Genomic DNA, 144,179 nt, shown 5'->3' with positions numbered 1-144,179 from the left:
CCCATATACAAGCAGCCCTGCTGATTTGAGGTCTGTTAGGGATGTGTCAGTATGCAGGACATGCCATTTCTGGGATAGCTGATGTTACCTGGAGACCTTTTCTGTAATAAATCCAAATTTTGGAGAGGGGAGAGATGGAGGGTTAGCCCATGGACAGGATTTTGAGTTTGTTAGGCTGAGTGGACTGGTTTGCTTTTCCTAAGCTTACTAGGGGAAGATGTCTTACTCAGGCCTCTTAGTCCTTGCTCCAGTGGGTGGCAGTCCTAGAGACTGTATTTTTATTACACAGGAGCAATTTACAGTAATTTTTCTCTTACATTCTTAGTAATGGCTGAAGCATAAGTCTCCCATAAAATTCAGGCTGGGACAGTGGGATTCTCCATAGCTCAAAAAAATAAGCTGTTGCCAAACCTCACCCATGTTTCCTTCAGCATGCTGGTGGCTGAGAGATGTATGTCCGACCTCAGCAGCTACCTGTCTGTGGGTGACAGCAGCATTCACAGAGCTTGGAACAACCCATACCCTCTGTATGTGGTCTTCCAGTCAAAGCTCCTGAACATGTTCTGTCCACTTGTTTCAAGGTCTGTACAGATCCTGCAGTTGTTCTCCTTAGAGGTGCGGAAGCACAAAAACAGAATAAAGATATTTTGGCTCCGTCTCCATTTCCTGTAGAAGGCCAGGCTAGGAAACAGATTAAATGGATTACATTAAATCCAGATTAAATCCTGGCGTATACCCAGACCTGACTTGCCCATTCACATCACCACTTGCTCAGCACCCGTGTGGTCAGAGCATTGCATGGGGAGTCCACATTCCAGCTAGCTGCCTTGTGGAAGATGTTGTAGGAAGGACCCTGAATTCATCTGCTGGACCTCAGCTGTGGGATGTGGCTCCCAACAAGGAGCCGTGGCCCAACAGCAAAAGACCAGATGAGGGAACCACAATCTGCCCAAGCTGTCTACATCACAAGTAAGGGCACAACTGAGCACATGTTAAAACACAGTCCAAACCCAGGTCTATCCTGGTTGTGCCCCAAAACTTGCTTCAAGCTTGCACCTAAACATCAGCTGGTAACCTTATAGGATGGCCATAAGGTGATCTGGGGTGTGGGCCCAGGTTCAAATACAGCCTAGTTCACAGGTGCTGTCAGGGCTTTTCCTGCTGAGGCTGAAGCAGTGGGATGTACCAGTTTCTGTAGATCAGGCTCTCAGGAGCTAGAAAACAGCAGCACAAAACTTCAATATGCCTCTCTAGGGCATAAGTGTTACAATAACCTTTACGCAAATGCCTGTGGCTGAATTTTCTGGGTTGTTTTTTTTTTCCACAGGTCATACCTCACTTGATGCCTAGGATGGATGGTGATTTGGAATTAAATCAGGGAACATTTTAATAATAAAAAAGAGCTGATGAAGATGCTGGAGGCTCTAAGGTGGCTGAGATGAGGGGCTGCAGACCATACAAATGAAAGGGGAACCAAAGGCCAAGTCCCAGAAAATTGTCATGTGAGTAAGGTTTTCCAGCGAGGGATGTGGGAGAGCTGGACTGGTCCCATTAAGAAAGAAAACTTCCAATGTGGCACTGCCTCATCTGGGATTTGAGGGAGAGTGATCTTGCCCTGAGCATCTTTTTCACACCAAATAGGTGTTGACAATGACATAGAAACAACATTTAACAAAAGCAAGGGGCCAAGGTCTTTGCAGTGTACCTAGAATTGTTATTTCAAGGATGGATAAAAAGAGTATGCATATAGGGCAGTTTCTGAGACCTTCAAAACCTTCATGTTATGTTAATGGAAGGGGAGCAGCTTCTACAGCCTCCTCCTCCTCCCCTCTCTTGCATCTAAGAGCCCAAGACAGGTGACTACAGCGTTACGTGGTCAGTAGTCACTACAAAGGCTGTTTCTGTGTTAATGCACCGGATGTTGCCACCCATTATCATTTAGAAGCCTCAGACTTCTCCTCTGCTTTCTGTGTCCTGATATTTTCAGGCTTCTCACAAGTCCGAATGAGAAAAATGCATCTCATTTTTCAAAGGCCAGAACTGCTGGTGCAGAAAATAGTGAAGAGCTCTGCTCTGCCTTCATTGGGATAAATCCAGCATCCCTCACTGCCTTCAGCTGATTTATTCCCCATTTGGTGTAACTGAAAGCAGAATTTGCCTCTTGCTGTTTTTCGATGGCATTAAGGCCTTTAAACAAAATCCTGCAAAAAGATTTAGGTGCAAGCAAAATCGCCTGCCTTCCACACATCTGGCTGAATTTACACTGTGAAAGGAAACACAGAGGAACTGAGACCTCTTGCAGGGGACGGGGGACTCTCTAGCAGGGTCAGCTGTGCATATATTTACACATGATATTAGCAGGAAAACAGACAATACGGGTGCATCATGACCCAAGGTGGTCCAAATGTTCTGTGCTATCATTACTGCTGGGGTCAAAGGTGTTGCCGGTTGGTGACTTGATAAGCACAATGAGCTAACGAGCGACAGCTTAATCAGCACAGATAATTCTTCTGCAATATATGAGATAATTACACCCTTTTTTCTGATTTGTAAGAACCTTGTGGATTTTTTCACTCACAAATACGAGGTAATGACGTACAACTTGACCTTCCCAGACAAAGCATTTGCAGAAAGCAGTGTAATATCCTCTGGTTATTCATGAATATAGCTATTGGCATATCTGGTCTGGTTTTTTGTCTGCTGCAGCTAACCAATTGGAAAGAACACCAGGAAAACTGCAAGAAAAACTTAAAATTCATGTTGGTTTTGTACCTGTGAATGAAACCCATCAGTTTCCGAGTTCAGGGAGTTGCTCCTGTTATTTTCTGGGAGACACCAAGGGCAGGGTGGAGGCATCTGCAGGGTCTTGTCTTTCATCTTCCCAGAAAGGACACAGCTCTGCAGCACTTCTGGGGAAGGAAGCTGTCCACTAAACGCTGTAAGCCTTGCATAATCCATCCCTTCACCTGGCACTTCCTTCCCTTGCCCTGGCCAAAATCACACCTTTGAGAGGCTGCCAGTAGGGCCCCCTGAAACAGCTGTTCTGCCTAGAGGCTGGAGACAAAGAGGCACCATTCAGACAGCCCCTCAGCATTAAAAAAGGCCATAGCAGAGCAGGAGGAAGGCAGGACAGTCTGTGGACTCCAGGGTGGCCGCCTTGAACCACTGTGTTAGTCCTGCACTCCAGACAAGATGTGTCAGAAGTCCAGATTGGAGGGTGGGGGATATCCTGTCTCCCACCTCCTTTGGCTCACTTGAATTTCTCCTGTCATGGGCCGGCTGGAATTAAAATAAAGAGTCGGGACTGTGTGCTGCCAAATTCCCTCAGTTGCAGTCAAATAGGAATGGCTGCCCATCTCCGCCCCTCGCTCATTTGTTTGTGCCTGTAGTAACTGGATTTCCCAGCTGGTCTCCCAGCCCAGGACGTACTTGACTCCAGTGAGCAAACACGAGCAGGGGAATTCAGTCCAAGCAGGCAGGTGCAGTGGCTGGATAGCTTGTGGATTTCCCTTCTGCCACAAAACAACAGTTACTGCACATATGTTGCAAAGATAAGCATTGTTTGCCATCAGTAGAGGAAAAGTCTGAGGCTCTCCACAATTTAGGAGTCTTGCTGTCGAAGAGATGTGAGAGCAAAAGGTGCTCTCTCAGAAGCCAAGGAATAAAAGATGAAGCATTTTGGTTTCAGCTTCTTGCAAACAGGGAGTGCATCTGCCCCAGAGGTAGTGGGTACAGAGTCACTTCTGTGTCCCGCACTGATGGGAGTGTTTCTGAGTCTTAGGCTCAGATAAGGCTTCCCAAGGAGATTTGTTAAAACTTAGGAGAAGTCTGAAAATTGCTGTAAGCACCATTAGCATTTAGTAACCTACAGCTTAGCAGAGAGGAGAGCAGGTGGTAACTTGAGTGTGGTCAAGTACCCCATGAGGAGAAGATTTCTGACACTGGTAGGCTGATAAATTGAGCAGACAAAGATGACATGAGCCTGAAGTGCTAAAAGCTGCCTTTAGATAGACTACACCTAGAAGTAAGGTGAGTGGTCCTGAATGAAGGGATTTAAATGCTGGAGAAAGTTGCCTGGGGTGGCAGATCCTAATACACTCCTCTGCGTAGTGATGGCCACAACACCATGTTCTCCTTCTGATGTTCCCTGTTTCTTTCCTAGCTCCCTTTTGTCTTTTCCAGGGGATGCAGGGGACATCCGGTTTGAGATGACTTAAATGTCCTTTAAACCATGCATGGAGACAGAGACAGTAACAAAGAACCCAAAAGAAGGTCCAGGCCAGTGGGGCTCGATGTTTACCTGACCTGCCAGGATACCCCGATTTCCAGACCAGCTGGGAAGACTTGGCTTTCCACTAAAACATTTGCTTTAGGGATGGAGACTCCAGATTTCTTCCCGTCCCGTGCAACGTTTCTGAGGAACTAAGACAGGCAGAGTGGCCCAGCCCCATATATAACAGATGATCTGTGCATATGACCAGTGCCACCAGTGGCACTGGCCTTATTCCACCCCATAAAGCAGCCTCTGCTCCTGAAGTCCGTGGAGCTCTGGGAGGCCAAGGCTGGGAGGAGAATAAGACCTCCTGTTTGTAACAGCCTCTAATCCCTGCCCTCCATAATCAGTTTTAAAATGGCCATCAAATCTTCCCTCTGCCTCTAATTGAAAAAGTGATGTCAGCAGTAATCTGCTGCCCCAATTTATCCCCATATATTTGGGTAGTTTGAGCTAAAGCATTGTTTCATAAACATATGTTTTAACGCAGCCACGCGTGTGCACACACAAAGAGAAAGCTCTGAACGCGCTGGACTAGTTATGGAGACTAATGCCTTAAATATTACTTTTAATACTAATGTCAGATTATTAAAAACATAATCCATTCTCCTGATTGGACATAATGTAAGCAGGAGGATAAGAGGGCTTCTATCCATGCATTAACACATTTCATGGAGTGTAAAGCCACTTTCTTCCTCTTAAAACATAAGGTCAGGAACTAATAGAATCTGCACTTCAAGTGGGTTTTTAAAACATATTACATAGAAAGTTTAGTGAAAGTTAATCTGTCGATAAGTGTTGGCTGGAGCTGTGTGGGTAAACAAGAAATAATTGTAATTCACATGCAATTTTTTTCCTGTTAAAAACCTATCTGTGCACTTTAAAACATTTATGTTTAAATAGAACAGAGACCAGCACTAAGAAGCACTCAGCGCAAAGCAGCTTTATATAAATGTGTTGTAAGGGACTAAAATAAAGTAAGCTACCCAAATCTCCCAAAGATAAAGGGAGAAGGGCTCTGACCCCGTGTGAATTCTCCCCTCATCCTGACCACGTGCTGTTCCTGGGCTTCATTCCCGTTCCCCCTTCTTGCGTACCGTTCCATGGCAGCATTCCTTATCTCCGTCCAAGCTCCCCTGCACATCTGCTTTGTGCCCAGCCAGCTCTGGGGCTTGGGAACAGTTTGGCAGTGGTGGGACAGTGTTCTTGGCACCCTGGTCCCAACCAGTGGGTCTGTCACCTCTCCATCATGCTCAGCCTCTGCCAGCCTCCTCCTTGCCAACCGCAGGACCTCCTCAGCTGCACATTCCCACTGTGGCGGGCTGGGTTGTTTCCAAAACCAGCCTCCTTTGCCTATTTCCTTTGCCCAACCTCTGGAGAGCAATTTGGAAAGCCCAAGCCAGGCACTGAAGCAAAGACAATATCCACAAAGAGATGATTTTTGCACAGGACCCACCAAATTTGTCAAAACCATCATTTTTAAGCAGCTTCAGCTCTCCAGCATTGGTGGAGGCCAGGCGGCTGACCCTGCTGCAAGTCATTTAATTGTGTATCTGGGGGTTTGGGGGGCTGGCAGGCAATTCAGAAAGCAGTCTGTGGAACACAGAGCCAGGGTGACAGTCCTCCCCAGGGGAAGGCACACAGCCAGCTGCCCAGCTCTGTGTCCTTCTTGCTCCAGCAGGGCATCTTCTGGGCTGCTCCACCACCACCCTGTTTTAAACAGGAACCATTTGGTTCCCCTAAAATGGAGCTAAGAGTCGCTGCAGGGGGAGCCGGTTGCCAAGGGAGGGAGGCAAGAGGGCAGCTGGAGAAGCAGGAGGTGGAAGCTTGCGCTGGCAGGCGCTGGGACTTGGCCCCTGTGCTCCCAGCCACATGCCAGAGATTTAAGCTTCATAAACAGGCTCCAGCCACCAGAAAGAGATTGATGACATATGGATTTCATACATTCAGCAAATGAAAGAAAAGCTCTCTACGGCTGCATGAGATTAGCAGAATTTATGTGCTGTTCCTTATAGCAAGGGTCCTGGAGGAGGGCTGCATTGCTAAGTGCCAGCATCCGTGCTTTCGAATCTTTGCACCATCACTACAAGTCATTTATAGTCATACATATGGCATTGGAGAGAGCTGACACCCTCCAAGAGCCAGGCAGGAGGTGTAGGGAGGGCATTGCATGGCTGGGGCCACCCACAGGAAAGCAATAGTTATAGGGACCTGGAGGGAATTCAGGTCCAAGTGGGTCCAGACCCTCCCTATAATGGAGACAGGCAATTCCCCTCCTCTGTCTTTCCAAGTGGCGCACGTTGCTACTGGTCTTCCAGGTGCCCAAAGGTAGCTGGTATGTGGCACAGGTCTGTGGCTGCAGCACAGGGATGCTGGCAACATGTGGGCTGTGTGGTGATATGTGCGTGGCCATGTGGCCTCTTCTCCACTGCCAAAACGGAGGTGGTACCTTGTGAGGAAGGGCGAAGTGTCTGCTTGTGTGGCTGCAACCTGTGCTGGGACCCAGGAGCTTTGGGGTGTTTCCCTGGCACTCTCTTTCTTAGTATCCCACGGTCCCATCCCTACGCAGCATCACACAAAAGCATAGGGAGGTGGCTCTCCATGTACATGGATGGGGCCAGAAGCTGTATGGTTGCAGCAAAGGGGATGAAGGTCCACCAAGTCTGACACAGCCTGCTTCATTCAGGGCTTAGATATGCTCTGTAAAGCCTAGAGAAGAAATAGCCGTGCAGAGTATCGGAGGAAGGGACAGACAAGTGTCAAAAGTTTGGCTTTCATTCAGTTCCAGGGAAATGTGGAACAAAGTGATTTGGCGTTTCCCACCCTGTCATACAATTTAGACAACACTTGCTAATACAGAAATAAGTTGCTGATGCTGGTTTCAGCCCATGAACTTCAGACTGCTACAAGTCCTTTGGCCAACTAGTTTAGTACCACCAAACTCAAACAGCAGGGCCTTTCATTCAAGAGGTTCAGTTTCCAGGAAAAAAAAAACAACTTTTACCTTCAGATATGCTCAGGACACAACTGTTAACCCTGCCAAACATCATGCACCAGTTCATGAGCAAAGTCACTAAAGAAGGAAGAAAAGTGGGTGAAAGAAAGAACTAGGATGCCCCAGCCATTGTGTGGCCATGATATTTTGGTAAAACAGAAAGACAACACTTTGAAATGAATGAAAATTGGTTTGCGAATCTGATGGTGGCACAAAGCAGGATGGAGCTGCTATCTAAGCCCTTTATGTGGCTTGTGTCCTTAGCAGAAGCTGAGTATGCCTCCAGGGATCAAAAATCCCTACAAATGGGAATTCCTTGGCCATCTATAAAGCTATGATTTTGTCATGGCAGCCACAGGAGCCGTGAATTTGAATTAACTCCATGAAATCTTACAAATGGATGGAGAAATACCTCTAATTCGGTGGATTCTTTCTTTTGTTTCCAAAAGATGGTGTCATGCCATGAGCTGATGGCAATTCAAATCAGAGGAGATATCACTCAGCAGGGAATTAGCTCTTGTAGCTGTGCCTGTGCCCAAGACATGCAGCCAAGTGGGGATGTGGAAGGAGTTGGGGTACGTGACCAAGGTCAGAATGAGATGTGGAAAATTTGAGCAAGAGCTCACCTTGGGCAGAGCAACATTTTGGCAACAGCAGATCAATGACGGTGCTGGCTATTAGCACCAATTAAAGAGAAAATAAAAATCAGAGCTCATGAAGGGGCAGTGGCTGGTCTGGCATTGCCAGGGCAATGTCACTGGTCACACCAGCGTGTGCTTTTCTGTATTTGAAAAATTACTGTGTTTGGTCAAATTCAGAGACTTCCAAGCGCAATTTCCAATTAAATATTTCAAACTCTCTTGAACCTTGGTGCTGCTGAAGCAGTGACTTTCCCATGGTGGCCGCTGCCCTCCAAGGTGCAGGCTGGTAACCATCAGCAGTGTTCTGGTGAGACGATGATGGGTATGAACTCACAGATGGCAGCTCCAGCTCAGTGTCACACGTCTACCAGCCTCTCTGCGGAGTAAATTAACACTTCCTTGCACTGTCAGTGAAAGATGTAGCTGTCTGTCTGTGCGTGTGTATGCGGCTCAGGCAGCTGTTCATGACATATTTTACCATTTAAAAGCATCTTTAAGCCACATGCCTCATTTGGTGTCATTTCAGGGACTTTCCCCACTCCTCTTACTTCTTCCATGACATAAGCTAAAATTTACTGCAGTGAACCTGTAGTCACATCATCTGCTGGGAACTCCTTTCTTCTCTATGTTTAAATGTCTCTTACGCAGTGTCACCAGTGTGGCAAACAACTGTGGGTTTCATTTTCAGCTTGCCTCTCTTCTGGGATTCCCAGCACCAGAGACAATGTTGCAACCTCTATGTCCCCCTGATCCTTCAGCAAGATCTCCCCTATTCCCACACAGCCCAAATGGAGTGAAGATTTCCCTTAGGGGAGCAGGATAGGGGCAGACTATAGAGCAGATAGAGCCTTATGCCTCATATTTATTTCAGAAAGAGGTTCTCGGCAAAGGCATGAAGTGGGGGCATGGTGGGACTTGTCATCCTCGCAGCAGAGCATCCCATCCCTAGGTAGGTGAAGTGAGGAGGCTAGGCTGGTGGTCAGATGCCCTGACAGAACATGTTGCCCACCTGAAGGGAAAGTAAGGGGTTAAATAATGATGGATAAACCCATGCATGGCTCCTGGGCAGCCAAGGACACAGGAGTGGGTGTGCAGGAAGGAAGACTCAGCACTTGGCCCTTCTGGGAAGAACAACAACAGCATGGCCGTGTTTGAGCCCTTTAATCCACATCATTTTAATTTACAGCCATAGGGAGGAACCAATTAAAATATGTTTCCATTGCAGTGTAGGTAAGTGCATTGAAATATTGCCCTCTTACTCAAGGACCAGGTCTTGAATTCCTCGTTTAGTTTGTTTAGCCTTTCTTTGCTTGCCTCTGGTTCAGTTTGGCTTCCTGGTTGTCACATCAATTAATGTGTATAATCCTGTAAAGACTTGGCTAAAGCATTAATCAGAGTAACCTGATGGAAACGATGACTGATAGATGAATGACCTACAGGAGGACAAGGTGGACAAACTGCCCCACAAATGGCCAAGAGTGATGGGGAGGAAGGGAGATCCCCCTGCCGAGGGCAGGGAGACCCCATGGCCTGTGCAAAGAGGTGGGTGGAAGATAATATGTCTTTGTTTTGAACTCCATATAAAAGGAAAGTGAGGAACCGGGTAAGCCTTGTACTGACGCAGCACAGTCTGCATGTCCTTGTGCAGGAGCAGATGTGTCAACACCTTGTCCCGTGGATCAGTATTGTATCAAGACCAGGTCCTGTCAACGGGGAGGCTGGCTACATTGCTGCCATCCTGCCGAGCCTGTGGCTGGCATCTAGGAGGCAAGACTTGCATTGGCCTCTCTGGACCAGCTTGGAGGTCTCTGAGGTGGCACCACTGGGACCTACCACAGAGGTAGCCCCGTGGCTGTACCTCCCAGGAGTGTGGCAGTGGCCTCAGCTGCTGCATTGTCCCCAATTCACCCTTTGCTTGTGATCCTTCAGAAGTGTCCTCACCATGTCGCTCTCCTTCCATGACCATGGCCTCCTCCAGCAGACACCTAGTTCCTAGCAGCTTTCATGACCCAGCTTCCCAGCTTACCTCTCCTGCTTGGAAGGTCTACCCCATCTGCCTCTACCATGGAAGGAGTGAAAAGAAGGGAAGCAAAGATAGTACCTATGAAAGGAGGCAATTCTGGAAAGTCATCAGGTGGGGCAGAAGGTGGGCATTGCATTAAGGAGTGGTCTGTGCAATCATTACACAACTAAATTATGGCAACTCATTTGCACATGGGATAGGGAAGGAGGCAGCTCGTTTATCAAGCATGGGAACAACACACTGGACAATACGAGGAGAAGAGGCTAAAAATCACCTGAAAATGCAGGCAGCTGAAGTTTAAAACATTAACAAATTTGGCAATGTCTCCTGTTTAGCAAATCAGTAAGTATTGAAACAAAATGGGGCCAGAAGCTAATTATATGGAAATATTTCTACTTGCACATTTCACTGGAAGGCAGAGCAGAGAGTATAACTAATATATCTCCACAACTGACAGGAATATTAAGTTCTCTGTCATTTAGCTACCACGACTACCTTTCTCAGCATGCATTCTGTCCTAGTTCCTATTAAGGTGAGAGCAGAATCAAACTCATTAATTGTCTGCATTTTAGATATGATAAGAATTTAGTGGTTGGTGTTAATTAAACTACAAAACAACTCCTCTTGCTGCGGTGTGCATTCCAAGTTGGAGCAATTAATTCACTCACTTAAACTGATCAAGATTTAATTACCATCACTCTGTGCAATTACTCCATAATTAAAGTAATTTGGTTCATTCCACTCGCTGACAGTGTCATTGAACAGCCATTCACAGTACCAAAAGAAGCGATAATTAACTTAAAGAACAGCTCAAGGCAGTTTTACACAGACTTTTCATTATTCCTGAATATACCTATATAGGAGCGAGAAGCCTATCACGTAATACAGGTGCTTCCCTAGTAAAGGGTTTCAGATATTTTGTGTTTGCTTTTTTTCAGCCAGCACACTGTAGCAAACCCAATTTTGGGTAAGGCTCTGTAGTTGTCACCAGACAGCATGCCTTTTCATGCAGGCCAGCACAATAAAACCTGGATCCCTCCAGCAGTACAGACGTTCCCTGCTGGTTCCCAGAGACGACTCATTAGGAGAGAAATAAAATCTTCAATAAAAAGCTCCTTCCATCCAGATAACCCTGCCAGCTCTTAGATCTTGTCAAGTATCTCATGACAGAGCAAGTCCCCAGTCACTGGGACGAAGGGAAGGCAGTCTCAAGGTTTTTAACGATCAGTGTTCTCAGTTCCCAGGTTTGTTGACAATAGCTTGAAAGCTTGATGTACTCCAAAAACTGAGACCAAGTGAAGGCAAGTTAAAAAAAAAAAAAAAAAGCATGTGGCTCTGAAGCTCATGTTTGGAGAGTGGTAAAATCTGGCTCAGGAGATTTTTTTTTTTTTTTTTTAATTTATAGGGTTAAAGACACTACAAATAAAACCTGTTGGGCTTAGAGCTCACTATCTCCACAAAGCCTGACCTATTGCTGTTACCACCTATCAGCCCACCTGTTTCCCACTTCGCTCTGTGCAGCATCTTCACCTCCCATGGGACATCAATACTTTCAGCAGCTGCAAGCCCAGGCTGTGGGGGTGCTTCACGAGCTGCCCTTGGTCCTGGTGCAGGAGCATCGCTGGGCTATCAGTCAACCCATCTTCAATGGGTTTTCCTTGTGTAAGGCACAGAACGTAGAACAAATGCAGGGCTCGAGCACTCAAGAGTACTTTTGTCTGTAGCAATGTTTGTTTAAAATAATGTTAAATATCTGGTCTAGGTGTTCATGGCACATCTGTTCAGAACTCAGTTCTGTGCTTAGTTTGTTCTAGAAAACAATTTTGCTGGTCGAATTACTCTTAAGAATTGGAAGTGAATATCACTGCCTGTTTTCAGAAAAGGGTGTTCGTACTCAGAAGCACAAAGCTGGTACCAGAAACCTCTTTGCTGAGCCACCTTCTATGAGGTTGGACTTACTAAACCAGTCTAATCTTTCCCCATAACCTTGTGAAATGCCCGTGCCAAGTTCTCTGCGGGATGGGCAGAGAAACAGGCAGACATATCCATCTGTCCTTACTTTTGAAGGATGCTGGGGCTGGAGTGGCAAAGGCGACCTTCAACAGATTGTCCACCCATTTCAAAATTAAGCCTTCTTAGCCCACGCACAGAAATTCAGAATATGACCTGTGACAACCATTTGGACATGAAGTATGCAGTATTTGTGCTGATTTTTTTTCCCACCAAAAAAGTGATGTTAATATAATAAATCATCTCAAACAGGTGGAAGAAGCACACTAGCTATCCAGGGAGCTGTTCATGAGTATCAAATCAGTTGCTGGTATCAGCCTTTGCCAGGCTCTTGACTGTCTCCATCCAGGCAGACGTACAGGATGGATGATAATTTGTGAGAAGCAGGGGTCCAGTTTTTGTTAAAAGTACAGATTTCCTCCCCTGGAAAGAGAGAAACACCTCTGGAGAGCATCTTCTGCCATTCTGAGTGGGACTTAAAGTAGCTAGGATGTGTCATCTCCTCGAAGAGTCCATCTTTCCTCACCAGCATCACGGGGAAGCCAGGCCAGCTTGAGCTGACCAGGATGAATCCACCCCATGCTTTGATAGGACCATCTGTCCGTGCTCAGCCTCATCCTACAGCAAACACAACATCCTTGATTTTCTCATACATCTTAGGGGTGCCCTTCCCTGGGTGCAGAGATGGGTGTTGAGGTGAGTGGCCGTGGTGGCACTATGAGATGTACTTTCTTCCCGTGTAGCCTGTGCACATCCTCCTGGAGCACCCTTTCCCTTGTGGAGGTCCTCAAGTGTGTGCGTAATCTGCTCCAAGAGCACAAGGCATTGGAGGGCAGCGTCAGGTTTGGAGATCTTTCTTGTGAGAAGAGGTGAAAGGAGCTGGATTTCCACAAACGAGGAAGAAAACCGTCAAGGGTCTGCAGTTGCATCTAAACGCAGGTGTCCTTCCTTGGTCTGATGGGCAGTGTGGACCCCAAACATGCCAGGTTCAACTGATTGTGAATCCGCCTAGAGAAATGAAGTTTTGTAATTGTAGGGGCTGGCTGATTCTGGTGAGAGCAGCGGGAGGGAAACAAGGTGGTTTAAGCAGAGGGTGAGCAGCTAATAAAGGGGATTATGGTCCCTGGCTCTGTGTGGCAGCAGGTCGAGTGTGTCCCCACAGCCCTGCGACCCACTTTGGAAGTGGCAGGTGGCAGAGGCCATGCAACTCCTCTCTTTCTTGGTGCTTTTCCATCAGCCGTTAAAGCTGCCATTCTCAGCAATGTGAGACCTCAGAAAGCTGAGCTGGGCCACAAATTATTGCTGCACGTGCAGCATCCATAAAGCAGAACCTTTTGGTTGGGCTCCCAAATGCTTGTTAGCCTTCTGTGACTCAGCAGTGGCTAAGTTAATGTCAGCTCTGCCCAGGGGAAAATCTTCAATATTTTTTTTTTACTTAAAAAGAAAGAAAAAAAATCCCAAACATTATTTTTAAGCTCCTAAAAGAGCATTACAAAAGAATGAAGAGGAAGAAAAAAGAGACTGTGTAAAGATTGCTTACCAGAGTCCTTTTACAATAGTCAGCCACACAACAGAAATAGGTGGACGTTAATTCATGCTAACGTTGCACACCTAAATACCATTAATTCATCAAAACTAATAACATTAATTCCTTCAAAAATGAGATTAAAGACAGGCACCCCTTGCAGTCATAATCTGTGGCTGATGACACTAAAATGAAACCTCCAGTATACAAAGCTACCAGCAGAGCTTGCAGAATCTCATAAATTGCAGCTGGCAATACATAAATCCTCGAGACAATATATTTTCTGGGGAGTGGGTTTTTGCATGCCAATTGCCAGGCAAAAAGGAAAGCAAAGCTGTATAACTTCTCTCCCAACACAGGAGTTGTTTTCAAAGAAGCATGATGCCACTCGGACCAATGCTTACCTAAATCTGTCAGGCCAGAGCAGGATTTAGGGCACACATCCTAGGAACCATATTTGTTTAAAATTTGCAAACCCAGCTAGCAGAAACAAAGTATAACCCAGAGCTGGAGGTGCCCTGATTTTCTGGCAATGGGTACATGACTTTGGATGGATATCTGGAGAACTGGAAGAGGTCTTTAGCAGGACCTGCTGATGCCTCTGATGTGTGCTGAGATGGTGTTAGGGTGAAGAAGGGCTCAACGATACGTTGCTTTCTCTCCAGGGCTGCATCCAAAGGCAGCTGTAAGTCAGCTAAAAGCTTTCCTTTAGATTTCAGCAGGTTTGGGCCATTGGTGAGGTGGTGGATTCTGAAGTGGCGCACTCTTAAGGGTGGGCTTGGGTGGGGATGGGTGAGAAATATTAGCTAAGGTTAGCACAGCTCCTCTGTCTGAAAGCAAATGGAAATCTGAAGGGTTCAGTTCCTGTTCCCAGGGTCAGAGCTATCACCAGGATTCGCATCTGTCTGCTCACTTCCCGCGCCTTGCCCTCTGCCTCGTCCTGTCCCCAGAGGCATGGAGGGGAGAGTGTGCTCCACAGCCCTGTCCTGTGTCCTGCCTGTCCCTTTCTCCCTCTGCTTACTCCTTGGTGGAGATGTCCCTTTGTCAAGGGAAGTGCTGACCAGGGCTCCTGAAACATCCTTTTGCTGCTTTTACTACTCATATTTCAAGTGCATCTACCTGATCCCAGTGCCCGGCTCAGCATCACCAGGGCCCTGTTTAGCACTGGTGTGACCCTGCCACTGAGGTCTGTCACACATCCTTGCCATTTTCTCTGTTGTACCCATCGCATTTTTCTTTTCATCCCAACTCAGGCAGAGGTTTTCACCTGCACCCAGCCGGATGGGCTATTAGAGCACAGCCTTTGCCCCAGGGCTACATTTGCCTGTGACTGCAACAGGGAGACTGCTGCCTGGAGGGGCACTGTGACAGTCAGCATGTGCCATGTCCAACACATCTCCAGGTGCTGGACCCACAGCCGCATGCTACCTGCAGCTGTGTCTGCACCAGTCTAGGACCCTCACGGACTCCGCTTGGAAATAACAGAGTCACGGGCAGGCCTGGGAGGGTGTTCACAAACTTGCCAATTCACAGATTTCTATGTATTGCACTCAGACATCTACAGACCATGGCCAGGTTGAGGGCAAGATCACCTGCTGCTGCTGGTGGCCAGAGACCCAGAGATGTGTGCAGGAGGCCCTGGGGTGCTGCTTGCACCACCGGCTTGCCTGGCAGCACTACCCAGGGCACGTGAAGGGTGGCGGCTGGTACTGCCAACCCTTTGAGGCAGCGCCAATGCATCCAAAACACCGGAGGTATTATTTCAGATTAAGCCCAGATTAAGCCCATTTAATTTTAACTCAGATTAAGCCCCTATTTAGAACCTGGCCCTGTTTCCGATGCAGCTGGGCTAACCCCCCCTACCCCCCGAGGGGCTATGATTCACTGGTGGCCACGTGTTGGGTACCACCCAGCCTCTCACCCCCCATCCTCTTAACACAGATGGGTTAAAACACAGAGTTACTAAAATTAGGCTTGTCTTGTGAAAATTTATTTAAGAGTAGAGCCACACGTGGCTTTTGGGGTGGGCTTTAATGCTTCGTGGCTTCAGGAGGGACCCCAATGCCTGCTGCAGTCCACGGGGGCTTCGGGCAGATGTGAGCACTAAGGAGCTGCGCTGGTTTAATCTCTAAATAATGATGGAAGTGCAAGTGTGTGTATTACTCCAAATGAATGTATCACCCACACATACTACGCTCTTTGCATATTTAATTACACAGCACTTTCTCCTGCCCTGCTTTTTAAGAAATACTCCACAATCCATCAATGCCTTTTAAAGAATAGCTGATTTCAATGAAATTTAGGGAAAGACGCATTCAGACAAGCTGGAAAACAGCACTAGGGAGAACATAATCAATCTCACTCATTTTTTATTCCGATCTGTGTTACCAGGGTATCTGAAGGGTCTAAATCCAGAACAGACCCGGCTGTGCGAGGAAATACACAACCCCCAAGGCAGGAAAAAAAAATAAATCTCTGTTCTGAGATGTAACAGTGAAGTGCAGCATGCGAGGGATGCACATGACTGTCCACAGTGAAAGAACAAGATGCTTTTTCTTTGACTGAGAGCTACAAGTCTTCAAGGTTTCTTAAAAACCAGGCGCTACAGCAAAGGCAGGCTTTGCAGCATTTGATTTTTTATTTGATAGATTTGTGGAGTAGTTCTTATTCTAACTTGCCTGACACTGCCTTCATCCTAACCCTGCGTTGGGCTGTGATATTAGGTGACTGTGTGGTGTGGTTTCACTTCCTATTGACTGGTTATGTACTTCCCTCCCGCTAATCCCTTGTTAATGGACACTTTCTTTGAGCCAGCTGAGATCTGAGTTACGTTGTCTTTGTGCTTCTTGCAGATTTTATTACTTGGATATCTTTGTTTTCATTATTTTGAGATTTGGGGATTTTGTCTCTTTCCTTCAGATTGATTCACGCAGTTAGAGACAGGCTGGCCTCCCACGGCTCCTGTTTGCATTTGAGCCGGGAGCGGTGGGAGAGCAGCTTCTCGGCTGCAAATAGCACAGTCCCGCACTTCAGCCGCCAGAGCCGAGAGAAGACCTGCTTTTGGCTTCCACTGGAAAGCACCTCCTGCTCGCGAAACAAAAAGTAAAGCTATTCCACTGCTTCCCACACTCAACTGGGGTGCACTGGTGTTAACCGGACCCTGCCTGCAGGTGCACATCCAGCAAGCTTAGAAACTACCCACAGTGGCAGGGAGGTGGCAGCTTGAGTGGGCAGGAGCGGGGACCTCCCCAAATCTGGCTCCAAGATGCCGGGAGACCCTGAGAGGTTTTGAAATGTGGAGCCCGAAGGCTGATGGAGCATGGCTGGGTGCAAGCTGTCATGATGTGGGGAAGCCAACGGTGACATCCCTGGACACGGTACCCAAGGCAGTGAGGATACACATGCACGGCAGGTTCAAGGACATAACTCTGACCTTCAGAGGAGGAAAAAAAGCACAACCCATGGGGCAACAAGGAAGGATGCAGAGCCCAGACAGAGTCCCCCAGCAGCAGGATGAAGCAGGGCCCTCCTCTGAGAGGGAAGTGAGAACTGGGAAAATCCAGGGTTGCAGTGGAGGGCAAGGACAGGCTCCGGTGGGAAAGCAGAGAGGTGGAGAACCAGCAAAGCCACTGGCAGAAGGGAGACACACAGAGACTCAATCTTCCCAATCAACTTTTCTCCATCTGACACAGCCCTGGGCAAGGAGCAGAGCTGTATGACCATTTTTTCATGTATATATGGTTTAGCCCTGTCATCCTTAGGACGGGCACTAAGCCGGTCCAGGGAGGAAAGGCAGAGCAGTTGGTGTGGGCGTAATTTGTGCAGTCCCTGGAGAGCTGAGGCTGCATGTGGGGACCAGACAGGCCGCTGAGGGCAGGTGGGAACCAAAGCAATGTTGCATCAGGTTTTCAAGACAAGGCAGGAAGGTGTTTTCCGATGCAGAAGTCAGAAACCTGCCCCAAGTTTCAGGAGGTGCGAGAAAAATAAAACTCTTAAGAGTTCAGCCAAAGGGATGTGGTTTGTGGGTGACTCTCAGCTGGGGCAGCAGAGCCTGGTGCTGGTTGCAGTGGAGCTGTGGCCATGCCGTCTCTGGAGCTGAATGCCAAATGTCAAATGCCAGAGCCCGGGAAAGTTCTGGCACGTTTGATGTCCCCACTTTGTCTTCTTAGTGCCCTCTCCTCAAAAACATTGAAAACTAATCTGATATTTTGATGCTTCCTGATAAAAGTTACATCTGTCAAAATGACCTTTTGGTTAAACAGCAATAGCTGGCATTAATCCTATTATTTCTTCATGATTATTATTTTTTTATCAATCCAACACAGCTGCCATTTCATCTTGCACTAAGTGAATTGAAGTTCTCAGCTGGGGCACGCCACGCGCTCAGATGTGTGAAATGCTGATAGCTGCAACATGAATCACCCCTCCTTTTCCCTCCCTGGGACCCCACACTTGACTCTAAGTCTACATTGAGATGGTCAGAAAAGCCAGCTCAGCATCAAGAAAAACAATCTTTTTCCAGATCGTGGATGCATCAGATGAAATTCATGATTATCTTTTGTGGTGCCCACAGCTTCTTGCAGTTGGGCGATGCGAGAACACTTGTTAACTTCTGCAAAAGGAAGCAATGTGATAGAATTGCTGACATCTTAAAAGAAATAACAAATGAATACAAGACAGTCCTATTCCAAGACTGATTTTAAGGCAGATAAAGACGAGGGCTAAAGCATTTCAAATCCAATCCAACAAAGTCCTTAAGCACATGCTTTAAGGCAAGCAGAGGAATAATGCTATTGACTCAAAGGGGTTGTTTATCTGGTTATATTTATGAGGGCGCTTAAGAGCTTGGCTGGATCACGGTGTCAGGTGTGAGAAGCAAAACACCCTGCTCACCTCGGTAATGACCTCGGCACACACAACCAGTGGTGTCAGCTGCTCACAAGCTTCACAGGGAGATAACCCAAAGGAAAGTACAGCTGTGACAGAGTTAATTATAAGGGCAGCAAAGCCTGAATAGATGGCTGAGTGAGGTGGTGGGATCTCATAGGAAGTCTTTATGAGCCAGTTAGACAAACACCTGTTTGGTTTAGAGATCTCTGATCCCACCTGAGGGCCAGGCGTTGATTAGGTGGCCTTTTGAGGTCCCTGCTAGCCTTAGTTTTGTTCCTGTAGAAGCAGAAGGTTGGATTCACAGGAGATGGTCCTGCTGAGCTGGTCCTGCTGAGCCCTGCCTCTATGCTGCCCTGACCATGGATAGACATGAGAATGGGCATGGGTATAAGCATGGGCATGGGGATGAAGATGGACAGGAGCAATGAAGTTAAGTCTGAATGACCTCTGGGACCCACCTGATAATGGGTGCCTGGTGGTGGTGGTGGTAGCCTGTGCTGGGACTGGGAATGTCCCAGCCCACACAGCGAAGAAGTGACAGTTATTCACCAGAGCAGTTCCCTTCCTCAGGGCTTCTCAAAGACTTCATCTCCAGAGAGTTCAGCCAACAAAAGTCCCTTCTGCTCTTGCAACCCTGTTCCTGGACTCCAGAGAAACTGAGGCTGAAGCCCACTCCCAGGACCAGGGTGACAATCCTAGGAGAGGCCGAGCCTTAGAGGATCCCTCTGTATTTAGGAGATGGTGTCGGATGATGCCTAATTCTTCTGCAACTCTTCATTTGTCCTTTACAAGGTTCTGTGCTTTAAGAACGTGTGTTAAATCTTCTGCAACAATCAATTCAAATATACAAGTTTGGCTATTCAAATTACTTTTCCAAAAGTACTTTAAAATGCATTAAGTTATTAATTGCCTGCTGGCACTTTAATCAAACGGGAAAATTGACATAGCCAGAGGCATGTATTTTTGTGGAAAGGAAATTTATTTAAGAAGAAACAGCGGCTCTTACTGCTTAATTTAAACTGAGAAAACTGTGGAAAATCAACTGCTATGGAAAATTAATAAAACATTTCCAGCTGCAAACAGTGACTAATTGTACAAGATGAAGACTGCCTGGAATTAATAACTTGCAATCTTCTGTGTGAAGAACCCCCTACCAGTTCAATTTACTGGGAGATTAAATTACTTCTAAGTTTGCCATATTAAAACAGAACATGAATAAAATGTTAGTGAAAGCACATCTATTATTTACTGTCTGTGATATGGATATAATTATTTCCAAACAACTACAATGTGACGTGACTGGCAATATTTAAATTATTTGCTAGTGAATGTAGTTATACCACCTTGGTTCCTATAAAAGCAGCCCAAATGGGTTTTTACAGACGACATATTCCTGCCACGGAGAATTATCTCCCCATCCTCTGCCCTGTGGTGCCCAGCATCCCCGTCTTACTGCTCTTTCAGCACCACCACCACCGCGCTTCCCCCACTGCCCCATGTCATATGAACTCCGTGCTTCCTTCGCTTTGCTCGACCTTTACAATTTTTTCCCCCTTTTTAAAGCTGACTGCACTGAATACCTGGTGCAAACAAGAGCTTTGGTGGTGGTAGAGCATAATGAAGTGAATGTTTTCCCTGCGTGCAAGGGCTCCTTGCTGAACCTGGTGCAGAAAGCTCACCTGTGGAGCCAGCAAACTCATGCTTACCTCTTTCAAAGCATGCCAAGTTCATGGGGTGCATAAGCCCATTTCAAGGCAGCAGAAAATAGGAAGGCAAAAAAGAAACAAATCAAGGTGAGAGGGTATTTGCTAAAACCCAAACAAAACCCAGGGGGATTCTGAAGCCACCTGAGAAGGAGCTGGATGTGGGAGAGCCTTGGAGGGTGGAGGAGTTGCCAGCCCTCAGGGACACCCACTGGGATGCGGTGCTGTGGCCTCAGTGTGTTGATGGGTGATGAGATACTGCAAAGAAAGGGACTGTGTAAGTGTGGTTTAGGTGGAGTAAATTTTCAAAGCACCAAGTGAGCTGGGAATGAGGAGAGACCACCTGGAACATGTTTGGGGCTGATGTGGTTGACCACATGCCCACTGCCCTGCCATGAGATGCAAAACACTTCCAGGGCCTTAGGATAAAATTGTGATCCCCTAAAAAACTGCAAATTATAAAGTGTTGCAGAGAGAGGTCATGGGAGGATGTTAATGGGCTGTAGGGTGTCAGTCCGTGCTGCTCTGCTTGGAGAAGACAGGGAGAAGGGCTGTGTGGCAGCATTCCTCTTTAGAGAGGGGAGACCGAGTCACGGAGCAACCTGGAACAGCCCATCTCTGGACATCAGGTGGGGCCATCATCTTGGGCATCTTGCAGTCACAGCCATGGCAGAGACACCCACTCCATGTCCCTCTCTATCCAGATGGTCACTAAAGGATGCTCAAGGTGACACTCCCAGAAAAGCCTCCCAGCTGCTCGGGGTTGTAAGGACACATCGAAGGGCTCTCAGGAAGTCATAAAAAGGGATGAGAGTGATGGTGCTGGATGAACTGCAGCAGGAATCGCTCAACAACTCGTTCAAATAGAAATCATTTTTTTTACCATTAAACGGGACTGTCTTTAAAGCTTTGCACAGACATTGTTAACTACAAGTGCAATAAACCAAAGCTGTGTTGGAGAAGGACAGGACCAGCCACAATGTGCTATCCCAAAGCCCACCTCATCCCGTGGTCCCTTTCCAGTGCTCACCATTGTTAAGCATGGAGTTGTACCTTCACATCTTTTCCTCACCTCCAGTGGTCTGCCACACAACTGCTTCCAGCCACGAGTGGTCCTATGGACCTGCGTGTGTTCCTGCGATTGCGATGAAGAGGTTCATAGCTTCATCATGGGTCCTGCAAGGAAGGGCTTCCTTGGCTACTTGGAAATGATGCCCTAACCTGTCTGAGGACCCTGCTAGCTTTGGCTTTATGAGACAAAATGAACACTGTACCTTCCTCTGCCATCCCAACTGTTTGAGACATCTGCCACCTCCCTCTTCTGCTGACAGTTTTCCAATGGGGAACTTTCTGGGATAGGACCTCAACAGGAACCACTTGCACTTGTGTTTAAAGGGATTTGGGCATGCTCCGTGGAAATGTCTATACTGCAAAAAAGGGAAAGGTGCTCTGTGGTACCTATGAGCATCCTTATTTGCCATTTATTAGTCCTAATCAGTCCTCCAGTGTCCTTCCCAGCTACAGGTGAGATGGTTGCTCCCACTCCCTGCTCAGGAAGCTCCCATTAGGAGGATGCTGAGCCCAAGCAGAAGGCCCTGCAGAAACAAGTCTGCTTGCTCCCAGATCTTGACATATTGGCAAAAAGCAGCTTGTGTTCAGAGACAGCCTTTTGCAACGTGCTTCCAAGGCCTGTGTATGATAATGAGCCTGATTATCATCCTTCTTCTCTGCCCACAGATAAATGAGTTATATCTCAGATCTGTAGGTTAATACAGAGGACTTGCATGGATGGAGATGGAGTTTCCCAAAGACACTTTCACATTTCAGTAACTGAGCGTGTCACATTTAATTGCCATAGGCCTGTCACTGTGCAAACCTGGGGAACCTCTCCTCTTGATGTCAGCTTAGACTCAATTGCTTAATTGCATTACCTGGGTAATTAGATAGAAATATAGTAGCCCTGTGCTGCACGATAGTGAGGATCTGCTTCCTAACAGAATTAGCCTGGCTTTAATATGGAAAATCTGTACACACACGGGCACATGCAACTTAACCTGGCTGTAACCACACAGATTAGGCCCAGGAGCTTGTTCCATTAAAGCAGACAAAACCGGTACAAGTTTTGTTCCAAAAAGCCTCCTTTATGCTGTAGCTTGGTTCCCAGCAACTAGAGGTATCAGGGCCACCACACTCCCACCATGCAGCACTTTTGCAGGGTTGCCCAAGAACTCAGTCCAGCCCAGCGTGAGGTGCTCCAGATTTGGATACACCAGCCACAAAGGTGCATCTTAAGCTTTGTGGAATCATGGTGCCAGGTAGGGTTTGGGGTGTTACGGGCTTCCTCTGTGAGTTGTAGAGGAATTATAGAGGAATGAAGGCAGGTTAATTTACATTGATAGTATACAGCTGTGGGCTTGCTTCAGGGGCGGTGGGTTGGCTGAGGTGGATGATGTGCAGCTGTGGCTGGTTCCTGCTGAGTAGTTAAATAGCTCTAAGGGGTAGGGAAGGGAAGGAGTGGATGAAAAGAGACATGGGAGAAGCAGAGGGAGGAGAGAGAGCACCCAGGATGTAGGAGAGACAAGGAGGGGGCCTGGATGAGGAGAGGGTGGCTGGAAGAGGAGCCTGGAGAAGGAAGAATCCAGACACAGCAGAGGCAAGAAGCAGGGTGGACTGGCCTGAAGAGGATGAAGAAACAGCATGGACAGTAGATGAACTTTTGAAGCCTTGTGGGGGATCGGTGACTGTGTCGGGACAAGGTGTGGGGAACTACTTACTGAAGCTAACCTGGTATGGGGTGGTAAAAGCCTTGTTGTAGCCAGTTAGTTTTGATAGTGCAGTGATAATTGGTGCCCCGTGTGAGGCTCAAACTCTGGACCTTCAGGTTATGGGACTGAGTGTCATGAGCAGTGGCCAGTGGTGATGGCTGTGCCAGGGGATGGTTGAAGCTTTGAATGGTGATGGTGGTGCCCACTGTAGCAGAGACAGGCGAGGATAGCCCGAGATCCGGATCAGACACCGGGAGAGGTGAGCCATTGGGGGTAAAGAGAAGGAAGCCTGACCGCCGTAACTCAAACTGCAACAGTGAGTCATGCAGGTGTTTGGGGCCAGAGTCACAGCAGGTCCCCTGCAATGGTGGCAGGACCTGGAGAAGATGGAGGGAGCAGCATTGCAGGCAGCAGGACTTACTGCAACCATGACTTGTTGCCGCCATGCCTACTGCCCCTGTGCTTTTTCTCAGCTGGGGGGAGAATCAGCTTTGCTCTGGAGTGGGTTCAAGAACAAAAAGAAACCAATAATCTCTCCACGGCAGGGTACAAGTATCATAAAAGCCAGTGGCTGTAATGCTCACCTGGAGACTGGTGAGATCTGTTGGCCTGAAGGTCCCCTTTCCTCCCTGTACGTGCAGAACTGGGGACGTGCCCACAGCTGCACTTCCACTGACCAGGGGTCACCTGCACAGATGTTGGGCATGGTGTGACCAGTGAGGAGCAGGAGGAAAAAGGCATCTCTGTGCAGATGGTGGCTGGCATTTAAGGCTGGATGAGCCCCTTTTCCAGCCCTTACGCTGCTTTTCACCCCTGTCTGGGACAACCTGGTCTTTCTTTGCTTTGAAGGTCCCATTCCCCATCTCATCTCTGCCTGCACTTGTCCCACCTATTCCTCAACCATCACGTTTCTCTCTGACATGCCACCAACCCTCCCTTTCTCCCCTCCTTTTGTTGCTTTCCCCCCCTTTCTTTTTTTTCTTTTTTTTTCCCCCTTAAAGAGCGAACAAAACAAGAAAAAGCGGTGCCAAGCCGATCCTCTTAACCCAACGCTCTTACCCCGGGGAGGGCTCTGGCAGCACCAAAGCGTGCGGCAAAAACCCCCACGCATTTTGTCCTGTTTCTTCATAGCAACTCGAGCAAATTGAAAGCCACGGAGGGGTGTGCCCCCAGGCACTCGGTAAATCCACTTCCTTTGTCATAACAAGAACAAATCCCACCTTTGAAGTTTTTCCTTCTTGTTACAAGGGGAATGTCTTTTGTTTAATCCATTTTAGCCTTTAATGCCTGACCTGGATCAATCCTGTTGGGTAGATTACACACTACTCACGCCGACTTTAAATTACCCTACAGGGATTTTTGTTCTCCCCCCCCCCCCCCCCCCCCCCCCGCGCCACCCCACCACAGTAGTGTGAGAATCTCAGCAATAATCGGCATTATGACTTTAGACCGTCACTCACTTTGAAGGAGGAGACTGTCCTTTAACAAAGGGGAGGGAGGGGGAGGACACCCTCAAATATCAAACAGATCTGATCAGCTTTGAGGTCTTTCAATCTCATATTCATACTGGATCTTTATTAGTTATGAAAATCAGTGCTGAACTTGGCTGGGCTCTGTGTCCTCCTCCTCCATTTCATGCTCCGTTCAGGACTGAATTCACTTGCCCTCTCAGCCTTCCCAGCGCTGATCTGGGGGAAAGACTGGGAAATACTTGCCTGGCACTGCTACAGACACATTGTCAAAGTGTCCATCACCCACACCACATCTGAACTGTACTGTCCTCCTCCATCCCATTGCTCACAGGAGTGGAAGAGGCTGAAAACTGCTGCCAGGAGGACTCAGATGGCCCCCCTTGATAACCCGGACACGTGTGTTGCTGCACGGAGGATAAATCTATACGTGAACCTGTGACCTCCATCTCATTAAACCTTACATTGAGACTTGCTGTAGAAAGAGATGGCCCTCAGCTCTTGCCACCCTGTTATTTTACAAGAGAACCTGTAGCATGGACTTCCTTTGCTAGTAACTACTTATAGCAGATACGTCCCTGTCCTGAGGCCTTCTCCTGCTTGCAGCATCTCTGTTCTTCTACAGCATTGAAGCATTTGCTGTGCTATAGGTCTTGTTGGCAGGTTAACTTTGGCTTTGTTGCTCTTTGTTGTGGTTTAAGGCTAATCACCAGCCTTGTTCTCGAAGGGATACAAAGCATCAGGGCTCAGGCACATGCAGGGCTGCAGGGGACCTCCAGAGGTGGTTGCAAGGAGCATTTCCCAGTCCTCCCCAGCTGTGGCACGAGGATGAAGCTAACAAGGCTCCCATCAGCCTTGCTTTACTCCTTGTGGCCACGAAGTTGGTGCTGGGGAAAGTCTGAATGACCTAGTCCCTTCCCAGGAGCTCCCTATCCTGGAAAGCTCCAAGACAGAGGCTCCACATGTTCCCTTCATCATGTCATTGCTCTTTCAACTCACACCAGTTTTGCACCGAGTGCAGTGGTTGCTGCTCTGACCTTTCTCCAAGGAACAGGAGGGCCAACGCCTGCTCCAGCAGCAGGCTCATAGCCCATGTCCTCTCACTGGCCATGGGCCAGGATCAGTTCTGTTCCTCCTCTCTGGAGTGTCTCCAAGTTGCTTGCAATGTTTTGAACATGGTGCTTCCCCTCATGCCTGGTAGGGTTACATGAGGCAGAACCACTCCCTGCCAGGGCTCACATCTTTATAATTAATCCCCAAATTAAATTTTTCTTTCATGTCACGTCAGCCTTAGGCTGCACTCAGCTCTGTTTTCACAACCCAGCCCCAATGCCACTGCTTCCCTGTCTCTTCTTCATTTCATACTCCGGTGTCAAATTTTTCCCTCCTATTGGTACCCGAAAGCCCTGGGCCTTGAGGACTTGTATCTGCTCATTTTGGACCTTGGTTCATCAGGATCATTTTGGATTCCCGTACAAAAGCTGTGATCCCCAAGCTTCACAGCAGGCAGGTGTACCAGCTTGATGTCTCATCTGACCAAGCACGGGAAGGCAAATGGAAGAGCTTAAATGACCCAGATATGCCAAGGACATCTTGTATTGATGCCCTTGAAACCCCCCAAACCTCTTGAACAGCTGAGATGAGGCCAAGACAGAATTTGGCACTTCCCCATGAGAGGGGATAAAAGGGAGACTTGTCTACCTGCTGGGGTCCCAGTTAAGTAATAAGTTGTAAACAGATTCTGTGTCACTAAGCAGACACCTTTTAGGAGCTGGGAAAACTGGGGACATGAGGTCATTGAGGATGTGGGACTCCTATCAGAGACCAATGAATGCCAAAACAATATTTCACCAAACTTGGGTGACTCAGGGACATCTTCCGTCCTCACCCCTCAAGCAGCCCACAGCAAGCACCAGCCAAGGTCACCCCAAGTACTCATCCCAAGAGGTGGGAACCATCTGCTCTTACCACCCCCATGGCCTCATTTGAGGACTTTGCAAACAGGAGCCACAAAATGCCCACCAGGATGCTGTTGCATCACGCTGTGGGAAAAAACAAAGAGTAGGACCATTTTACAGCAGAAATACGCCCCCCCCCCCCCCCCGGCTTAGAGTGGCCATGGGTTAGGGCACAAGACTTTCCATCCCCATTTCTGACAGCATCAGCCTGGGGGATAAAGTGGCTTTTCCTTGGCTTATTGTAGGACCAACCCCCAACGATGGAGGTGGCAGAGTATTTCAGCACGTGGAGCCAACAGCCAGCTCAGGAAGGGGCTCGTTAGCCCCCCAACATCCCTCAGGACAGTCGAGTAAGGAAACATCTTTCTACCTTTTATGAGATTGATATGATTTGAAATTAGTAACCCTCCGTTAGCTCTCCAAATAGCTCTGAATCATTAGGGTCAGTACATCTGCACTCCTCAAAATGAGCTTTTACCTGAATTAGCATCTCAGAAAGGCAGGACTCCCTTCCCTGGTTTGAATTCCAGCATCATGCTGCACATCAGGATGGTTTTAGTGGCCAATCCAAGCCCCGCATCCCAAATACATTCAGGGGAACCTGCTGGCTTGTTTAAAATGTTCTTTTTCTTTCCCATTCTTTACTAAATGCCTATTATATTAATGTTTAAAATCCATTTAAGTTCATCATGGGTGGCTTTGTGAAAGGACACCAGCTCCGTCATTGTAATTAGATGATTTATTGCCCTCTCGTGGTGACACACGCTAACTAGAGAAGCTGTGATTTAAATTGGATGATCCTTCCAAGAGTGTTTGAGTGAGAAATAAAGGGAGAATTATTAATACTATTAGAGAGCAGTAGCGTATACGTGCAAGGGATATACTATGCTAGGAGAGGGATTAGCCAAAACTTGCTGTTCTGCAGCTGAGCACTGCTTTCACGGGTGTCTGGCTTGATGTGGGACCAACAAGTCCCATCAGCCAGAGCTGTGAGCAGGGCAAGGTGCTGGCACAGTGATGGGCACATTGTTAAAAACCAAAGTGTTAGCCAAAATCGCTGGGTTTAGAGTGGTAAACCAAGGGGAAACCACTGCCCCAGGATCTGCTGCTCCAGCAGAGCCAGGTGTCCTGGCTCTGCCCCACAAACGGGGCCATCTCTGCTGTCCCTCCTTTTCGGAGGCTGCCAGTCACAGGAATAAGTGAAGGCATTGAATATTTTTTTTTTCAGTTGAAATCTTGGTTCCTCTCTTCTCCCCACTGATTAAAACACATTAAGTGCTACCTGGTTGACAGACCTTCTCTTCGAGCATGCAACCTTCCTCATCCCCACTCTTGGAAAAGCTAGATGACTTCCAAAGTTAGCCCACCACAAGACAATTCCTCATCAGTGTAAATGAATCTACATTGACATTTTTCACTGATTTAATTGAACTGCAATAATTTGGTATAGAAATCAAGTATAGACCTAGCCTGGAGCTGTTATTCAAATGCTTGGGTTAATACAGTGTAAACCCATGAGCACATCCTCTTACGATGGGGCTTAAATCTTTTAAGAGTGGCTTATATCAATCTAGTTTAAGTCAATTCCTCACTGAGTTAAGCTAAATTGAAAGAAGCACTCAGACCCCAAACACAGTGACCTAATCTTTTTGCACATAGCAATGGCTTCGGCCAGGTGCCTGTTGGCACGGTGGGACGGTGCAGGGTATGGGTGGCCTTGGCCAGACCCCGTGGAGCACCAGGGCAGAAATTTGATCCCTACTGCTCTTTGAAAACACAGCTACCCCCTCTCAAAGGTCTCCTTTGCTGGAGACCGTGTCCTGACCATGTCCTTGCAGAGGACGGGGGTCTCCAGTTCACCATGCCTTTGCAATGAGCTGTCATCTCCAAATCATTCACATCTGCTTTTCAAGTTTTGGAGAAAACCTCTAATCTTGGGCTGATCCAAAGCAAAGGGCAAAGCTAAAACCCAGTAAGTAATGGTTTCCTGGCAGGAGGTAACGGGTACAAAAGAAGTGCCAGAGACAGTGGATGGATGTCCTGTGACCACCAAATGCGTGTGTATGCAGATGGGGACTTCCCAGTGGTAAAAGAAAAATAAAGGAAAAAAAAACTTTCCTCCTACCTGGCCCAAAGCTTTGAGGCCACACACCGGCTCTGTGCTCAACTGCACAAGCTTCGCCATCAAACTGGGGTCATGCTGGCTTGAAGGGGGCCCAGGAGCTCCCAATGGGAGCATCGTGACCTGTACAGAGGTAAACTTCTTTGTGGTAACTAAATAAAATCAAACCTTGACTTTTTGGCATAGTCACTACGAAGATCCTTGGTTGGGTCCCATCAGCACATGGGCCACCAACCCCGGATGTACTGGCACCCTTCATCTCTGCCCTCCGCACCACCCAGGACCCCCACCCTGGTGCTGAACAGCACCTTTCCAAAAGCCAGAGGCAACCCCAGATGTGGTGACCTCCAAATGCTGTGTTTGTGTTCAGCCATGCAGACCTCCTGCCCTCTGTGCTTTTTACCAACCAGCAGGAAGGAAACATAAAGGCACCGCTGGTGAAATCATCAAGATCTCTTGGAAGACCCTCAAGACATTAAACAGGCACCACTTTGAGGGTCTCTTTGGGCAGGACAAGAGCTGGGGTTTAATCCATTTCACATGGATGAAATTCACACTCATTTGGGCGAGTGATAATTGGGAATATGAAGCCATATGGAAAAAAATAACCCTCTGCAGAAGTGACACAGAGTAAGGAACCTGCCGCTGAGGACTTCAGTGAGTACGAAATAAATGAAAAGTCATTACAGGCAGCAACACTACTTAAATACAGAGATGAATGAACCCATCAGATCTGACTTTAAAAAACTCCTGGCTCCTTCTGCAGATTTCCCATCCAGCCCATCATCCCCAGCAGTCAAAGCAAACAACTCTTTCACCTCCGGGGCAGAAAAACGCTGTGGGGCAGCAATTTCAGGAGGACCGTGGTGAGCTGGAGGGTGGTTTTCCTGCAAGTTTTGGATGTGCTCAGCCAAAAGGACCAACCTGTAAACTAAAAAGTTTACACCCAGGTCTACCCTGCAGCCCTGCTCGGCTGCTCCCACTACTCACCGTTATCCATAAGGTTCCTTGGGCTGGCGCTTGGGAAAGGAGCATCATTTACCTGCAGAAACAGTACCTCTTAAAGAAAGGGGTTTATTCTTTTTCCGTCCTAAAAAGTGTCTTATGTGTTTTGTTTGGTTTTTTTTTCCCGGGTGATGCTCTGCCCTGGGCCGCAGGGTCCGGCCGTGCCGTGCCTGAGCCTCCCTGCGCCAGCCGGGCTTGGGCATTAGATGGCAGCAGCGCCCAGGGATGGAGGGCAGCCCCCGCCGCCCCTCCCCCGCCCAGCCGAGGGCCTGGGACCGACTTCGGGTCACTTCTGCAGACCAGAGGGTCTGGTTCGGGTGGTGCATCGCAGGCTGGCAGCGAATATCGGACATGGGCAGAGAAGATGAAAGTATTTCAAAAAGTAGCTTTGGGCTGTCGGCGTTACACTGGATGCATCGCTGACCGTGGCCTCTGGAGCATCTTTGGGATTCATCCCTAAGCACTCTACCCCCATCCCAGGCTGGAAGAGAAAGGGGTTGCCAGGAGCATGGGATGGTGCTGAGCACACGGGTGGTGGGGGCAGAAAGCTGGGCACGGCTCCCACAGGTTGTATCTCCACCAAGTTGTAAAGAGATGCAAGGTCACCTCCTTGTTCCACCCAAAGAAGTCACTTGCTGGGAAAAAAACCACAGGGAAAATGTCCCTTTTTATAGGACAGATTAGGGCCAGCATTCAGTTTGGGGTGGTGGGGCACAGTGTGGGGGCATTGAGATACTCCACTGTAAGCCCGACTTTCGGAAGCAATTTGCAGGAGGAAAAGCGATGCTCCACCTCCAGACACGATTTCAGGCTAACCAGCCTGGGTCCCACAGCGTTCTGGTGTCACCAGCGCTGACACAACACAAGTCCCCTCATCCCCAGATATGCCAAGGCAGCAAAACGGGTAATTCTTTTAAACCAGCTCGGGAAAGAGAGATGCTCTGCAAAGACTCTGGTGTGAGTCCAGGAGTGGTGTTCAGGAGATGCTGGGGGTCCTTTTCCCCTGAGCCAGGTGCACAGCACCAGGACAATGAGCAGCCGCTGCTCTGTCGAAGCACTGGAGCATGGCCTGGCGGCTGAGAGCCGGCAGCAAAACTGCAGTGCAGTCCTCTGCCAACCAGTGCTTCCAGCCCCGTGCCTGACCCCACTGGGCAGGAGTCAGAAAGCAGCTGTTTAATGGATATTTTCATAAACAATGATGTTTTCAGCCCCAGCTTGCTGGGTTTGTTCCCATCAGGCATAGACCGTTACTTTGCAAAAAAATTGGAGAAGGGAAAAAGGCTTCTTGGCTGTTTCTGCAGCAAATTCCTGGATGCACGAGGGGACTTGTAAGGCACAGTATTTAGTTTTTTATCTGACATACCCACTCGCTCGGTTCACATTGTCTTATCTACCATCCTGAAAAGAGCCCCAGAGAAAAACCCAGCCGAGAAATTAGCAATCAAGAGCTATTTTATCAGGTCTGTGTGACAAACACAGGGACAGAGAGCAGCATGTCCTTTGGCCCCTCAGAGATAGGGGTGCCTGGAAACCAAAGGGCTTTTTACAAAACAGGTCAGAAAGATGATGTGGCTTTAGAGGTTTTTATTCCTGGTACCACTTCTGTAAATGCCTGGTGCATCTGTACCCACACCCCGTGGGTTCAAGGCAGGTTCAAACCCTGGTAACCAGAGGGTGCTTGACCATGAAGTTACTATAGAAAGTCTTTGTTTCAGCAAAAAAAGGGATTTTTTTTTTGTCTGAACCCTCAGCTGGGTTTGCTCCAGAGCCCAAGAAAAGATGCTGATCCCCAACTGCCTGCCATATTACCGGCTTGGCAGTACGTGGGGCGACCCAGATGCTGCCCGCAGGCAGCATCACCCCAGATCTCTTCTCTGCAAATGTGAAGTCCTCATAGCAAAAAACCCCACCACAACAAACCACAGCAGACTGGACATCCTACAGAGAAAACCACAGATGAACTAGCCATGGTCTCCAAACCTGAGAAACAGCCCTTTCTCAGGCCAGGTTGGGGTCTGGCATGATGTGCTCCCACCCAATGCTGCACCTTGCAAAGTGAAAAACCAGCAAGCTGCAGATAGGCAAGTTCACCAGATCAATATCGTTATTCAGATTTATATTTTTTAAAAAAGAAAAAGATTGCTTATAACCTTCAGCTGTAACCTTTCTCTGTCCTGCTGATGAGATTCAGCAGCCTGCCTGCCAAGAAGGAGTTGCAGGCCTTGCCAAGCGCTATTGAGCAGCGTGCCCTCATGACTCAGGGGGATTTCGTGCCTTATCACATGTGCGCTGCAGTGATTTCCACCATCAAGGAGGGGAAGCAGGAGGTCACATTCACAAATGTTGTGAAAAAATCCTTAATTACTCCCCCAAGGGCTGTTTCGGAGCTACTGTAGGGCCAAACCCGAGATTGAAAAGGTTCATTAAGGAAGTTGGCAGGCAGATGTGCCCGAATCACAGAGCCGCAGTATGGTCGCTGACCTTAAAACAGGGAACCTGACCACCGTGTAACGAAAGTGGAGGATGGAAGAGCTTTAAACCAGCCCTTCTTGTCAAGCAGCCATAGCAGGGAAGATGCTGTCTTGAAATGCGGATTTTTTTCCAGCTGCGGATTTTGCTCAGTGCAACATGCAGCAATGCCAAGAGAGGGCAGCCCAAGCCGCCACATCACCGCCTGGCTTTTCCCAGATCTGTACACCAAGCTATTAGGATGCTGTGAGCAAGCAGAAATAAAATAAATTAAAAAAAAAAAGGGGGGGTGGGGGGGAAATAAAAGGCATTTCCAGTCCAAATAGATGGATAAATGCTGGGAGAGAAAATACAGGGAGAAACCAGAAAGAGACCCCAACTTTTGAGGGATGGAGAGGCTGAAACCATAAGGTTGGAAACTGCCTGTGCGCAAGAAAGTTTTAAAAGGTGCGAGGCTAGTCCATACCCCCCCTAATCAGGGACCATAAGGGGGTCCGTGTGCTGGAGGGAGGTGCCCCAATGCCACAGCTCCGTTTCACCCCCTGCGAGGGACATGAGCTGATAGCCCAGGGGTTTGAGGTGCTCCCAGGGGTTGAGGTGATCAAATGCTTTGTTTTCCAAATGTTTTAGGAAAAAAAAAGCATCTGGGGAAGTTTCCTACCCAGGGCATAAATCATGTTCATGTGCCCACAGGAGCGGGTCTCAGCTCTTGGAGCGGGGCAGTGATTTTTCTTGTGGGGGCTGGGGTTTCTGTCTCCCCCGCGCCCGTAGCAGGCCCCTTCCGTGCAGAAAGAGGCAGCTTTGCACATTTCCAGAGTCTTTAATAAATAGTGACAACAAAACCTGCGGAGATAGGGTAATGGACCGTGTCAATGTGCAAACATGTCTTCAGGGCATTTCCACGCAAGGGGCTTTAGCTCAGCAGCCCTAATTGTGGGGCAGAAGCAGGTGGGGTGCATCACACTCCCCAGGCGATTCAAACTGTGGATTATTCCCAGCCCCGACCCAACACTGAGCTCCTTTCTTCCATTTCAATGCAGATTTGGGCAGTCTTAGAAATCAGACATGTGTGGCTCAGGGGAAGAGAATAACACCTCCCAGGCTATTGCTCCCAGAGGGTTTGGGGAAGGGTTTTATCCCTGTTTGTGGCACTGGATATTTTCCTTTCTGAAAGAGAACAAAACCGCAAGACTTTTTTTTTTTTTTTTTCTCTTTTCTTTTTCTTTTCTTTTTCTTTTCCCTTCTGCAGCACCCAGCTGAAGCTGGGCTACGTCCAAGTGAATGTTCGGAGATGGCTTAGGTGAAAATCCAGGACAAGATGAGGTTCTGCCCCTGAAGTATCTGAATTTTACATGGACAAAATGAATTAATCAGGAAGAAAAAGAATTACCCAGCAAATTCCCTTGATGTGTTGCACCAATTTAAAGCAATGTTAATGTTGATTTATTGATTTGGAAAGGTACTTACACTTATAAAAGCAGCAAGGGCTTGTCTATAGTGCCAATAATGTAACACTGACCTGCTGGCTGTAATCCTGCGAGTCCCTTATCAGCATGTAAAATTCATCATGTGAGAAGGATGCAAAGGGAAATAAAACCAGGAAACTTTATTTTTCCTGGGAAAAAAAAAAAAAAAAGAAAAAAAAAAAGGAGGCTAATTCACATTTCCAGCAAAGGCCACAGTATTGTATAATGAGCCAACTATCCCGCAAAGAGCCAAGGAGTTAACTAGGCTGGAAATCAAAGCAGCAATCGGATGGAACAGCGAGACCACTGACACATCTGAGGCTCAGGGATCAGTTACTTGAACAACACCGTAAATCCCTCAGATATCTCCAGAAGCAAAAGATGGTTCCCCCAGGGATTCAGCTGGAAACAGGTAATATTTCCCAGGCATTCCCAGCAGGAAAGGTGGGAGGCAAGGAGCAATTTATAGGGGCAAGAGATGATGCTTTAGGGCTGGCTGAATAAAAGCACAGAGCATCAGTGAATAAACGTGGAACAACCTTCCTTAAATCCAGAGGGTTTATGTGTGTGTTTAATGGCACCATTTGGTTTCTGAAAAGCCCCAAGGCATTAGGTCAGAGTTGCTCAGCGAAAAGACACTTTTCAGTAAGAAGGGCTTTTCGAGCATAGGTTTACTCAGAGCAGCTCAGCAAAGTGTGATCAAGCGAAAAAGGGTTTCGGGAGGAAAAAGGTTGAGAGATGCTGCATGCCAAGAGCCTGGAAGTGGCCATGGATGGACATCCCTGGGGACACCAGGGGACAGGGCTGGCCCTAGCTTTTTCCCAGGTCACCTCAGCTCCCTCTGCTTGGTAGCTTGTCCTGGAGATTCATCAATGGGACAGAGACAGGAGGAAAATCCCCTTACATAGCAAAGGCAAACCCATAATCTGCTCCAGGCTTGCTGTTAGGAGACATGTGGGAATAAAGACATTTTTCAGAATAGAATGCAGAAAATAAATAATTTCTCATGAATCCAGCATGGCCCAGGTCAAATAAGCAGTGCAGAAAGGACTGACTTGTCCAAGAAAATACATAGAACCTCCTCATAGTTTGCTCAAACTCCTCACCAGCTTTTCAAAGTTAAAGAAGGAATTGAGCTTCTTGCACAAATTCTGCCCCTGGGATTATTCCAGGCTGGACCAACCCAGAGAGGGTAGAAAAGCAAGAAAAAAGTCAGTTTTCTTGGCCAGGACATCCCCCTTCTGTGTCCCGTGGAGCTCCTGGATGAAGCCCTCATGTCCTCCCATGCCCAAATACATCCCTGGAGGATGGGGTACCATGTAGATAGCTGTAGGGGGAAAGAGGGCAGTTGCTCTCTCAGCAGACAAATTATCCGCAAATTGTACAAGCCACAGAGGTTGTTTCAGTAACTAAATGTTTAAAGCATCTAGTCTCTGGAGTGATGAGGATGAATATGGTTTGAAAAAATGGGATATTTGGGGAGGGGAGAGAACTTCTCCAGCATCTCTCTGGGGGCTGGGCCATAGGAACCCTCCAAAAGAGCCCCAGATAAGTAAGACATCATTAATAAATCAATGACAGGGAAATGAAAATGGAAGTAGATGTATCAGCGAGCTGATCAGGTCACAGATGAAAAATAGCACATCTGCTGCCGCTTTCAGTGCATTAACAAATAAGGCCACTGGCTCAGACACACTAATGCTTGGAATAATGAAGCTTCAAGACCGATTAGAGCATAAATCACTTTTTTAAAACATAGCCAGCCCCTCCCCAACCATCGGGGGACATATTTGCTGTATCCCACACGCTTCCCGGCAGCTGCCGGCTGATGTTGCAGACAACGCTGCTGCCCTGCTCTGCTCCCAGTTTCCATAGGGTTGGCTCCCAGAAGCTGAATGCACCGAGCCAGGGCTAATCCATACATTCAATCCACACCAGTGACCGCCTACAACCTCCACACCAACCCACTCACCAGCTGGACAGGACCCAAGCACCTTCCCCTCTTCCTTTTCCCACTTGCATTGATTTGGGTGTTTATTTGGATTGAAAAGGGCAGCGACTGCAGGCTGCAAAATAATCTGCTCACTGTTACCAGCTTGAGTTTTGGGAAGGGAGACAAAGCAACTTTTCCCTTGTTACATAAAAAAGCAGAGTGCTGGGAGTAGCCCCAGCCTGACCCCCCAGGGTTTTCCTGGGACCTTGGGTTTGGGTGCTGGGGCACGAAGGCAAAAGCGCTGCAGGTGGACCCACACCACGTATCGCACACAGCAAACTGACACTGAACAGCCACAACTGTGTCATTCCTGCATTTTTCAGTCTTCTCCCTGTTCATGGTTCCCCATCTCCCTGCTACCAATCACAGTGACACAGCCCAGCGCGGCACCCCAAAGGCTCTCACTCATCCATCAGCTCTGCACCAGCCATCCCACCGAAAACCAGCCTCCAGGCACATTTTGGGGACACAAACCCGGAGGTATCAGCACCATCCAGACACCCACACCACAACCCACAGATGCGGCTGGGGGGTCTCCCATCCCCACTGCTCCCCAGTTTCTCTCTGCACATCCCCACCTCCTCTGTCCCCTTCCCTGGACACCATGGTCACTCGCACGTAAACGAGGAGATCTATAAGCTAATCAAGCTACTTCCCCTGCAGGCTTGATAGAGAGACAGATCATTATTGGTGTTTCTATTTTTAAATATACGAGAAGTGCCTGGATATTACAGCAATAGGGTCATCCGTGTCCCTGGCTTCACTGAGTCATGACCCCCATTACCAACGACCGGGGTGTGTAAAGAGAGGTACAGCCTATACATGGAAATTCAGTATCCAAAATATCAATGGGAAGAAGTGGTTCTTCAGCCCCCAAGGACAAGTGGCCTGAACAACTGCTGAGGCTGTAAAAAAAATAAAGGGGGGGGGGGGGGGGGGGGGGGAAGAAAAAAAGAAGTCCCAGGCTCCTAGCATGGAGACTATGGCATGGAGCACTAAGCTGCATTGCCCTCCATCCATCTGGGGACATGCTGGGGCTGACCCTGGGGCTCATCCTGACACCGAGCTCCTCCGCTCAGCCCCAGAGCAACATTCCCCAAAGCGATTATTCTGCAACGGTGGCCACACTGCCTGCCTGTTAAAACCAGAGCAATCAGAGCTTGCTCTTCCAGCCTCGTTAAATCACATTTAAACGAGGGCAGTGCTCTGCTCAGGGTCGGGGGGAGCCGCGCTCTGCAGCCACACTCTGGATTATTGTAGGACAAGATTACAGAGCCATTACGATTTTATACGCCACCGCTATCCAATTACTTAAGTACAAATGCCTCTCCCGCATGCTGAATTGCAACCCCTTGTCCTACCAGCAAATACGATTCTCCAGGCTGATTGCTGTGTGTTGAAAGCGAACTGGAATTATCAGTTTGCAGGGAAGGCTGGAAGGGCCAACGCCGCTGCCAGATGGCGATGGGAGGATGCTGGGCTGGGGGTTTGCAAGGGGATGCTTTAAGATCAGGTGGCAGTGAAGAGCTGCTGGGGAATATCAGGGAGTTTCTGATCCTCAGCAAAGAAGTCTGCTCTTGCTGGGAGATGGTCTATTTATTCTGGTGGCAGCTGCCTCCGTTTGTATTCATATTAAAAAGCAAAGGACCAGCCAGCTACATTCATACATTAGGAAAAGCAACGCGAAGGAGCCTGCTCAGGCTGTGATTACCTGTTTGCAAGGGATATTAATCACTGAAGCAAAAACTAATTATGTGGTTCGCTAGTTTTCCCTTTCCCTTTGATGACTCTGCCATGAAACTCCCAGACCTGATGGGCAGGGAGACACACTGTGCCATCGCAATGGCACAAAACATCTCCTCCTTCCAAAAAGGAAAGGTCCAAGTAATTTAGGATGAGCCTGGAATTGCTGAGGGAGCATCATGGGGTTTGTATGTCAAACCCAAACTTCGGCTGTGAGCCACCGGGAGATTTGCACCCAGAGCCCAACAGGGTTTGCACATCATGAGCCTCCTCCAAGTGAAGCCCCCACACGTTGGTGTGAGACATGGGGGTTGTGCAAGGGGGGTTGGGAGGGGGGAAGCCCCAGCTGAGCCCTGCACCCCTTTCCCACCGCTGGCTCCCCTTAGGGGGAACCCCTGAAATGTCGATGCATTGTCTGCAGAAATCAAAGGGAGTACAGCTTACACATACCCCAAAGGCAACAGTCCTGGCAGCCCTGCAGCAGCTGGGTGCACGCTCATGTTTTCAGAGGAAAAAAAGTAAAATTAACATTTTTTTTAAAGGTCATTACACACACCCATCCCAGGGTGATGTGACCGCACTTCTGAATTTTTAAAGGATGCACTTTCATGTTGGGAAGTGTTTCAAAATTCACATTTAAACCTAAAAAGAGCACCTTGGCTGTGCTTTCAAAAAATGTCTGTTCTTTGAGTATTCAAGACCCCTCTGCTTGCTTGGTGTGGCAGGGCAGTGTGCTTATGGTGGAGCCGGGGGCTGCTGCAGGGGAGCCTCATCAAGGAAAGGGAAAGGGAAAAAAGAGAAGAAGGAAAAAGGGAAAGGAGAAAAGGGAAAAGAGAAAAAAAGGGAAACGAGAAAGGGAGGAAAAGGAGAAAATTAAAATTAAAAGGCAAAGAAGGAAAAGAGAAAGGAAAGTTCCAAACATGTCCAAAGAGGGGCAATGCAGCTGGTGAAGGTTCTAGAGAACAAGTCTGATGAGGAGCGGCTGAGGGCACTGGTGATGTTTAGCCTGGAGAAGAGGAGGCTCGGGAGGGACCTTACTGCTCTCTACAGCTGCCTGAAAGGAGGTTGTGGTGAGGTGGGTGTCAGTCTCTTGACCCAGGTAACAAGCGATAGGACACGAGGAAATGGCCTCAAGTTGCACCAGGGGAGGTTTAGATTGGATATTGGGAAAAATTTTATCATCAAAAGAGTGGTCAAGCGTTGGAACAGGCTGCCCAGGGAGGTGGTGGAATCACTGTTTAACACTGTTTAAAAGCCGTGTAGATGTGGCACTTAGGGCCAGCGTTTGGTGGTGGGCCTGGCAGGTCGCCCGATGATCTCAGAGGTCTTTTCCAACCTAAACGATTCTATGATTCTATGATTTTGGAATCCTGGAAGCAAGACAAGGATGGGAGCAGCAACAGGGACCGTGGGGGCTGAGCAGGAGCAGCATACCTCAAGTCACCTCTGAGCACTCGCCAAGGAGCAAACCAAGAGTGCCACTGATTAAGTGGGTTAATTTGCATCCCTAAATGATTATTTTATTGCAGCAGCATTCCTTGGCAAGGCACGGGCCCTGCCTCCACCGACTGCTCTCCAACCCGCCCATGACAGCGACAGCCTTCCCCCAAAGAGCTCCCAATCTAGGTCAGAGCCACGTTTTAAACGTCTTTTAATATTAAACAAAACTAAGGCACTGAGAATAACTCGTTGTGGGGGTGGGGAGTGGGGGAGGGCACCAGCTTTGTGGGAAAGGCAGCCTTGCAAAAAACATGGATAAAAGGCTCTAGTGCTACTGGGGTCTCAAACCTGGCAGAGCCCACAGCAATAACAATCTGCCTTGCTAATATTTGATGTATTGCTCAACGTCGTGCCGTATGATGGTGGTTTGGTGGCTGGAAAAACCCAAGACTTTGCTTTCTGCTTGAGCTCCATGGGTTGAACAAGTGGTCTGTGTTTTCCCCAGCAAGGGAGGATGCAGAACCATCTCCCCAGGTGAAACTTAACGCCGCTCCTTTTCCATTAATAGAAGTGCTATGGGTCTGGCACTGCCAAACCTCCAGGCACTGCAGGCGGGATGAATCCCTGTGTCTCCAGAGAGCACATGGGATTTGGGGAGCATTGACCATGGGGAAAAGCAGCTGTGCCCTGCATCCACAAGCAATTGCTCTGAAATTGCCATGGAGGGGCTGCTGGTGAGCGTGGTCAGGGTGCCCAAGGTTGGGGTCTCTGAGGCTGGGGTTTGTGAAGGACTTCAGCCGCCTTTGTCTCTGCGTGCCCACTCTCTTCCATTTCAGCTGCGAAAGCACCTGTCGAAAGGGGTTTCAGACCCGATAAATCCAACCTCAATTTAGTGCCTGTTACACTTGCAGGGAGAAGGACGCCCCTGTCCAGAAAAATGCACTTGCTGATTTTCATCCTTTTGATTTATAGAGCTTCTAGTTTAAGAGATGTTCCTCTCCTCTCCAAACGAAGCAGACGCCGACAGCTCCATCCATCACCCAGGCTGTCAGAAGCCCAGTGCTTTAAATAAGCTATTAAATAGAGATCTAGCTGGTTAACAGTCATAACAGACCAGAAATCAGAGAGTTTACTGACTTCAGTGCCCAATGAAATTAATTTCCTTTTAATGACCAGGGACTGAAGGGAGAGATCGCTCTGGTCTGGGAGGTGCAAAGATATTTCCGACCCTGGAGGTGGCTGGAGCATCAGCTCTAAGCACGTGGCTGTGCTTGCTCTGAAGGGGGAATCTGTCTTCGTTACTGATGGTAAAGCCTAATTAACAGCCTGAAACATCCACAGTGCTTGGCTGGCTGAAGGAGGTGGCAGCACTTTCCCTGGCAGCCCTTGGGGACCCCTCTGTGACCCATCAGGGATGTGCTAGGATGAGAAACAGGTATAAATTGAAATGAGATGTGTACAACTTACTGACTTTAAATCACTTTTGTTATGTATGAACATTACATATTCTGCTTTTTGTCTCCCTAAAATACATGTTCATTACTTATGAGTGTTGCAACAGATGCTAAAGATAGAAGTTTTCTTGTATAATTAACCTTTGAACTTGTTTCGGTAAGCCTTGAAATCACAGTGCTAAAACAATAAGTGCTGTTATCCAAGTTTATTGCATATGCATGACTAAAGAAAGAAACATGATCTAAGTGTTATTATCTAAAGAAAAGTCCTACAAAGACTGAAATGGAACGTAGTCACTGTAATTATCTAAAAGGAAGTCTATTACTGTATGATAAAACTGTCAAAATAATGATGGGGACTCCTACAAATCATGCAGAAGATCAATAAAGCTAATCCTGTGGTACAGCCTGAGAATTTAAAAGTTGTATTTCGACCTTAATTCACAATGGAGGCATTAAAAACATATTTAATAAATGGGTTATAGTACTTCTCCTTAATTAAAAATTAGAACTATTCCTGTTGGGCTGGGACCATGGTGGGGCCGGGTCCTGCTGCGCTCTGCCCAGCAAAGCCCATCGCATCCCAAAAGCAACCAACATCGTTGGCAATGTAACATATTCCTCAGTGGTTTGTTTTTCTCCCAGCTCCCTGCAGGAAAATCCCAGCACTTTGTCTTTTTTAGTGAGCCTGGCGTCCTTGTCATCTTTTCCCTTTTGATTTCCACCAGCCCATTTCATCCCTTCCCACCCCACCATCTGTCTTGTCCACCTTCGCTCCCTAATCCAATCTCCCTGCTCGTATCACCTTGCCTCCGCGCCGCGGCTGATTTATTTTGGAGCAGCAGGGTTCTGCGCTGGGTGGGTTGGGACACCTGGAAACTGGCTCAGATTTAATTTCCAGACCTGGGAGGGGAGCCAGGGAGATTTTCTGGACATGTCCAGTAGGAATAGCTCCATAGGCTCCGCTGAGGCAGACCCCAAGGGGGAGATTGGGACCGCAGCCACGTCCCCATGGTTTTGCCCCTGCATAATTAATGGCCACCAATGCCTTCAGGGAAAAGCTGCTCTAAACTCCCTGCTTGGCTTTAAGCTGCCCACCAAAACAAGCTGCTTTGCCTTTATGGCATTTTTTCTACTTGAGACTGGCCGGTAGGCTTTGGTTCCCAGCCATTAAGACACTGCATTTCAGCAGCAGAGACAGCTCGCTCGCTGCTCAGTGAATATTTCATTTCTGCAGAGCAGCAAAGCCCCACTCAGTCTGGTCCTGTTGGCCACAGCTACATGTGTATCAGGAGAGGGATGCCATCGCCCCACAGCTAAATACACAAGTGGTGCCAAGTCCCCAGCCCACCTACCCTCCCCCCGACCCCGAGGTTGGCTTTCATGGGCATAGATCCACAAAAGGTCTTTATCTCAGCAGAACCATGAGGGTCTGCAACCTCCGTTCCCAGCCTGGCAGGAGGTGGAGGGCACAGTGCTGCGGGATGCTGCCTCCCCCGGGGACTACATGTGTGGGAAAGCCCTCGTGTCCCTTCCCCAGGAACCTGCCATGCTGCAGCAGGGATGCAGGAGCACACCAGGCTGCAGAGGTGGTGCCAATACAAATTCATTAAGCTCAGAAGAGGCTGGTTTTGGCAACCAGCAAGGGGCTGCGTCATCTCCCAGTTGCTCCCTTGCACTGCCATCAGGGCACGGCCACCCTCAGCCACTCCCCTCCCTCACGGGGGCAAGGCCACAGTGACCACAGGTGAGGCTGGTGGCTGAGCCCCTCTTCAGGAAGGATTTCTGCCTTCAGATGAATTTATGAAGTATCACTGCCGTGAGCAGACACCCTGCAGAAGGGCACGGCCAAGGGACCCCTCCTGCATGCTGACCCCATGGGCAAGGTACGGTCGTGCCACAGCCAGGAACCATCTGTCGCTCTCAGAGCAGTCTCCATCCCCATCAAACCAACTGCCTTGAAAGGCATCCAGGGCTTACACCATCACTTGCACCAAAACCAGAGCCCTGCCAGAGCTGCTTACCTCCAAGAGCTGTCCCTCCATGGAGCAGCAGCTGCTTTGTGATCAGTTTAAATGCATAAATTGTTCCTGGGGATTTTCCCACTTGTGCAGGCAGGAGCAGTCGAGGTTCCTGAAATCCCACCTGCCAGGGCAAAGCTGAACACCGTGATCCCTGCGAAAAGAAGTGGTGAAACTGAGGACCAGGAAAAATTGGGGAGGAAGGAAATTGCCAGGTCTGCAGTGGTAAACTCACCCTCCCTTTGCCCAGTGTTGGGAAACAACATTTGTTAATACGTGAATTGGCTCCCTCTCAGCATTAATTACATCGTTATCTATTGCGTGCTTCCTTGGCGGCTGGTTTTGCAGCGAGCGAGGGAAGTCATGTCCTTGCTGAAATTAAACGAGACACAAGGCCCTCGCTCGTCTTGAAATGAGTTTGCAAACAGGGATTTTGCAGGCATTTGCTCTCATCCAGGTAATGCTTCTGGGCAAAGAGTCAAGCCCAGACCTGCTGTCTCACAGCATCGTTTCAGTCCCTTTAATACCCAAAAAAGTAGTTTTTCTCCCTCTGCTCCCACCACCACTTGTTCCCCTCCTGTACACAACTGACACCATCCTGCAAACACACACAGCCAGATGTCATGGAGTTTGTTGGGATTAAAACCAGCCTGCAAAGAAAAGAGAAGAGGGTTGGTTTAATTTGGATGGGTTCCCGGGAAGGTTTGCAGCTGCATGAGGAGGCTGGTGATGGGCAGCGGCACAGGTCAAAGCCAGCTCTGCTGGGCTTAGGTCAAAGGAATTACAGAAGTACAGCTGGATTTACCCTAGTGCTAAAGCTGACCCAAGATTAGGGAAAAAATAAGATGTGAGGATAATCCAAGTCTACCAATATTTCTCATTCTAACTATGGAAATCTAATTATATAGAGCAGGAGCATCACAGGCCCCTGGGCAGCATCCTGCCCTTTCCCATCTCTGTGGGACCTTCTGCCAGAGGAGACATGGAGTAAGCTGTTCTCAGGGGCTCCTCCTTGCTCTGCTGTTTGCTCCATCAAAAAAGGAAAAAAGAAAATAATAATAATAAAAAAATCAAGGTCGCAGCATGAGGGCAAATGGTTCCTTTTGGGCAAGGAGACGAGGCGAAGAGAGGGGTCATGTGCGGTGATGGGGAGCGCACCCGGCACCGAGGGAAGTTCAGCCAGACAGTGATGAATGGGCAGGACGATGAAAAGATACAGCCGTATTTATTACCACCGGTCATTTCTGACAGCAGAATGTTAATAAGAATACTAATAGTCAATATTTCTTCGGGAGAGGCTTCATCCATTTTTAGCAGCCTGCTGGAGCACAGTAGATGAGTTTCTTATGGGCCGTTTCTTGCAGCTGCCGACATGATGTGATGAAATCTGAGCTTCTCGAGCTACGGTACAGTGCAGTGGCACAACTTTATTGGGCTTTCAAAAATCCAATTTTACTGTGTCCAATATTGTGAGTTGATTAAACCTGATTTGAATCGACAAACGTCTGCGAGGGTGGGCGGTAGCTTACTGTGAAAAAAGGGAGAGAGTTTAATAAACAGGCTTGGGAGATAAAAATCTTTTATTCCAATAAAACTCCTGTGTCAGAAAGCTGATGGTAGCATGAAGACTGAGAGAGAGAGAGCGAGAGAGAGAGAGAAAGATGTCTCCAAGCCAGTGAAGACTCAAAGATACTGAGAGTACAAGAGATTAAAATGGAAAAGCAGGCACAAAGGCAGTATCTGGGAGCAGGACTCGTGGGCAGAGTTTGGGGACGAGATGCAGAGCAGGGGGTGCTGCAGGGAAGTCCCCACCAGCACTGACTCAAGCGGCATGCCCGTATTTCTGTGTGGTCAGGAAAGGTTGGTCCTGGGAGGGAACAGCCTCTTTTGTGCTCAGGACAAGATCAACCTTTCCTTCCACCTGCAAAATCCCCACTGGGCTCAAAAATGGGCTGCTTTTTTGGTTTAAGGTGATGCACCACAACACCCAAGGCACAGCCAATGCTGTGGAAGAGCCTGGGATGGCAAGAGGGAAATGCAGATGCCCTCAGCTCCTGTCCTTCATCCTGCCTCCCTCAAGGTTTGGATGCAGCTCTCGGGGTGCTGGGCATTAAATCCCATCTCCAAAACCCAGCTCATCTCCCACCTCCTTCCCAGTGCAGCTGCGTGGTATCAGAAAATTGTGCACCTCCCCCAGACATGCCCTCCTTGGTCCCCAGGAGAGGATGGGGTGTGCAGCCACCCCTCACCGCAGCCCCTGTACCCCTGCATCAGTCCTAAAAACCTTTGGTACTGCAGGTTAAACCACCTCAGCTGGGAAGATCCCCAGCCAGCTCCTGCCTCACATTCAAACTCCCCTTCCAATAAACCCAGAAATCCTTCACCACTCAGAGCCTTGCCTGCATATTAACCAGCAGCAGTTGGTGCACTATAAATTCCCCGCATCCCTCTCCGGTAGAGCCATTCAGCGCTGTCAGAGCTGTATATAAAACCTTCCCCCATGATTTAGATGGAGGGGGAGATTAAACACGAACTGAGCGCTCTGCAATTGAGGCTCTTTCAACAGCTGCCTGAAAACTGCGGGGTCCTGGTGAGCCCCTGCTCTGCATCACTCACACCTCGAAAACCTCCCGAGGATGGGAAATCAGGACTGTGCTGTGCCGAGCCATGGCACGGGGCTGAACCCATGAAGTGCTGTACCTGGAGGCAAGGAAGGAGCAGATCAGAGCCCTAGCTCCTGCCAAAGCCTGGCAAAGGGCAGGTTTTACTGCCCTGCAAAAATATATTGTCCTGTCCTCTGCAGCCATGGGAGTCCTTATTATTCAGCCTGCGTCCGTGCCGATGGCTCTCTCCCAGGCAGCTAAAGATCACAGCCAGGGCTGCTTGAGACCGTCGCTGTGACTTTTTTCATAAAGAACATGTTGTCAAAAACCTACAGGCTTTTTGCAAAAGGTTTGAAAGAATTTTACAGCTGGGGAGCGAAGATACAAGCTGTTATTCCTGATCATCTTAGAGAGACAACGGGCAGATACTGACACAATCTCCAAGATGATGCTTGTGGCTGTTCGAACAAAAGCAGAGTGCAAACTTCAACCAGTGTCTCCTATCGGGCCACCAAACATTTGGCTTTCCCCAAATTTCTCTGGTTTGAACAAAGAGGCAGCATTTGGCTGTTCCCCAGGTCTCAATCTCCAGGACTGGGGCATCCCACACAAGTCCCCCTCAGTGTGTTTGGTAAGAAAGCATTTTGTGGGTGCATGGGGGTGTGTGGGTGTCCCATCCCCCCAGTGCCTGGCAGACAGGTGCATCTGCCCCCACCCAGTAGGCCCAGCACATCTCAGCCCAGCTGCCTGCAATCCCACCTCTGCTCAAATTATAATTAAATGGGAACATTAAGTACTTTGCACCAACCGCAAACATCCTGGTTGTGTTGGATTTTGGTCTCTTTTGAAAAAGCACATTTTGGTCTCTTTAACACAAGCAGATAAGGCAAAGCTCAGTATTTGCTATAAAACTTGCTTCCCAAGCCGCATGCATCCCTTGCCATGCGGCTCCCTGCCATGGCTGGCTCCCATCCAGCCCAGCAGCTGCATCTGGGCAGCTACCGAGGAACCCAGGGTAGCATCATGCTGCAGCTTCTCATTTGATAAATGTTACGTTATCACATGCCCTCTACATAAGACACCCAGACACCCATCACCTTTCCTTCACTGCCTCCGGCCGATGAACTCATGTGTCATGTGAGGCACAGGGGCAGCTTTGCTCAGCATCCCTGGTCCCCTGAGCTGTTTTTCATTTGTCCTTGACAGCCAAAGCAAAATAGCAACATTGTTCTGGGAGCTGGGGGTCATTTATACAGCCGTGACTCTGAGTCTGGAAAAGGTGATCAGTGCAAGCACTTTTCATCAACCCCTCCCCACCTTTCCCCTTGGCTGGGCGGGAGCAGGGCCACACACCCAAACAGGTGGACCAACCCCTAGGGAAAGAGATTATGGATGCAGGCTCCACCTCAGCCTCACACTTGTTTTATTGCCCTCGTGGCTATCATAACCTAAACATGCAAAAGGGTCAGCCTGTCCCTCCTTTTCCATCCTCCCCCACCCATTTCCCTCAACATCATATTTTCCCTCTATCACTTCCAGCTCTCTCCCCTTCTCCCACAAAATCAGGAGCATTTCCAAAGCCATCAGCCCAGGAGGTTGGCCTCAGCAGGCTTTGATATGCACAGATGCCTAGTTCATTGCAACATGCGCATCCCCTGTGAGTGCATCCACCCGTGTCAGAGCACCCACACCAACATGAAACAGCAGCAGTTATTGCCAGGACCTAAACCCCGCAGCTTTGGCAGGGTTAAATGTACATGTGCAAACCCTCCCCGTCGCATTGGCACCATGGGTGTCTGAGTTATAGCAACAGGGATAACACAGATGAACCACACAAAAATCCCACTTGGGCTTATGCTTCACTGAAGCATCTCGGGATGCAGGCAGGCAGAAGCAAGCAGCACAGGGCTGCCCTGAGCTGCCGGCTAAGGGGATCGCTCCCCCAAAACCCACACAGGTGTTTAACAGCCCCAGGTCTATGTGTGATTTTTAAGCATTTATAGAATGAATGCATTTTATGCCAGGACAACTCAGAGCAATGACCCGTCTCCAGGGCAAACAGCTGGCAAAAGGCATTTTCAACCTGATTTCTCAAACCAGCTATGCCTTCCTCAGTGGCTGGTAGCTGAGACATGGAAATCTCAAAACTGGATACCCCCTATGCCCCACACCGCCTCCCATTTTCTATAAGATGAGGATTAAGCAAAACCTTTAATTTCTCAGGGATGAAGTTACACATTGGTATTATCATTTTGCTGATTTAAGTGTTGTGTTTCAGAGAGTCTGTACTCAAATCGCTTACAGGGAAGGGAAAATTAAATGAATCTCTAAAAATTTTTACCGCAAGTGCTCCAGGGCTCAGGTTTTTCGCCTCATCTGAGAACCAGCCCCATCCAAACACATCAGGTTTTCCTGGGAAAGCTGCATCTTTCCACACACCAGTGAGCCAGCAGCCCCAGCGCTTTGCAGCAACCCCAGATCCCTGCAGAAAACAGAGATTTTGCCTGCCAGGGAGAATAAGGAGGGAGATGACACAATTAACAGCTCTTCTGGAGAGAAGGAGCTGTCCTTATTTGAGGAACTGAAAGGCATCCCTGGCTCCAGCATGGGTGCGGGATCGAACCGTACCAGACACTGCTCGCCTGTGGCCAAAATCCCTGCCCTGAAAAGCAGCATCCCCCTCCCCTTCAACATCCCCCTCTTTGCTGAGTTCCACCCACACAAGAGGTCACTCGGTTCATTTTTTTTGGTGTTTGTTCCCTTATTCTATTTTCCTGTCCCCAGATCCCTCTGCATTTTAAAGCCAAATCAAAGCCCTGGTTTAGTTTGTGTTTTGTTGGGTCTTTTTTTTTTTTTTTTTTTTTTTTTTTAATTAGTCATAATTAAGTGATTCTTGGCAGGGAAAAGCATGGAAACAGTGTTATCCCACAGACCGGAATTCAGCTAGGCATTTCCTCTTAGCCTCCTAGCCCTAAATACATCTGGAAAAATGTATAATCACTTTATTTATTACAGCAAGTATTTCCTTGCAAAATACAGCCCTCTTGTAGCACCCCAGGACCTTTATCGCAACAGCCTCCAGCAGGACCTTGAGCTGTGCCTTTGTTTCACTATTTGTTGAGTTCCACTTTTTCTCCTGCCAAAGTCACCAGGAAAAACCCTATGGATTTTTTTTGGGGGGTCTATTTTTCAGTGCATTGGCTGGTGCCAGACAGTGAGAGCATCACCTACACAGCACTAAATATTGTGGGAGCTGAACATCTGCTGAAAGCTTAGCGGTTGTGGCCACCGTCTGCATCATGCTGATGCTCCTCTGTGAGTTACAGTGTGGCCGTGACAAAGCCTGAGCAGCCCTCACTGTAAAAGCAAAGTGGCTTTGGCAAGGGCAGGAAAACAGTAAATCTCTGATGAAAATAACTAGGTGCATCTCTTCTGTCCGGGCAGAAGCTAGGGATGCTCGGATGCTGCATCTGAACTTTGCTTGAGCAGTGCGATGGCTCTGGCTGAGCAATGATGCTTTGACGGCCTTGCAGCATCTCAGATGCTGTGGTGCCGCATCTGGGGCTGTCTGGGAGCCTGGTTTCTCTCTAGGTGGGTGCAATGGAATTTGGTAACAGTGTGGTGGCAGAGTACGTTGGAAAGCCTCCACTAGCACGGGCTCCAGGGCACACAGCGCACGCAGCAACCATGCAATGTAAGGGTGGTCCCCCACAGTGACTTAACCATGCTGCATCCCCGTGTCGCTCACTGAGCAGCTCAAAGCTGCCCTGGTATGAGCTTTGCAAACCAGCAGAGCATACAGAGAGGGAAGAAGCATGAAATCACTGAGTGTCCCATGCACAAGCCAAGTCTTCATGGACTCCAACAGCCACAAGCCCTCTTACAGCCTTACACCTACCTGTGGCCCCAACATCTGGCCTCTGCAGACACTACAGTCTTCATACACTCATGTTAGTTGTTTAACCTTAAAAAGAAAAAATAAATTTTAAAGTTCACTAGCGATGCTTTTAGCTGTATCTCTACCAGCAGCTTAATTCTGACAAGAGTTTACATGACAAACACCATGCACAGGGATGATACCCACAGCTGCATCCCACACCAGCCCCAGGACATGTGTCAGACACAAAACCTGGCGATACGGAAGGAAACAAGGAAATCAGCCTGATCATCAGCAATCTCCTCTAGCCCTTCCTTTTTGTTAAGGCCTGCCTGCAGTCTTGGGTCTCCAAAGCAGCAAACCCACCCTTTGAAAGCAACAGCATCCTTCCCCCATGCTCCAGAGGGGAAATAAACCCCAAGATTGCTCTTTTCTCACATCTCACAGCATTTTAGGAAGACCACCTAGGTCTCCTGGGGCAGGTAAGGATTCAGCCAAGTCTAAAACAGCCCCAGCATCCCCTTTCCAAGCTCAGGACTGTCACCCAGAAATGCTCAAAGGACTGATGGAGCAGGTTTAATAGGATGGCTGCTTCCCAAAACCCTAGTGCATCTCAGGGAAACATCACCCTCTGGCTAAACCCCCAAAACTAAAGAAACTGAGCTCATGTAACTCAAACGTCCTGCCAGGCTGAGTTGCTCTGAGCTCATCACGTTTTCAGCTTTGCACTCGAGTTTAGCTCCACTTTTCCAAATAAGCTCAAGGAAAAGCCTGTATCCAGGACTGTCAGCTCTAAATATTCATAAGTCATGAGACTGGCTTCAAAGTCGGCAGATTTTTTAGAAACTCACTCATACATTGCTATTATTCAAAATTGTCTTAATTTTTTCTTCTTTTTTTTTTTTCTTAATGTTCTATATTTGGCTTTCTTTTGATGTATCTTCTCTTTGGGTTTGTTTCTCCCTGCAACCATATGGGTTTTAAAAAAGAAAAAGAAAAGATAGCTGCAATTCTGATACATTCACAAAGCTCCAGATGTTAATCCTTAAAACAAAGCAGATAGGGAGAGAGGGGAAAACAAAAAATCAGGATGAAACCACAATAGCTGGTGGGAAGCTCCAGGAATCTGCCTCCACACCCAAAACCCCATCTGGTACCCTTCCCGCCTTGGAGGTCCATGCCCTATGCTCAAGAGCAGCGGTAGGAACAGAGATGGGGTGTGTGTCAGGTACCTTATTGCTTCGCTAGATGTGGATTTGCTAGAAAAGCAGATGGCCATAAATTTGCAGATAAAAACCTAGAAAAAGCTGGTTTAGGTGACTGGGATGTCTGTTCAACGAGTTGGTGCTGTTCCCAGGAGCTAGGGATGGGGCAAATCCTCCTTTCCCGCAGCTCCACCCTATACCCAGGACTAGGCAGAAGGAAAAAGCCACTCTGATTCCTTCTCCTGCTGAGGCAATTAAAGGAAAACCCCATGCAGCAACCCAGAGAGTGCACCAGTGCCCCCCCAGCCCAGCACCCAGCCCTGCCCATGGGCTTCTCCATCCCCAACCAGCACTTTGCAGAGCTCCCCAAATCTGAGCAAGGACAGAAATAATCCCAGCCGCCATACCAGGTGTCTGCCTCATCCTGCCATTGCACAGCAAAATGCTTTGCATAATCCGATTAAATAAAATTGATGTGTTGCTTGGCGTGGCGTGGGGCCGGTGGGAGCACCCAGCTAATCACCAGGGAATAAAAGCTACCAGGACTTTGATCACTGCTGTAGTATTCTTTGAGGAGCAGTTTTACCTCGTAAATCCTGAAATACTGGAGTACGTAGTTTGATGTTATCACTGGTGGGGGGGCAGGGAGAAAAGAGAAAAATGGGGAAGTAAAAAGCAAATGCCTGGGTGCAGAGTGCTTGGGCGTTAACAGACTGGGTGAAGGAGGTCATTTCTTACTGGTACTAATGGAAGCAGTAGTCAGTCAGCCCTGCATGCTGCTGCTCCACTCCTGTAAAAAACAGAGGTGAGAATCCCTCCAGAGCCAAGCAGCAGCTGACACAGTGCTGCCAATAGTATCTAATTAATTGTGGACAGTAAAGAAATTCTAGATAAATAGAATGATGCTTTAGGGTGGATCCAGGATCAAATAAAGCAAGGGGGATAACCTGAGCTGTTTCCCACCAGATGTCAGTTCCAGGTGGAAAACTGCATGTATTTGTGCAGGATTCAGCTCAGACAACAAAGAAATGCAAAAACAACTGGTTGTGTAGGAAATAAGCATCAGACACACGTGCTCTCGTTCTTAATGAGCTAATGATCAGGTTTGCTAACAGCCCAGCACGCTGTAGGGATTGCAGAGAGACTTCCAGGAGGCTTTTGACTTTGAACACCCTGACATTTGAAAGCAGGACTGCAAAATATCAATAAACATAGGCTAAGTGGTTTACAGAGTGGTCAATACCAGACTCTGGCTTGGGGGAGCTCCCCGGGGCACAGTGGGGATCAGCGCTGAGCCACTGCCTGGGGACTTTGCTGTTAATGAGCTGGAAATCCATCTGAACATCTCTGCTGAGTGCAGACAGAGTGTCAAGTAACAAGGAGAGCAGGACGGTTATTAGAGCAATCGGGCTTGTTGGGCAGGCTGAGCATAGCCCCGGGAAGGGTAGGGGTCCGCAGCCTGGGGATCCCCCATCCCACCTGCTTTAGCTCAACAAAAGCAGCAGCCCCCATTACTTACCAGCTGCCTGGAGCCTGCAGGTATGAACAGGGTGGTTGCAAAAATGGGATATGATCTGAGAATCATGGAATTGCTCAGATTGGAAAAGACCTTTGAGAACATCAAGCCCAACCGTTAACCCAGCACCACCAAGCCCACCGCTAAACCCTTTTCCCAAGCACCACATCTACGAGTCTTTTAAACACCTCCAGGGATGGTGATTCCACCGCCTCCCTGGGCGGCCTGTGCCAGTGCTTGGCCACCCTTTCAGTGAAGAAATTTTTCCCAATATCCAATCTAAACCTGCCCTCGTGCAACTTGAGGCCGTTTCCTCCTGTCCTGCCACTAGTGATCCGGGAGCAGAGACCAACCGCACCTCGCTACGCCCTCCTTTCAGGCAGCTGTAGGGAGCAATAAGGTCCCCCCTGAGCCCCTTCCCTCCAGGCTGACCCCCCCAGCTCCCTCAGCCGCCCCCATCAGCCTTGTGCCCCAGCCCCTGCCCGGCTCTGGACACGCTCCAGCCCCTCGGGGTCTGTCTGGTGCTGAGGGGCCCAACGCTGAGCCCAGGGCTCGAGGTGCAGCCCCCCCAGTGCCCAGGGCAGGGGGACGGTGACTGCCCCGGCCCTACTGGCCACACTGTTTGTGACACAAGCCAGGATGCTGTTGGCCTCCTTGGCCACCCGGGCACGGTGCTGGCTCATGCCCAGCCGGCCATCCCAGCCCCCCCAGGCCCTTTCCCCCCAGGCCTCTCCCAGCCCCCTGCCCCCAGCGCTGCCGGGGCTGGTGTGACCCACGGGCACGGGGCGGGTTGAGCCTCACACCACTGGCCTCAGCCCATGGATCCAGCCTGCCCCGACCCCTCTGCAGAGCCCCCTGCCCTCCGGCAGGTCAACACTGCCCCCAGCTCAGTGTTGGCTGCAGACTTACATCTCTGTGTCCCACTGAGGAGCTCATGAGGGAAAGACATGCACAGATCTTGTAAAGAAACTTGAATAAAGCACAAAACCAGAAACCTGTGTGCTGGGCAGGGCTGCCAAAGAGATCCCTGGGCTACAGCATCCATCATATGCTTTGGTTTCCCACTGCAAATTTATTCTTGGCTTCAAAACTAAGATACTCTTTTTTTCAGAGAAACCCATCAGTGTGAGCATGTCTTCAGTTCAGAAGGGCAGGACCTGGCCCTTCTGGTCCTCGCTTGCAGAGCACAGGAGATGCAGGGACACAGACAGGGCTGCTGTACACAGAGTGGCATTAATGGTGCTCTGTCCTCCCATGCTAAACACAGACATGCTTTGGCCAACTCTGCAAACCACCCACATCTGTTTCTAAAAACTTCCCTTTCAAAAAGGCAGGTGCAGAGAAGTGCAGTGCAGTAGCTCCATCAGCCCCTGCAGCAGGGCAGCGACTTCCATTTGCTGAGACAAGGGGCCAGGGCACTATCTCCTAGCAGGCTCTGTGTTTATTAATTGCAGACCTTGAATACGAAATATGCCAAGTCCTTCAAATCTGCAAACAGTGTCTGGGTTCTCTTCCCAGCCAGTCTGGCATCATGAATCACTTGAAAACACTTCGGGCTTTCGAGGAAATTTCTGGTGTATTTGCTGGCACATGCAATGTTTCCAGTAACCAGAACCACAGCAGAGTCATTGGCTTGAACCTCTGCATCTTCCTGGAAATGTCACCTTAAAGATGTTTTCAGTATTTTAATTTATTTTGATGTTTGAGATTTTACATTTAACATGCTGAGGGCTGCTGCGGAACAAACCCCTCCCAGCACTTCTGTTCAGAAGCTGGTGGAGCAATGACAATGCACATTACAGAGTTTACTCAGACCAAACAGGTTGGAGTTTTTTTGAGTGGGGGAAACTTTATCCAGATCAGATGTTTTTCTGTTTAAAATGATTACAGCAGTGGAGCTTTGCATTTGTGAGCAAAGATCAACAAAGACTTACCGTCCCTGGAAACCAGATGAGACAGTGTTTGGAGGATGAAGACAAGCAAGGTGCTCTTTGCCTTAAACACACCACCCTTCTATCCAGGCTATAGATACTGCCTCTTAACTGTAGGGCTATGAATCATTTAAGTTTTAATATAAATCTCTTCTTCCACATGGAAATTCTATCCAAGTGAAAAAAAAAAAACCCAAGCAAAACCCAGCTTGGTTATTTGTGTGCTTTTATATGCTGGAAGTCCCATGCAGATAGCTGCTTGGCACACACCTGACCCATCCACCTGCACCAGGACACACCAGAACTAGTGGTCAAGCACTGGATGAGGCTGCCCAGGGAGGTGATGGAATTACCACTCCTGGAGGTGTTTAAAAAAAAGAAAATGTGGTGCTTAGGGACAGGGTTTAGTGGTGGGTTTGGCAGCCCTGGGTTAACAATTGGACTTGATCTTAAAGGTCTTTTCCAGTCTAACTGATCCTATAACCTACTGCTGCCGAGTGGAACTCCGTGTGGACAGACTGAATCTGAAGTTTCTCAGGTTCTCCGCACGCTCCTTGCCTGTCTGGCCAGGCAGCAGGTCCTGGCTGCTCCACACATGTCCAAGTCCTTTCTGTATTTGCTGCACACATACCTGTCCCTGCCTGGGAAACCTGCCCTTGGGAAGGGGAGAAGGAGCCCACCTTTGCCACTCGCTGTCCATGCAGCTGGGGAGCCTGTGGGTGGCCACAGTGACCATGAGGCAGAACATCTGGCCCACATGTGTCTTGGGGAGGAAAGATCTCTCCTTGTATGTCAGGGACTGCCTGTAAAACTTGCTGTTCTCTCTGCTGGAGGCTCCTGGCTGTCTAGATTTGTTTGGTTACATGCACTCAAATCCCCAGCCGCTCCTGATCTAGCTTGAAGTGACCCTCCTGGCTCTCCTCCCAAGGAGGGGCCGCCTTTCCCTGCCAGCACAACTCTCCCCAGCCAAGGGAAAGGCAGGAGGACCTTGATATGCAGGTCCTGGCCAGAGGACTCAGGGATAGGGTGGTGTATCCTGGTGGGAAGGGAGGGGAAGGAGAGAACAGATCTTACCGAAGGGACAACCCTCCTGGGAGCCCACGGGGGGGTGAAGGGAGACCAGCCACAGAGGCAGTGGTTTCTGCAGGGAACATTCCCATTAAAACAAGGGGAGCATTTTCTGCTTGCAGGGAGGGGGGATAAAATCCTTTAGTCAAAAGCCAGATTTCTTTCAGAAAACCCTCAAATTGTTGTTTCAACCCCCCGAGCAGGGCTGGGTGGCCCTGCAGTTCCTATTCTTTAAATGGGAAATGAAAAACTGTGCAGCCCAAGGGCAGAGCAGGGAAAAGCCAGAAGTCAGACCTGCCTGCCCTGTAAACCCGCTGCCTTCCCCCTCTGTTCTTTTTTGGGCTTGAGGTGCCCCCACAGCACAGGGCTCCTGTGGCAGCACACTCAGCACCTTTCTGCAGGGACCTGAAGAACTCTGTGAAGGTCAAGGTTTCCAAACAGAAGACAACAGAGGTGTAACATGGGAGAGAAAAAGCAAAGCAGCTTTCCCAGGTCTACAAAGCAGGAGAGCGGGGAGCCCGGGGCTGGGGCACACACCAGCCTCCTGGTACATGCACAGGCAGGGTTGGCTGAATCGCATCTAATGTGAGAAGCGACACCACTTTGCACAGACACTGCTCTGACAAAGCTCAGCCCCATCCTCAGCTGGACCCTCTCATCAGAACGACCCTGGTCCATTCTCCCTCCCTCCACCCTTTCCCTGGCTCCTCACTTTGATTCAGAGAGGAATAAAGAGGGGAGGGGATGCACCACAGACCTGAGATCAGCCAGATGTTACTCATTGCTCTCCCCAGCCTGCTGAGCTGGATTTGTGGTCTTCGCTTGAACAGGCCATTTGGCCCAAATCCCATATTGCCCTCGAGGCCGAGGCCAAGCCCCTGCTCCTCTCCTCACTACCACACCTGGCTGCACAGCTGCTCCCAGAGCCACAGCTGGATTCCAGCAGCCTGGGCACACCTCCCTCCCCTTCGCAAGGTGATGCACAGCAGGACCACAGGGAAGCCATCTGTGAGGAAACCCACCAGCACAGGCAGCAGCAGGAATGACAGGCTGAGGGAGTTGGGGCTGTTCAGCCTGGAGAAGAGAAGGCTGCGGGGAGACCTGACAGCACCTGCCAGTGCCCAAAGGGGCCGACAGGGAAGCTGGGGAGGGGCTTTTTACAGGGGCCTGGAGTGCAGGACAAGGGGGAATGGCTTTAAACTAAAAGAGGGCAGATTTAGGTTAGACAGTAGGAAGAAATTCTTTACTGTGAGGGCGGCGAGGCGCTGGCACAGGCTGCCCAGAGCAGCTGTGGCTGCCCCATCCCTGGGAGTGCTCAGGGCCAGGCTGGATGGGGCTGGGAGCAACCTGGGCTGGTGGAAGGTGTCCCTGCCCGTGGCAGGGGGCTGGAACTGGATGGTCTTTAAGGTCCCTTCCAACCCAAACCATTCCACGTTTCTATGATCCCTTTTCTGGGCCCCACCTGCCCCAAGGCCAGCACAGCCCCATCCACACGCTACCATTTAACCCCAGACCCATGAGGGGACTCCGAGTCACTTCTCTGGGAAGGGCAGCAACAGTCCCCAGTGCCTCACCACAGAGCCAGGGAGCCCGAGGTTAGTTTTAGACTTCTTCCCTCTGCTGCTCTTGCAGAGGACAATTTCTACCCTAAGTAGCAAATTTCTGCTCAGTTCAAAGGCCAGGGCCCCTGCCTCTGCACACTGCTGTAGCTGGAGTTTTAAGAATACAGCATTTAAGGCAAATATTCCACAAAATGTATTTCTTTACATGTATAATTATATACATCACGTATGTAATTTTAAGCACTGATGTAACTGGGGTTCTACTGAATTCCTTTCTGCTGTGAAGTATTTCCTCATCTTGAGCTCATCTTCAGACTGGAGTTTTCAGCAAGTTCTTTTTAAAAAGAAGTATCAGGCTCAGACTCCTATGTCAAATTTCTGTCTGCCTTAGCTCTACATGAAAGAGATTTCTTAAGTTCTTCCTAACAATATGCATCCATACAGCAGCACCTTGAAAGAGAAAGAAAAGCAATCATCACAACTGCTCTGGAAACCTCTCACAAAGATCATTTCCCAGCAGCACAAGCTACAGTAACTAAGAAATGAAGTTTTACAGCCAGGCAATGCAGAGGCAGGAATACACACTCTCTTCAGCAGAAAGCAGGAAAATAAATAAATTAAAAATAGACCACAGCATCTTTAATCAGGTAGCTGGAAGAACGAGGAGAAAAGTAGCAAGGGAACAGGGTCATTGGGATGGCATTTGGTCCCGTTTTGCATAAAATGAACCGAGAACAGGCTGAAAGCTGGAAGTTTAAATTAAAAGCAAAACTACTTGGGGTTGTCTGATGGAATTGATACAGAATCCACACAATTCGCATGAAAAGCTCACAAAAGGTTTACTGAGGGATACTATGGGGTTCCTTTTGGATGTGAGCTGCTCCCCAAGCCTTTGGGGACCACCACTGACCACCTCAGCTCTGAACGCTGCCTGTTCCTCCCTCTGCCCTTGTTCCTGCCTGAAGGCTCATCTCCCCCAAAGATTAGCAGAAACCTCTCCCACACCGACATCCGCAGCAGAGCTGCTTCTCTTAGGTTGCCTCCAACTGTTTTTAAACAAAATGGGATCCTGTCTACCTCTGGTCAGGTATGAACAGCCATGCTTCACCCGTGCCCTGCACTTGGAGCACAGAATCCCTGCTCAGAAACCCAGAGACTGGTTCGACCACATCTACCAGCACCCGCCCAGCACCACCTTGAGTGCATCTAAGGTGTCCTGAAACAAAGCTGGTCCCCACACAGGCAGCAACGGTCCCAGAGGAAAGAGGGCTTACTCTTCCACTGATAGGGGGATATAGTTACACACAAATAACCCAAAGCTTCCCCCCAGCCCTTCGTCTGGGAGCATCTTCCCCGGAAAGTACTTAGAACTCTTCAATTACAAGGAAGACCCGACAGCCAGCCAGCCAGCCAACCACATCTAGAAAAAGTCACAGATATCATTATTTCCCATTCGTATGCTCACAGCAACTTTTTTTTTTTTAACTTACCAAAAAAGGCTGACAATTCATTTCAGTTCATTTTAAAAAAAAAAATGAAGCTTACGTACTCACAGGAGTTGCATACAAAAAGGGATGAATACACAAATGCAAACAAAACACTGAATTACCATTATGGAAATTAATTTTAAGAGTCACAAAGCATGTTATTCCTGGAAATTGCTTTTATTTAGCAATTATGTTAACACTGCAAGGCGGCAGTTGGCACTGAAAACAAACAGTTCAATTTAAAAATCAGGGAAGTGAATTAACTGAAATTTCAGGGCACTCACACCTGAATATGCTCCACTACCTTGAATACTTACAAATCCTCAAAGGCTTAGCTTTTTGTTTGTTGAGTAGTAGAAAGGGGATAAAAGGGTAGGAAAAACTGTTTAAGTTATTTATATGCTTTTGCAAATCAAAGTTAAACCCTGACAACCAACCAGCAGGGGAAAAAAACTGAAGGAGTCTGCAACAATACTGAGATAATATTTTAATTTTTTTATAGGTTTTTTTTTCCTGTAAAATGGCTTGTACTTCCACAGGTACAACAGCAAAGAAATTATTTCAGTCCATTTCACATGGTGTATAAAAGACCAATTTTACAAATATACCCAGCAGTTCAACAGCTGCTAACACTGTTTAAAGGTAAACATCACTTCTCCATCATACAGGACTCACTGTGTGAGCAAGACTTTTCCTACAGTTGTGTCACACAGAGCCTCCCAGGCCTCTCCATCACGTATTTAATCCAAGAGGAAAGTGATACCCATCCCTAATCACCATGACAAACAGAAGGGACTTCCAGGTGACTTGAAGACTGGCTTGCCCACCAGGAACGTATAAATATGCCCTGTTAAAAGGAAACCTTGAGAGTCACTAGTTTCATCTGTAGTTTGGTTGTCCAAGCAACTCACAGTTTTGTTCTGCTGCCAATAAATGAAAACTCTAATAGACACAAAAAAGAAAGCCCTAGCTTCACCTCTCAGGGCTGACTCTACTGTTAGCTCACGACCGAAGTGCCAGCTGCAGTCACTGGGGCACAGAGTTTCCACAGGTCCTGCACAACTACTGCATCTTCATCCTAGAAACTACCCCCTCTCCACCCCCCAAAAAAACAGCCTTACCTTTTTAAGTTTTTCCTTTCAATTCACAACACCAAGCGTGAAGACTTGTGAAGAGTGCTTATAAAAAAATCAAAACATTGAGAAAACCTGCAGAAGATATTTGCAACTCCAATTTATATTTTCCTCAGAGATTAGCAAGCCCGAAGGTATCTTTTTAATTTTCTTCCTTGTTTGTTTTCTTTCCAAGCTTTTTATTTACTTGTTTACCTACAACTACACAGACAAACAGAAAATGAGAGGAGCCAAGAACTCACAAGAGGCTGAAAACTGAACAAATGAGGCTGAAAACTGAGCAAACGAGGAGGAATCCTTGGCCAGAGTACTGCAGAATAGCTGGGCTGTCCACACCTACTCAGCTCAGTCACCTAACAGACTTCTGTTCCTCCCTGTTCCAATTGACAGCTCTACCTGTCTATGCCATTTTGCATCCCATGTGGCATGTTAACAACAGTCTCAGGAAAAACAAGACTTAACCACCCGTGGCAGAGTGTTCCTTCGCAAAGAACAGACAAGCACAGCTCTTTACAACAGCCCAACTCAACTTTAAGCAAGAGTCAAGCCAGGCTGGTTTTCCTACCCCTTTAAAAAATGCATTTAAATGCCTCTATCTGCTCTCATGACGATCACTACCAACAGTTCTCTGACCTCAGAAAAGTGTAGACTATGAGCTGGATAAGCAGAAACATGGTCTCGGAGAAGCTTCCTTCCACTTCCAGAAGAATGAAAAAATGGCAAGCAAAGCAATCTGCTACTGCAACACCACCAAAGGGAAAGTCACCACAGCTGAAAGCAACAGTTTCTTTTGGGTAGGGTGCGGAATTAAAAATAAGTAAGTTCTAGTCAGACTATTGCAGTTACTCACAATGGCACACTCAGCACCTCTGCTCCTCACTCAGGCTCTGAAGTAGAACCCTCAAATTCCAGGAACTGCCATTAAAACACCAGAGAGTTTGGTTGGGAAGATCACAGCCCTTCCACATCATCCTGGCACTTGCTAGCAAACTGAGCAGAGTTCTTTTTAGAGCCACAACCAGGTCTGAAAGCAGGAACAGCTCCAATCACATTTCTGATCGGTCCCTGGTATGCCTTTGCTTCAAGGTGGATCTGTCCCCACCAGAACCAGCCTGACAATGGCTTTTGTTTCTTCTAAGCCCCATTCCCACTCTCACAAAGAAAAAATCTGTAATCCTCCTTTAATTACTCTGCCAGTACAGTACCACCACTGTACCTTGAGGTACAAAGTGACCACATTTGAAAAAATTTGTTATTAAAATGCAGTATCATGCTAACTCTTTTGTACAACTTGGACCATGATTCAAAATAAGAACAACCCTTACCACTCAGTCATCTATTTAGACTTCAGCATTCCATCAAAAAGCTGCCAGGAAGAAGCAAAGTGTTACAGCTCCCGCATGCATGGATGTGACAGTGTTTTTTGTTTTTTGTTTTTTGTTTTTTTTTTGTTGTTGTTTTGTTTTGGTTTTTTTTGTTAAAGATCAGACTAGAAAAATAACTTTTAGCTCAAAGTTACACAGTCAAAGCTGGTTTTGAAGCATTCAAATAGAACGAACAGTAACAGGTGAAAAAAAATCCTTACAGAATACATTGCCAGCATTTGAAATGGTATGCAAGAAATATCCTAACACTGAAATCACAAAATAAGCTTTCAAAACAAAGTTTGTGGATTGTTCTCAAGTTTACTCCAAACAGAACCAGTCTTATTTATCCAGAAACTACTTTATCCTATCGAGTTACCAGACCAGAGAAGGTGTTTGTGTACCAAGACGAGGGAAGGAGAAAAGGGCTAAGCAGCCAAATGGTCCATCATTTACTTAGAGCAGCACGTGTGGCAGTAGCGTTTGAGAAAAACAATGCTACAAACTCTTCTGCCTTCCCAGTAAATCCAGCTCTGCGGGACTCACCCTAGATTTGAATACTGGTTAAGGGCGAAGTACCTGGATTCATGTGAAGGGAACTGTGGAAATTTGTTTCCCAGGTAAGATGAGAGTTTTCCTTCCTGCAGTATTTCTTGCGTTACACAGAATTGCTGACAGCAAAGGAAACAAAAAAAAAAAATCTCTCAAACACCAGTCTTTTGAATAGACACTTCCCTTGGATACACATCATTAGCCAGTCTTCCACTTCACGCAAGCCAAACACCACAACCAGAGGTGGCCTAGTCCTTCCAGCGAGGATTCTTCTAACACTGTACGTTCACTTTGCACAGGGTATAGCTATATGAAGCCCTGAAGCAGCAATTAAACGGCAAAGGAAGAAAGTAAAGAAGCTCGATAGTGGAGGTGCCTGGGAACCTGCGCGTTTACAACCTGTTTATGCTCAGAGGGAGACCAACCTGTTTATGCTCAGAGGGAGACTAGGCATGCGAGTCCTGACCCGCTCAGCAACACAGCTGCCACACCTGACCTGCGAAGATGTTGTACGTGGAGCTCGAGACCTCTGACCACCAGCCTTACCACACAGCTCATGGCCTTAATTCAGGAAATGTTCCTCGTTGAAAACCTGCTTTCATAGCAATTCTTGTGAGAAACAAAGTTAAGTATTTCAGAGTCCAGTAAGAAGGAGGTGGAGGTGAGACTGCCTCTCACAGATGAGGTATATGCTAAATAGAAATAATGCTGCAGTATGCATGTGGGACCTGAGGAACTTGTACTGAATATAAACAAAGAAGAGGCACCTTCACATTTATGACAGAAACCATGACAAGGAATTGAAGGCCAAAGGCATTTCTTCCCAATCTGGTTGGGCTGCCACTCTTGATGAAGATTAGCCACAAGGTTGTCTTGTGGGAGTAAGGACCTGGAATACAGAATCATAAGAGCATCTCATTGAAAAGGCACTAGGAAGAAGCGTATACTTTTAGGTTAACAAAATCGATCCTATTTCCAATCACTGACTGGGACAAACTGTACAGTCTGGGATTTTTTAGAGAAAATGCTGCAAAATTTCTTTTTTAACAGCAAAAACATAAAAAGAAAAGTAAAGCTATTTTCAAATTATTAAAATGCTGAAAATCTATACAGCAAAATTATATTAAAAACAGCAGCAGACAAAGTACGTCCCATCACCATTGGCAAGGAACATGTAAAATGTTTATAAGGTTAACTATAAAACAATTTTACAACCAAAATATGAACAGGCCAATTCAAGTATATATACACAATATATTAAAATCATATAAATTATGTATTTATACAAAGGGCACAAATATAGCAAAAAGCTATAGTTGATTAAACAGAACTGAGCTTGAATGATCAATTTCATCTAGAGATATTATAATTTTCTCCCAATTTTTTTTTTTAACCTGGATAGATTGATACCTCAGATACCAAGAGTACAGAAAGCAAAAGAAAAAACCCACAAATCAAAGAGTTCTCTTTCTGTAGGAAATGAAACTAACAGTGGGCAGGGTACATCTCATGAAATTCTGATTTAATTATTTCCATAGTAAACATTTATCAGCTCTCTTCAAGTCAGGAATTTCAAGTGATCCACTTCAGATGTACCACCCTGGTGCATATATTTGATTACACTTGCATGTTATTTGATTTGCAAACATTTAAAAAATGGATACAAACACATCTCAATCTGCAAAAAAAGGTGACAGATGGCAGCAAGTTGAAAATTCAACAAAAATACTCAGCTGAATTAGAAACGACTGCTCTCCTTACAGCATTTTGGCTAGTAAGTGAGCTTAAAAAAAAAAGCATTTTTAATTGCTTTTTTATTTCAAAACATAATAGCATATAACCACAATCCATTGAAGCACTTGAGAATCTAAACAGTCCCATCCGTGGGCTTATATTTAAACACATACTAAGTGCTTTCCTGAATTCAGGTCTATGTAAGTAAGTTTTGTGTAAGTTACACATACCTAAACCTTCTGTCTTGCTGCAGCACTGCCCCTTCATTAATACAGTTTTTTAAATGCTCGCTACATCTCAATTAACCCAATGGTCCCGGGCATGCAAGGAGCAGTTAGGGCAAGCGAAGTTAAGCAGAAATAAAAAGGCCGGACTACACATATACAGAACATCGGCTTAAAAAACAGAACTAAGTATGTAAAAAAGTAAAGCAGTTTCACCAGATGCAGGTTAAACAGGGGAGAAAAAAAAAGAAAGAAAAAACCAGCCACATACCATACACAATGAACAGTGGATATCTATTACACTGAAAGGAAATCAATGCCAACAGGATTTCCTCAGTTTCAAGTAATCTTTGATGCCTTTTTGGCCAGCTGTGTTATACCATAATAGATATTTTAATAGCTTTTATACTCTACAATTTAGGCAGCTAATTTTTCTCTTACATATCCAATTACCTCTAGTGAACATTCACCTATGGTTGTCCACACATTCTGTATTAGCTCCTTGAGAAACTATTCAAGTTAAATTATATTGCAAATTAAAGACAGTTACATTCTGTATGTTCCTTCTAGATTTGAAAAATAGGTTTTAAAGGCTTGTCAAAGTTTAGAGGAAAAAACCTTTCCATTAAAAAATCTTAGCTTAAAAAAATCATTAAGACACCTTTTTCTGAGCCAGGGTACTAATAAAAGATTACAAATATACTACACTTTGACCAAGAAGACTTCATGAATATGCTGCTTTTGAGCATGCAACACCACTGATATCTGTCAAGTTCCAGGTATCAATGTATCCCAATTCCACCACAGTTCCTCACAATTTCCTTGGCAGTTCCCCATCCCCACCCTACCACCCGATTAATAACATTATAAAAAAAGGTAAAATCTAGAGTTAGTGGCAAAATCTTCACAGTAAATTGTTAAAGAAAATGTTATTGTGGTCATTGCAAAGTGAGATCAGTCAATTGGACCCTGAAAAATTAGCTTGATGCAGTTGTGTTCCCCAGACAGTTGTGTTGCACAAAAAGGGCAGGCAGCATGAAATGCATGAGTACCATGAGGCAGTGGGATTTGAGACCAGTATTTTGCAGACTTCTCAGAGCACACATGTCCACAGGGGGTGAAAGCATGAGTTGGAGGACCAGCATCCACATAAAAGCCTGCTTCACAGCCAAGCCAAAGAGGCACATAGGGGCCAATGGTTCTGCACATAGGACACTCCCGCTCATTGGCTTCTGTGTCACTGCGATGTCCCCAGTTGTGATAGCCATGAACATGGCCACAGCTGAGGTATGCCCAGGGCTGCTTCTCTTCTACCACATCTTTACGGTTGATGCTGGGAAATGCTAAAGTGTTTAACCCAACAGGACACTGTGGTCTGGCAGCGTTGATCTCCTGTCGCAGAGCTTCAATGTGTTTCTGAGTTGGAGTGTGAAACAGTCCATCTGCCGTTCTCCACAGAAGGGTGGCTCCACACAGGTCAATGAGAGAGCCATCTTGCAGGACGTTGGTCTCATTTTCTACCTAGTGGCAGAACACAAGGGTAAGGGGTTAAACCTGAGAGCTTTTACAGACAACTAAGCATTTTGTCTTTCTCATCAAATCATTACCCTCCCTAGCCTGCTGCCTAATTTTGCCTTATCGTTTCCTTGCAGCCCCCCATTTGTCCGAATCCATCTCTTGTCTCTTATCTTGTATTTAAGAGTATAACGAGCATTGGTCTCTTATCCCGTGCTTGTACAGGAGATCCTAAATTTGCAACTGTTACATGCTATGGCAGTACTAATTATTATAGACAGGTCTCCCTGCCTGTAATTCTTTGGGAAAGGTGTTACATTAGTAATTGCTCATGCCTTCATAAATACCCCCTACCTACCTCTGAGCATGCTACTTTTTCCTCTCTATCATTGATTCTCTGTATGTTTTTATCACATTTAAGGTAAGGCATGATGGACTGAAGAGGAAACTTGCCATTCCTTAAGGGCTGTATTAGCAGATTGCTCACCTGGAATTCTCTGCCCACATAGACTGGTAGAGGCTGCTCATGCAGCAGATGATCATTTTTGGACTAAAAAGTGCTACCTGGGACAGACCAGCTGTCCTGCCACTCAGATAAACCCCCTTTTTTTTTTTAGCTTGTAGCAACTGTAAAGCATTTTGCAGAAGCATGAACTCCCACAGTGCACCTCATCAACAGTGAAACTCTTCCACAGATCCATTAGGGATAAATGACAAATGCAATACTAGCTACATGCACAGGTACATCAGAGTGGATTACAGCAGAGTGAATTACCAGTCGAATTTCTCAAGTGACAGGTTCTCCAACTGAAGCCACACAGGTTCATCTTCTGAACAGTTAACCACCCCAACTAGTTAGGCCCTTTATTTAATGAAGCATTCCATGCAAATACAGCCCCAACAAGCACTGCCGAGAGACTCCTCTTATCTGACTAAATGCAGATACTTAAAACATTTTCAAGGGATTATGCCAAACATGCATACTTAAAATAAAGATGATTCAGCCATGTCAAACAATCAACTTGTACTATTGCTACCAGTTCAGTAACGATGAATATATATTAAAAAGGTTCTTTATGAAATTAAGGAGAAAACAGACCTACTGCCTGCCTTTATACATAGCAAGTACACAGAAAATACCACTAAAGCAAAACAAATACCCAAACACAAATAAATACATTAAGTAGGTCACATGAAATCATCACATCTGCCAAAAAATACTATGAATAACAACCAATTTGGCATTTACATTTTAGATCAGTTTAAATCTACAGATGAACTGTGGATCATCCTTGTACAAGACACCTAGATGCTACAATACAGACTACAGGTCACCAGTGTCAAGTACTTCTAGCAGGAAAAAAAAAATGCAGCTGTGGGAGAGAAGCCTTGATGTGATGCACTTTTTGGTTAATTCCTTCACAAACAGTAAAGCAAAAAGCGCTCTCGTATGCAACACGTTCAAATTCATTATACAGTGTGCATTTGGTTTTATGAACCCAATCAACGAACACTGATCACATCAATACCAGTGTGCCATGTAATTTTATTTAAATGAACATTCAAGTAATTTTGGATGCAGGGAAAGGGATTTGTTTTAGTATGCTTTTCTTTAGCAGCACTAAAAAGGTGTTTTGCTAACCACGTACAAAGGGCGCAACTGCAACATCATCTGCCCCAGTCCCCAAGGCGATGTGTCTGCCACCGTTAAAGTGACAAAGCAATTTATGTACTGCAGGCTGTCTGCTCAGACCAGAACAAAATAGTCAGCCCACATTTTCCCAACTCCTTTAAGCAGTTTTCTGCAAAGCCAGTGGTAAAGTTGGAAAGTCAGTTCAGCACGAGTATGTGGGATACCTCTAACACAGTCAAGCTAATGGGAACTCACAGCAGCAGCAGCACAAAAGTAACTTTGGCATGGAAAAAGAGAAGGATATTCTCCCCACCACGCACACTTCCTTATCTTTGAAGTCTAGCAGCTGGGTGGTAAAAGTTGCAAAACAAAAGGGGCATATTCAGGTGCTATGAAGATGCCCCTTGAACATCCTCTCACTTCCTGAACCCTAACAGAAGGGAGAATGGGTTTTTCCAGCTCTGCAGGGAAGACAGCATTCTAACCTACCCAGAGACAAAGACAACTCCTGGGGAGGCTCATCTGCCCTACTGGAAATAGGGAAAACTGTACTTTGCTGGGCTACTTTTATATGGTGGTGTTTGATTTTCCAACCACCCCCTCCCCCGCAATTTGAGGCTGGGGCCAGGGGGGAAGAGATGAGTGATGATAGCTTTTTTTTTTTGTAGGCCCCACAGGTCTTGGGAAGGGGAAAGAAAGGACTTGCTATAGGAATTCCCTCTCATTTTCTGTGAAGAAGTGGACACATGCTTTCATGGGAACCCTTCTCCTGGTTATGTATGCCACAGGTCTCTGGCAGCTAGAATCTCTCACTTCTGGTAAAGGCAAAGCCCATCCCACTTCACAGGATAAAATTGGAATACACTTAGCAGGGCTTCTCTTACCTTCCTAGTGGCAGGTAAATAAAACAGAGGCTGCATTATCCAAACTTGTTTTGCACGCAAGTGGATTCTTCATTTTAAGATAGTACTGCAAAAGACAGCTCCCTGTGCAGTAACTTCCCCATGTCCCAGCAGAACATTTCAAAGATTGAGATTGAAGAGCAAAGTTTATTTAGCTTTTACACTCTATGCTATTTCAGTTGCAAAAGTGACATTAGCAGAAAACTTAAGAGTATTCCCCTGTATAAGCAGAACAGAATAGCAGCACAGAATCTACTGTAACACACATCTACTCAGATTCCAGTGCCCGCTAGTCAGGGACAGCACTATTACTATGCAGTTACACTGTGACTGTCTCCATGCCAGAAAAAACAGTATCCCTTATTTTGTTTTAATTACCAGTTACTTTCAACTTACCAGTTTCCCCCTTTGTTGAGCAGATCTGGTTTCCCGGAGAGTGTACACATCACCACAGACTGAGATCTCCCGCCAAACTCCAGGTTTAGACTCCTCCGTGAACCCTCCTTTTGGATGCATGACCAGCACCCCATTAGTTGTCAATCCATCCATGTGGCCATCAGGATTTTTCCACTTTGCCGCTTTTTCCTGCATGTGACAACCACCCAGGAAAGTAAGTTTGTCTAAAAGTTTATGGACTGAAGTTTTACTAGCACTGTCTGAAAAGCAACATTTCCTCACCAGCTGGCAGTGCTGAGACATAGATTTACAAAAGAAGTATTTTTAAGAATACCTTGTGCCAGAGCAGTAACGTCTTTTGCTTATGCATCTTCAATTACTATTCTCCCTTAAATATGATTATTTTAAACTCATTATTTTAAACCTCGCAGGTCAAGTAAGAGTTAAGGCCTCAAGGGTCAGTAGCATACTCTTAACTACTGTAAATAGATTACCACTGCAACGGGCACATCCTTTTCTGTAATGCAGCTGGTGTGCTCCTTGGTCTTCAGCGTTCAGAACTGCAACAGTGGCTTATTCCCAATGACTATCAAGAATATATCAAACAAACCTAAAGAAAATTCAGTAAGCTACTGAAGTAGAGCTTTGCTGTTAAAGACAATTATGACCATGAGTCCTTGCTGGTAATAAGTCAGGCACATAAAACTGCAGTTTCTACTTAACACTGCAGCTAGCACACTGGAGTAATAAAAGTCTAACGGCACTGTAAGTTATCAACTAGTACAAGGAAGTTCTGGGGCTTGAAAGTAACTGAATAAAACACCCAAGGTATGTTCATAGATAACAATTTACTTACACCAAGAAATATATTTTTAGATGAGTCAAATCCAGCTGCAAAAATTCTTGCTGTATATGGCGGGCTCCTGTCACAAACAATCCTGCATGCAAAACGGGATATGGTGCTTTGCGTAATCTGGGTTTCATCATTATTTTGACTTCCAGAAATAGTATCTGTTACTACAAAGTCTATGGGGCTTTCTGTTGACCTCCCAACCTGCAAAAGAATTAAGATAATGGTGTAACTAGAAGAAGCCATAAAATTATCAATCATTAAGGACACAATTTTGCCAAGTTAATGTTGATGACATCAGTAAACTCCTGTCTAGTGAATTTCCGCCAGAGCCTAATCTGTATTTTCACATTTGTCCGAGGCCGAAATACACCACTGATACGGCATGACAAATTTTCACTTACTACAACTGATGTACATGCTTGCCGAACACAGCTGCAATTAATTTGACAAAGTATTGCCAGTAACATGAAAGTATTATCACCTTGCTATTTAATAATCCAACCACAGCAATTTATTTACCACTGTATTCTGTCAATTGAGAAAACACTAGTTTGAAATGACAAGCTTTATTCGTATTTCTAGTTCCAAATTAATTTGCCATGAAAATACAGGACTTATTAAACCAGAACTCTTATTTTGATACATCATAACAAAAAGCTACTCACCTTCATGTTTTCATAATTTGTAGTTCCAGAATAGAAGAGTTTTCCGGTAAAACCCACCACATGATTAAATTTATTCCTAATCATGCACATGTATGACTAAAGTAATTTTAAAAAACTTTCTTCAGCAGAAATAATGCTCATCAGTACACAAGAATATTTTTCTATCTTGCCTTCTATAAGTTTTAATTCTAAAACTGGAAACATCTAGGCACCTAGAACAGAAAACTATTACAAAACCAAGGGAGGGATCTGACTGCCAAATACACAGTGAGACTTCACCAATACTTCTACAGGCAAATTAGTGTTACACCAGCTTTGCACACAACTTGCAAAGTGGAGCTGAGGAGCAAGGAGTGGAACAGAGTATTCATTTTACGGACAACCTGTGATCAAACAGAAGAAAATTAAGAACATTCTTCACATGAAACTGCCACTGCCTTCAGTATCAGGCATCTATGTTCACATAAAATAACTTCCTCACTGAACACTATCTCATTCTCCCCCAAGAAACTATTAGCTTCTTGCTTTGCCGGCTATGGGAAGACATGTATGGTTCCATCACTAAAACATTTCTGCAAACTAAATACGCTGTAAAGAAACATTATTCAAGAGTCAAGGAAAGCAGTATTATTAATACTTAACCCTTGTCACAACTGAACTGACAACAGTACAGGGATCTCTCCCACACTTCTCTTCTGTCTTCTGTTCTACTTTGCAGCACTGTGCAACTCCAACACATGTTGGAATTCATGTCTTAGGTGACACATCCAGTTACTTTCTCCAGATAAAGTGCCAAGGAAATACTGAAAAAGGCCTAATCAAAAGTGTGCCCTTCGAAAGTACAGCGACTAGTGGAATACCCAAGAGACTGAGTTTAGAAACTGTTTAACACAGGATGTTTCTGATTTATATAACTTGACAAGTTGAAGCTAAAACTTAAAGCTATATTCTTCTGCCTTTTACAGGACTATTTCTAACAGGCTTCTATTTCCCATCCAATGTAATTCCTGCTAGGAATCAGCACTGACCAGCAGCAGGAAGCTTATTCATAACTCTTTTACTATACACCATCTGCATGTGAAGTCTCTTAAAGGATAATCAATAACGAACATGAAAATTTTGTTCATAACAAGCTTCTGCCTGTTGCAGTCTCTCCAATAGATCACTCTTTCAAAGCTTTTCGATACAATTAGAGAAAAAACTTATTTTTCACTAAAGAACAACAAAACACATGAGTGTTTGCTCCCAGTCTTCCTTATGTCATACTAATACATCTATATAAAACCCAAATATGTTTGGATATAAGCATTATAATCTATATAAAACACTTTTATGTGGTTTTTAAAATCTGAGATCACACAATCTTTTAATGTATAAATAAATCACTTTGTTGCTTGTCACAAGTAGGTCTATACAACATCAAATATTGTAAATATTTGGTTTTCTTTTGTTGGATTTTTTTTCCTGTTGAAAAAGCCTTCTAGAGGATCAGTCTCATGTATTGTGTTACATTTCAACACCAGAAATTATTTTAAGAAGTGGATTTCAAAACATGGCAGTTTCCTCACACTCCCTATCAAATCAAGATATTGGGTTTGAGATCACCTGAAAAGAAAGCCCCTCAGGAACAAATGAAGAACTTGATGCTATCGACATTTACCCACAAAAAATTTTAACTCATCTGATTTTGCAGTCAGCCTACAGTCACTACAGACCTACCTGCATTATTCAAAGCTACTCTTTTCAGACTTCGTTACTCATTTCTTCCATTCTCCTCTATAGCACAAAAGACTTTCTTCTTTCTAGGAATTTTAGGTTGTATTTTGCAACTCTTCTTGTTAACTGTGTCATATTACATATTATTTCACTAATTTCCCCATAACAAACCATAAATCTTCCAAATGATGCATAAGACAGTTTTTGTTTACACTACAGGTTATTGTTAAAGGCTACGTAAAAGCCAGGCAGTCAGTTTGCTAGTGTGCACCGTCAATCAAGGAAGTGCTGTTGAAAACATTTATTCCTGAGACAACGCAAAACCAGACAACCTGCCAGCAGATAATTTAACAGCAGCAGATTCTTGGACTTCAACAGAATTTCAGTCTGATAGAAGTGGACCATGCATCTTCTGAAGGGCTGTTCTTAGGGGGGGGTGGTGGTGTAATAAATCAATTCTTCATATTGAATGTACCTGCTTCTTGTATAAACTTGTAATTATTTAGGGTACAGGCTACACATTTTTGTTCCTTGTAGTGGTATGAATAGATATAATCAACCAATTCTCATGCAAGCAAGTCATGAAGGAACAGGTTCTACTCAAACCAACGTACGATCAACAGAATGGTAACTGAACTCTGAAGAAAATCTTCATTTTTATCATCATATAGATACTGCAGCATACAGACTTCAGGAGATGCCAGATGGAACATATTAGTACATTCATTTTATTAAATGAAGAAATCCAATTGATGTCACTACGACAAAAGTAAATAGTAGAATTTGCACACAAATTTCACTATAGAATTACATTTAAAAAACCCCAAACGAAACCACACACAATACAGCAGAACAATACTTCAGTAAATACAGTAGGAATAAAGAAAAGGCAACAGTACAGGACATAAGAACAGAATCGTATGAGATGTCCAGGGCAACCTTCCAAAGCAGGAAGCTGTGAAGGTTTGGTTTTGTTTTGTTGTTTGGGTTTTTAAGTGATCCAGCAGATGCTTGTCAGTTGACTGACCAGGATATTAGCAAGTAGGAAAGACAAGAGCACCCATTTCTGCATTTTTTCCAGCTTTCAAGAAGCAAGACCATTCCTAGCTAGGACTTTTAAGTAATATTTTCAAACACTCTTAAGAGTACACTTACTTGTAAGTAACTCTTCTTGTTATTTTCAGACAAAAGCTACCAGAAGAACAGGGGTAGGACTACTCCTATATGAAACTTCATCATGCATCTACTGAATATGCATGTAACCTGCATGGTTAACAAATGATGCCTCTCTGTATGGCAGGGCAGGTAGACTATGTGCATGGTGATTCAAACCACGTGCGTGAAAATATGGTCATTTAATTATGGAAAATGTCAAGAACATTTGGTATTTAGACAGCCTGAACACTGCTCTTCAATGCCTTCTGAATTTCCTTACTGGCCCCTGTATATATATGCCTTACTTCCAACAAGCATCTCCCATGTTTCTTCTTGGTTGTAAGACTGGAAAACATAAAATAAGGAGCTATTCTGGGTTCAAATTTTCGAGACTTTCCTTTTTGTTTCTGGAAAAACTGCAGAATACAAGTCACCAACACTTCTTATTTTCCTTCAAAGAAAAAGGACAGAGATTCTGAGTGGAAGAAGGAAAAAGGTGACAGCTTTTTTGTGAACTGTGAATCTCCCTCATTTTCACAGGAAATCGGCTCTAACCCAATAGATTCAGCTCTCACAGGTTAGAAATGGTACCCTGACCAAGAAAACAGACTTCTGCCATCCCCTTTCCTCATTTCAGGTCCCACTGACTCAAGTGTTACTAACAACTGGCATTCTAAGCTTCTCACATTGCTTACTGTGGTTACTTTAGTGAAGTCATGCAGTGCTGCTCTCCCATTTCACAGAGGGGATGACTGAGATTAAAAAAATAACACCTAAGTGATTTGCCCAAGGTATTACATGTTAGCAGCCAAGCAGGGGCCTCATGTCTCAAGATAAGCCTGTAGTCCAGGTGTTATCCCTTCCCTTTTCAGTTTCCACATCCTTGTTAGCATTCTACAAAAGCCAGGAAAACCTATTTGAAAACAAAACAGCAACCTTCAGGGATTGTCTATCCAAGTGATGCTTGATCAATAGTAAGACTTTACTCCATGGATCAACAAACACCACTTAATTTGTCATCACGTACCACAGGGCTGCACAAAATGATCCTCAAGTAACTTTGCTCTGCCTACAGTAAGATTACTGAGAATAATTAAAAATCTAGTGGTGTTTCTAAATAACAGAAACCTCTTCAGCTGCTCTCTGGCATCACTTGAGCAGCAGCATATTGCCATAGTCTACCAGACTATTCTTTTTTCCCATTCTCACGGCTATCAACCTCTCCAGGGCAATGCATGGAGTACAATCCTCAGAAAACAGCCACAGTGTGTGGAAAAATGAACGAGGACAGTGCTTGAGGTCAAGCTGAGATCAAGTCACAGCATGACAGTCTGCACATCTCAAGACAGAAGAAACAGACTGCACTGAAAAGAGGAATTTCAACAATATGGAAGCCTTAACCCTGACCCATTACTCATTTCAGAGGGCACCAGAAGGACTGAGATACTCTACAAACACAAGATTCAGCTAGAAAAGCGTTCCTAAGATAGAACAGTATGACCTGTTACAAGCCAAACCAGTCATGTAAGTACAAATATATGGTAGGTAATTGCCTGAAATACAAGTCTCTCACAGGTGAAGCAGTACATGGGCCAAAATTAGCACTTCAGCAACATTTCACCAGGCGCCTGAGAGCTGCCAGAAGAAGGCAGCATGATCTGTGTTGGAAAAGCAGCAGTAAGAGATGTATGCTCCAGTGCCAGCTGTGGACATGCAGTTAGGTCTCTGGGTCAGGCAGCGTGGTCCAAGCTGTCTCAGCGTACCACCTTGTGCTGATTCTCTATTGAGCATCAATGGATCTCAAAGGGAAGCAAGGGAAGATAAGTCGTTAGCCGGGCCATGCTATGCTTAACCAGCTCATTCCTCACCGAGCCAAACCCCTGCTTTAGATCCAAAGCATCCTTAATTAGCTCCCTTAACCTACTGCCTTAAAGGGTCACTTCAACCTGTGGAGCATTGCTTTGCCTGCACTTCATCTCCTCACCTCAGGCTGCTTGATTTCATTAGAGTTGCAGCTGAGCATCCCAACCTACCTAATCCTTCATCAGTACTCCCCCCAGGTAAAACCTGTAACCACTACTAGAATATTATGCAATCAAGAAAAGAGCTGTCTATACAATATGCCCAGAAAAGCAACTGTTCTGCAACACCTCTTTATTCATGTTTTGGTGTACACAAGAAGTGGAAAAATTCCAACTTTCAGAAATGGCTTTTCAAAATCTATATACAGGAAACTTTCACTGGAGCTACTCAAGGCACAAAAGCATCTTGCAGAGATAAACAAGTATATCACACAATAACCCAAAAGATTGGGTTACATTTTTCTTTTACTAGTCAACATAAAAAAAAAACAACAAACCACTACTTCATTTCACTCTGGCTGTATGATCCTTCATGCAGCAGCAAGTGAACAAGACTTTTAAAATCAATCTCTATTTGGACCTAATCATTCTGAAATCACACTAGGAAAATTTTATATAGAGCAAAAAACAGAAGCCATATGAAGCAAAGACATCTTGACAGAGCTATTTCCTCTTCTGTCAACAGCACTCAACTGCTGACCCTTCTAAATATGAAAGACTGAATGAGGAGGGATAACAATTCATGATAAGATGCTCTAATTAGAGGTCACTGACAAGACAGACCTGATTAGTCCAGACTGGAAAACGTTGTGCATGTTTGGGTATTTTCCAAGCTTGAAGTCTAAGTTTGTACAGAATTTCTGCTTGCTCATTATATATAATAAAAAAAGTATTGCATAAGAAAATAACTTAGCTTACCAGAATATTAGATGATGCATAAAACCACAAATGCATACAGGAGAGAGCAAAAACATGCTGCACAGGTGGTAGCTTAGAGAAACCGAGCACAGACAGTCCCCTACACCATTTGATATACTTGCAGACCTTTCAGGAACAGTTTTCTTTATCATTCTGTCACTAGTTTGGTCTCCTTTAGCACACAGCTCCCCACATTCCTCTCCCTACCTTTGGCTTTTACCTTCCTCCTTCCCCATCCCATGTTGTACTTCTATCCACTTCCTTGTTACCCCAGATACTTAGTTAACTGGAGGGTGGAGGGTGTACTCTTGTGCTTATTCATGAATCCAAACCGAGCACACATTTCTTTCTAGTACTATTTGTACAGTTGCTACACTGTCCCTGCAGAAAAAACAGAGTCCTGTGAAAGCAGTAAGGATATTAACAGATGCTGGCACTGGTTTGAGAAGAGCAGACAATGCAAAATTTCAAAGTGCTCCCATATTAACGCATCTGGGTTCAACCACGGAAATTCCACAGATCACAAAGATACGCAGAAGATATTGCCTGAAATATAAGTCTCTCACAGGTGAAGTAGTACATGGGCCAAAATTAGCACTTCGGCAACATTTCACCAGGCACCTGAGAGCTGCCAGAAGAAGGCAGCACGATCTGTGTTGGAAAAGCAGCAGTAAGAGATGTATGCAGATAATGCAGAACTGTGATTCTGTATGTTGCTTTTAAAAAACAATGCATGTATTGTATTGAGTCTTACCTGAAACATGTCCGTATCTTTATCATGAGTATATTCCACTACAACAGTCTGGTTTCTGGATAACGTGTAAGAGATACTGTGCTGACCTTTACAGCTGATGGCCTGTTGAATAAAAAAAGATGTCTATTATACACAGCCTCCACAAAAATATAATAATCAAATTCATTTCACTATATAAATACCTTTACTATGATCAGGAAAAGCAGTGTATCGGAACATTTTATTACAAGGGTGGGCAAACACATACCATAGGATTTTTTTTGTTTTTAATGAAAAACCAAGCTACACTTGTTTCTAGTTCAGAAGTAGCCAATACCTTCCATTTTCATAGTTTAGACTCCAAACACATGTGGTTTTTTTCCTGAAATTCTATTAAGTTCTTAACCCTCATAGGAACTTGTACCCCAGCAAAGAGCTGGCTTTTAGGGTTCCTTGGTTTGTTTTTAAAGCAAGTAAGCAGTACAATTGATTTCCAGTTAAAAGCACTAGGATTTCAGGGGTATCATTACAGTTAAGAAGATTCCTAGTTATATCAGAAAGGGCCAAGCAGTTTTACATAAATTGTGACAAAGCGTGAGCACTTTCAACCTGGGTTTCTTCATTGAAGGGTACTTCTTGCTACCCGTCAAAGGAAACTGATCTCTGTAGATACAGATCAGACTAAAGAGTATTCAAAATAAGACTAGAAGAGGACAACTCCTGTTACTCTGCTATATCTGACTGAGACTGCATTCCTTACTTGTTAAGATTTCCCAGGTTTACATCTCTAAGTTGCCTTTTTACTAGTCCAGCAGCTACTTCAGAGAACAAAACAGAGGCATCACCCCCAACACAAGAGCAGTCCCAGTTCAGAGGAAAACAGCAAGAAACAGTTTTTCTTGATAAATAAACACAGAGCAGAGTTCTCACAGCAGAGAACCGTAAGAAAGAGCAGGGCCCAGTACAATCCTTTAAGAACCTCAGAGACTCAGCATACAAAGTTTTGTGACGCTGGTGATAGTTAGTCTTTTAAGCCTGAGAAACAAACACTCACTTCAAATGATTAAGCGGTGTCTCAAAAGTGTAGCTGCACTAGTTGCACAATGCACATGCACTAGTAAAAGTTTCAGGATTGAGGGAAACAAGCAGAGAAACTAAATCTAACAGGGAATGTAAGGTCCATATAACTGCACGAGTTTATGAAAGGCAATGACTGTTACTGCCCAGCAAACACTTTGCAGACACTTATGTATTGAATTAATAGGTTAATTAAAGCTTTCTCCAGTTTTCTGCTAAGGAGGGTTAATTTTCTAGAAGAGGTTCTCTCACTAGCTCCATCAATGCTGCTCTACACCTACAAAATTCACAGATAGGGATGATTAAGCAACTAAATATAACCTACTCATCTGTCTGTCATCTCTTCACAAAAGTCTAAATTATTCCGAAGTTACAGATCAATTAAATCATTAAGCCTTAATGAATACTGGATGTATTAAACGCATCTATGCGCATACTAAAAGCCCACTAAGGGTTAGCAAAACTATTTGACAATTATTGAAAAAACAGAATAAAAGAATTTTTTGTAAACCTCATACATTTACAGCAACAGGTTAGAGACTACTTCTACAACATGCCTCTTGCTGAAAACTCTTAGCAGCTCTAACTCTTGCTAAAGGTTAGGATTAGGTGAGAATACCTGGAAGCAAGGGTTTAGGCAAGATGACTTTTCCAGTCCCTTCCAGTACCTTTTTCTGCAACAAACCTTTTAACAAAACTTAAAGCCATAAAGTCTAGTCTCCCTGATTTTATTCCAACAGTTATAACAGCCAAAAAGTGAGGTAAACATATTTGGTAATCAGCAGTACACCGTTTCTAAACTTCCCAGTTTAAATTTACAGTGTTTCGTAATAACCATTATGCTGGTGCAGTAAGTTGCAAGGACAAAGAGCATCTTGAGATGCAATTCAAACGAAGTCACTAACACTTTGTGACATGGTAGGACACTGAACTGTAGTAGGTCTGAAGCATGTATAAAGTTTGACAACTACCAAGGGGGTCTCAAGCCCTGAGCAGGTCTCAGGTGTTCCTAGAATATAAATGAAACTGATGAACAGGAAACCCTTACACCTGGCATTTTAAGCATAATATGGGAATAATTAATCTATATTCATATCATATATCATAATTTCAAACACCAGAAAGTAATAGCTTTCACACACAAAGTTTTCATGAATTTCCACAAAATCATGTTGCAGCTGCAGATACAACGGAGCACAGGCCCATCAGCAGCTATTAACAACGGTCCTGGCTTCAGCTCCAGCCAGTCTGTCAGCACTGACCACCAGCAACTGGGTAAAATTCCCAGGCAGGGATACGTGCCCTAAGCTTATGCTCTTGTTAGACAAAACACTGGATCAAATGGAAATTTTGGCAAGACCCAAACCTGGAAGTTTTAAGGCCAGATAAAAAAACCAAAGGGGGGAAATTTAAGGACTTCCAGAATTCTTTAGTTAGGTCATGTCCTATACCGACAGAACTTGGGACTTAGACATATTAATAATTCCCGTGAGGTTGACCAGGGTCAGTATCTCCTCTGAAATACTAGGGTAGGACAATCTTTTTCTTTTCTGTGCGTGTTCCTTTCCCTCTCAACTTTACTTCCACATCTTATTTCCCCTCCTCTTTGTTTTCTGCTGTTTAAAACCAGTTACTTTTAGTGTGAAATGCTGCATTTAGTTTCCTGGAATTGTGTAATTATTTTTTGAAAAAGCCAAGAACATTATGAGAAAAGTTTCAACTTGTGTGCTTTCACAGTCTGCTCAGCAACAACAGTTGCTCCAATTCAAAGACATTATACAGGTATTTTAATTGCTGGTCTCAAAACAATTGGCCACTTTCAAGTCAACAAAATAACAGTATTTGAGGAGCTACACAAAACAGAAGAACTATTCACAATGACTATGACAAGTGAAAGGTAAGTGTCTCAATAAGACAACATTGTAAGTGTTGCCACAGCAAAGTCATGAAGGATTTTGACAGCTTGAGGAGCTACCGAAGCATACTACAAGTACCAAAAAAGTTTGGAGAGTGATTGCCTCAAACCTCTGAAAATTGGTTTGTAGCAGCCAAAATAGCAAGGTTGCCTCTTTACTGCTTTCAGCATTCAAATTTCCAGACTTTTTTCTACCAGTAAGACTAACACCCCACCCACCCACCAAAAACCTTGATGCTGTCATGTAACTGCACTGCTGTGGTAACTGAAGTTGGGATGAAAAAAGCCTTGACTCCCATGGGACATACAGAAGCATCACACGTTTAACAGATTACTTCAGTTTCAGGCTGGACACCACCACATCCACCTTCCCAGACACAAACTAAAACATGAGAGCACAAAAACTAGGCACCGAACCTTACCTCTGTCTCTGCACCTCCACCCCAAGACTGCAAAGACCCACCAGAGCAGTAGTGTGTATTTTCAAAGCTCATACTCAAGAGCCCACCAAACTCTTCAGTGTATTTGAGAGCAGTTCTCTCATATCTTCCAGGTTCTTAAAAGTTTAGTGAAAGTCATCAACAGCACAGGAGAAAAACACTACCCTAAATCAGCTCCCAACAGAAACAAATGCTGGAAAAACCTTCCTAATGTATATAGCCTGAGCCTGCCCAATGAATGTGAAACGTGGCTCCAGACTAGCCATAGCATATGGCACCTCTTGTCCAGCCGGAATGCTGGTGGGGAGATAGAGGCGAGATGAATTCAGCCGCCTACACAACAGTTTGTTTTATATGGTTAAGAGTCTCAAGCTGCTGAATTCAAGTAATTCCCTTCAGAGGAAACAGATAGCAAAGTACAGACTGACAAAAAACCCGTGGTGGAATAGAGCGAACAACCAACAGCAGCAAGATATTTTGTCCAGAATAATTCCACTGTTAGTGGCTTTATGCCCATATTGGGGCTGGGGAATTTTTAAAAGTCCAAGTGCAAGCAACAAGGGAATCCTGAGGTGCCACATCCCTGGCATGAAGGGACAGATCGCCACAGCATCTTTCCAAGACAGAGCTCTTATTTGCACAGTAATCCATCCATCTCCATAGGGCTTTAAAGTTGGAGGACAGCATGCAGCAGCTCCAAGCCTCACTACATATTGAGCCAGTTTACCGTAGCAGGCAGGCTCTTCTCCCCATAACTTGAAGTAAACCCCACAGCTACCCACACTTGCATGGCACTCCCACTGCCCTGAGCGCTCCCATGATTTCGGGTCATCAGAACCACCGTATCTTATCAGAGACTGAAAGGAGCTGCATCTGAGAAGTCCCACTGTCTCACCCCCCATGCTAACAGGGTCTAAACAAATATTAAAAAAAACAAAACCAACACAAAACACTTTGCTAGTAGCCTAAGTTTTTAGTTATATCCTTTCTGATGGCTGGAATTACACTTAGCCTTGCTTTTCCCCCTGCCTCCTTACATACACTTTTCATTCTTGCTCTCCTCTGTTTTGAGAGCAAAACCTTGTTCCAGCACTCTGCACTCATCACCAAAGCAGCAGCTAAAGGCTAGAGCTTACAAATCTGTCTGGTCTCAGAGGAACTAAGATCATATAAATACTACTTTCCCAGCAGCAATGTAGCAACTCAGCCAGCCCCTGGCACATCCCAGCCCACCTGAGTTCTTTGCTCTCCACTCACACCCCTGCCCTGGAAAGGTAGCTGCTATCAGTTTTACCACCATTTCAAGAAGTGAGAAAGTAGAATTCCCTCACCCCACATATAAAACCACCTTGCAGATATGGGGAACAAGAATACATAAAGGTTTCATTCAAGAAACAGTTATTTCTTAGTACTTTGCTTTTTTAGCAAAGATAGATAAAAAGGAGGGAACACAAAACTAAAAATAAGTCTTCAGCAGATTGGACGTAGGCCCAGCTGACTGGCAGTGATGCCACTGCCACATTTACAAACACTGCGTTACCCAGGAGCGTGCACTGTGCTGAATGGCACAGCTCCACTGAGTGCCACCTCTCTCCCAGCCACTGGTCACATTGGTGGCTACTGTCCTGGAAACCAGCAGAAAGGTCAGTACATCTGAAAAACTTTAACTTGTTTTTGTTGCACAATGACAGATCAGTGTCAAACATCTCCAGAAATGCCTTTATCAACCAACAAGCCACAAGGAGGCAAAACAGCAGCAAACCACCCCTTCTTCAGGAGCACACGAAAAGCCTGTAAAATCATCTGACCTAAGATGGAATTCTTTTTCAAGAGGTTAACTATACCATGTTGGATTTCTCCAAGCACAACAAGAAAAGCCACATTTTCCTTGCATTCCTTTTTTTTAATGGGCTATTCTTTGAGATCTCTGAAAGCTCCTTTTTTTGCACACCATGATGAAGCAATGTATATTCTTAAAATTTGTCTTCTGTAATAAGCATGCCACTGTTTTGACCAATGACAGACATAAGGGTATATAGCAAATATTCTGGCTTAAGGATCAGACCTGAAGAAAGGCTTGCAAAGTACACATTTGTTTTTTCCCCATCCCCCAAAATTATACTAATTGTTTTATGAAGATGTTCTACATTATATACTACACAGATTTTACATCTACCCTCAGCCAGAAGCACCTATCTAGAAGCACCTTCTGGTATGCTGCAGCTCTCCTGCACACTGATGAAGTTGCTCATTTCCCTTAGTCATCTTCAGCTCAAGAATTCAAGAACAGGTCAGGTGCTCACTGCATGACTACATTAACAGAACAATATTAGGTCAAACCTTCCATGTAAAGAGTATGTCAATGAACTAGAAAAGCAGATCCCAAAATTCTCACAGCATTTAGGCTGCTGCTTACAAGCCTTGCAGGAAGCAGGTCTAATCCACTTCTAGAAACGGAGATTTTGCTTTTTTTCTGGTCTGCAAGCAATGTTTCCAAGAAAAGAAAAGAAAAAAGCTCTGCATTCAGCAATTTAGACTTCACAGTCCACTTGTGCCTAGCTAGCTCCCCAAAGATCAGGGGGGACTTAGCATTATTACGGTTACCAACTCTTCTGTGCTATAGTAGATGTGAAGGCTAAAATCCATTAAGAAAGAGAGGCAGATGTCTCACAGGAAGGACTGCTCCATTAGAATAAGAGGTTTAGTTTAGTTAATTAGGTTGGATTAGGACAATAAAATGATTTATGGGAACACTTTAGTTTTCTTTGTTGGTAGTCAAGCTGACCGACACCACACTGACGTGTTTAAAATTAATGACAGCAGTGCCTTCATGAGTTAAATGCTTTCTTACTTGGCTGCTGGCCTTCAATTTCTTTTATAAAAAGAGAACACAAGAAACACTCAGGGACGTCAGACAAAAGATCTTGCAACTTAAAAGGAAGCTTTAGCTGGCAAGGAAGGAATCCTTTTAAAGCAAAGAACACATCACATTTCCACTGGATTTCTGGACAGACTGACTGCCAGAGCCAGCAGACATTAGGTTACCGTAAGAAAACACAACAAAAGCTCGTGATCATGACACACTGATATTTTGCCCACATCAGAAAACTGCGTCCACTTAGGAAGTTTCCCAGCAAATTATGACAAATGTCTATTCATATAACATTAACTAAAGACTGTCTGCAATTTTACTCTGTCTCAACTGAAACCCAACAGTAACTGTCCCGAATCACTGCTTCTGTAACACTAGAGCTCAATAACACTGAAAATTTACAGTGACCTCTGGCTATTGATACGGCTATTATATATAATTTTCCTCTAGCCTTTTGCAAAGAAAACAGAAGACATTATCATGGAAACCTTACGGGTTTCATGTGCCTACAGGAGGGGCTGAAATGACTGTACCAACCAGAATCACAGGCCTGGCTGTTTAAGAAGTCTGCATCTGCTCCCTGCACAGCTCCATACAAGCCTATCCTGCCGCGTTCTTCCTTCCCTTATAAACAAGTGTCTACATTAGAACTGCACTAACATCCACATGCACATTTGTTGAATACCAATGCTAACACCTTGTCTGTAATTTCAGCTGTCAATATTCTCTTGACAAGTAAACGAGTGTTAGGAAATGGTCAAAAAAGACCAAGAGTCAGCAAATGTAGGTAAAGTAGAATGCATATGCCACCATAAAGAAATAAAGTTTTGTAGACAGCGCAGTGCACATTTCTGACAATTTTTTAATACATATACTGATGGTGCAACTACCTACAGGCAAATTATTTCTTTTTCCTACATGGTAAATTCAATAGAGCAATGATTGCCTCGTGAGAAACACCAATTAACTATAAAACCATTACCAATTCCTCATTGGTGTCAGATAGTTTTGTTTATTTGTTAAATGGTCCAAGCACTAACAAACAGACCGGGGAAAGCTCAAAATACACATGTAACAAGTTATTGGACAACAGACACTTGACATTTAAGAAAACAGTTTAAAACTAGATACATGTGGCACTGTTGGCACTCCTGCTCATTATACACCAGTTGATGCATGTAACCTGCAGCCACCCGTCTTCAATCTGCTGAATCCAAGTCACCCCCACGAAACTCACGGTACAAGGGCTCAGTGCATATGCAGAATCAGTTTCAGCAAATAATCTAGTTTATTTACACTTCAAGATTTTATGGCTTTCAAAGCATTCACAGGTTTGTCCTATGTACTCTTTCATGCTGATCTTGGAGATTAGCAGGGGAGGGAGGTGGGCAGAAGGGACAACACATTTGTCTCTAGCATACATCAAAGCCATCTGCTACAAGTGCACATGAGGTGGTGTGCTACTAAAGCAATTTACCATTTATCAACTTACCAGACAGATAGATGTTAAATCATTTTCTCCTTGTGCTGAATTTGCATTGCTGTGCAATTATAGACAACTAGCCAATACAGTTGCCTACTGCCTTTCTCCAGAAGAGGCATCAAAATATGCATTCTCGTAATTCTCTATTTTGGGTACTGCAACAAGTAAGGAGGCAATGATCTAAAAGTATTTCTAGATAAGCTACTGTAAAGCTAGGTCAGGCTTGACAGACACTTGACTGCATGCTGTTATTCCAGGGAACAATGTAGAATAGGCTACTCCTCAGACAAAAGCAAGTTTTCAAAACACATCTTCAAAATGCATAGTGGGTGTTGACTAAGTTGCACAAATTAAAGTCCGGTCATCAAAACCATCACTGCTGCAGGCACTTACTAGACCCAAGTCCTATCTCATACCTAGGAGTCTTGCCCAGCCCTGGTAAAGCAGCCCAAGTTCTTCCACTTAAAGTATCAAAAGCAGCTCAAAATAGGTGCCAGTTTATACTAACAGGCACAGCTATACAATACAGGAGCTGAGGAATTCTTTTGTAAATCACAAACTTCTGGTGGTTGTGAATCAACCCCTTACCTAATCAACCCAAGAATCCTTTTCCTTCCTATCTCATCTTTTATCTTTTCTAACCCTTAAAACCTTTCCTTTCCCCTTCCATTTTCTTCCATCCACGCTCAGTAACATTTTATCACAAGTGATCTTTCATCCAGCTTTGAAATAGTCTGTGGTTTTTCTCTTTTAGTCAGCTTGGTAAGTTTCCTTCACCAAGCAGACTAGAGCTAGAGACCGCTCAGAGGCACAACACAAAGCTGTGGCAGTGTCACATACATCAACTACCCACAGCATAAGTCATTTACCCCAAACTCATGAACGCTCCTCTGGGCAAATTACTGCCTGCATATTCCTGCTACACTTTCTATCACAAGTTCTGCTCTGGAGTTACCTGCTGTAGTCCTGTGCTGAGGACGCATATCACCTGCTTTGGAAACCCAGGAGATGTACGTTTATTACTGTCCTGTTCATCTATTTGGTATGTGACCTTAACTGACTTTGAACAATTATATTTTAATCACACTTCAAAAAAACCCTCAACAAACAACAGCCTAAGTCATACTACAACTTCTTATTTACTCCACCAGGTATTCTCTTTTCATTATCTCAGCTGATCACTACAGAGCATATAGAGATCCATCCACTGTGTTACAGGTTAGATTTCCATGTACCTGTGAATACAGATTACAACCGAATGATTTAGATACTTTTCGGAAGACACATCAGTTCCTGTTTCAGCTTCAACCCTCCATGCAGTCATATCGCTATCTACAAGAAAAATGCATATAGGCATGAATTTGCAAAGTAGTTTTGCAAAGTATTTTATTGCTATTTGTGAAAAGGAAGCAAAATATCCCCCCAAAATAGGACCAAAATGTTTAACAAATTCCTGCCAGGATACTGCTTTGGAACAAGACCTCTTACAATATACTGAGCATTCGAGGCTCTCTATCTGCAGCAAGCAGGGAAGAAAATAAGACATAAGTAGCTGCGCTATGCTGAGAGCTCCTGTTCCTAGTCATGCTGCTAGGACTTTAGTAGCACTAGAGCTGATTACCCTCATATAATGGAGCTGACTCTCCTCATCTCCACAGTAAAGTAGCCTAAGAAACCCTTTGTTGAAAAAGCAAGGGACACTGAAGAGACTAGCAGTCTACTAGAACAGGCTTTGCACAAGAGACAGTTCAGCTACAGCTGTTCCAGGCAGAAACACTAAATTGTTGACTGGAAAAAAGCCTACTATACCTAGAGCTGTGCTGAATATGATGCTTGCTGTGTTTAGATCACATACCAAAGACCAGTAAGACCTTCACTGACATGTGACCTTCCAAAAGCAAGACTTCTGACCCCAAAACTCCTGGCATTAGTTCACTAAGGGCAGGGTCTCTTTCGGGAGACTACAAGCCTATAAATTTAAAAATGAAGGCATAAACTCAATTTTGCCACTGCAGCTGGAGCACATCTCCCAAGACTCTTGATACACCCACAAAAATATCAGTAATTAGAAAAGGATGCAACAGTGTTTGTAGCTGAACATTCTGGTGCCAACAGTCTACAATTCATTTATATACATCAGGAACAAAAGCAGCAGATGCCTGGCTACATTTACGTATTTTGATATGCCAAGCACACAAAATAGCCACAAATTGGAATCCTTAACTAAAAATCAGACAAAAAAAATAAACAGTGATAAAGTCCCCTCAAGGGCTTCTATCAATACACAGACTGAAAGATTTGTACACTCGGCGCATCAGCAGTGAATGCTTCTGTGAATCAAAGCACCCATGAGCACCAATCTAAGTCTGCCTGCCAAAGGAAGGCACATAATAACACGATGAGAAGCTGCATATCATTCTGTAGCTTCCAGAAACCATAAATTCAATCTGACACAAATAAATTTTACATTAAGACACCCAAAGACTCTCCAGACAGTTACCTTAACAGACCTGTTAAGCAGCTGCACAAAAAACTCAAGAGAAAAAAAATAAATTAAAATGTGAACTTCCTCTTGCCAAAAAGCCATTTAGTGCTTACAGAAAGCAGTTACATTATATAAAGCCCAACAAGGGACAGAAGCTGCTTGCTAGACTTCACACTATAGCTAGAGTCTTGATAGAAAGCACTCTTCAACAGAACAAACTCAAAAGCAATCAGATTCTTTTCTATTGGTCTGAGATTTCTACAGAAATTACAAGCCATCACAACAAACTGGACTTTGTAGCATTTTGCTTCATGAAGACTACCAACAAAAAAATTCCTGCAGAATAGTTCAACTGGTACTTGAACCAAGATGGACAAACATTACTGACAGCAGCTCTCAGGAAATTCAAATTAAGCCCACCTTCCAAACAGAGCATCCTTACTGCAAGACACTTCAGTGGCAGAAGGCACCAAAGGGTACATCTGTAGGATCTGCCTCCTATAGAGATGAAGGCAATGGGTCTGACCAGCAGGCACTCAGTATGCTAATACTCAAGAAGAAATAGCATGCATCTCACACATAGGAAATGATCACATTTTTTTGAAGTCCTATGAGTCTACAGTAAACAGAAGTATTTCTAATCTTTCCAGTTACTTATACATATCACCAAGCATCCTCCTACGTGAAGGTCAGAACTGATAGTCCTTGTACACAACTTAGTATAGTTAAAAACACACACTCTTTGAACTCAACTGAGCTACTGAAGTGATTTAAGTCAACAAGATAACACAACAAGCAGCAGTCAAAATGCAATCCTGATTTATGTTGCTGCACAGGAGTTGAAAAATCAACTTGCTAACAAGTGGGAAGCAAGGAGATGTGCAATTGCTAAGCTCATTTCAAATCATAACTGACCGCAAGCCCCTCCAAGTGCTGTCTCTGAATCCAGGCAGAACTGAAAACAAGGCTGGCCCTGATGCTGAGACTTTTTAAAAAAAATTATCGAGGAGAAAAAAAAAAAAGACAGACCATCTCTTCATGCAGATGGCATGGCTCTGGGAGTAACTAGTACTGCCTCCTCACCTTGCAAATTGAGGACAGTGAGAAAGCAGTAAGTACATATCCCACTCTCAGTCACCTACCTGAACTATAACAAAGTGTTAGCAACCAAATTCTGGATTCATTTATCAGAATGTTTTAACCCTGCAAAAATGTTGTAGTCCAAGTTAACAGCTAGGTTCACAAAATATATTCAACACTAGTACAGGGAGGTTCAACTAAAGCCAACTATTTAACTACAGCATCTTTGTCTATTTACTGACTTCAGTGTGGAATACCAGATTGGGGAAAATTTCAGTATTACCGGTTCGCTACGTAAAGCAAGTACAAAAGAACTGTCTGAAAGCACTTAAGCTAAAACATGGGTCATGTCTGCCACTAAATAGCTTCGACATCACAGTGAAGCCGAAGAGAACTTGTACATCAGTCCAACACAGTCACTGCTGCAAGTATGCCACATCCTCAGCCTCTGCCCCCCAGAGCAGAATGCTCCATCTACCCGATCATTTAGTTACATTCCAAAACCCAGGGTGTGTAAGGGTGAGCACAGGGCAATTAACACCCAGGAAAATTCAAGCCCATAGACAGACATCTGACAGAGCAGCCACATCTGTTTCACTTCTGTCAGATAAAGACCACCACAGCCCATTACTATTCTGAGTCAGCAGCAAAATCCCTCCCTCTGTGGCTTTGGAACAGAATAAATTTTGCTTAGTCTAGATTGTACTGAAGGATATTAGTGTTCAGAGAAAGTAATTAGGGGATTAGTCGCCTCTATTGGTCTCAGTTCCTGTTATTTTCATTGTGTTCTCAAATTCAAATCTTCTGTCATTTTTCAGTAAGATTAATTCAGACAGAGGGGAGCAAGGAAAATTTATGTCCCTTAAATTTAAATCTATCATACCAGCTTAAAGATTCAAGCCACAAAGATTTGGTTTAAAATTTATAATACTGGGGTTTGGTTTTAGCAGGCCGTGCTAGATGCAGTCATATCTGTAAGTTACCACTTATCTCTTCTGCAATTTATTACAATTTACAGCAAGCTTTACAGGCAACTTGCTTTATATTCATGTTAGATAAGAGAACAGCTCATCAAAAGCTATGCACTTCATACAACATGGTTTTACCACTGATATGACCTGTTTCCCCCTCTTCCCCAAACACACATACAGGCGCTCTCAAAAATAAGCAAGGCAGAACTCTGTCCTGTGTTAACACTTTTTTTCCCTGTATGTACATTTAGTAATAAGGCCCAAGTTATCTGAGCATATGATCAAAAAGATATTTTTTTAAAAAGGTACAAGACAAGACTAGAGTTGCAGCAGCAAAATTACAGGATAAGTCACTGTTTCTATGAAAAATACAGACTAGTACCTAATGATGTATGGGATTTGGGGGTTTATAGTGAATGAAATAAACACTGAGAAACAATATTACACAATGCACTTCACAGGCCCACAGCATAAATAAGGCATGGTTTTAATTAGTGCTATGGAATATCAAGTGATTCTGAGGGTAAAGCAGCCTGTATTTATGTGGAGAATATAGAAAGCCTATGAAATGACATACAGCAAAAAGCACTTCGAGGACCTTTGTTTTCCCCACCAGCATGCCTAGGCACAAGTTCACATAAAAATTAGTGTTTCCCAGTATTAACTGATTTTAATCAAATTTTTAATTTGGTGTCTTGAACCACTTGTTTTCTTACATCAGCTGTGTAAACCAGGTTTTAACAAGCTGGAAAATAACTGCATTGAACTCCTCTCCTGGTAGAGCTTTGAATCTGTCTTGTGACAGTTAGTACCGAGTGCCAAATGCCCCTATCAGGCTGCCCATAATAAAGATAAATGGGTTCAAGATTATTGCTTACATTTAAGAATTCATAAATTTACATCCATTTGAGAGTTTTAATAGCAGTATTTGACATGATTCAACCCATCTCACCATCCACAATTTTACAAGTTTACTGAAAAGCAGAACAAAACCACCCTCCCAGTATTTCCTCTCTTTAAGTCTTTTGCACTGCAGCACAACACACACGCAGCGTGACAAGCCTGCGAGACTCCCCTGTATAACACCACACTAAGTTCAAGTTACAGCTCTGTGAGCTTCCAAAAGACTTTGCCCCGAGTTTAATGCTTTTGACTGCTGTCAAGACATTCATTGTTTTCCCTTGGAGGCAGCACATGAGCTGCAGATTGCCAGTTAAAGAGTGTTGGTGCAGACACCTACACATTTTGTGTACCGCTGAAGAGACTACTGCTTACTCACTCTTTGCAGCCCACGACCACAACTGCTGCCAGTGGAACAGCTTGTGTAGATGGTCCTGAACCTGCCCGGGTCCATGAGCTGAGCTGGCCAACACCCACTATTTTTGACGAAGTGGTTTAAAGGACAAACCGCTCTCATCCACACAACCGGGTCTGACGTTTAGTCTGTTGATTATGCACGTTATACAGGTTTTTAAGCTTATTCGACACATGAAATAAATACATATTAACTGCTGTTTATTACAGACCAATGTTCATAAGTTTCAGAGCTTTGACAATTCCAGCATAAAAATGATGCTGCAGATAAGAACAAGAAGACTGTCTTCTGCAAGCCCTCTGACAAAAAAGCCCATTACCACTTTCCAGAAAGTTGCTGCATAAAAGCAGTCCCAGAATCATCCAAGTCATTTGCACCATCCCTTCTTTCTGCATCAACCTCCACCTTCCAGACTTACCTAACCTTTATGTCCTCTTGACCAAATAGCTAACGACTGTTGTTCCATGATTCGGAAAACATATATTGTATTATATCTATATAGTATATCATTTAAAACATTGAAATCACATGGCTTGGGTAAAGTGTTAGTCAAATTCCAGTACACTTCTGGAATATCTGGATGGTATCCATAGGAATCCTCAGGATGCCGAATGTACAAATGGCAAGTTAAGTCAAATGAATATGACTGAATTAGGAAGCAGCTACAGCAACTCCCTAGAGCAAACGCTATCTACAAATACATGACCAGATTATCTAATGCAGGTAGCAGTAGAAAAATCATGAATAGACTGTTTTAATATAAAATAAACAGCAGTGACTGTGAAGATCAAATTGCTAGAACTGAACAGCCACCACTCTGCTGAGCTAAAAAAGTAATTTAAGAACAGTTAATGTGGGAAACTGCACTGAAACAAATTGATTCTTTCACAAGGTATGAACTGTGAAGCTACAAAACCCAGTAGGAAACCTAATTAATGACAACAGACGAAAATGGCAATCCAGATCAAATGCCAGATAAAAAAAATAATTAAGAAATTACATCTTTTTAGAGCAAATACAATAAAAGGAAATGCAAAGAAAATTATAATCTCTTCAAAGTCAATATAACTAAAGAATGTATTCAAATTCACATGTACCATAAATTGTAACTGAAAAAAAGCTTACCGGTATTTGTAACACCAGTGCAGACTCACTGATCCTTAAAAACAATAACTAAATAACATAGTATTGTTGGAGAAATGCAGACCACAGAGTGCAATGCCAATAATTTTTTTTTTATGTACAGATTGTACACAAATAGGTAGCTTTACTTAAAGCATTACTTTCAGAAAACAGTAGCAGAACCCTTATTCAGTTCTTCAAGAAACATGTATGGAAGGGTTTGAGTGGCTCAATAACTGAATGCACTCCCCACCTGCAACATGACTTTGAACAGCTTACTGTCTCAGCACATCTTGTCCTATCAAAACATTAATTTTTGCATTGACTCTCCAATGCTTTAATAAATTTCTGGGATAATGGCATTCATTCAGTAACAGAAAGCCTAGTAAATGAGGTAATATGTAGAAAACATTTCACAACTAAAAGGTTTTTTTCCCCCAGCTACATCAATCTATCCTGCTAGATCAACCTTTATTATTATAGCTATTATATGTAAAAAGTAATTTAGAACATCTTTAAGTATCTCATTTTGGCCTTTTAGTTTCTGTACACTGCAACTGATGTGAAATTATTTTCACTCAAGAGATTCACCTCTGACAGTTGTTAGGCCAGTGAGTACACATCAAACAGGGATTTAAAGTGACAGCAGAAGCTATAAACCAAAATTTCTGTTTGATTATAAGCCATTTTACACTACATACAGCATCATTCCAAATTTACAATTCCACAGATTAAATACAAGCTTCTGTCTGAGGATTTTTTTGGTATTGGATTTTGTTATCAAGCCTCTGTAAGAGCGGCAAGTTTCCTAAATCTCTGCTCCATTCAAGGTGGACAGCAACTGCTTTGTCCAATGCAGCACCAGAAGCCTCAAGAGCTGAGCGGGTTCCTCCGCAGTCCCGCAGGCATGGGGGTTTCACCTCCTTCCCTGCAACAGGACGCCTCTGCAGACAGAGCTGAAGCTACAAATCACATAGGGGCAATAAAGCTGGTAGCTTCCTTTAGTCTTCCAAGACTAATGCTTCCCAGGTTTTCTATCCACATTGTATACACAGATACTACTCTAAGTACTATCACTTTCTACATATAAAGAAGTGAGTCTCAATTTTGGCATTTACTCCCCCAATGGTCCTAATTTTTATTTTTTTATTTATTTTTTTACAACATCCAGTTTCACACATTGCAAACAGTGGCTACTATACATACAAGGACATTTTCATCATTCTCAAAACACCGTAGTTACTGCAGCACAACTTACCTCACCCCCACCCCAGCTTTAAAGCAAGCAGTGAGCACCTGCTTCAGAATAACCAAATACCTCCGTGCACTTCGTATTTTCTCCAGAAGAACACTAAGTAATTCAGAGTTTAAAATCCTAATGAGCATTTCTTTATCGGCTCTAATTTTCCCCATACCAGATCTCTTCCGATGTCATCAGTTGTCCCCATATTGCAGTTGGGTTTTTTGTTTTTGTTTTGGGGATTTTTTTTGGTGGTGGTTGGTTGTGGTTTGTTTTTTAAGTACACTGTGTTTGGCAGATCTTTCAATCTGCTCCACACTAAATTGGTTTCATCAAGATATTAAAAGTCATCGTTCTTACTAGCTTTCTCCAATAGTTAACTATTCTCCTAAACAGCTTCCCATTTGAGTTGGTTTGGCTTCAGCTTCTAGCTCTCGTTATTGATTGTCCTGCTAGAACAGACTGCCTTTTCGTACCCCGTATTTTCATGGCTGCAGGATGCACACTAGCAGAGCTCAATAGTCTCTGAGAAGCAAAACAGACTGTTCTTCAAGGAGCTTCAGCTTTCACACAGCAGCAAGTTAAAATTGCTAGGCAGTTGCTGCAGTTCAGAAGCAAATTTGTGAGCCACTTTCTGCCATGGAAATGGCAGCTTCTTCAGTAGCTGTGGTAACTTGTAGAAAAGCTAGTTTAAGCTGCCAGTTTTCATTTGATGCTATACAAGTCAGACTCTCTATACACTCCTTCAAACCACTTTCGCAACTCCTCTTTGCATCCTCTCCAATTTTTCAAAATCCTTCTGAAAACTTGACAGCAGAGCTACACATAGTATTTGATTACGCAGCCTCATCGACTATACAATGCCACCATTCCCTTACTCCCCCTACTGCTCTTTTCATCCAAGCCAAGAAATCTACTACTCCTTTTTACTGCTTGTAGAAAACTCTGGTTTCCAAGATACAATCCCTGTTGCAATAGCTATAGGCCCTATTGAAACACTCCAAATATTTAGCTTTGCTAGTATTTTGGCTATAGTTAGATTACACCTTTTTTAAAAGCTTGTTATCACCAAGCCATCTAGACCACTGTACACAGCCACCTTTATTTACTCTTCTGACAGTTAAATTGCTATGAGTTTTGTCAAAGGAAACTTGAGGGTTTTGTTATTTGGGGTTTTCTTTGGGTTTGGGTTTTTGTTTTTTTTTTTTTAAATTTTCTTTCACATGATGCTTTTAACACTGCAAAATGCTTACCACTATGGAACCCCATTAGTAGTCAGCTGAGGAATTTGTTTCACAAATAATTTATTGGGATTTAAATTAATAGCCAGCTGTTAACAGCTAAGATATCACAAAGAGCTCCTTCCCACTTCCCTCTTCTTGACTTTTCACACCAGAGTATCTTTAAAAAAAAAATCTTAAAGAACAAGGAAAATGCAACACACAAGTTATCATAAATCAGCTGTTCTACTGTCCTCATACACAATTCTCACATCACAGCATCCCACAATACTGTGGGGCGCTAGCAGTTATTTAATCCCTCAGTTAAAAACAAGTAAGCTTCCTCATATTCACCATAGTAACAGCCCAGTTAGACTTATCACCGGGCAGCTGAACCACAATAGCTTGTTTAGGATTATATGCAACAGGGTATTGATACAGTTAAATCAGACAAGTTGCATGCTGAGGTCCCATATAAGTCAGCAGATTATTGACCGAAGCACATCATCCACGGAACTGTGTTCACTACCACCTATTCCCATCCTGTACATGGAGTTATAAAATTCAACCCCATTCCCTAATCATCCAGTTTACCTTTTCACGCTCTTAGTGGCCCATTAAAACTCTTCAGGAATTCCCCCACTGCTCTAATATCAGTAATCAATTACCAAGCCAGCGTGTGCTCTCGCTCTCTTTGGCCACTTTAAGGTTCTCAGAAACACACTCATTTAGAAGTGTTTCTTCTAGTACTTACTCAGTAAGCCAAGACTCACCTTATAATTCTCCAGTGAACTGACACACACCGTTCTGCTTTTCCCTCCAAACACAGGCAACAAATGAAAAGGCACTGAAAAGGTGTTGTGTGAGCTTTATCCTGCCCACCCACCGTTGGGAAGCAGAGAGCCAGGCTCTCTCATGTTCCTAACAAACTTAAAGAATGCCTCATTACTTCAACTATAGAAAGGATACCGCAAGGGGCCCAACCTAACAGAAATGGATATGGAACTAGATCATGGTGTTCATGCTATGCTCCTGCCCCTTCCTCAGTGAATGGGAGGGTAATACTTTAGAATACCACATTTGCTGTTCCTACTTCCCCATACACTTTCTCAAAGTGTCTTTTATTATATCAGCATTTCATTAATGCAACTCCTCAGCAAGTTACAGAAATGTCAAAGGAAGTTTCTTCTCAAATGATGACTTACACAGATTCTTTGCATTACTATGTAGGCAAGCAAGGATTTTTTTCGGACTAGAGCCTGCTGAATGAGTTTCTCACATATGCTGCTCAGCACACCATAGACTGTTCTCCCGGGTGCTCTCAATTATCTTCAACCCAGATGACAATTCCACTTGCAAAAAATTAGGGTCATCCTTCATATAGTCCTGTCTTCCATTGAAATGGAACAATATAATGCGTAACACCAGAACACTGAATTCTCACTGGTCATGGCACATTTTTTCCCCGCCTCCTCTTTGCTGAGGGGGTCTGAGAAAGCCAGGATTTGCATCATGCCAAATCTATGTATTGACATATTCTCTTTTAAGAAAAATATTTTGGATAGACCTGCCCATACCACCTCTGTTTCTAAAAATAAATACTGAACAACAGTTAGCATTCATTTTCCAGGCATAGACAGAGTACTGTGAATTGCAGATAGCTACTTAAATACATTCTTTTGAAAAGATTATAGACTTTCCCTTAACAAGGAGCTATAAAAGCATGTATAAAGCATTCGTTTCCCCAACGTACACTCAACACCTAAATGCTGGCAAAAATATCACTATATACACTATGGAAAAAGAACTATGCCCCACTGAAATACATAAGCAAAAAAGAAAGATGCATGTAATTTAAAAAAGTAGTCTAATATGAATTATATGGAGTTTAATCTTTTAAAGGGTCTTGAAATATTAGGTGCCCAACTGACACATTCTTATGCAGTGGAAAGCATAAACATAAGACAATTTTTGTGTACGTAACCCAACGCATCTTTATCAGTCTTGTGCTGAGGCTCAAACTTAGATTTAATTGCTAAAACTGTCAAATGAATGAAGGTTTAAGTGTTATGAAGAGACAAAGCACTGCCTGAAGAGGACGATGTTACCACGATACATAACTAACAGCCTGGAAGGTCGGAATTATTAAATACTTGCCCTCAGGGTTGATTAGCAAACCTAAAACTTCAGGAAAGCCTGCTTAAATACACTATCCCATCATGAAATTGCTGTTATAGCATAAAAGTTAAAGTATTATGTGCCTGTCAAACTGCATTAAGCAATATTAGAAATACACTAGTTTAAAGCCATTTCAGAGATGCAATTGTCCCTGTTTTTAGCTGAGAGCAGTGAATGAGCTGATGCAGCAGAAGAGTCGATATTTTTGCTACATCACTATCAAACAAGTAGGTTTAAATACTAAAAGGTCTGTCAGAATTCACACAGATTCTCCTGTTGCTATAAGAACAGCAAAAAAAAAAGGCTGTTACATGTTCCATCTGCAAGTATGAAATACTACACACAAAAATATTTGTTGTCTCTGCTGAATCCTGAACTTCACCATGCTGCGAAACCGAAGCAGCTAAAGAGCAGCCACTTTAATGAAGCCCCACGGGAGGACAAAGATAGAGATAACTGCAGCTTTGTATCACTGCACATCAGCCTGACTAACTTCTGTTAGCAAGTTCAAATGCATTTTCACAAATTAAAGAATTTTTCATTTTTCTTTTGTTTTTAGTTAAAAACAAACAAAAACCCCACACAGCACTTATGGAAAAGGCATTCAGAAAAGAACAATGTGCTTAAATTGTAGGAACAAAAGACAGACATTCCTCCTAGAGGAAAAAAGCTGAGTTGTTATTATGAAGCCTCTCCAGCACAAACCCTACAGGAAAAATGAGCTGAAATCCTGTCCAGATCTAGAAAGACTCATTTTTATTTGTGACACCAGGAGATCACAAATCAGTGTTCTGCCGCTAGACACGCAGAAAGATGACTGACTTTCAGCTCAGACTAGCTTCCAAGCAAAATAATAGTACTGAGGAAACGACAGCTATGAAAGAACAGCATGTATCCTACATTTTTCCCTTCAGCAGTGAAAGGCTTCAGTACCAAGGAAAATATAAAAACAGCAGAAGAGTTTGAAGTCAACTGTAACATGTAATTTTTGATGCTTGCCTCTGTGCATCTTACTTAGCAAAGCACATGAAGTACTGATTTTGAGTATGATATAGTAAAGCAAAGACATAATCTAGTGTAACTAATATTCTAATTATAGAAGCATGTGTATTACTCCAGGATTCACCTTCACAGAAACGTGAACAAACAGCAATGCAATAAAATCCTACAATTTCCAGCTGTACAAAGTCAAGACCTATTTATTCATGAAGATTCAAAACCAGGGTTCAGTGAAGATTTTAGGATTTCAGCCAGAACCAGTAGTGTTCTGAACTACTTTCACGAACACCAGCATTGAAAACAAATTAAGAGAACAATCTGTAGTTCTAACATTTTAGATTATTAAAATATCTTTTCCAGATCTAATGTTACATGTGAATATTCTGTCAACACATCTCCCCCCTTTCTGTTGATACACTGCCATAATTTGTGTTCAGAGACAAGGGATGAAATCTCTATGGCAAAAACAAGTTTCTCATTTTGCCAGCTCAAGAGGAAAAAATTAAAAATCAAACGCTATGAACACATTTGGTTGGTATTGTGGATTGATATATGGATTGACAGGGTGGAAGTGTTAGTGGTACGAATGAAAAAACCTGGGACACATCAAGTCTCACAATTCCTATTTTTACTTCATATGTATTCTAGTAGGAACAAGGCTCTACAACAAGTAGTGAGTGCTAAGCACAGTGCATATATGTTTTATATATTAAATGCAAAATGAGAAAGAAAGTTCTCTTTAAAAAACCCACGAGTACAGTTTTTGAAAAGCAAAATGTTAAAAGAAAATGTTCAGCAATGTTTTTTCAAAGAGCTCAGCCAAGGCATCTCACTGATAGCTGTCATAGGCCAGCTAGAAAAAAGAAAAACCTCAACCAGCCTCAAGACTCAAGAAGTAAGGTGTCCCTTACTTCTCAGTGACACAAGAGCACTGAGCAGAGGAGCAGCACAAGATAGGTAACTGGCAGTGGATGGGAAAGGGGAGGTGCGTTGGGAAGGACAGTAACTGCAGAAGAGCTTTAACCCATCCTTTCAAACCATTTCGTTAAATCAAAGCCCACTTCTTTAAGCTATGTATTACATCCACTTTTGTAAGATGTGCAGGAGATTAGGCATAAGGGAAAAAACCCAAACCTGATATTAAGGCTTCATTATCAGCTTGTTTCCAAATTATATGACATTTTCTCATAAAAAGTTATTAGAATACATTCTTCCAAAACTATGTCACAGCCCAATCCTATATATTATTTAAGAGTTTAACGCAACCTCCTCAGCCCCAGTTTTTAAGGCTTTAACGTCTCAGCAGAGTTGGGAACTATCTCTCAACCCAAATCACCAGAAAGCAACCCTTAACTTTTTACACATACAACCAACCAAACTGCATACTGGACAAGAAAACAACCTGCCCCAGAATAGTATAAATATTTAGTTTTTGCCAAAAGCACTTTAATATAACTACAATCCCCATTTCAGAGGTGTGGTGGTTTCCTCCAACCTGAAGCAAAGCATACACTCAGTGTAACATGTTATTAATATAGAACTACTACAGCAAAGCATAATAATAAATTGGATTAATACAGCACTGACAATGCCAAGACATTTAGTACATTTTTTGCTTTTCTGCTCTGCCTGCAATTGCTTGCTGTTGACAAAATTACGCCAGCAAATTCCAAAGGTGAATCTTACTCCACTCCAAGTCTTCCACTAGTCTCCATGAAAGAGCATTCAAACATCTTAGCAGCTATAGTTAGTAGGCACTAAACACACACATTTAAATGTATCTGAGATGCTTCACGAAAAAGGGTTGCAATCGTAAATCGCATGCCCCCCCACGCCCCAGATTTAAGTTTCCCTTATCTATAGTTGTGTTTTTTAGTGACAAGAGTATGGTATCGAGACCAATGCATAAACAGAAAACCAACCAAACCCAAAAATAAAGTGCATAAGCAGCAAACCATCATGTCCAATTCACGTGAAGATTTTTCATTTTAATGAAAACCTACTTTTTATTGTAATTGTCCATGAAATACATATTGATGCACAACAGGAAGAGTTACATAAATCATACAAGAGACATTATGTACCTGTAACATGCATTTCAAGTGCTCTCTCCTTCCTGTTAATCAAGCCTGAGAAACACGAGACTGAGACAATCCTGGAACACTAAACAGGCTGATTAGATAAGAATCTAGGTATCTGTGATTTATGAACTTTTACTAGCACTAACAACTCAATTCACAAGTTGGCAAGTGAAAGCCAAGAAAGAACTGCCTTTAAGACAGACCATTCAGGGCTAAAAAAGCCAGCCTTAAATATCAGCAGAGCTATGCACCATTAGCAAATGATTCTGGGTATGACATTTCCTTGAAGGAGACTTCCTTGACTTCAAAACAAAGAGAATTGGAATCTTGGCAAGAGGACAGAACAAAATGACCCTACAAACACTCCCTGGGTGTTTGGCAGAAATATTACTGGAGGACAACAAATTACACAAGGCTCCAAAAATGTTAAACGGTCACTGTACCCAAACTTGCTAGGGTTCCTTCTGGAGTCATCTTTAAGCTAGGACTAAAACAGCAATTAAGACACCTAAATAAGTATGACCTACCATACATATCAGATGGCTAAGCCGCTACTGAGTCACCACAGCCTTGACCAAAAGAGGCACATGCTGCTCAGCTGAGCCACCTTCTAGACTCCACTGACGTACAGACTAAACCTGCACAGACAAGGCTTCAACATCTTCACACCTATAGCAAGCGTGTCAAACACTGGTGTTGGTCTCAGACTCAAGCCCAGCCTTAATGGCCCTGACACTCCTTTCGGCGACCTCCACAAGCAAGAGCTGCTGAAACAGCTAGGCTGCCAAAGTGATGGACTAGTTCTACTGTATCGACCTTTGAGCGCTGTTGTGGTGTTTTGTTTTTATCTATTGCAAAGTGGCTTATTCAGAGCAATTCTAGGCAGGACTGTTTCACCTACTCAAATAGGGTGGCTCCCAGACATATCGGAGATCATCTAATTCGCACTAATGCTCTGCTATCAACGCTGCAGCTAAGCATTATGTGGCACACACCAGAACAGAAAGGATTACTGCTTCATGAAAGCTGTAATATTTGCTTGTTGAGACAGAACCATCATCTCCCAGCATTTGCACAGCCCGCAATCCTACCTGAGGCAGAAGTATTGTTTGTTACATTCTAAAAACTTCTCCTTTTCAGAAATTTGTTTGAAGTCAACCGACCCTTTGACCTAGGAGGGTGCCTCTACACTCCTGTTCCAAAATGGTTTAGTGCTTTTAAAGTTACACGTGTTTACCTTCACTGACACCACGTAAAAACACTGTTTCAGTCTGAAAAAAGCTCAGCACATTCATACTGCCACACAACATGATGGTATTCCCTCGTCATCTGTATTTGGTATGCATATATGTATTTTTATCGTTATCGCCAAAGTTTAATCAGAGTATTTTCTACATAGAATTCCTGTGCAGTCACAGGAAAATCAGGGCTCTATTTTTTCACCTTAGCAAACACATCATCTAAAGATAGACAGAGACAGGAAATCCCTCCTGAAGGTGATGGAATCAAGCAATGCAATGCCACTGCTTCACCTCCACCATCACACAAATGTCAACTTTCCAAAGCATTAAACAATGTTCCACATCAAGAGTTTAAAAAATGAGGAAGACTGAACTAAAGCAATAGCAGACAGGACAGCAGCAAGTACGCAGATACTGGTATAGAGAGAGATTAATTCTAGAGCACTAAGGATTTGAAATAAACTTGGATGTTACAGAGGTTTGCAGGGTAGGTGCAGGCTAATCTATCGGGATTTGGGGATGTTCTTCCCACCCACTCCCCAGGAAAAGGCCTTCTGAACTTGAAGGTCTGGAATTAATCCCCACAGCAAACAGGAAGAAAAAGATTCTGCCAAAGAGTTTTAATAATAGATTTATAAGAAGTAATTGTTGTCCAACATCCAATATTGGAACAAAGTACAAGGTATAGAACACAAATTCTTGTTCAGACTTACTGAATGAACTCCATACTCAAATTTTACTGTAAAAATTTTATATCCACTGATCTAAAGCTACAAATTCTTTAAATAACGATTGGAATGCTTTTTTCCCCAAATCCCTGAAATATTTTCATGGCAAAAGCCATAAAACCAGTTTAGAAAAATATCTGTAAAACACACAATGCATCATCCAAATATGTACATTTCATAGTGTTCGACAAAGACGCTTCTGGAAGAGTTTTGAATTAGACTAATGAATGGGGCTACTACCTTAACTTGATAGCCTGATCTTTTCACAATCTACTCAAAACCTTGAATAAATTCATACATCCAAAGAAAATTAAAAGATATGCAACATCTTTCCTTTATGAAATCTTGTTCTATTATTTCCAGAAAAGAAAAGGTCCTTAGGAAAATTCTGTTTCTATATGAATCACATAATGACACAGCAATACTCTAACTCCAGTGCTATCTGCTACTATAATACAAAGACACTAAGACACAACATTAAATAACCAAAATATTTTTGAGCAGGGTAACTAGAGTTAGACCTTCCCATTAACAGTCAAGATAACAGAGTGGTATTTTAAGATATTCTACATGGGTTGACTCTTGCACAAAAATGCAAACATGTTGTTTTGACTTACAGTTTATTTATTCCACTCAAGCAGCAATAAGTCAGTTTTTGTGACAAAACACCAAACAGTAAGATTTGAGAAAGCTTTGAGGGGGAGGGGTGATTTAGGAAGAACACTTTATGAGCCATTAGAAGTTTCATAATCCAGCCTTCCAAGGCCAGCTTTTCATTTGGAACAAAGTAAGAGCAGCTGCCCATGCTGAAGCGAGGTCAGCTTTCTTCCTGCCTGCCTCCCACCTGGACCACCAAGGCACTGCCTTATTGCTGACCTTCAGCAGTGGAAGATTCCTTGGTGGGCTGAAGCAGAGAGAAAATGGTGTGGAAAACCAAATGCCAGCATAAGAAAACAGGGAGGAGGAAAATATTTCTGCATGTCTTACACATTAGTCTATTGTCTAAAGTTTATAATAGCAAATGTCATTATATGAAGGCTAGCAGTCAAAAGTAATCCACAAAGCCCCCCTGAAGTTCCTTTCAGTCTTCCTTCCAGTTTTTGTGGGTTTGCAGTCCCTATCCTATTCAAGATTTCCTCCAAACCTGCTTGGTAGAAAATTCAAAACTAGTAAGGTTTGGATATATAAAGTACAGTGTGATCAAATGTGCAAACCAGAAAAACCAGCCTATAATTGCTGAAGATCTTTTTTGACCGTTCATGCACTCTTTTTGCATTCATGCAGTACAGATAAAAAGTTTTGCTTTAATAACAAAACCTCAAGCACAACAACCCCACACCTCTCCACCACAGGAACTCCTTAATTACCTTTTCTGGAATTCTGCAGTCAGGAGGAGACTGCATGTTAAACAGATGCATAGTCAAAATACTGTGAGGGAAAGAGCTTTTAAGAGAGAGGCTGGTTATCTGTGTCATCAGCTTAAATCCATCCATCCATACAGTGAGGGACTCCAAGGAGAATTACTCAAGACTCAGTTGTGCAAAAACAGTCTCCCAAAGTCCACACTTAAGCCAAGGACTGCAGGACAGCTTTTCCCACATAGAGCATCTGGGTATTTTGGCAGTAACGTTACACTGGTGACACGTAACTAAGGCCAACGTCAGGAACTGAACCATTCTTTTAGGAAGACAGCACAACTCATTCAAGAATGCACATACCTTATGAAAGCAAGGAGAGAAAAAGATGGAATGAGTAATCTCATTCAGCTAAGATTAAGCTTCAGCAACAGCAGCTGCTTAGGAAGAACACTGTCTGGGGAAGGGAACAGAAGCTCTAATCCTCAGAGGCCGTAACCCCTACCCAAAGAACAGCTTCTCTGAGGATTCCCCAAAGAGCTGGAGAACAAGCAAGCTGCTACAGGTTCAGAAATAGTAGGATCATCCAGAATATAGATGTATATGCTCTGGTCCCACAAAGTCTTGATTTCCAGGAGAAGTCTGATCCTACAAAAGGAAATATCCCTTCAGCTGAACTTAACTGAGATTTGAGATAAAGGAGCAATAAAAACCAGCAGTTTGCCTTGCTGCAGAGCAAGTATTTAAATGTGGTTTGTATCACCAGGAAAGTTCCAGGTTTTTTTCAGATTTCCCTTCTCAAAAACAATATCCCTCACTGAAGCTGTTCAGACACAAGAGCTCTCCAAGCTGCAAACTGGGAGTGCTTTGTCATCTAAGCCTCTCACCAGTTGAAAAGTCTGGGAGGAGAAACAGAATTGGGCAGCTACAGGTAACTACATGCAGACCCTGGAACTGAAGTTTTGTTGGTCACACAGGAGCCATGAAACAAAGTTAAACAAGTAAAAATCAAGCCTGCTGTTTGCTTCCCCTTTCCTTACCCTGCGTTAGGGCAAAGGAGAAAGAAAAAGTATGTCTCAGTATCTTAAACCTAGAAAACAGGAATTGTTCCCAGGGAAATCTCGGGAATCACAAAAGTGGTAGTTGTCAACATCGAAGGCTGAGCACACAACACTTCTGGATGATCCCAGTCCAAGACAGGTCACTGTTAAGGCACTGGTTTCATGCTCACGAGCAACTAGTCAAGTGCCAGGCCAGTAGCCACTGCAGTGAGAGTTACAGGAGAAATACGTGAATCTGACTTCAGCATACACCAAATCAGTTTTTTTTCAGCCAGACAGGGACCAACACCCTTCCTTGGTTGCCAACACTAGAAAGCAAAGGAGAAGGCATCCATCATTCCCTGACTGTAGTGAGCTCAGTGTAGGAGACATCCCTCTGAGCTCAGACCGATAGGAGCTGGAGGAAAACAGAGTACTGTACAACCAAGCAAGCTGGCAGTGCAGGGCTTTTAATGAGCTTCCTCAAGTCACAGCGATAGGTATCTGCTGTTACTGAAATTAGAAGGCCTAAGTATGTATTACCACACACGTCATCCATACCAGGCATCTGCAGAGTCCAGAACTTCCTGAAGTACTGGCAGAATCACTATGGACAAGAGACATATCCAGAATTTCAAGACAAGTCTGTACATAACATATGCAGTCTTGAATCGAGGTCATATAAGTACAAGCTCTGATGCAGACCCAATGGCTAGACAAGCTTGCTTCCATGGAAGGACAGCTCATGAGATGTTAAAAATAAAAAAGATAATGATCTTGTAGAAGCAAACCCATAGTGCTGAAGAATTCTGAATTGCTCTTATGACTGCCAAACACAGGTAACAATTTCTGCACACAGCGCTAAAGAGCTTGGAGCATTCAGTGAATGAACCATCACCACAAGCACTTTGCTGGGGATACATCCCCTCAAGAGTACTCCCTGTTTTTTCCTAAAATCTTTGTAAGTTCTTCGGTGTTGAGTAGGAGCAAAACAGCAGGATCCCAGAACAAAGTAGTCCTGCATCTAAAAAAGTATAAACACACCTCAGACAAGAGACCTATAGTGGAAAGAGGAATCTTGTAGTCCCACAAGTCAGTCACCCCTCTAGTACTTCACTCAGTGCAAATATGACTACATCTGTAAAATGAGTAATTTTATAAAAGACTCCCAAACAGAGAAATATTTAGATTGTTATTTCAGTCAACAAAAATCTCAAAGCACTCTGGAAAAGAAGTATTTTCTAAAAAAGGGGTATCAGCTGTGTGTTTCTTTGAAAATTTACTGTTGGCCCATGAGGCTTGGACTGCTGTGTTTTCAAAATAACTGCCTCTCCCAACAAGGCCTTAGAGCATAGGAGTCACATCTACTCTTTGAAGCAGTTCCAGCTCCTCTGTTCCAGGAGAGCTGTTCCACACTGCTATCACTGAGTATACGCTACCTTATTCTTCCAACACAATTCATCCATTTAACACAATTTCATTTGGACATTACAGTTTGAGGTAACAGGAAAAGCACATATCATTAGCTGCATGTTCCTCTTGGCACCGCATTTTCTTTTGGGAATGAAAATATATACATAACATTAGCAACAAATACTCCAGGAGCCTTCAATTTTATCAAAACAGGGTAACACAAAAATAACGTGCACACTGCCTTACACCTCCCTCATAGCACCAGAGCTCTGTCTTCAGTTCTGTGGTACAAGTCTCAGTCAAGTCCAGACACTGTGTCATACATGCTATAAAACTACATTCTATACAGCTCAGGATCCAACTGTCTCTCTCTACGGGGGCTTTGCAGTTCAAAGCTAATGTGAAAGTTGCACTTCAGACCTGTGTGAAGTCCCCCCATGACAGAGGTAATGAAGCATGTGTCCAAAACAGTAGCTAGGAATTCCTACTTTACAGATGCCTCAGACTCTTCTAACAGTTGTATACAAGCCCCTGTAGCCATCAGGCTGTTCATAACTGTGCTGCAGCACAGCCCACCTACACACCTGGAATGCAACAGCAGATTGTCACCACTTTTTAAAATTCTAGTGAAGTTCTCATTCAGTAATGCCAGCTTGCAGCGTGTTACCCCTGACAGCAAGTTCCAAGTTCAAAAGGCAGTACCACTGTGCTCAGTCCATGTGGCTTCATTCAATCCAAAACCAGTTTCAGGTTTTCTCCTAACTTTTATGAAGTTCAGCCCAGCCCAGCTCTCAGGAGACATGCCCTTCTAAGACCAGATCCATTCCAGCCAATTAAGAGTCTGAATAGAACATGTGTAACAGGACAGACCTTTACCGCTACAGTAGGTGGTCCAAAATTTCCACTTTAAATCCTGAGGAATGGTAAGGGTAAGCATGCAGAAACCAGTCAAACTGGAACAAGGTAGTTTTAAACAAGTTGTGCTATACGAAGCTAAAGCAGTGAAATTGTTTCTTTCAGTGAAACGAGCGGCTCTGCTGCCTGCAGTAGAAATCCCCCTTGTAGCTTTTCCAGTGGCACAAACAATCGAGGACATTCCCTGATGGGCAAAAGCATCCAGCATCTGACCTTACACTACAGCATTTTAAACTCAGCTGAGGTAGTCTCTACTTTACCTAGCTCTGCATTACCACAGGACCAAACTCCCCCACGTTATTTCTGACACGGTTAAGGAAGCTGCAAACTGATAGGAATTGCACAGCAGTGGGTTACACAGCCCGACTCCCAGAGGGAAGGGAAGTGGAAGCATACGGGGAAATGCAATGCTCCCAAGTTTAACACTAGCCCTGGTGATCACTGCACCTTCCTTTGCTTTCAAAGGGCACCCAACTTCATATAGAATCTGCTCCAAATACTGATTTAAAACAGATGTAGTTTAAACAGAGTTTACAAGAAAAGCATTTTTTGATCTTCTGTCTACCCTCTGAAGGGAGAGCATGAAAACAAAAAACAACATTAAGTCATAAAAAAAAATAATTGTTGTAGTCCTCAGCAATTTTTAATTCCTTTTCCTTCACTAAACATCTGGTTTTTGTTAGAAAACACTGTAAAATGATTTTCCAAAACCTTTGACATGCATTCTGCTCAATAGGTCCCAAAACTTCAGGAAGGAGAGCTTCAAACCAACCAACAGTTGTTATTTATTAAGCCCTACTAATGAAATTTCTCTAACCATTTTCTTCTGTCTAGCCATTCCCTGCTATGTGCAAGGACAAGGGCATAGGAACTTAGCGTGTTAAGATGACACTCATTTCATAGAAGAAAAGGGCATTACACCAAGGAAACTATTATTCAAGCAGACTCAGTCCAATGAGCCAAGAAAAAGCTTCTTCTGCACAACTCAGGACTCTCAGGATACCTGTGTGATTAAGTTACTTCAGAACAAATTAGTGCTCCACGAACTGATTACACCATAAATAAGCCCAGTAAGAAAGAGGAGGATACTGTGTCTGTCAGTGGCTTCTGACAGCAGCTAAGCTCTACAGCTTTCATCCAGAATGAACACCAAAAAGCTGTCAGTACTAGAAGGATTTCTGGGGTTTTTTTTTCTCAAAATTCACAAAGTACGCCAAAGCAAATGCAATATCTACAGCAGATAACTAATCACAAGAATCCTATACTTTCATTTTGTCTCATCACTCAAAGCACAAATTGCAGCTCTCTCCCCAACCTAATAATTATTCGTATGGCTGCATTTTGTTCTTCTCCAGTAGCAGCATGAAACTTGATTTGAGCTGCAGGAACCCAGCCAGTGACTATACAAGCTGCTGTTGTGATAGCACAAAGCAGAAGCCAACTCGGCAGGTAATTGGACTTGAAGTACGAAAGATCTTCCCCAGTCAGCTTGAAACAGTAATTTCATAGGGGAGAAAATAGGTTGTCTTTATCTACCACAGGTTACCAAAGGAAAACTTTGATCCCAAGACAGACAGACATAATAAATACCAAGACATGGCAGCATAAAAAGGTATTAAAAGGTGGGAAGTTTTGTAGTCTATAGAAGATTGCAAATGTCTTTTGAATTGCTATCAAATTATTATTTGCTATATAATTGCTATCAAATTGCTATCAAAGTATAAGAATGAAATGCTTAGGTATCAAAACGCAACATTCACTTGTTAGAACTGAGTACTTTTAGTGCTTGCTAGTTATAATCTCTTGCCTACTGACTCACCACTTCGGAAAGTTTCAAATGCTGTACATGCTATTACAATAGAATTCATTCATGCTTCCAGAATAATCCTAAGGAATCCTGGAGGGCTAACGTCAACAATTCATGCTTCCATACTTGAAGTAACTCAAACACACACGAAGCTCCTTCTTCATTTTTCTAAACTTCACACCCATGGATGTAATTCCAAAGCATTAGAAAACAATAATGAAATCTAAATGCATGCATACCTAAAGTCATGGAGTATTACTTGACTTGAGTGTTCAGTATCACCAGCAACCTCACTGTTAATGCCAGCTGCCAGCACCCCCCCTCATATGGAACTGGGAGAGTTCTCTCCCAGTGTTATACAAAAATAACTTCTCCAACAACATCCAACAAGGAGTTAGTGATGGCTATGAAGAGGAGGAAACAGGAGTGAAGATCTACCTGTGTTTGCACAGGGAGAAAGTGTTAACCTAATAGCCCAGTGAACAGATTGGATGTGTACAGGAACATGAACATCTTTGCTTAGCAGAAATTGGGATCATACAGTTTTATTTAGACAGAGCTTATAATTCACCTACTTAAGATCTGTAAGAAAGATATACTGTCCTCAAATGTTACTGATTCTACAACATCATTAAGCTGGTTTTGTTTTCAGTTACAGACACCTCTTTCCCTGTCAGACATATATACCCTCAGACCATAAACCCCCCCGACAAATCTCCAAAACACAAAAAAAATCCCTTCAAAATCCTCCCATGCCCACCTACCCCCCAACCCCCTGCCAAACTAGTAAACTCCAGTTTAGCATCTTAGTATCCCATCATTCCCAGGCGATTATTTTGAAAACTTACATCTCCCTCTCACCTGCAGCTCAGCACTCACTGGAAAATTTCTGCACAAGAAAACCATGTAACCATTTCACACACCTAGACTTGAGTCCCACAGCATTAACTATCACGTATGAAAGCAATAGTTAAGACAACTCAACCAAAATAAACATTACAACTAACTTTTCATTTTGTTAAACAGCCCTACTAGCTTGAAGATCAAAATCAGCAATCCTAGCTATGTCATGATGAACTAGTAGCAAACTTAAACCTAAGAGTTTGATAGTCCCAGGAAGGTTTTCACAGATCATACGATCATGACTGATGACAGTCTTCCTCTTCATCATCACTGCAAAACAGTGCGGCCAGCAGGACCAGGGCAGTGACTGTCCCCCTGCACTCTGCACTGCTGAGGCCGCACCTTGAATAGTGTGTTCAGTTTTGGGCCCCTCACTGCAAGACAGGCACTGAGGTGCTGGGCCATGTCCAGAGACAGGCAGCAGGGCTGGGGAAGGGTCTAGAGAACAAGTCTGATGAGGAGCAGCTGAGGGAACTGGGGGGGTTTAATCTGGAGAAGAGAAGGCTTGGAGGACCTTACCGCTCTCTACAACTACCTGAAAGGACGGTGTAGGCAGGTGGGGGTTGGTCTCTTCTCCCAGTTAACAAGCAACAGCAGAAGAGGAAATGGCCTCAATTTATACCAGGGGAGATTTAGATTGGCTATTAGGAAAAAATTCATCAAAAGGGTGGTTTTCCTAATTGGCTATTAGGAAAAATTTCATCAAAAGCATTGGAACAGGCTGCCCAAGGAGGTGGTGGAATCACCACCCCTGGAGGTATTTGACAGCAGTGTAGATGTGGTGCTCAGGAACATGGTTTAGCAATAGGCTTGGCAGTCCTGGGTTAACAGTTGGACTTGATTATCTTAAAGGTCTTCCCCAACCTAAGTTATTCTATGATTCTATGAGACCCAAGTCAATCGAAAAAATGTGACTTGATTTCAAAACAAACTCTCTGGTCTAGCAAAGTGGATTACTACAATCTTGAGTAAGATTCATACACAGTTAATGAAAAGTCTCACAGTCCCCCTCCCCTCCCCCCAGCCGTGTACACAGACACAAACAAGAGACAGCATAAGAGTTTTAAGCTTCCTTCCTTACAGTAATACTGATTTTTACAATGCTCGAAAAAGTCTATCTTAAACTGTCTGGATTCTGTAAAATAGGGGACAGTAGAAAGTTTCCTGAATGGTGCCTAAGCACAGAGTTAATTAAAAGGCTTTTAAGTCAAATGCATAATTTTGTAGAGATGCATGCATATTTTAACAATACTCTGCTTGAGACTTATTACCCCATGCATTTGGCTTTCCCCCAGATATACCCATATACACTCAGGTCAAACAATTCTAAATTTTCTTCAGCACCTCCAGAAGGCAGAGTGGCAAAAACCAAGCACTCCAGTGGAAAAAAACAAAAAGGCACTGATTCATATGCAATTAGCTCAGCTAAATTTACTACTGAAACCATTGCTACTCCAGCTGTCCTTGACACCTGCATAGCAGGGACAATAGAACATGACAAGCATCCTCTCACTATCTATTGCAGTCTTCAGGCTAACACACTAACTTAAAATTGGTGACAGCTACAGTTCTTGAGCTGCTGCATTAATGCAATTAGCACAAAACCAGCCACTCACTGGAGACAGTCAGTGCTTTACCCACTCCTGCTAAATCAACCACCCAAAAAGCATCAGTACTCTAAAAAAACCATGTTTCTTTCTACTCAAAAGATTCAGTTTAAACAGTGACAGGCAAGCAAAGCAAAACAGAGAACTGGTATCTGAAAGGTCTGAAGGAAGGATGTAAAGGGAGGAAACTTGTTAATATCCTGTGCAGCACAAGTTCCCACTGTTTTATCTTCCTTAAATAAGAGTTAGGCTGAAAGACTGAGAGCAGAACACAACTTGAAAGGTCAAGTTGCACGTTGTTTTCTGAAGACAAAGGCAGCTTACTATTTATACATTAGTCTATATTTCTGCAATCATTTACAGGATTTGTATGCAGAAACCATTCCTAGTAAAACAGACTTAGGCTCCAGTATCGAAGATGTCAGAAAAGCCTACTAAAGCATCTTAAAATGTAAGTGTCCTTTCTGTGCATCAAAAGAGCACTCACCGAAATCCACAGCATCACTGTTCTGGCGCACATCCACCAGCCTTGCCCCAGACAAAAGCTCATTTATAAGGGTTCAGAGAAAGTGCAAAATACACTCAACCTGACATTATCTACCTGAATCCAAATCCTCAGAGGAGGGGCTTTAATGCCTCAGACCCTATTCTATCTTTTTAAGGGCACTAATTTGTACAGCACACATTTTACCTGCACTACAATAACAATGCAGATAAACATTAACCAGATACCTTGTGGTGTTTAAATATTTTGCAACTAAAATGCCAAAATATCATCTGCAGTCCAAATGCTTAAGGCTATCCAGTGAGAACATGCGTGTATTTCCATCAGCTATGTAACACTTTTTTCATTTGTTACATTTTAAGCAAGAGACCAGAGCTACCAACACACAAACATATACTACAGGCCCATTTTGAAGGTTGATTTCATCAGGAAGATGTCACTCGCAGATGCTTTAATTTTGAGAACACTGAAAAGTACTTATAGAAACTGTTAATCCTAAAAGGCTACACATTTATCTGCACTAAGCAGGCCCTATACAATCTTGAAAACAAGCTCTGATATTGTGTGTTTTGAAAATTTTAGGTGTATACTGTGTATGGTATGCATTCTCAAAACATAATCCTGTACTACGGATTAAACAAAATTCTTTTCTTGGTGAAAACAGCGTAGGTTCTCTCCCTCCCCCAGTACGTATTTTGGTAAAAGTGATGTGCACCTCTTACAAACCATCCACTTTTGTGAGGGTCACCACAGAACTGCTCCTGCAGTTTGGCCCGAACTCTAGTCACTTTTTGCTTCTAGGAAAAAGGTTTTGAGAGAAGAGATGGCATAACTTCCTGCAGCTTGAAATATTTTCCACCACAAGAACTCTATCCTGAACAGTTCTACAGGTTAATACGTTACTATGTTAATATATTTACTTTACTGCTTTTCCTCCTTCACCAACACTAAACTCCAGGTAAGAACATACACAATATCATTATTAGCAACAAAAATTAAAGGCCAGAGGGATCATGACTTTTTTTATACCATGACAGTTATTTTCCTGAAGAGGAAAAAGACATACCAATCTTACAATCCAGTGAGAAAGAAATAAAAGTACTTTTTGTATTTGCATCACCCGATTACTCTATAGCTCAAATAAAACTGTTAGCTCTGGCAAAGTCATCTTTCTGAACAAAGACAGAAGGGTCAGATTATCTCATACCTGAGGTTAAAGACTGTTTTGAACAGTTAAATGGACTAAAATTAAAGATATACCCCCAGAAAGAAAATCCACTGCAGACTTCTTTAAAACAAATATATCTGTCACAGAATGAACCAGGAGCCAGGTAAATCAGTAGTAACATATGAGTTGTTCTCCAGCCCAGATCATCAGCAGAACAGAATTCACCCCACTGCCCCATACCTTTGATGCTTGAGGAGTAGAAATCACGTGAACAGTGCTGGGCTTAACTCCATTTGCCTTCGGTCGCTTATAAAGGGCAAATCTGCTTTTCCTGCGTCCTCTGTCACCATTAGGGAGGGATCCATTATACCTAGAAATAAACAAAAAAGTTTGGCATAAGCCACCACCAGTCTGGAATAGAGAAAAGGAGAGCAGCAATTTGGTCACAATATCCTGATGTCAAACACATGCACAAAACCAAGAAAGGTAACCACCATGGTCAGGTTTGTTTCTTGAATTACAAACATTCAAACATTCTCTACCTACCAACGGCTGAAATTTTATTGATCATTAACAAGGTAATAAACTACAAATGAAACAGTTATTCAGAGCCATAAATACTTAACTCTACAATCCAAGGAATTTGGTATAACTAATCCTAAATCTTCTCTGTAAATTCAGAACATGGAGTTTTAAAAATGTTTTTACCCTGTCATCCCCTCCCCACATCTCATGCAGGAATGGAGAAGACAAGAGGAAGAACAGGGAAGAGGAAGAAACGAAGTCATTTAGGGGCAAGTAAAACTAAGTGATAAGGAATTTTACTCATAGAAGGTTTTTTTAGTTGTTTTCCCCCCTTTTTTTTAAACTCTAATCCTAAAGGCTTCATCTATTGTTAAAGAGGATGCAAGTGTTTTTAATTCACGTGACTATATCTGAAGACTCACTAATGACTTCCTTTATCAGGTGTAACACTGTAGCCTTCGATAGTTCTTTCATCTTTCTCTGAGGACAGAGACCCAACAGATTAATTATTCAGAGAAGTCTTAAGCCTCAAGGGGACACAGCTCCTTCCCCAGGGAAGGCATCAACTGGAAATCTCTTTGCAACACATAAGCACAGAATTCACCATCACCCCACCCCGAGGATTTTGGACAAGTAAATGCTTTGCATCATAGCACTGTCACCTGTAATATTCTTAGTAACTCTCAGCTGGTCTATGAAGATCTCCAGGCTTTACTGTATAGATGCCTCTTGCATTCCTGATCCTCAGAGATTTCAGACTTTTGCCCAAAGAACTACAGAAGTTATTTCATTTATAAAATCTCATTTGTCTTACTGGTGAGTTCTGTTCTGTACTGATCACATATATCCCTCTCCTACAGTCTTTATGATTAAAAGCTAACATTGCAGTCAGGAAAAGAATATGAAAAGGAGAAGAAAGAGGAAGATTTAAAGGTGACTAACTCCCTGCAAAGCAAAAGAGGTTAAAAAAAGTTAGAAGAAATCATTATCTGCTTACAGATACACCCAGAGGTAGCTCAGCTCTACCATCTGCCACACTATCTGCAGATTAAAATCATTTGTTTGTAGCCCTGCAGAGGGCTAATAGCTACTCACTGTTGGGCTATAAGAACAGTTCTATAATAATCACCGACTAGGAAAAACAATGCAGTAGCCCAGAACCTTTTTTTATTGTTATTTGTAACTAGCTCGTGTAACAAGAGAATGCACTTGGAGAGCCTTGTGTCCTTTTGCAAACAAACGAGAAATGGGTAGTGGTTGAACGCAAGCTGTCTCAGAGTTGAGGCTGTGGAGCAGCCCTGCGCAGAAGGCTTACTGCTCACTTCAGCAAGGTTCACCTGCTGTCACACAGGAAAACAGGCTAAAACTTCATACGCACAATGTCTAAACACCAGTGATCTGAATTGCAGGACTGCTGAACATTTGTGAGCACAAAAAAAGAACCAATTTAAATTTGAGATTATTTCAGTCTTAAGTACCCTAGAACATCAAAACAGACTTTTATATACATTTAATACACGATGCTAGAGACTTATAATAAGTTAAGAGCTTTTCAGCTGGGCTACAATTAAACTTTATCTCCCACTACCATTTTCATAGAGAGAAATACTGTATCTTTCTGGAACATTAAGAGATTCCCAGCACAGTGAAAAAACACAGGAGCAAACCACTATTATTTCAAGCCAGGCCCACCCACATCTTGGAAACTTGTTATTAACCCTATGCAAGAGAAAAGTAGCACTCTTAACACAGCAGATCCTTGTCACAAGAGAGAAACTCCTAAAAGATACATCAATACAATCCACAGGCAACTTAACTACTAGCCCTTAAAATAGGAATTACTTGATTCTCCAGCTTGCATCTTTCTAGATATATACATGTGCTTTCTTTCAAAGACATTATTACTGTGAATATGCCAGCAAGTTTTAACTTGCCTGAAGACAACATTCTTTATACAAGTATTTTTATCTGAAAACCTGAGAAAGCAGTAACTCCTTCAGAAATAATATTTAACTAGTATCATCACTAGCTTTATATTCTGTAAGTAAAATTTTTGTATTTGTGTAATTGTTAAGCAGTACTGAACTAAAGTGGCTCCACTGAAAGTTAAAACCAGGCTAGTGGGGTTATTTTGTTTGTTTTTTCTCATGTTCACAAAACAACTGTAACTGAGAAAGGCTACTTGATTTCATTTCAGGTCTCTGTGGGATTTAATTACCTGTTTTTAAAAGAGAGAGAAACCACTCAAGGTTAAAAGGCCTTTTGGAAACTTTAAATAGGAAGAAAATACAAGCAAACTGAAAGTTTAATTCATTCATCCTGATTAGCACTGACAAGTTTGCATGAAGGTTTTCCTTGTGCCAATTTCTAAATTTCATTTGCACAAAAGGGCAGGAAGAATTGAGTGGCAGATTTACTATTCGTTATGCTTTAATTACAGACCTGCAAGTTTTATTTTGATCTGACATTGGCAAAAAGAGCTAGGACAATTACTAGGCATCCATGTGTGTGTTGTGTTGTTTTGTTGTTGGGTTTTTTTGGGGTGTGGCTTTTTTTTGGGGGGGGTGGGGGGGAGGGGCAGGGATCACTCTTGGAGAACTCTCCACAGCTAGCAGACACCTTCATTTTTTCTAGGCCAGGACTCTCAGCTTGTCCACTACAAACCAGCACTCCCCATGGCACTCTTGGCCACACCTTTCCTTGCCACTACCTAAGCAATCTTCATACCAAACAAACCAACCTCGGGATCTTGTCAGCCGCAACAGGACTCGCACCCACTTACCCACCCACTCAGGGTTTCTGTCCTGGTAAGGGTGCAACTAAGGTTGCTCTTGAGGCAGCAGACCCACGGTCACTTCTTGGCAAGTCCCTGCCTTTCTGAACCAAGCTGTCCCACAGGACACAGTGAGTTTCAGCATTCAGGAGGGGGAATACAAGGCATGTCCACCCACACCTTGCCAAGTCAGCTCTTCTAAGCACAAGCACAAGGAACTATAGCAAGAGAAAAAGCCCTCTCAATTTTTCTCAGCTGTTCTACTGAGCAATGCCTGGTGAGGAACAACTGCCTCCTCCCGGGCAGCAGCAGGATGGAACCGCACAGCAAGAGGAGGGACATGGACAAAAGGCCACCAGTTCCCCATCACTGAACACTGGAAGACTCCAAGCTTCCCTATAACCAACAGCAGCTTCATAACCAAAACAGAAGCTCCTTGCTGAATCCCCTCCCGACTCCTCTCCACAAACATCTGGCCGTTTCCCTTTCCCCACACCCTTCCGATAGCTCTAGAAGCCTGATGCAGCTTAGGAACGAGCACATTAGCATGCCAGTATTTTGCTTCACAAGACAGCTAGCACTACCAAACGATAACCTGCAGCTAGAACTCTACTCCACCTCTCCCAATGAACAAAACAAAGAAAAACCTACCAGATTTCATAGAGACAGAATGACCATTTCTGAGACAGTCCTGCTCACACACTGATCTATGGGGCACTTCAGAAGTTCTCCAGATGTTCCAAAGCAGATCAATGCATATGGTAAGAGCAGTCCTATACTTCTTCCAAGTGCTTCTCAGTTAACAGCAATACTGGGACAACTAGCATTATGAAACCTTGTGGGGATAATTATCTCTGTTAATAGCACTATTCCTTGCAAATAAGGGAGTGGTGCTGGCATAGGCTATGGGCACCATAATTATCAAAGCCAGTTTCCTACAGATTTGCATCAAACAGTTGAGGACTTTAGTATATAATGAACTGCAAACTCCAATTAAGTTTTTCCCATGGTTGGGATATGTAATGCAAGTCTCTCCTCTGCATGGATTCATGGCTGTAGAGCAAGACCACACATGCTCCACTCCATAGTTCAAGCACTGTGGCAAGTTCCTATTTTCTACAAGTCTTGTATGAACCTACTTGACTACTTCAGAGATCATCAAAAACTTTTGAACCATTTGTCAGACAGCTTGTTTTTTTAAAAAGAATCAGGCTTAGCCAGTGGCAAAGAGTAAACAAGACCTCAGTTATTTATGACAAGAGCTCTAAAAAAATCTTGACTTGCACCTTGACAAGGCTTCAACTCAGGGAAGTCATCCTCAAAATTAAGCAGAATATCTACTAGCCATCAGACACAGAAGCTGCTGCATATAACAGATTTAAAATTTCTTTAACAATGCTATGAAAATACTAACTATCATTACACTTAAATACTTCTCCATACTTATGCAACCTACCTCATAAAAGACTACAAACTAGAAAAGTAGTAATTTCCACAGATTAAAAAAAAGCGCAGTAATTTCACTCTACTTTCCTCACCTACTACTAGTAGTCTACCGCACACTTCATTTTTAGATGCAAACCATCCCATTTCACAGACTTAGCTATGAACAGATGACATACTACAGTTCAGTTACTACCATAGTTCTAAAAATGAGTAAGAGAAAGCATATCCTTGCTGTGCTAAACAATAAAGCTGCAGAAGTAAAGCCAGACTTGAGGGAATTTTTTCTTTAAGTATGTTCCGATTCCAAGTTTGGCATTATCCAGTAGTATATACTCCACAAAAAAAAATTCAGTGTATGCTTACACCGTATTTTTACCATCACTGAACTAGCACGGGCCAACACTGCTGCCAAAAGCAGCAGTCCTACCTTTCATTTGCTAGTTTGTTCCTGCTACTTCTCTCCCTGGTTCACATGAAGGGGAAACAAAACCCGATTTATGCTTTAAATTTAGTTTTAAACCACAAATTCCTTGCTCTCCAGTTCACTGCAAAGCCACAGAAGCACTTATGTCAGCAACAAGGGAAAAATGGCATAGAGGGATAGGAGAGATTCCCTTGGAAGTGCTGCAAGTCCGAAGTTATCACGACATCTACAACATTGGAACTCTAAAGATACATTATTCAACTCCACAACATCCAGCCACAGAGTTTTTCACAACTGTATGCTCAAGTCTTGACTAACTGGAAAGTCCTCTCCTGCTGAAGCATCTAACATTTACTCCCTTGAATGTAGATTAAAAGGGAAAGTCGCATGCTACTTTATATCAAAACACAAACAGAAAGCTTCAACATATACAATGTTGACATAAAATTAAGTGAACTTGTGTCTCCTTTGATGTAATACCACCGCCAGCACTCACTCTTTACACCATCACCCCTTGTATCATACTGAACTGTTCATTCTGTATCTAGAACCAACAGCAAAATAACTTGAATGGCTTTGGATATATTTTTTTTTTAAGACAACATTTATTACAGATACATTCTTCTGTAGCAGAACTTAATTGGCAGACAGCAACTGCTTGTTCTATGATCTGAGAATTTCAGTGAAACAGAACAGTGAAGTTATTCTCAAACTTAATCTCATTGGGAAGTGCTGCCAATTAGGAAAAGCAAAGGTAGGTAGTACTTCTCTACCAACAGGATAGTACTGGTTTATTTTCTCCTTTGAACTCCATTCTCTGGTACTGTGTATCAGTATTACAGATATTAACTCATTATGAATTTAAGTCTAAGCTTGTCTCCTGCTGATTATTACATGTATCAATTTCTGTCTCAGAAGCAGCCTCCACTACCAGAGGTACTGTTAATTGTCAGCCTGTTCCTGTAAGTGAAGTTCTGGCAGTGAATGCAAGACTGCTTCTTGAACAGTGCAGTGCTTCATAGCTGACTACAACAGACTACAACAAAAATCTTTTAACTTTGTAGTTTCTTGGAGGCTGGAAGGAGAACACTGTTGTCCTCATCATCATCACCCCCCAGCACTCAACAAGCAGCTCAACAAGTCTAGACTGACCAGAAGGTTCCCTTCTGTCTCCCAAAGATGCACCTTCCCAACTGCTTTGCATGTACCTTTGGCACAATGCACAGCTGCTTCCTGATCAGAATGATAGAAAACAGAGTTAGAACTCCAAGGAATCCCCTAGTCCATACCACAAGGCTTGATCTAGTCCATCTATGACATTTGTTCTGGTTCGTCTGGAAAATCCAGGCCTCACCACCTCATTTCAACATTTTCAGTTAACACTCTCCCCATGCACACAGCAAGGGAGATTCAGGTCAAAGTCAGTCTCCTGGACTCCTGCCAAATCTACCAAAGAACCTAAACAACCTAGTTCCTTTTCTTTTCCACAGCAGGCGCATGTGCTACAAGATTTGATTCCCATCTGATCTATCTTTCTTTCTGAAAACATTTTAAGAAGTTGCAGCAGCAAACTGAAACACCCTGCAGAAGAGTTTTTGTTACTATAATAACTATAGCAATGAGTAACTCTGAGTAAGCAAAGGGCTTCCATCCTTTGGGTAGCAAAAGGCACTGATCCAAGACCTTTGGTTTATGCAACCTTGGAGGAAGTCCCGAATGAAAGACAGTTCCACCTCAAACTCTGCTGGCTAAGACATCTCTATAGGCATAAATGCTTCCTAATCTCTACCAGCAGCACAGCTTAATAAAGCTGTCTGCCTGCAGAGAAAAAAAATCCAAACCACTCAATTCCAAAGCCCCAAATAGTCTCATGTCTTTCCCCAACTAAGAGCAATGTTTTTGCATCTGTGAACTTGATTATCCCTGAAAAAGGTATGGTAGTTAACTGTGGCTATAATCAGCTGCTGCTTTTTTTTTTTTTTTTTAAGAGATAAGTGTGTGTTCTTACAACTTCCATCTGTGAGGCCATTTTACTCTCATAAGACACTTTAGGAAGTACTCCCTTCTCCAGTACTTCTGGAATACTCATTGGCACAGCGATCAATGCTGTGCATTCACCACAAGCATCCTCTTCCCCAGCACCAAATTTCAGCACTGCCTGCCTAGTTTACTGCTACGTGTACAGTTCTAGAGCTTTCATAAGAGGTTGCAGTGCTTCACTGAAATGCAGTCTGATCTGATAACTATAAGGATTATCAGGCACATTTTTCAAAGGAGGCCAATTTACATCACTGGGTAGTGAGTAAGGGTTTGTTGGATTTTTTTAGCTACCCTTCAAAAGTTGCTCCTAATAGCTCCTGCTACCACTAGGAACCTAGCAGTCAGCTTGACCTAGACACCATGGAAAAACAACTTCAGAGGCACCTACAATAGATTAGATAGGCTAGAACCTACTTCCCTCCTTCACTAGGTATACAAATTAACTAGAACCTTATCTAATGAAAACACCACAAGAAATCATATGTGAAGCAGCTGGGGTTCTCCAGGGTAACCTTACTTCTCCCTTGGTGTTCTGAACAGAACTGGTTGCTCTTCTGGTTCACAGGGAGAAAGACTATTTCTGGCTGCTATACCCCCCTCAGCAATGTAAGGATCTGGTACGCTACAGTACAGATTAGAATAGTTCAAAAAGTGGCCTGTGAATTACTCTGCACACGCCCCCCACTGTCAGCAGGACTAGCCCACTAGTATAAGAACTGTAACATAATAGTTAAAAAAAGAAATAAATAGGTTTTTTTAGGGAGAATATTTATAGAAAATACGGCTGACTAATCCTCATGCATGCTTATCCTGCATAATATAGGCAATTCAAGAATATACACCTGCTCTATATTAACTCCATCCTATACAAAAAGTTAAAGTATGGTATTGGCTGGCAAATACCAAATCTGTTGTGCCAGAATTGCTTTTAGTCAGCTTTATTTACACTACACATCCAGTTTCATTCAAAATTCCCAAACCTCTCTGCTATTTTGATACTCCCCTCCTCACTGACGTAGAGGGAAAAAAAAAATACAGAGCAAGAAAATATAGAAGTAGCAAAAGCAACCAGTCTTAAAGTGAGGAGCAGGAGAAGCTGGGGCTTTATGAATAACTACTTGTAACAAAGATGACAGAGGTCCAATCAGGAACAGTTTTGGCACTCGTGTAAACTAGCTGATATTACTTTTGGGGTGGGAGAAACTTATCACAGAGGCTTCTTGTAACTCCTTGACCATATTTTTCTTAGCAAGCACTTTGCTACTTGCCCCAGATTATTCTGGAAATTAATTTGTTACTTCTGCTTTTGTGAAATCAAAGACAGCAGACCCTTGCCACCACTTTCGAAAGTTTCTGTAGAAGTTTCAACTGGCATTGCAATGTCATTTTAATTAAAGAAATCAAAGATCTTCAATTGCACATGTTAATGACAATGTGGAAATAGGTATTTCGCAAGGCAGTAATGCAGGGCATTTGCTGTACAGGCTTCTGCAAGACCACTATATAAGGAGCACAAGTGTTTGATTAAAAGCCAATACTCTGGAAGAGCCTAAAGGAGCATGCTGATGCAGATTACTAGAGCATCATGGTAAGTATCAATTAAAGTAGTCAAATAACCTGACAGTTCCAAACAACTTCATAGCTGAAAACCTATATAGGCAGCCCAGTTAAGCACTACAGCCAGAAAAAGGATATAATCTCACTTAAAACACAGATTTCTTAGAAGCTATCCATAACCATGATACTACTGGGGGAAAAAGAAAAAAAAAAAAAAACAGCTACACGAAAAACCCCACCAAAACCTCATATTTAGCTTACTGTTATACCAACTCCAATACAAGTAATATGCCAGAAGAGCATTAGAATGCAAGGGGTTTTCATTTTAGAGAGCCATGGGTAAGGAATGCTGTTCTTTCACATAATGATTTCTTTAACAATCCTTATATCCAACATTCTGCTGCTCCCCCCAGCATTCATTTAACAAGGAGGCAATTTTATTCAGTGCTTTGAGCCCATCTCCAAAGCTGTCAACTAAAAACTATTCACCACTGCGTAAAACCAACAATGATAGTGCACAGCAAAATACAGGGTATAAATTAATCAACTTCATTTCAAAGGATGCTTTTTATCCTAGCTAAAAAAGCATAAGAGGTGGGCAAAGCACCATGTCTAGAGAATCCGCTTTCCAGCCCTAAATCTCTCATGCCATAGAGGAAATGCTATTCCTCTGAGAACTATCTATAAGCTAGCCAAATGCCACTGAAATTGTTAGATACGGCATTTTGTTAAACTAAATACAAACACGATAGAAAGTGAGATCTAGCTTTTACTGCATTCAAAACAAGTCAGAAAAACACAAAATCCCTTTCAAAGGGAAGTACTATGCACAGCTGGGTTTTGATGCAAGAGAGAAAGAAATGAAGGAGGAAGGCTGTTTATCCAAAACACCATAGACTTAGGATCCACACACTCTGGAAACAATTTACAATCCCCGATCAAAAAAAGGCTGCTAGTTTCAAAATGAAGATAAACTAGACTTCACATAATGCAAGGGGACAAGAGCTCAAAACACACCTGCCCTGACATCCCAAACATGCTCCCAACCTATTTGTGCTTCACACATACTTGAAGGTGCACAAGCAAGCTGTTCAAATTTTAGTCTGAGGCATGAACAGTAAGAACACCGTATTTCATCTGAGACTTCATTACATTAAACATTATGGAGAAACTACATTTGAGTCAAAGGACCATTTGGCCCATTTTAAAAAAAAAAAAAGAAGAAAGCACAATCCAGACAATTCATTTTTTAAGCAATCAAATGCTTCCCCTAAAACACTATCAAGGACTATTTGACAGTTCACATTTTTGTAAGAAAAAGTGACAGCTTTCTTATAACTTCAGTTATTCTCCAAATACAAGTAGTTGTAATATCATTTTTGTGATTCCACATACAGGAAGTTCCAGGATGTCTGTTACTTATAGCTTTTTCAAACCCTCAGGCATGACAAGATTCTTCTTAGGTTAGCTCCTGTATCATTTAGCACAGAAGAGAGAAAATTTGCATCCATTTTGTGAATATAGGTGATCTCACAGGCAGTGTACTGAATAGAAAGCGAAGCACTCAGCTACTGTATCTGACCTGCAACGTGTCAAATCCTATCAATTTTAACATTCCTTTTAGTTACCCAGATGCCCTTACAAACACCCTGTTCAATCCCAACTGCTTAACAGAATCCCAAATGTTTGCCTTGGAAGCAGAAAATAAAGAATTGGCTTTCCTTCTTCATAGCACTTGCAAGCATTACTGGCTTTCTGAATGCAGCAGCTTCCTTAATATCACTGGTGCTGCTGCATCATCATCAACGGCTACAGCAGCACAAGCAGTCCAAGGCAAGACAATCAACCACACAGCCTGCTCCAAGCAGATTTAGAGCAGGTAAGTGAAGAGAAAACCCAAAGAATTACCTTTCTACCTTCTGCTGCCCAGCAAGTTCTAGAGGTTGAAGTTTCCAGATGGAGGTTATTTTAGAGGGCAGCTGCACTACAACCTAGCAGATGCACCAATCTAGCTGAGCATAATTCTGTGGTTACGTTTAGCATGTAGTATTCAGCTTGGGTTCCTTAAAAGCGTTCCTGTTTTTAATTCTTACTCTCCAAACAATATAAAAAAGAATGAGCATTCTGAGGTAGATATAGAAATAAAACCAGTGGGACATAAAGAACACACAGACAAGCCTGGAAGAACTGCACAGCTCTGGAAGTCTGGAGAGCACCATGAAGCAACACAGCATAACACCTAGAACAGCCAGCAAGGAAGCTAAGCAGTACCTGTTCTTTGGTAACAAGCATGTTATGTGCCCCAAAAACCCATACAGGCTAAGTTATTCTTCACACCCAGTTTTAAAGAGCTACCTGAAACCTACCAGATCAGGGTGTTTAAGTACACAAGTATCACAGCACAGCTGAAGCTGTGGGTTTGTTGTTGTTGGTTGGTCATTTGTTTTTTTTTAAAAAAAAGGTCTTAATAAACCAGAAATTAACAGTGCAGCAATGCAGAGAACTAGACTTCAATATATCTTCTTCAGACTTAAACCACACTGACAACTCACTAATTCACAGCAACCTTGGGTGTTTGCTTTTATCACAATCTGTAACAAAGTTAATCAGACACCTCTAGCCAGCAAAAGAACTTGCAAGGTTATGAAATGTTTACTGATCAGCAAAACCAATTCTAATGTATATAGCTTTATGAAAAAACATTTCAGTTTCACACTTCTACCCACAGAATTTTGAGATTTTTCTTCCCTTAAGAGGGCTTCCCAAAACATTACATCAAATAAACATTGACACTTCACACGTCTCAGAACACCAACACAAATATTCAAGAATTATAAGGTATCTGCATGCACCTACTAAGAATGAATCAGTCACAGAAGTGGTGCATTCCTAATGCTTTTCATGTCTGAATTCTCAGAAATTCTGATCTCTAGAAGAATCTAATAGGCAGCTTCTTGCAGCAACTGCTGGAACAAGAGCTTTTGCACTACTGCTGTCTCTAGATGGGAAGGCACATTACTTTCACTGATGCAGAAAGACATGGTTTTATGCAAAATAACTATGCAAGACTGTTTATATACAGACGTAGCCACTGAAACCCTAAAGCCACGCGGAAGGCTCTTACAGTGGCTAAGTTTCTTAAACGACAAAAAATTTCACTTTGCTTATTTGCAGCGCTAATGCAGCCTGCCTACTTCTGATTAAATACTCTACAAATTAAAGTTTCATAGATTTTGCATTTATACATTCCAACAGATATTAAGTAATGCACACAAGTGGCACAATGGTTTGTAGAAGAGAAAACAAGTTTAAAACCACATGCAGTTATCCCTCAAATTTTTTCCTTTGAAAATCCAACTCTTTTTCTTAGCCAAAACCCACAAAGACAGTCAGTATACTATTACTATTTTTGTTCACCAACTTTCAAAAAACAAGCCATCCTATATGTTTCTCTATTTATCTAGATTTCTTTGATTTTAAAGGATGCCCTATGGAGCAAACCAGACCAAGAAAACAGAGGATCTGTTCAAATCAATGTTTCCAAAAGTACAGGCTATAATTCCAAACAGTATTACAGGACTCAGAAGTAGCACTTGCAAGCCAAATGGAAATTCAGCTGTAGAAATAAAGCTCATGAGCCCAAGAGTGAAATTGGAAGTGGATTCCCCAGCAAAGCACGTCCGAGAAAACTAGTTCAGAGACACAGAAATCAAATAATTGGTTACAGCTGGCTGCCTGAAGAGATTCTCTTTTGCCCTCAAGTTTTTATACCTGGCATCACTTTCTATAAGGGCATCTCGGCCATGATACACTGTTTTTAACTGAATAGGGGAGCAGTACAATGCCAAGGAATTCTGCATCCTACTCCATTGCCAGTGCAGGAGGATACGCAAGTACAGACATTAACTTATTTTTATGAGGGTTTTGCAGATACCCAAATTCTTACCTCTCTTCCCTCACTCAGCTAAAGATACTGCATATGCATTTTAGAAAATAAAGACCACATTCCCTCACTACTCTGCCAATACTCTGGCATTATACCTATATCTGTAAGTCTCCCACAACTGTTTTACTTTCATCTTACAGCCCTATTAAAAACAGAAGAAAGAGCTATAGCATTTGCTTCTACCATGTAGAAATCTTTCAGGCAAGAGATGCCATTGCTCTACCTCCAACAGAGGATAAGATCAATGTACAGAAACACTCATCCCCCATCAGCCTGTTTCAGTATCTTTGCCTGTAAAACTCCAAAGTAAATCTTATGGAACTGCCCATTATAACGGAACGAGCCTGAAGTCCACTAGAGAGGCATTCACATCTGGACAAATCCCAAACTTCTCCTTTCAGAGTTTTGGCCAAGGACAAAAATCCTCTACTAGGCTATTTTACAACCATGTGGAAAGGGAAGCTTTTCACATCCAGAAAATTTAACATTTATATGAAGTAACACAGAATAGTCATCTTAGTTCTGAACTGAGCTTGTACATGAGAGGCAAAAGTGTGAGGCTGCTGAACTACACAGGACATTATTTGCAATTCCCCAAACAAAAGTTTCAGGCTGTGTTCAAACTGCCTCCAAAAAGCTGGTTGTCCAAGAAAAGCAGACAGTTGGGGTTATTCTTCAGGGACACCTTTTTCTACTGAAGAATCAGAGATGAACTGATACAAAGCAGAAGTACGTACCACCACAAGACCTATGTTCTATACTGAGTTCCTCATGAAGTACACTTACTTAAGGCTCTTCTAGTACCCCAATAAACAACCAGAAAATTTTTGATCCCAAGGCACTGTCCTGACTTGTATACACAACACAACGAACATTTACTATACTGAAGTTTTCTTCAAACACACCTATGACAGACCTTACGGTGTGGCCCAGGCTGCCCTAGGGATTACAACACTTCTACAGCCAAACCCCTTCCCATTGTTACCTGCAGTGCCAGAACATGTGTCCATTCCCATTCCAAGGCAACATCCCACCATTACTGCAGGCAGTAGAGGTGAAGCAATAGCAGTGACATAGAAAACAACCGAAACCCAAGGAGTTTCATAAGTCAGAGAACCAAAGCATGATTTCCCCTGGGTATGTCTTGCAGTTGGATTCCTTCTTTGTCTACTGAGGTGACAGCTCCAATTGAAGGTTTTCTTCAGAGGTGAGAATTGTAGTCACATGGATTCCCTGATGTCTAACAAGGCGGGGGTGTGTGGGGCTCATTCATCTTACAGGCTCTTCTCAATAGAGCTCAAACAGCATTGGGAGGCTTTGGAATAAAAATCAGTGACATACTTCATTGCTAGTTACAGACTACAACCTCACCTGTCACTACATCTTTCAGGAAATCACAGCATATTCATCAGAGGCAGATGGAAAATTACTGGAATAGGGACCCAACAGTGCCAACAGAATTGAGGATGCAGTGTCCTCCTGCAAGAAGGTTGCCTAGACAGCCAGGAGCAGTAACTACCTCAGACATCTGCCCCTACCCAATGTCTGCCCTTTACAGCTTCAAAGAGGCATCAGATCTTTAAACAGTTTATCCCACATCACTTAAATACAAGCAGTTCTAGAGGTTACAAGGAGTTACCATGTTTGAAACAGGTTTTATGCCAAGACAAACTACACATCTGAACAGTCATTACCCAGACTTTTGTTCTTCGAAAGCAAAGAAAGATAAAACCAGCAACAAATAATAGGAAGCTAAAAGGTCCTGTCAAATTCTGTTTGCTATACCACCTTCTGTATTTTGACAACAGCTGTCACACTCTGCATAGGTCTGTACATCAAATAAAGCTCCTCTTCCTTCAAAAATGGGCAACACCACATGTAAAACCTAGGAGCGGAAGGAGGAAGAAAATTAAAAGTTTAGAATAACCCTAGCCAGACCAATCTTTAGACTTAGTAATGAATATAGGTGGGAAGTTACCTTCACCAAATAAACAAGACTCACATCAGCTTCACTTAGTTCATGCACAAGAAAATGGTGCAGGTGGGAGGGATCACTTCACACATCTGGTTTTAATGAACAAGTTGTCTTCACAAATTAATACACTTATTTTCTGTACATTAAAGGGCACCAATTATCCACAAATGTTTCTTTCAGTTTAATTCAACTAAGCATTTTGCTCTAGACTTATGCATGACAAACTCATCTTTAATGCACTTCTCTAACTCTACATAGCACAAAATATCACACTTTTACCACCTGACAGTCTTAACAAATTTCATCAGTTCACAAAACTGAGACAGCTGTTTTTTCTCAACTGCCATCTCTGCCCAAAACTTACAAATCAGCCCATACTCCTGCTTTGGGTCTGAATAGAGTCTGCAACTGGAATGCAGCCAACCCCAAATCCAGTTCCTTCCTTCCTGCCTGCACTGGCTACAAAATGCCCAGAGGAGAAAGAGTAAATCACTTTTGCCACAGAAAGATCTGCTTACCCTTTAACAAAGTATTATTTTACAATTGCTCTCTCTACGCTGAGAGTTTTGCAGTAGGTAAAGCTTTAATATAAACCGGTCTCCTCCAAGGTGTTTAAGGTGCAAACTAGTAATATATGATCAGAGGCCCATTCCTGAATTCAGTTGGAAGTCACATTGCACATGATAAACTAGGAGAGTACACTGAGCTTGACTTAGACCCTGTTACTCACTTAGACCCTAGCTTTGCTTACAGAGGGAATTGTACTTTATATTTTGTATTCTTTCTGCATCCTTACATGGAAAGGTATTTGCTATATTATACTAGCCTTTGCATGTTGGAAACAAAACTTGAGTGCTATATATCTAGTTTTATTGCAAGTACTGCAGCTGGAAGTGTGATTGCGCAACCATAGAGATAAGGCACAGCTGAGCCAGCAACATAACAGTAGTATTTTGTGCTCAAACATTGGAAGTAAGGCACAAAACAAAAGTCAGAAGTTAAAGCTCTTTTGCCCTTAAGCAAGCAGACTGTGAAAATACAGGGGGTGGGGGGGGTGGGTGGGGGTGGGGACAGGACAGGGGACAGAACAGAAGAAAAGGCTTATTTATCTTTCAAAGGGAAAAGGAGGGACATATTTAGAGCTTTTGGGAAAACTCCGTCAAAGTCTGTAAATGGATGCAGAGGGTCACAACCAAAAAGGGTTATTTAAAAAATGCTTTTGCCATTGTGAAAAACATTGCAGTGCACATCCCTAAAAATAAATGAGTAGCTTGCAGACTCTCTACCCTTGCACCTTCAGCAAGACATCTTATCTAAGGAAAAAAAATCTCAGCGCAGTCAGTAAGACTAAAGCATTGCAGCTTCCACAGACCCTGCCCACAGAGACAGTTCCTGTAACCTCTAGGACCACCAGTACCATCCCAAGGGCAACTGGCATGCCAGTGGTGTTTAAAGGAGTCTCTCATGTTTCAGACTTTTCATTAGTCCAGTAAACACCAGTTAAAGACAAAAGAGGAGTAAAAAACAATGCAAGACTGATCCATTTGGCTATTGCCAAACTTCCTTCTCCAGATTTAGCTCTGATGGAAGAGGTTACTCGGCTGCTCATGTCAACTAAAGCTTGCCTCCTGACAGACCTGCCCTAAGACCATTTTTTTTCCATTCGCCTAACTTGCTGCTAGTTTTTTGGAAAAACCCAGAGGTACTAAGAGCCCATTTAATTAAATCTTCTGGCAGAATCAGATTAGGGAACAGTCTTCCAAAGAAATCTTATCTCCACTGCTATTCTGCCAGAGGGAGTAGGGACCTGCAGCAAGACACTAACTTCTTCCCATCACACACACAGCTCTTGAATAGGACCTCTGCCCACAGCTTACGACAAATGGCCACCCACACACACGAATTCAAAACTCACTCCCTGATGCACTGGGAAACTATTCCAGAAAATTTTAAGATTCAGAAAGTAATTCAATGCAGGCTTTACACATCTGTTAACAGAAAGATTAGGACAACTACATGGTAATGATGCCTATCTGGTCTGAAAGATACCTCTCCAATACCAAAATGATTTTTGAGTCTAAGCACTGAACTTCACAGCTGTCTGCTCTCAGAGGTCAAGCATGGAATAGGAGGAAGGCAAACTGGAAGTACAGCAACGTTTTGGTTTATTAGTCAGCATTCCACAGAACACAGCCATCTGTGAGACCGAGACCTTGTCACAGGATGTGCAGGGAAGCAGGAACCGTGCAGCTCTTCCTATCTTTCAGCAGCTCAGTGTTTCCTGTGAAAGAAGGACATACACACACTACTCCTGTTTCAAAGGCCATTACTACTCCACCATTACTAAATCAGACCTCAACAACCAAAATAAAGCCACCCTGTTACACACGAAGAAATACAGCTGTGCTTATATCTAAGTTTCAGCCCATTAACTTCTGTGTCTAGACTAAACAGTTTTTTTCAATCTTCCTAAAGGCACGTGCGAGACAGTTTGCACATTTGGTCTCCAGTTTATATGCAATACACAAGAGGAGAGTTAAGCTTTTATATGCTTCAATTTGTTCAGTTTACTTTCATACAGTAATTAATTGTCTTCACACTCAGTACCACTTTGTCTTCATCCATGACACTCACATGCCTTAAGAGGATACACCTCAGATCTGAAGCCTATCTGTTTGCAGTTTGAAGAATAAAACTGTTTCATGACAGTTTGAGCTTACTGGATTCAGAAATAAAGACAGCAAAAACATTTGAGGGCAAAGAGTAATTTAAAAGCCTACTAAATGCATCAGTACAGTTGAATATGAAGATTGCCTTCCAAAAGCCTTTATCAGTTAGAGAGAAAGATTATGCCAACATCTCTCCCTTGTCCTCAATTCCTTGAATGTAAAGAGGAAAAATGAAAAGTTTACAACAATGGGGATCAGTTAACATTGCAATACTCAAGAAGACCATAATGCTTCCTGACCTTCTCCTTTTTAACTTACTATGTGCCAGCTCTATAGAAATTTTCTTGCCTGTCCCCATTCCTTTGGGGAGGCAGTGTAGTAACTGACATTTCACGTTAGTATTTGTCTCACAGTGCAACTCGCTGTTTTCATCTAATACAAGTAGTTGCTACACTGTAATGTAGCTATATCGTAGTTAGCATAAGCAATATGACAGCTAAACATTAGGTCTTTATTGCCAAACACTTCATAAGGGCACGTGTGGCCTTCACACCATTCCCTAGCATAGCAAGCTTTCCAGGCTTCGGAATAGATTAGGAACAGTCCCATATCTAGTTCATCCCCAGTGAAGCACACTAGTTTTACCTACAGTGAGGTCAGGATATGCATCATGCCTAACTCAAGTACAGAAGATGATATTGTCAAGTTTACCTAAAGTAAATCACTTCCCAAAGCAGAAAACAGAGCTTGCTTACTTTCCCTCCCTACAAAGGAAATAAATTGCTATTGACAGAAGCATGCCTAATAGGTCCTTCAGCAATCGGCACCTTCATATCATGCCTAATCAAATTGAGTTCTTCTTAAAACCACTTAGCTTTTAATACAACAAGCTCTTCAGCATTGTAGATTATGTCTGTACCCATTTTCACAACTGCTGTTCATAATTTCTTTCATCTATATGACATGTCTGTTGTGACATAGAGAAAAGCTTTTAGCTGAATTACTCTCTTCACCATGAGCTAATAACTGCTGCTACCATGAAGCTGCACGCACACTTCTGACTGACCTCACAGGACTTCATATCCTGGCCTTGGAAGAGTTGAACAAAACTTCACTGCAAAACAGCTGATGCCTGCTATTCTTCGGAACAGGAGTTATACTAATCAGAACAAAAGAAAGCTACATCTAGACAATGCAAGTCCAGTGTCACCTTGATCACGTATCATTTATAACTCAATCATACTAAACCACCACATCCTCCTGCCACACAGCACCTCAGTAAAAAGTTTTCACAGAGTGCATGTTTATATTGAAATTGTTGAAGCTTTGCTGTGCGAAGATTTCCTGCAAGGACTGGCTTCTTGTATCTTAAGCTCTATTAACTCTACCCGAGAAGTGACGTTCGTGGGAAGGGCAGTCAGTCAAACCCAAAGACTGGTTGCCTTTACTTCTGAACTCCCAGCACCATGCTGCCTACTCAGATGCTAAGAAAACCCCACAAACAGCTTACTGCCTGCTACTCTTTCCCTCCCCCAATCTTTGTCTATAATCGTATAGCCAGAAGTGCACCCATTATACAGGCATCCACAATACACAGAGACCCAGCGAGAGACTACTTGCACAGCACCTCATATTACAAAGTTAAATGTAGAAGCTGCCACAGAAGAGGCACACCTGGTCATCCAGAGAGGATGCACAATGGTGCACCACAGATGAAGAGCTGGGACAGCACTGCTCCAGCTATTCTCCAGCCTTCAGAGCACACTAATCTGCTGCATTGGAAGCCCCTGCTGTCTTGCCTGTACTATTTGCTTACTATGAGGACCGAGACCTACTCTAGGCCACTGAGTAACAGGACTAAAACAGTCTAATCCCAGATGTTACTTACAGTTTGCCAGAGAACTTACAAATTGGTCCCCCAAAGTACACAAACAATGCTCTGATCTCAAGATTCTGTACTAACTTGCATAAAGCTACATCAGTAGACATCAAAAGAACAAGGGAAAGGTAAGGGAGGCATAAAATTCTGAACTGCATCTTGTCAAGAGGGAAACAAGTCATCTAAAAGGAAAGTGGGACCCTTCAACATGGTATTAGCATATGCAGGTTACAAAAGTGAAGAATGCAAGGACACCATTTAGTGATGTATTTATGAAACAAACAAAATGAGAAGCTTTGCCTTGCAAGTCTGGAAGCAGGCATGTTCTCTATGCCAGCAAACCCATTCCTGTACCTCAATGTTTCAGCTTGTGACAAGTCACATGCAAGCTTTTCAGTGGTGACCTTGGGACAGAGTAAGAATAAACATAAGGATATTTGTTGATAAAAGGAAAAGCATCCTCAACACAAATGAGATTTAGGGTATCAAACGGTGCAAGCGGAACAGGATTTGACAGCACAAAGTATCCAAAGAAACCAACTAGAGTTTCTGCTTCAAGCTGGGAGCTCAGACCGAATCCTCCTCTACTTCACTTGCCTTGCAGACCACAGGATAAATAAGCCACAAGTATGACAGTGCAGAATAACAACTCTAGATGACATCATGAAACATGCCTTTTTGTGCACTAAGACTGCAACTATACAACATGCTAGAGGAGACATCCTTGGAAAGTTTCATACCCATACTAGTCACAGATACTAAAGGCAAATTCAGAACCAAAGCATGTTGCAGACAATACCAACAAGAAAAACACCACAAGATAAAGGCTGGTTCAGCCTACCTGAACAGGTGTCGCCTACAGACACATCTATAGTATTTTGCCAACAGTTGTAAAACTTCTTTGCCAGCACGCTGAACTAATAAACCCTACCACCAGCAAGGCACAATGGCTCAGGCTGAGTGCCATACTACACTCACACAGCTTCTCATTAGCTTAGAGTATAGGAAAAGAAGGTTTGCATCTTCCCAAAGTATCAAGTTCATACGTGCTACCACTACTGAGGAATAAGGACTGAGCAATTTAGAGAGTAGCATTAGCTCCATAATAAATGAATACAAAACAGCCATAATTTAGTTTGAACTGGATAATAAAAAGTTCCTGGCTTCTTAGGAAAAAATCTGTTCTCAAGCAACCTTGTAATCACAGTTGAAAAACAGCCTGCTGTTAAGATGGAGCATGAAATAGCTTAAGCAAGATGCTGCTTTCAGCAACAAAAAACAAATCTTAATAGCCTAGAAAGTAATTTCTAAGTTTGCACACATATTTTAAAGTAGAACCAAGTGGACTTTCATGGTATCTACTCATTTATAAATTTCAGCTGAAAATGGAAAACTATTGCATCCCTGATTCTGCCAAGACAGGAAAGGAGCAATGGGAAAGAAGCAGCTATTTGGTTCTACATGAGAAGTGCACCAGTGAAAGACAACGAAGTCTTACGTCTGTCAGACTTGTTTACTCAGAGTAAACACTTATTTCCATCTTTTAAGGGAAAAAAAAAATAATAAGTCTTCCACTTTGACATGTGTGACCTACTGCCTGTACATGCCAAGGGGATTACAGTTTAACTTCCAGAATGCACTCAGTTTCCTTTTTATAACAACCATTAAACACACAGATGTTTGATGGTCTAATTTGCTTCAACAAATACAAATTTTAGCTTCTAGAGTTTGAAGTTTCTGCTCTCTGATTTTACATCAGTATCGAGATGCTGTGAATAAAGCCTACAGCTGGATACAAACCTGCACTCTGAGAAAGTCAGAAGTACTCCAAGGAATAGGATAGTCACAGAGAAGAGACTCTAGTATGTTTTCTCTGTTAGCTTAAGCAGAGCAAAACCTTTGCTCTATCCAGTTATACACAGGCTTCCACTGAAAAATCCACGAATCTTTCCTCAAATACAATCCTTTCTACTACTTTTTTTCCTCCATTGCAGTTAATGTTCTATTGAGACACAATACTTCTGGTGTATGATTAATCCAGTTGCAAGCTCTCAACTGGCACTGATCACGTTCTTAATATGCGGCATGTAAGATCCATCATAAACTAAACACAAAACATAAAGGTCTCCAAGAAGCCACTGTCAAAATCAAATAAAAAAATAAATCAGTTTCTCCAGAACAGCAGCCTTCCAGCTATGACAGTTGAAGCAAATTATTCTCTCTGAGAATCATGACCTTGAACATATTTAACGGGTGGCTACCATTATTTGCTATGAACACTCCTTTAAATGAAGCCTAAATAAGGCTCAAAAGTAGAACACAAGTCACCTAAGCAGTTTCACCAATTTATCTAAACCATGTAGTGCAAAAAGTTATAGAATCATGAAACAAAGCTTCAGCTTGATATCAAACAGCAAATCCATGTAAGTTCAGCGTTAAGTCCCCAGTTTAATGCCATAGCCAGGATGAGCCTCCCTCTGCCTTCAGTCCATAAACAGCAGCAAACAGCTACCAGAGGCAAGCAGAGATACCATATTGTGCATGCATTCGTCAACACCACTGGAAAACTGCATCAGCTTCTTCCTGGACTGCACAGCAAGAGATTAACAAAAGAGTTCCGTGAAAAGCCAAACAGGTGGAGTTAAAAACCAGAAGGGTGCTTAAAAGTAGGAAACACTTCAGGAACTTTCTTTAGCTTGTCAAGGAGGTAGTGGTTAAGGAGCAACTTTCATCAGTCACTAAAAGCCTGTATGAGAAACAGGAGTATATATGGAGGTCCTTTCAGATTAACACAAAAAGACATGTTCCAAATCTAAATTTGATCCAAGTACAAATCGATCCATCACAACAACTTGCCCAAAATTACCATAGAATTTATCACACTGTAAACATCGATGAGAAATTTATTCTATTTTTTAAAAAAAGTTAAATTTAAGCAGACCTACAGCCAGCCTGTTTATTCAAGGATGCCCAATAGTCCACATTAAACAAAGTTTACGTAACAACGTATAGTGGCTCCTTCGGGCACTGTAGTTAACTTGAAGTTAACCAATTCATTTATTTTAATTGTTAACTAGGGAAAACTTATACATAAAATGTTGAGAGCGATTTCATAGTGACCACTATAACAACACTGAGCAATAGCCCTTAAGAGTTTTGTCTAGATTGGGAAAAAAAAAATAGATTTTGCAGAACCCATTAAGTCTGTAACACAAGTCTTTCCCAGCTGAGGATGCGCCAGGCTGCACCTCCTTGCTAACAAGTAGCTAACGGAACTCTTTGGTTAGTAAGAAATATGGCACATGCACATACCTATTGAAAACCCCATCTGAAACTCCCCAGAATCGGTTGCCATACATCACACTGAAAGTGTTTAATGCCAGGTACAAAATCCTCTCCCTCCTATAAAACTCAGCCATTGACTAAAATGTAATGCTACTTCAGTATTTGTGCTTCAACTTACACAATTTTAATCAAGAGACTTTTCCGCGAAGTTAAAGCTGCCCGTTGATACCATACAGTCCCAAAGGATGTTAATTTCTGCCCCCAACCAAGAGTTTACTTTAAATTACATAACATATTTAAATGTTGAAAAAACCCAGTGTCATTTTATGGTGTTCCATATGAACACATCTAACCGGATTTGTTTTCTCCCAAAAGCCACATTTATGTATTGATGATTACTGCAGGCTTGAACTACATATAAATCAAGACATAAGAGAAGCTTCCATTAATGTACAATTCCATGGTATAACATGGGTTGGACTTGATGATCTTGAAGGTCTCTTTGTAGAATCATTTAGGTTGGAAGAAAGATTTAACAGCACCAGCCTTCAGTGAAGGCTGCCCCATGCAGCCAGGGACCAAGCACCCAAAATAAAGCCACGCTGGCCTGAATACCATTACACCAGAATGAATTCTTCAGAGCACACTTCAAAGCTGGGGGAAAAGGGGGTACTGGGAGGAGGGGGACAGGACATAGACCTCAAGATGCTAACCAGATACCAGACAAGTCAAGCAAAGGTTACTGACAAACAACGTACTAATACCATGACACCCTATTCAGGTACTCATACTGTATTCTGTATCTCCTTGAAAACTCCCTCCAGCCCCACTTTCCAAGAAATACATAATGGGCCATTACTTTGACGGGACTTCAAAAAAACCTTTTTGTTTCGCCTCAAAAAAAAAATTAGAATATGAATGTTTCTGCTTCACCAAAGAAATCCATAGCCTTTTGTGAACAGATGATGCTAGGAGCAGATGTACGCAAGCAGATTCACAATCAAGCAGATGATCTCTTCTTTACCAGCCATCTTGACCTGGCTGGCTTGATTTACATAAACTGTTTTTATTCACAACAATATTGATTATGTAAACCTTGACAAAAACTTAACCAAACACACACTGCCATACCACTGACAGAAAATACGTAACACACTGCTGGGAGAAGGTTATTAGAAATAAATTTGCTGCAATGACTGACTTCAATTGCCTTAGGCTTTACCCTCTGATCACATTCATGCGCAGACAAGCAGTCACAACTACTGCAGGACAACACAGGAACATGTTCTAGTGTGGTAGAACACCTTCAACCCTACTTTAAGGCAGAATAAGCGCAAAAGATAACGTTTTGTCATCTCAAAAACAGGACTCTCAGCAGTTTGCCAGGTATGCCAATCCCTTTGTTTATCATTCTTTTCACCACCTAATTTAAAGTCTCACAGCTCAAGACAGAAGTTGTTCATCAACATCACAATCAATGTGGTTTTTTTTCTAAACCATGCAGTGTCTCAAGACAACTTTTTTAAAAAAATTACCTAGCCATGAGGTCACTATCAATTTTAATCAGGCAGTTGTAACAAGAGCTGTGACACTACACTTCTGCTGATCCACAGGTCTGTGTCACTATGGAGAGAAGAGCAGATTTACATTGTCTAATTTAAATGGAACTCCAGATTACAAGATTTTAATACAAAAGAGGTATTAAGAATTTTTTTTTAGAATACTGAACAGATGCTTAAGCTGTTCCAAGAGTTCCTAGTCACAAATGTTGAGTCATCAAAGAGAGAGATGTTTGTATTATTTATGGCACTACATAAAACATTTAACATATCTCTGATAGAAAATGCAGTGATCAACTCCTAAAGTGTCAAATGGATCTTAAAACCCCAACCTTCAGTCCAAAAATGGAAAGTGTAGCTACTGAAGTCATGACATTTCCTGGACTGCTTCCATCATATCTACCTATTTCTACATTACATCTACCCAGCACGTTGTGTTGGTAAACTGTGACATGCCCTATTGTTCCAGTGCAGCTTAGAGAGACATCCTGACCAGAGATTCAGCTGCCCGCTTGCAGACTTGTTCATAGCTGTACTACAAGGGCAAGAGGGTTTGTTTGCTTTTTTAGTACATGTAGCACCCAGAAGATACAACTTTAGTAGTTTAAGGGAACAGCTGATACTCAAATAAAAAATAAACTCAGTCATGTAAAGTTTACTTAAGTTTTATTGGCATGTTTCAACACACAGCAGTGAAGATCAAGACCTCTGGCAGAACCGATAAGCTGAGATCAATGCATTTCCATATTAAAGGGAAAGCACACCAGACTTTGCTAGGTTAAGATCAGAGCCAAAACATTTCATACTTCTGTACTTTCAACTGCTGCTAAAAATAGTGAAGCAACAGAAAGGAAAATGCTTCCAGCTGTGCGCAAAAAGCCTCTGCAGCACAACATCAATTTATGCTCTCTAATTTAATTAAAGATTCAACATCATACTATGACTTTATTGCCAGAGACAGTGTGGCACAGCTGAGGTTACCCTCCATTTCCACAACTGAAACAGTAAGAACATTTCTTTATTAAATCTAGTTTGATATGGATATTTCTCCCAAATCAAGTTAGTCCACTTAAATTCAAATCTTTCAAATGCCAGCTATGCCACCTTCATGGCAATAGCTGTATTTTATTCCACAGTAACTGTATCTTGACCTAAACTTATGATAAAAAATATTTAGCATCCCTTAAGGAAAAAAGATACACCACTGGACACACGAGCACCCAGTGTTGACTGCTCTTTTTATCTACTCCCAGAGATTAAAACAGTTATTCTGCAGAGGTAAACACATGCCCTACGAAATTACTTCACCAGAACAAAAATAAAATCCCTAAAAAACCAGAGTAAGGTTGTCTACGACCTTGCAGCAAATATGTAACAGATTCTGGGGGAGGCTGAATAACGCACCAAGGCTGTAACTGTTCCGCTTCACAGCTGGCTCAAAACCTTCCTATTGTATTTGTTACTAAAAATTATTCCATTAACCATATGTTTCTACATACTAAACTATCAAAATTAAGCATCTCTTCCAAGGTTCACAAGGGCTCTCAGCAAGCACGGCTTCAACGCCTCTCCCTCATCTGCTTCGACGGTGCTCAGCAGAAAGGCTTCGAGCTTTAACAGCAGGGCAAGAACATAATACCAAGCGGATTACTTTAAGATCCGTATCAAGCTGAGAAAATAAATATTTCCACTACGAATCTGAATACAAGTGCTTCACCCTCCCCCCCCCCCCCCAAAGTCATCTCCCCTGCAGTCTGCCAGGAGGACGCCGGCTCTCGCAGCGAGGGGAGAAGCCGCCAGGGAGAGCTCAGCGAGCGGCTGCGCCCAGGGACGGCGGCTCCCGGCACCTGCGAGCGGCACCGCCGCGGAGGGAGGTGTGTTGGGGGGCCGGGGCTCCCCCGCGGCCTCGCCCGGCAGCTCGCGCCCCTCCCCACTCCCGCACAAAGTTTCTTCCCAGCGCGCCGCGCCGTCCCCGCGGTCCCGGTGCCCGACAGCCCGCCGCCGGCCCTCCCTCTGCCCCCGGAGCCGTGGCGGCGGGGCCGAGCCGCACTCGTACCGCAGGGCAGAGCTGCTGGCGGCGGCGGCGGGCGGCCGCCCCCCGGTCGCGGGGTGGGGGGCGACGCGACACTAAGGCCGCCCCGTGCGCTCGGCCCGGGGAAAGGCGGGAAGCGGCGCCCCCCGCCCCCCTCCGGGGGTCTCGCCCCTCCGAGCGTTACCTCAGCGGGGAGCCGCGGCCGGCGCTGAGGGGACGGGCCCCCCCCGCCGCTTCCCCCCGCCCCAGGACGGGCCCCGCTGCTGCCGCGCTCCCCTCCGGCGCCCCTCCACAGCGCTCACCCCAGCACCACCAGCTCCCCGTACTTGACGGGCTCCTTGTTAGGCGCGCAGTGCTCCTCCTGGCTGGGGGAAAACATGGGGCCGCCGCTAGGTCTCCCGCCGCTGCAGTCCCACCCGCCGCGGGGGCGAGTGCCGAGCGGGCTCCGCGCTGCGACCCGCACTGAGCCGGCGGCCGCCCGACAACGGCCACTACACCGGGGGGGCGGGGGGAGGAGTGCCGAGGGGGACGTACCAACCCGCCGCGGCAGGGGGTGGGAGGAGCAAAGCGGCGCCTTCCTACCCACCCTCCCGCTCCCATTCACCGCCTTTGGAGGGGGCGCGCCGGCGCTCCGCCCCCTTCTTCTCACCCTCCCCCCCCCCCTACCGCCGGCAAGTGGTACGGCCTAGCTGTGTTATGTAAACATAGAGTAAAGGGGACGGGGCTGCTCTTAAAGGGGCCGCGCTCCGGCGGGCGCAGCGGCGGGGGGAGCGGGGGGGGGCGGGCGCAGCGGCGGGGGCTCCAGGCCGCTGCCTGACCGCGGGATAGGGGGGGTTTCTAGATTACCTGACCGCGTGGGGGTGTCCTGGATTCCAGATCACCTAGGGGACTGGATCGCTGTGTGGGGCTCTAGCTCGCCTCTCTTTAGACCCACACCTGCCTGGAGGCCTGAGGTTCTAGATCACCTGGGCGTCTGGGTCACTGCCTGTCTAGAGCAGGGGTTCCAGATCACCTCACGGTTCTGCGTCATCTCCAGGGGCTGCAGGCCACCTCCTGCCCAGGAGGCCACTTCCCTGTGAGATCACCTCCCTGTGGCTCTGGATAGCTGTGGTACTCCGGGTGTCCCCCCGCGGCAGCTCCTAAGTCAGCTCCTGCCCCAGCAGGAACAGGGCTCCAGACCCACCACCCGCCTCCTGCACCTTCCCCGCCATCTCCAGCACGTCGATGTCCAGCCATGGGGCCGCCATCAGCTTCTGTGCTTGTGGCTGAGGAATGGCTGCTCTCCCAGCTCTCATCCCTCGGTGAGGAAGGAGCTACGAGCCCACCATCCAGCCTCTTTTCTTTGGTGTCTTCTGAGGGTGCAGGAACACCCCCACCCCCACCAGCCTTTGCTCTTCAGGCAGAGCTTTGCAAACCCAGCGCTTGTCAATGCTCTGACTTATCTCTCCAGGCACGACCACCATCCCCAGCATCTCCGATCTGCTTCAAAGCTGGGCCGGGCTGCCTTTATTCCTTAAAAACCTTCTTTTCCAAACAAAAAATCCCCACATTGTAAGTCATTCTGTCAAAAAACTGGTGGGCAGGCAGGCGTCTGGGACACATGCGTATCCACCAAGACCTTGTGCAATCCAAAACGGGGCTAAAAAGGCATAGGTTTAGCATAGGCTAAAGCCCCAAACACCAAACTTTCTGCAGTGACTTCCAAAGACTTTCCCCCCGCCCCAGCCCACCACTGCCCCAGCACCTCCCCACCATGCCCTTTGCTCAGAGCTTAATTCCCTTTCTCCTCAGCACCCAACATAAGCAGGAAAACCTAACAAAGATTAGCTCGACATCGATTCACGTTGAGGATGGAAATTCTCATTAGCTGCTCTTTGAAGTCTCCAGCCTGGGAGCCCGTTAACGAAGACAAAAGTAATTGCAGTGGCTGCCACGCTGCTCCTGGCCTTCAGCAAAAAGCTTCCCCCGGGCCGGCACGTTCAGGCTCAGGATCGAGTTCTTCTTCTGCCGAAAGCTTTCCCTCTGCCTGAAATTGTATTTAGCTATTAATTTTCCCGGTAATGTTATTTTTCTGTCGTTTCTGGTGAAGAGGTGAAATGGAAAAACCCAGCCAATCTCATAGGGCTGCAAAAAGGAGATCTTCCCAGGGGCTGTGTGAAGAAGACAAGATTTTATTAAAGACAGAGAGCTGAATTATTACAGATTTATCTTCTTTATTGCCCTAACAAAATAGAAAAGAAAGCCGGGCTGTAAGTCACTGTCAAAGAAAACAAATACGGCCCCAAAAACAGTGTGAAAAAACAAACCTCCTGGCTGCATCCTCTTCAACTTCTCCCATTTCTCCCCCTGAAAGCAAGACCTTCGCAGTAGATTGGCTTTTGCACGGCATAAACAAACTGCAATACTCTTCCAAAAAGTGCTCCCAAACCACTCTGCTCAGCTGGGCTTCCCATAAGCAAAACCTCCTGTTAACGTGGCTGGATTTACAGCATCTTCTGCTGCTCCTCCAGCCCCATGTGGGGATGGAGGGATGAGGAAGGACCCTGAAGATCTGATTTTGCCCCTTTTTCCCACTTTCTCATTTTTCAACGCTATGTCTTTTGGAGAACAGGAAAAAGTTGTGCATAAGGTTCATAACTGCAAGGTTCTGCACCCTTTGCCAAGCCTGAGCATTTATTTTCAGCATGCAAACCAGCACATTTGCTGTGTTTAAATACAGAAATACTGAAATTTTTAACTACAGAAAATGCATTAGTTTGTATTGCTGAAAAAAAATCTTAAATACAGAAAATGCACTGGTTTGCATTGCTGAAAAATAAATGTGCAGGCCTGGAACAAAGAGCTTGGCGCGTTTCAGGGGGGAATATTTGCACCTGATGCATTTGTAGGAGGCAAATGAGCTGTGCTGGGGTGGGGAGGCACCCACCCGCCACATACCTGTGCTGGGAGACAGCAAGATAACCTCTGCCACTTGGGTTGACGCATTATTTTTTTCCTTGGAAATGTGCTTCATTTGTACATGCACAATCTCTTCATTCTGCATCTCCCTACAGGGTATTTTGGGCTGGCAAGTGAAGAGGGAAGCTCAGCCACAGCCCCACAAGGTGTTTGAAGGGCTTCTGGGTCTTTTCTTCCCAAATCATAGGTTTTCTCATTGCCATTTCTAAGGTCCTATTGCTCCCAGCACTGGAAACCTGCTTTTCACTTTTTAATTTTTTAATTTCTGTCTACTGAAGTGGAGGCAGGAGGAGGGAGCAGCTTTGCTGTATGTCACCCTGCTCCCCATCCCACACAGATCGCAGCCCCAAATCCCAGCACCACTATTTCCTCCAGCTCCAAAAATTCCTTTTGCAACCTGGCATTTTTCCCCAAATCCATTGAAAAAATTGACAAACGTAGCCACGGCTGCATTCTGCTATTTTTCAACTCAAAATGCCTCATGGTCTTGGATCTGGGATGGCTCAGCATGGCTCTTCAGGGTGGTGAAGGGAGGTTTGGTTCTTTACCCCCTGGAAATGAGAATCACAGATAATTTGGAGCTCTTTCCCAGCGACACCAGCACTGCAAGAGGGAATTTGCTCCCAGGTTTAGCACGAGCAGCTGCTTGGCTGGCTGGAGGGATATCCAGCCAAGCCAGAAGAGCATTAAAATCAATGTTCGAAAAAATCCCAAACATGAAGAAATAGTACATGCCCATTTATTTTTAAAATGTAATAAAAAGTTATTTTAAATGCAGGAAGATTAATAAGGCTCTAATTCAGCAAAGTACTTACAGATGTGCTGGACTCTGAGTAAGTACTTCAGCGCTTTTATGAATCGGGGCTAAGGGACCAGGCTAAAAATATAGAGAAAGTATTGAAAGACATACATAGCTCTTGTATCTTACCTGTGGCTTACACTACACATGAAACTCATGGTACATGGGATGGGCATATAAATAGGGATAAATCTTTTCATTCCCAGCTCTATACTATTGCTGTTAATAAAAAGGTTTCCAGGAGCAGGATCAGGTTTATGTCCAGCCATTAGTGCAGATGGTTGGGGCTGGGAAAGTTGATCTCCGGGGTAGCAGCAGCCTAGCTTTGGTGCTCCAGGGTGGGGAATAAACCCCAGGAAAGGAGAAAAACTCCAGCTCCAAGGTAAGGATTATCCAGGTGTCGCCTGGGTGGTTGCAAACCTCTCAAGCTGGAAAGTTCCAGGCTCACAGGTAACAGAGTCTCTCGAGCAGCCAGCAAGTGGAAACAGCAGAAGTAAGAGCTGTAGAGGTTTTAACATCAGGCTTGATAAATATACTACAGAAAAAATATTATGTGAATGCTCATAATGGCGCAGTACTGAGTTTAGCATATTTTGGGGACCCTTTCAGTCCTACTTTTCAGGGGTTCAGTGCCTAACTTGATAGATTTGCTTTTCTCTACAACATTTGGGAAGCTATGTGCTTCGAACCTGATATTGTCTTAATTTTCCACCATGCCATGTAATGTTCTTGATTCACAGTAACACCTAAAACTTAGAAAGGTGAATTACATTAAAAAATAAATGGAAGAGCTAAAAGGATAAAATACTTTTAAGTATCATGGCAGCAGCTTAAAGATAGGTTACAGGCTCCAGCTTAACATGTAACACTACTTCGTAAGACGCTAGCGGATTTTTTAAAAGCAGACAATACAAGTAACAGAGTGAGGAGGGCTATTAGGAACAAGAAAGATAGCCATCAAAAAGCTACATTTAAAACCACAATAAGGCAAGTGAGAAAGAAACTGCAGAACAATTTGCCTGAGGCATAAAAATGCAGGTAAAAACATAGCAGAGACAGAAAGTCTACCAGGGACTCACTGAAGCCAACAAGCAGTGGAAGTGTGAAAGAAGTCTTGGGTGAAATAAAACCCTAGAGGGTTGGGTAAATGAGCCCCCCAGGTGTCTGCACTGGGAGACGGGGCTGGAGACTCCCACAGCCAAAGTCTCTTCATCTGGAATGGGTTTGACAAGCATCTAAAATACAAGTGTCACCAACACAGATTTTGGAATAAATGGGTCAATTGAGAGAGGAGCAAATTGCCAGGGTGACATGTCACTGGCCCAAGACTTGTAAAGAGATTCAAATATAATTACATGAATAATTAACAGTATTTGTCCACAGCAGATAAGAAATAGCAAACTTGACACTGGTTTCTGAAGAGGCAAGTTAAAGAGCTGTGGTCCAATTGGTCTGACCTGCGCTAGGCAAATGACCAGAAAATACAATCAAGTGTAGGTAAATAGGGATATGTAGGGATGCATTTGGCAGATGTGATACACCATGGAAAGGGCAGTGGGGGGCTTTTGCAGAAAGACATCAAAGTTATAACACATTCACATCCTTTGAAGCAATGAACATGATGGAGAAGGTGACCGAATGTGTATCACACACCTAGGCTTCATGAACGCTTTGCCATCGTAAAGGCTGTCAAAGCAATAAAAGTAGCATGAGATACAGAAAGGTCTCCATGGATTAGCAGCTGATTACAAGAGGAACCAAAGGATAGAAACAGGTTCTCATTTTCACAGTGGGGAGAGGCTGTTGCTGGGATTTTGTGGTATTGTGGGGCCCTGGCCAGGCAGCTGACTTCTAATGGAAAAGTTTGCTGAGAAGACAAAAATTTTAAGCTGACCGCAAAGAGTCTTAGAAGGACCCAGCAAGAAAACGTCCAAGTACATAAGAGAAGATGACCTTAGCCATAGCGGTCTAATGACTGGCTCTAATTGAGCCATTATCATTCAAGAAAGACATCCTGAGGTTTTACAGTCACTATAGGTCCTCCTCTTGGAAGATCAGCTCAGAGATGAACCTAAGTCTAAAATGCAGAATGTGCCACAAAGCTTCTTTATGTCTTTTCCAGTGACATGGGTTATTCTGGGTGGATGGTCTGTATCCCTTTCCCTATGGGGCAGAGCCAGTGCTGTGCCCTGTGCCCCATAGTTCACGCATCTTCCCTGGAGCACCAGCACTGTGCACTTTATTCGCAGCATCTTTCCTGAAGGGCTCGTCATAGCTACAGGGGAATAAACATCTTTTGTATGTGTCTGCCAAAATCAGAAGCACTGACAACCCGAATCTCAGCATTGCCTTTCTTGCCACTTCCCCTGGAGGATCTGGATCCATCTGCAGCTCCAACCCCTACCGGGGATCTGCAGCCCAGAGCCAAGTCCCCTCTCAAATCCCCACATCCCTCTTTGCAGGATGCTCTCTCCTGCCTCAGTTGCTCATCTGGGGATGGACTTTCTCTCTCCAAGATGTTGCGCCTTTTTCCTTTTAAATTTTGCCCCCATTTGAAAGTTAGCACTAACACAGTAGTAGGAGGTAGAGGATGGGGACAGTTTCCCTATAATGTACTTATATCTAATTTAGGGGAAATTCTGCTACTCTGACCTTCATCCCAGCAGGCAAAATTGGGGAGGCTGGTTCCCTGGACTCGGACCACATTATCCTACTATGGGAAAAATCCCTGGCAATGATGTTCCCCATCCCCCAGGAGAGCAGCTTCGAGAGCAGATGGCTGGGTCCCCATCCACAAAGAGGTACTCAGCCAGCCCATAAATCAACCAGACTTCTCCCATCGAACACAATGGAAACACCCAAATCACTGCAGGACATCAGGTAGGAGCAGAGCCCTGCTTTTCAAGTGCTGAAGCTCTGGTAAAGCTTGGCTGCACGGTCTCGGCCTGGCTCTGGTTTACCTTACACCAGCTTGTGTATGAAAGGCTCCTGTTGGGACGGCTTGTCAGCTAATTGCACTGATCCCTGCATGTGCTGAAAGCCTCATCTAGCTGCTGGTATTACACCACCATTTTTTATTAACCAAAGAATCTGCTTTTCAGGGGATGCTCGAGGAGTGCCGGGATGATGGGAGCTCTACTGTGTCAGCACCGTGAACCTCAGACCCAGAACTTTCCTCAACTTGTAGGCACCAACGTATTTCACACACCAGCAAAGCATGAACACCCACAAAGTCACTTAAAATCAAACATAATTTTCACATATTTCCACTACAGAGAATGAAATGCTTTTTAGAAATTATTGCATGTTAGAAACAGGAGATGGTCCCCGGGCTCCCATTCAGCCAGCGGGTTACAGAAACACCCTCCCCATCTCCTGTGTGATCCAGCCCGTGCTGTTCCCAAGCAGGATTCAGCTCTGCAGCCAAAAGCACCGAGCCAGCGGGGGCCCATCGGCTTGTGTCCCCAATCTCCTCAGCACTGCCTTTTGCAATCTTTACAGCACTGATACATGCATATGATTCTAGAAGAGGACAAACCCACCATTTTTCTAAGGACTGTAAGATCTGCGGTTAATAACTACTTGGGAGTTCAGACTTCACCAGCAGTCAGACCTAGCAATTAATCAGTTTGCTCCTCTGCATCTTGTTAGGGTAAAGAGGTGCCAGGTCATATCTGAATATGGTAAAAGTAGCATTTGGCCTTCAAAGTATATACATCAGTAAAGCCTTTTAACTACCTCCTAGCATTTGACATTCTTTTCATTACTATAATTTACTAAGTGCATTGCCAGGTGCTCCTGGCAGGCTTCCAGGATGCCTTCAGCTAGCCGATGGATAAACTCAGAAAAAAAAAAAAAAGGCTGTTGTTGCCCCTGAAACCTTGAAATCTAAGCGGGGGGGGGAAGAAAAAACCCTAAACAACAAACACCCCATTAAAAAAAAAAAAAAAAGACCACCAGCCAGGCGCAGATGTCAGAAAGATGTAGCAAAAGGAACAACATCCTGCGACATTCTATTAAGTAGACATGCTCCTGAAACCCTGAGCACTGCCTTCCTCCTGGTCATGGGAGCTTTTGCTGTATGAATGGTTATAGATGGTCACTCCTCCTACACCTGATCGGTGTGGGTAATTAGTAAGTCGTTAGCTTTGTAAGCTGAAAGGCTTGCTAACGTCAGGATGGGCTGAGATGCTGGTCAGGTTGTCATTATTATGGGCTCTTTAGCAGATGGAAAGCTGAAACTATATTTCGCGGCAATAAGTTAATGGCTGTGAAATGCAATTCTGGTAGGTCCCCAACTGCTATGGGCTTTTGCTGGAATTGTCAGGAGATGAAGATGCCTTGCACCTCATCAGATAATGTCTTTCCTTAACAAGGAGCCTAGTTATCTTGAAAGAGGTTGAGAGCTCCTCGTCTTTCGGACAGGGAAAAAGCACAGTTATGTGTTGCTGAGATTTACTAGTCATGTTAAATTAGGGAAGATTTTGTATGGAAACACTAGAAGAAGCTATGAAAAGATTGTGAGACAGTCTTTGGTACAAAAAGATCACACACATACCTGCTGTTGCCATTAAGAAACAGAA

General features: G+C 44.0%; 1 protein-coding gene across 2 annotated transcripts; it reads right to left on the bottom strand.

Annotated features, from left to right (window-relative positions):
* Positions 1 to 61,764: 61,764 nt before the first annotated feature.
* PELI2 (pellino E3 ubiquitin protein ligase family member 2) lies at positions 61,765 to 136,341 on the bottom strand. 2 transcript variants are annotated; one of them, XM_055813590.1, is made up of 6 exons: positions 136,142 to 136,341; positions 109,970 to 110,099; positions 74,591 to 74,692; positions 67,524 to 67,721; positions 66,668 to 66,856; positions 61,765 to 63,742 (listed from the first exon to the last, which is right to left on the bottom strand). In XM_055813590.1, the coding sequence occupies exons 1-6, from the start codon at positions 136,216 to 136,218 to the stop codon at positions 63,176 to 63,178; spliced, it is 1,263 nt and encodes a 420-aa protein (XP_055669565.1). In that variant the 5' UTR covers positions 136,219 to 136,341; the 3' UTR covers positions 61,765 to 63,175. The 2 variants fall into 2 exon arrangements, with proteins under 2 accessions (XP_055669565.1, XP_055669570.1); XM_055813595.1 differs by having other exon boundaries at positions 136,166 to 136,341.
* Positions 136,342 to 144,179: the final 7,838 nt, after the last annotated feature.

The sequence above is a fragment of the Falco peregrinus genome, chromosome 1 (genome assembly GCF_023634155.1).
Source record: "Falco peregrinus isolate bFalPer1 chromosome 1, bFalPer1.pri, whole genome shotgun sequence".
Lineage (NCBI taxonomy): Eukaryota > Metazoa > Chordata > Aves > Falconiformes > Falconidae > Falco > Falco peregrinus.
The sequence above is the reverse complement of the archived record's forward strand: the minus strand, read 5'-3'. Positions and strand labels throughout refer to the sequence as shown.

Excerpts from the sequence above, each read along its gene's own strand:
- PELI2 (XM_055813590.1), bottom strand. The coding sequence starts at position 136,218 with ATGTTTTCCCCCAGCCAGGAGGAGCACTGCGCGCCTAACAAGGAGCCC. Across the intron at positions 67,722-74,590 it reads AAGATACGGACATGTTTCAG|GTTGGGAGGTCAACAGAAAG; the intron begins GTAAGACTCAAT and ends ATTCTTTTGCAG. Across the intron at positions 63,743-66,667 it reads CTCAACAAAGGGGGAAACTG|GTAGAAAATGAGACCAACGT; the intron begins GTAAGTTGAAAG and ends TTCTGCCACTAG.